Below are 144179 nucleotides of genomic sequence, written 5' to 3'. Positions count from 1 at the left end.
AATGTAAATCTATGTCATAAAACTTCATCCAATTCTGGCCAGTGTGTAGCTTTGTCTGATAAAATAAGTGAAAATTATTATAACCCTAGAAAGGAAAATATGTGCTGTAAGTTCAGTAGCTTCTAATGACATTTAAGGTTTATATTTTTAATAGGAAGCTGTTCCTGAATTTTTCCAATTTCTCCGTGGTGTCCTTGCCCTCTCTGGGCAGAGCTAAGATGGTGGATGGAGACTAAAATGATGTGAAGCAGCTTTTATCTTCCATGAGGTATGTGGCCTTTGCACTACAAGTCTCCTCTGTGTGAGTGAAAGCAAGTTAACAATTTAGAACCTTAAAAACTTGAACAGCTGGGCCTCAGTCTCTGGGGACTTTAACGCTGTACGGTAAACTGATGTCACGCATTTCACTGTCAGCATCATTTCAGGGTAAAAATTTCCATGTCACATTCACTGCACCCGGGGCAATTTTCAGTTTCACAGTGCAGACGGTAAAAATTACTTTCAAGAAATAAACAGTGTAATTTTAAAAATAATCCAGGCGTAACATATAGTTTTGGAAAGCAAGTAAAGAAAAAAAAGACCTTTTTAAAAATGTATGTATTTTTAGCACTTTTCCTAAATTCCTGCAACAATGTAATTGCTCAGTACTTGGAATGAGTTTTTTTTTCTTTTTTTCAAGCCAAGCTGAGGCTAAAGCACTGATCAAACATCACTTTAAATGAATCCTTTTCCTCATACCGAATTCATTCTATTCAGGGACACAGAGGACGCAGCCAGTCCCAGCTGTCGAGGAGAGAGATGTAAGGAACAGCTTGGGAAGATCACCAGAGGATCAGAGACAGAGATGGAAAAAAAACATACATTTACACATATGTGGTGTAAAAAGCGCAAACAAAGGCAGACGAGGGCAGATTATCTTAACTCCACAAAGTTTTTAGGTAAACTTTGGACCTCAAACTTTTGGAGTCTAAGAAAAAGAACAATATTATTTAATCAACATGAACCACCAACATGAACCTAGTTCTTGAAACAATTTGGTGCACAAATCAAGTCTTTAACACACTTGCAGAATACATATCTGCAGATCTGTAGATCTAAATAGTCAAGGTATGGAAGATGTGGATGTTGTAAACATGTTCCAAAACTCCTTCATAACGCTAAGGGAGATGTGCAGACTGTACCAGGCCACACTCAGGCAAGGAGAAATGTTTGGAAATTCCAAGACAATGACCTTGATGGAAACTTGGCTCATTTTCTTAGAGACTGGAAAGTAAATGTTGAGGGGAAAAGATCCAGAAGACAATTTTCCCGAAAGTCTCACCGATGACATAGTTTCCCAACACAAATTTGTTTGCTCTTCAGAAAGGGAAAAAAAAAATCTGGTTGTGACCGAAAGGAAATGCTAATATTTTAGGGATCAACATGGTTGTGGTAGGACACATTTGTTAGCCTGGGATGTGGTCATGCTAGTCAAGTGAGGATGACATTTGTCTTGTATTAATTGCAAACACCATGACTGTGAACAGATGCAGAAAAATAAATCTGATATTGTTGATGAAAACTTGTTTCACTTGTGTAATTACTTAGTTATGTCTGTCCTGCACCCACGGAGAAATATTAAGACTCAAAATGTAGTTCTTCCAAGCGGAGAAATATTTGAAACGCAGCGTGAACAATGAGTGTGTGTGTGGTGTGTTTTTTTTTTTTTTTTTTTTTTTATCAGGGCTTAACAATGAGCCATACCAATGTTAACTGTGCACGTCTGCACCGTACAACATAATTAAATAAACTTTTATTTAAGGTTCATACTATTCTATTTTAAGTGCTCAGATACATGTATAGTGGACAAAGTTTTAACTCCCTGAACAAAATGTGTATTTGAAAAAAATAAAAAATACTCAGCAGTTGAAGAGTGATTATTGAAATATTTTAAAATCTTAAACTTATGCGTCTAAGCAATTAACTAAATGCATCATTGTTGAAGGTAACTACTTTATTTTGTGTAGGTTGTGTATCAGAGTTATGCTTGTTTTTAAATCGCTCATTCACAGCTCTACGTTTCTGAAACTCCCTGTCCCTGTTTTAAAAAGCTACGCTGGCAATGAAATCAAAAGAGGGGCAGGCCAAGAAAGTACAAGAGAGAGAGAGTGGAAGTGGGAGAAGTAATTTTCTTCATTCACAGAGACATCTAAAGAGAAAAACACCTCACTTGCGCATTTGTAAGCAAATATGAAAGGTAGAAGAAGAGAGGACGTAAAGCGTTGCTTGTTTGATGTCTCTATTCACAAATGACAGTAGCATGAAAGCACGGCTTTTTAAATTTGACAAGCCCTTGAGCTGATAAATAAAATGTACCTTCTAAACAAGAGAATAGGAGAAGGGTAAAAAAGAAAAAAAGAAACAAACCTATATGAGACAAACAGAGCGAATGCAGCACGCTCATTACGGCTGAAGTAGAAGCAAGGGTACAGTCGATGAGTGACACAGTCCGGGTCTTTGAACAGGAAGTGATGTTCCTGCCACTGCTGCTCCTCCACAACACTTCATGTGTGTAGTCCACATACATGGTTAGGATGCATTACAAAATGCACTCTATTCAATCAAGCTTATTTACAAGCCTGACTGTAAAATGTATCTCGATAAATCTTTTTTTTTAATACACGTGCAAGGTTACAGTGACAATATATATAAAGCATGAGGTGTAGTCATCCTTTGTGTGTGCAAACCGAAGTTGTGAGCATAGTTATCACTTTAATTGAAAGTGCTCAGTCGCATGACGCAGCGCACAGATCAGAAATGCACATAGATTTCAAAAACTTCAACTTTAAAGTTGAACTTTGTATGAATTTCAGTTGCCTTTTGAATAGACATTATCCTCTAAATAAATGCTGATACTGATTACTATTAAAATAATTCCACATCAACTGAGCAATGCTTTCTGTTTGTATTTTCTCCCAACATTTTGCTCAAGTACAGCTGAGTCCTAAACTTGAAGAAACAGATTTATGATTACTAACTCAATTTATGATTACTGGACAAATATTGTGACAATAAGTTGAATGTTTTTTATTTTATTTTTTTGTATAACTTTAAGAGTATCTTTTGTTGTTTTGGAGGAAATTAGAGTTTTTACTTCATTTCATAGATATTTGTGGGGCTTTATTCTCTGCTGCAAAACTTTCAGTCAAGTTGAGTCGTGATCTAGACCGTTTTAGTCAGTCTGTTTTCTTTCTGTATTCAGGATCATCGTTTTGTTCATGATCCATTATTGGGATGCTTAGGCGTACAGAGGAATTAACTGCTTACTTAGAAGAGGAACAGATCCCAGGCACAACAAGACCAAATTATCAACCCTGATTCAACATAGCTGACAGCTGGAATGAAGTATTCTTGATTACTCTATGATTAGGTTTTTACCAACATGTCACTTTGCATTATAGCCAAGCATCTCTACTTTGGTCACATCTGTCTATTGTTGCGTAGATTATGTTGTTCATTTAGCTGCAGCTTTGCAAACCTAAATCATGCTCTCATATTTGTTGCAGAGACAATAGCTTTTTTTTTCTTTTCTTTTTGTACTGTCAACTCTTTCAAACAAGCCATTTTGGCTGAGTCATTTTCTGAATGTCTTGTCAGAAACTTTAGCAGTTCATGTGTGTAAGGTCAGTAGAGTCTTAAGTTGTGTGTTTTTGTTGTTGTTGTTGTTTTTGCATTGAGAAAAACTTTTAAAAGTTTTCCTTTAGTGAAAAATCTTTTTCACTACAGACAAATCTAGTTTTTCTACCTTTCCTCTTACATCCCATATAATCCGTTTAGATGCATGACTGAGTGCAAAAATTGAATCTAAAAAGTGCTTAAATCTATGCATTTCATGTCGCTGATGCAAGCGCGTAATGTAAAATCTATTTTTTATGATAATCTAAAAAATAGATTTAGATTTAGATAATCTAAAAAATAGATTTAGACACCCATCTGAAACAAAAGTAAAATCGAAAGCAGTCCAAGAGTTACGCTTCGCACTCATTGTCCTAAAGCAAAACCTTTCACATAATTTAAAGTGAAACTACTAGCGACATCAAGAAGAAAAAGAATAAAAAGAAGGGTGCATGTCATGTAAACGCTGTCTCATCTAAATTCAGGGGAATTGCTGTTTCAAGTGAGCTCATCAGCTTATTTCCAAATTGACTGTCGTTTCCAGCATTGACCATAAAGGGACAAACACTTCATCGGCTTCTCCCGCTGACAGGGGGGCTATTCAACAGGGATCAGTTCAATAAAAGTGCCAAGGCTGCAAGACAGTCACATCCAATCACAGGTAGTGGACAGCAGCCCCAGCCTGAGCGAGAGGCGCAACTGCAGGAGGAGAGAAATTACATTGCACAAATTCATGAACAAAAGAAATTGGTTTTCCCAACAAATTCACGTCAAAATATGAAACACGGACGCTTCGGTGCTACGTGGGGTAAAACGCTTAAATACCTTACACGGTGCGGACGTTTCCCTCAACGCAAGGCATTTTATTCACTCAGCGGGTAATGACGAGAAGAGAAACTTCAAAGGCGGAGTGCTTCAGGAAAAGTGTTTTGCAGATTTATAGGATTTTTCAATTGTCTGCACATAACAACCATGTCTTATGAGGGAGGCTATTTTTGAGCCATCTCCCTCAGCTACAGCTCAGTTTAATAGAGGAGTAGCAGGATACTTGCCAAGAACACTGTTCAATTTGATTAGGCAGTTCGTGGGGACTGTGGACTTTGATGAAAGATTGATTTATTTTCCAGAGAGCTTGAAATAATAATCCTCTGCTAAACCTTCATGGCCTCCAGGCCTAAACTTTTAATAACGTTATGAGAGAGATGAGATGGGTGCATTACTCCAGGCTTGTTGCAGTGCTGCTCAGCTGTCCTGTTTCTGTTGGTTGTCTGATGAATTGTGTGTCCCTGATTACATGAGCCAGCCATGAATATGCCTTTGTTATTCTAATCTTGAACCATATGCAGAAAAAAAAGGTGCCAGTAGTAATGTGCATAAAATTGATAAAAAAAGACAGCAGCTCTTAAAAGGCTCAACCTTGTATCAGTATTGACGCTTGTTAAAAAAAAAAAAAAAAGAGAGAGCGAGAGATCAATGTGGACTGCAACCAAATGCCGGATTAAGAAAGACCGAGATGATGGCACACAAGAGAGAAGGGGATGTAAACAGACTGAACTGCCCTGAACTGCCACGGGGGGCTCATAAAAACTGAATGGATACTGTGCTTTGTGTGAATTATTTAAATCTGCAGGGCAACCACCCAACAGATGCCGCATTCGCAATAAGTGCGTCAGGGAATGGACGACACTGCTGAGGTGACAAGAAAGAGAAAATCGTGAGCACAAAGCACAAAGTTTTGGTGCTTTGAAGGAAGTTGAAGTTACAGTTCAGACATGCATGTTTTAGATTCTTATAAGTGTAAAGCCTATCAAAATACCTGATGAAACATATTAATAGCTCACCAGCAACTTTAAGGAGAGTTTGAGTTCTGCTATACAAGTAAGGATTTATTTCCATCGATAAATGAGGGTGTAAATAATGTCCGACATGCCAGTCATAACATTTTAGTGAAAATACTTGTTTTTTTCAGAATTGATTTAGTCTTTTGTTTTTATTATTATCTCATAAGAGAAATTTGTCTCATTTGCTATCAAAAACAAACTTCATGGCTGAATAAGAATGATTTGAAATCGAAATCTGCCGGTGATATGAATAGCTTTGGACTTGACTGTATTATGCATGCATTGTTGATATGGATTCACACTGTGACATCTCGCTCAAAATACTCTCAAATATCGGCAAATATTCTCAAAACAAACATGCCTGGGTGTAGATTATAGGAAGCAGTCAGGTACTGAGACAGACCTCTGCTCCCTCCCACTTCCAGCCTATCACATATAAATAGGCTGAGACAGATAGGTGTCTGGCCTCCCCTCAATTGTGAGACCAAGATGTTATTATTTCAAAAGCTAGCACTCCCCTCCCTCAGCTTCAAAAGCTCATTACGATTGATAACCGATAGCATCGCTTAATCGTGACTGGACAAAGGCCATGACCGTCCCAACAATTCCCCCGGTTGAATTAATGGTATTCATTAAGCCTCGATGAGAATCTGTGCATACGCTGAGACCTTATCCTGCCACTTCATCTCCTCGACATTTGACTGGGTTAAAATACGAGCTCGCGCCGGGAGAGGCATGGTGAGAAATAAGGGGTAAACAAATAATAGAAAGGTGAGGGAATAAGCTGGCGAAGCGAGGAGTAAGAACACAAAGTTGAACGAGAGGTGTGTTGTGTTCTTTTTTTTTTAAACTGCCAATGCACCTACACAGTCCCAGTGGGTGGAACGGGGCCAGCACAGATTGTCCCTGAGCAAATTACCATCAGCTTTGCAGTGGCTTGATCAACCCTGGACTAATGGCACTCTAATGACACATTTCATCTAAACTCTCCTGAAACATATGTGAACAACATTCCAGAGGCTGAGGAAAATCACTTCCTCCTCATTAATAGGACCAACCTGAGGTGTAATATCCACTCAGGGACTCCAGACCTTGAGCTTAAGGACATCATTCAGCTGCTGCTTTAAAATCCACGCTGACACGAACGTACCGGCTTGTACAACATGAATCATTTACAGCAGTGCTCCAACAGTTTGCTAACTTGCCACTGCGCTCTCAAACTCCCCCAAGCAACTCGAAACCAACAGCTCTGGAATACACAATGATGTTGATCCCAGATATGCCAGAGACGTAATGATGGGAATGAACTTCAGGCAGTGTTGTATATTTCTTTTTTTTTTTCGAGATCTGTAGGATTTTGAGTTTGGTTTGGTAATGCTGGTCTGTTTGTAGCATCTCATGGTCCACTGGCTCAGGAGTATAGCTTATTTCCTTCAGTGAATCAGCTTCCAAGTTTCTCTTGTTGTTCCTCTGCAGTTTACAAACTTGTGTAGCATTTAGTAATCAAACTCCAACATATAAAAACTCACTGGTTCAGCTACAGCTGCACCAAACTTTTCCTGTCTTCTGCGATTAACTTTATTCACCACATCCTGATCTCCACAATTGGGTCCTCACCAAAACAAAATATGGCACATCCATCTCACACAAAAAGCCAAAATATCCTTGACAGTAACATGGACCTGGCACCTCTTCCCTCAGATATTATTTGGATTAAATTTAAGTACCCTTTTTCTTGCTAAATGTCAGTGATTTTTCTGGCACCATTTAAATTGATAATTTCATCATCTGGAAAATGTGTGTGCTTTAAATCACTGTTTTTTTTTTTTGTTTGTTTGTTTTTCCCAACAGCGAATAAAGTGTGATATTTGGCTTCAGACACTAGGACATAGTTAGATATTTGTTCCCTTTGTGGTCGGTTTTTATTTTTAAAACAACATTAGAAAGATAATGAACAAAAAGAAGTGGGCTGTTCGTTTTAGCGCCTTCATTGCCAGCAAACATGTTTAGGTGAAGCTCAGAAGTTATATTCAGCAGCTCACTATTGCAGAACAAAGGTTGAGTAGTTTCTTTAAATGGGGAACGTCGTGTTGGTTCTTTTAATCCAGAAAACACACAGAGAAAGTTAATGTTGCTTAACTCGTTTGCCATAGCAATCAATGAGGAAAGATTGGCCACGTAATCTAATTGGACTCATATTATATGTCCTTATTGAATGTTGGAACCTTCTTTAAACCTCTTTGAGCACAGCAATTAATTCTGTAATGTGTTGAAAATCTAAATTATATATTGTGAAATATTAGTTGACATAAATATTGGGATATTGGGAGAAAAGAAGTAATGCAGTTTCTTGCAACCTAGCAGTAAATCTAAACAATCTCTGAATAAAAGTAATCAATAATCCCAAAAAATATGCTATTTTAATTTTTCATCTTATAAAAATTTTGCTTGAAAATTATGGGGAGAAAAAAAGAAACAGTCCGAAAATAATTGCTCACCCAAAATTAATGTTCTGGAGTGTCTCCTCCCTCCCAACACCTGAAAATAATTTCCAAAGCTGATGAAATCAACATGCTTTGCGTTCCCAGACAGTCACACATAGTTAGTCTTTCTTTTAGTATCTGCAAACATGAAAACAGTTGTTAGACTTAACAAGCTGCAGAGTATTTTATGTGAAACATTTATGTGTTTTTGTAATTATGATGGAAGAAACACAGCAAGCACAGAAATAATTTATAAAAAATCACTTTATAAATAGACAAAGTTCCTCATATACAATCAGAGACAACGATAGACATGTCAGACAAGGTTAGTCCAGATCAAAGGTCTTAAATCTATAAATATCAAGGTCACCTTGAAAATATCTCAGAATTTGTTTCCAAACTATCTACAAAATAAATTTAAAAAGTTGCATGCCCTTGAGCTAGAGCTTATAAACCACATCAAATCAGATGGCATGTTCAATCAAAAAGTAATCTTAAACAGAAACTACAGAAATGCAACAAAAAATATTTCAATAACTTCATGTTCAATCTGAAGCCAACAACAGTGAACGGAAAACAAGGGTTATTTATTAGTACTGAATTCTGAACACGCCTATTTGCAAAAAGCTTGTTTATATCGAGCCAATTCACAGCAAGTGAGGAAGAAAAGGGAATTTTAGTGGCTGGCGCTGGGAACTTGTTTCCAAAATTCAAACTAGAAATTTATTAACCAGTTGTCTCTCAATATTATGAAGAATGTAAGTAAAATATCCAGTGCAGTGAACAGTAGTTGTTTAGATAAAAATGTAACATAGGTCCAGAGAATAGTCAGATTGGTTTGAAATCATAGACAGCCAACATAATCTCTCATGGTCATTCGCAGAATACAATCTCTGAATCCACAAAATGCCAAACTTGGAAGCAGCTGAGCCACCGCAGTAGAAGACCACCTGGTGTCACTCTTGTCAACTAAGAGGAATCAGGGATATTAATGTTTGCAATCTCACCAAAAATGACCACATAAGGAAATTATTGCCTGGTCCAATGAGCATCGATTTCCAATGGGATATTCAGATGGTAGAGTCAGAATTTGGCATAAAAAGACACTCCAAATAATTCTCATCTCATGTTGTTTTTGTCACTCATTTCAGAAAGTGAAACTCATACATTATACAGATCCATCTTACATAGAGGAAAATATTTCAACTCCAGAAATATTTGAGCCTCCCTTACATTAACTTTTTAAGGATTTATGAAAATCCAGTCAAGAATTTAATTTGGAGGAGCTTCAAAGAGCAGGTTGAAGTTTCTCTCTCTCTTTCTATATATACATATATAATCATATCTATATGATTTATTTAAATTATTTCCAACATGCCAGTTGCTGTTTGAACCAGAATGTGAAAGCAACACTTGCAACAATTAAGCTCAGGCCTATAAGTTCACAATCTGGCTGGAGACTCAGTCCAGATTACACAGTTAAGGTTTAGGGACGAATTGCCCAGTTGCTGTGTCATATAGCCATACATCATTGTCAACAGTCTGTAGATAAACAACACTCAGCCCATTGTGAGGCACATAGTTGACTAATGGATTTGTGGCAAACACAATATTTCTTTTCATTCAGTCGCTGCTCAGTTAGTAATTGCTCAAAGGGATGGCTATCATGCTAACATTCCTTGGACAGAGCTTTAGTGGGTCATCTGCACAGAAAAAGAGAAGGAGACAGAGAGGGCTGCTGTTGTTCTTTGCAAACAATGCAGGATATCGGATTTCCAGAGAAGAGTGGGTAGCAAACAGTAAAAATCTACATGTGCTCTTCTAAATGTGCTTGTAATTACGAACCAAGATGCCACTGCTAAAATATCCAGGCTTGAGGAAAATGCAAGTCATCTGTGCTTGTGCTTTCACCATCATCCATCTGTGCAGATGGAAATGTTAAACACGTGAAGCAATCATTTTAGAAAAGGCTTCCCAAAATTCACAGGTCAAGCAGCTTTGGTTTTACTCTCTCTTTCTGTTTCTTCCCTCCCCTCACCTATTTTCCCACCTTCTTCTGCTGCGACTGCTAGAGACCGGTGCGGCTCATCTGTGAGCCTATTAACCCTCTGATGTGTATGTGGGTCCTTTTTTGACCCGGTGAGGTCATCTTTTTGCAATATCTTTGTAATGAAAAGTTTTCATCACTTCATATTCCAGGTATTTCTCAAAAAATATGTTACTCATGTCATGCATTTAAAATTTTTAATTTACCTTTGATACATTTGACAAAATAGCATGTTTTATTTTACTACCCCATTCTTCCGTTAGTGGGTCAAAAATGACCCACATTCATTTCCTGTGGAATTTGATGGGAATCTTTGTTTTTTACCATCAGTGACTGTCAGCAAAACATTTTTTGTTTTGCTGACAGTCACTGATGCATACACATTGATTCCTAAGTGACACACCTGAATAATAATATTTTACACAGCAAGAACTCTTACATATAAGAATTATCTTTATTTATTACCTCACCAATGTGTGTGTGGGTGTGTCAATCATCAGTACTGTGACAGTTATTGTCACAAATCAACATATTTGTCTTTTTCAAAGGTAGCTAACACTAGTTATCTAACCCACTAGCTAAGATTCCTACCTATACTTTATTGTCCGTGTGTATTATTTGCATGTGCGGGTCTGACACCCTGGATGAGAAAACCAAGAGAGAGAGTGCGTTGAATGACATGCAAAACCTGTTGATCAAAGTGTTCAAGGTCCGTTATTTTATCATCTCAATAAATAAAATATAAATGTATAGGTATATAAATAAATGCATAAATAAATGAGCCAGAAAAGTATAGAGTGCCTTCTCTGGGTCGGGGAGAATGTCCTGCTCCAAGTGGAGGAGTTCAAGTATCTCGGGATTTTGTTCACTAATGAGGGAAAAATGGAGCAAGAGATTGACAGGCGGATTGGCGCAGTGTCGACAGTGAAGTGGGCGCTGTACCAGTCTATCATGGTGAAGAGAGCGCTGAGCCAAAAAGTGAACCTCTAGATTTACTGGTCGATATACTTTCCTACCCTCATCTATGGTCATGAGCTTCGGGTCATGTCCGGAAGAGCAAGGTCACGGATACAAGCAGCCAAAATTAGTTTTCCCCATATGATGTCTGGACTCTCCCTTCGAGATAAGATGAGAAGCTCAGATATCCAGGAGGGACTCAGAGTAGAGCTGCTGCTCCTTCACCTCGAGAAGAGCATCTGGTTAGGATGCCTAATAGACGCCTCTCTGGTGAGGTTTTCTGGTCATGTCCCACTGGGAGGACACCCAGGGGAAAACCAAGGACACACTATGTTTCTCGGCAGGCCTGGGAACGCCTTGTGATTCCCCTGGAGGAACTGGAACAAGTGGGGAAGAGGGAAGTCTGGGTCTTTCTTCGTAGGCTGCTACCCCCATGACCTGACCCCAAATAAACAGAACAAGAAAATGGATGGATGGATGGATGGATGGATGGATGGATGGATGGATGGATGGATGGATGGATGGATGGATGGATGGATGGATGGATGGATGGATGGATGGATGGATGGATGGATGGATGGATGGATGGATGGATGGATGGATGGATGGATGGATGGATGGATGGATGGGCATGCATACACATAGCATAATAGAATACAGACAGTGATGGTAGCTAGCTTGTTTAGCTAGCTAGTTTCAAGAAACATGCTCTTTCACACCCCACCCATGCCCACACACACATAATGGATGTTGACATTGTACATTATTGACATTTCATCATTGCTGTTGTAAAATTGCTGTTGTTGTCATTTTGTTTTAAAAATATCCTACAAAGTGTCAGAAATGTTTTACAAATTGTTCTAAAAACGTTTAAAAAGTGAAAAATTTTAAATATTTCAAAAATTGCATCATTCTTGTGTGAAATAAAGCACAGTAGAAAGCCTCATACAAAAACATTGTTTTGAATCAAAATGACAAAAGTAGAAAAAAAACACATTGATTGTAGCCCAGGTCAAAAAAAGACCCACTCATGGAAGACTGCATAGTCAGTCACTCACACATCAGAGGGTTAATTAGTCCAATCACTGGCAAACAGGCCTGCATTATCACGGCAGCGCGACAGTCTTTCAAAGCTGAAATTAAACCGTGCGCACCACTGTTTCTCAGCCAAGCGGGAGTAGAGATTTAGCTCCGCTGGCACTGTGCACGGATAAATCAACAGCACTGAGCAGCCTGTGGCATTGGCATGGCAAGAAAAGGAAAGGACAAATTAATGTGCTGCTGTTTGTGACAAAAAGGACAATATGTGTAATGACAATCCAGTGATGAGCACTTTGGTTCAAAGCAAGACTGCTCTGCAACTTCAAAAGAGAGAACTTCCATCAGAATAAAAGGGTGAGACGAGTAAGCAGCTCTGAAGAGGAGAGATGCCAACGTTGGGTCTGTTCTTCCTGAAGGACAAAGATGAGCAGCGTATAGACATGAGAATCTGAGACAAGGATAGAAGAAAAGAGAAGGGAATGAGAGGAATGCTCGTGTGAAATAATCATGAACGAGTGTCCCCTTGCACAATTCAGACCATCCCCGAATGCTCTGGCCCAGATTTTGTTTCTGGGAAGTATCATGTTTCTCAGCTCAAGACCTATTTACTTCCATTTAAAATGCAGATGTTGGTAATAAATCCTGCATTTGCTCATTTCTTTGGGGAGGACTGCACCTTGCTTTATTAAACCAATCTATCACTCAGGCCTCCGGAATCAATGGGATGCAGAAGAAAGCAGTGTCAGCACACGGCACGTGGGGAGAATACCAGAAACTTGTACAAGGAGAGAAGAAGCAAGAATATATCAAAATGTCTTTCATGGCCAATGCTAATGGTCAGACACTTCTATGTGTAATATAATTTTTTTTTTTATTTACAGTGCTGTGAAAATAAATTTGTCCCCGTTTGAAGTTTTGTCTGCAACAAATTATGAAAGAAATCAGATAATCTGACTAAACACTCATTTTTAAAATGTTTTTTGTTAAATAAGGGGAAAAGCAAACCAAACCAACCAAACTGGCTCTGTCTGGAAAAAGTAACCTTTCATGAAACGACTGTAATCAATCTCTTTTTTTTCTGGATAGCTGACTTCTATTTCACTAACTTGCTCACTTCAGTTAGGTTCAGTGTTCACAATTTAACAAATAGAAAGAGAGAGGACAGCAATACAAATGCCACGCCTGACCAAACAGAACTTAAAGAACCATCTCACATTTGCCAGAAATATGTTGTTGGTTACCTGGTCACACCTAGACTGGTTAAAAAAAATAAAGCAGTCCCTTGACCTACACTTTGCTTCATACAGAAGATCTGGTGCCTTGGATGTTGAGAAACGCTTGCTTCTGGACTGTGATGAGTTTTTAAATTTACCAAGTCACTAACCTTTGCCCATAAAGTATGTAATGCTTGGAAACTTACCGGAAGTTGCCTGCACTGTAAACAACCATCCTCCACTGTGAAGAGCTCAACACGGACTGAACGACTTTGTTCACCTCTTCCTCTGCCAGTGCTAAAACTCCAGGCAGACTACAAGTCTAAAGCAGCACAGAGATGATTGACATCATAGTTCACAACTATGTCTATTTCTGTTCACTGATTGGTCAGGTCAAAAATCGAACGGAGACAATTCAAGTCAAGGGGAGAAAGTCCAGACTGTGCTGCAAGTGCAAATTTGTATTTATTTATTTATTTATTTATTTATTTATTTATTTATTTATTTATTTATTTATGAGTGGAATTGCACAGGAAGACAATAGCCAGGCTGGGTTACATGTGGCGTTGAGTGAACACAGGATTTTAGTAAAAGAGTGACATATTGATAATAACGTGTGGTGCTGGCAGTATTTTTTTTGTGACTTGCTCTCTGTCAGAAAATCCTGTAAAAGAATCATCACCAGCACTTCAGTTTGTGACCTTGAGCTCAAGGACACTCCAACAAATTTATCTCTGAATGACCAAGAAAATAAATAAAAATTTGAGTTTTGGAAAGGCTAAGTTAAAGTCCAGACTTTTCCAAGTGAGACGCTGCAGCAATTCCTCCCAGCACTATTATCACCAACCACAGTATAATTCTGATCTCCTGGCTGAAGATGGAAAGGCATCAGGTGCGGGTATGTAAGAACGGATCAAAATGCATCCGTGTAATTAATTACACTCAGTCCTCATTAGGCATTCAGATATGCAGTATTATCCCGTATGCCGTTCATCAAGGAGAACCAGGGTTGAACTGCCTCAAACTGAGCCCATCTGGAGACCCCCTCCAAGGGATTTGCTCTCCTGCCGTAGGAAGGGCCACATCAGCCTCGATTGCACAGCTGCCACATCCACCGCCCAGCTCGCCAGGAGCTTGTTAAATAAGTCTGTCTCAGCATGCAGACCTGAGCAAAAGGAGGATAGAAGAGATCTGGCTCCGTGTTGGGAGATGAGAGAGAGGGGGAGAAGAAAGCTGGAGAGAAGAGTGAGAGTGGAAGGGTGTAAATAGGTGGGAGAGAAAGCGAGAGTCATGAGCAAAGAAGAGATTTCCTATGCAAATGGACACAAAGATTGGCTTGAACTTTTTTGTATGTTGCTGCTAGTCGGCTAACTGACACCGTCTCCTCTTCAGATCGAGGTAAAACTGTCTGACGTGGAACTTTTTAGAAAGCTTTTATCAGATTGTGAGTCAAAGCTGAGAGTGAGCTGTCAGTTGCAGTGATCGATGCCCGGTAATCTGCCAGTGACTCTTTGTTTATTCATATAATGAGCACAGCTCTAGACTTGACATACGACACTTGGTGTCATGCTAATTGACTTACTTGGAGACCTTGATTGATGTTAGGCACAATGACATTTTTACCACAGAACCAGGCAGATGTTTTACACACACAATATGGAACATAAATAAAAACAAGTGACTCAAGAACTTGTTCAGTATGCCATTGAGTAGTTTCTGTACTATGTACCATAGCTAAAGTTTTTGGTACAAGATGTTTTAAATCCCTGTCTTGGTGTAATGTTGAGTTCTTATGTGGAATAATTGAACGTCCATTAATTGTGGATTACAAGTTGGACAGTTGGGGGATCCTTGAAATATCTTTTGGGCCGAGGTTACTCTGTGAAGCATTTTATGAAAGACTTTTCACAGGCTGTAAGGTTTGTCACAACAGTGTTGCATGCTAAATGAAACAGCAAAGACTCTTGTTAGCTTGGAAGAGTAATGGTAGGAAGTCATGATTAGTTAGCTATAATCGCTAGTTCCTTTCTGGAGGGGTTTTCTGTCACTGGAACACAGACAATAACATCCCTCCTTGATCCAAGTTCCCGCTTTTGACGCAGCTGGAACGCAGCACGAGACCACCTCAGTTTTGCAATCATAAACATCACCAAGTAAATACAATCATGCTGAAAGCAGCGCTGGGTGCCTATTTATGCAGATTAGTTTAAAGGCAATTATATTGTTGGTCCAAATAAGCATACACCCAGAGAAGCAAGCAGATTTTCAACTGTATACTATGTGTCAGGTTTTCAGCTCTGTTTGAACTTCGCTTCAAAAGAGAAATGACTTGTTTCCACTGACTGTGACCGTCAGAAGTGATTCTGAGTGTGTTGCATCCTATTAAATTGTGTTTGCTTTTAAATTCAATCATGCATGAAGCTCTAACAAGGTGCAACATTCTCCGCTGCTTTGTTTTTTCCAAATTCAGGCTACCTCTCGCTCTCTTTTTTTTTTTCAGTGCGAATGCTTTAAAGAAATAAATTTGTCAATGTGTGTTTTTTCACAGTTTGGTGAACTCCTCCACAGTTTTCCTCTTAAGCCACTCTGTTTCTCTTGGGTGCCCTTTCAGTACCATTTTTATGGACCAATTAGGATTAGAAGGATGTTTCAGCAGGCAGTTGCTTGTTTTTAATCAGCACCAAAACTTTTGCAATTCTTTGTGGCATCTGTATGGACTCAGCTTAGATGCAGAAAGATTTTGTTTTGGTTAATGAATATTAAATTGCAAACAGGCTTTCGAGAAACAAAATGCACATTTATAATGTGGAAGGCAAATGATCCATTTCAAAATCTATTTTTATACAAAGATTATGCGTGTTTCTGAGATGGTATGTTCAGGCTGCAAAGTACTAAGTGTCAGTTCAAAGCCAAAAATAACATTTGGATCAAGGCTAAAAAAAATTTTTTTTTTTTCACTAGCAACAATATGTTTCCTCTGTTGTCCTGTTGAAAGATTCTCCCTCCTGAGCTATGAAACTTTGCAGCTCCTCCATTGTTACTGTGAGCTTTGCTAACCAATGTACTTATGTAGTTAATGTTTGTCAGTTTCAGTCTGATATGTTCCTTGGTCTTCATGATGCAATTATTTAGTGTCAATGCAGTGACAGGGACTAAATGCAAATGCATGCCACAATAATAAGATTTATTTGCAAAATAAATAATTGAAAACCATATATTATTTTTATTCACCTTTACAATCTATTAACATATGACTATGAAGCTGAAGAAGTGCAATAGACATCAAGTTAGTTGTGTCAAACATTAATGCCATTAAAGCTGGACCACAAAGTTGAATGGGTTTGATACAATGAAAAAATAAATAAATAAAAAAAAAATACTTTTCTCTCTTCTTGGCCAAAGTTTTTAAAAGCTGAAACGTTAATTCATTTCTGAAAGTTCTGTTTTCATGTCCACTTTTCTTCATACTAAATTCAATCAACTATTAAATTTAGAGCAAAACAAACAGTTGTATTTTACTAAACTGGATAATGAAAATTTGGTTTGGAAATACCCATTATGATTTCATAATTTCTAAGAAAAAAAAACGAACTAAAAAAGAAAAAGTCATTATTTTCCACTGACCTTTTGGGAAATGTAGATTCGTAATACTCTTTTTACATGGCCCTGCTCAAGAGTCAGGTGCTGTTGATAAGAGGTAACTGTGCAGAAACATTTGTGGGATGAGTAGTAAGCCAAGTGCATCATCATCATCATCTATCAGAGCTAACAGGAGCCCCTCTTGGGGCCCGCTGCAATGAGTGTCTGGGAGGCCTTGTCTGGACGCATAAAAGGGTCAGCAACTGCATGAGCTCAGCTTCCTCGAAGGTCAATGCACACATCAGTCTGGCAACTCTCATATAACCATCAATCATTGTCCTGGTTCAATTCTTTTTCCTGGCAAGCCATTTTTTACTGCCAATTATGCCAATATAACAGCCTAATTGCGCATATAATAGTCAGTTGAAAGTCCAAAGTCAAACGGAAACATACAAAGTGAACATCGAATGTAGTCTGCAAGGAAACATGACAGCTTACATCATGTTTCCTAATGGCTTTGTAGAAGTACTTGGTAAATATTAAAGTAAACAAGCCACTGTTATCTTTTCCTCTTCATTATTCAGTTGTGTTTTCATACATTTCACCGTGGCCTGTGACTTATGTAGAGGAGTGCTTGAAACAAACATTTAAAGAATAGTGAGAAAAGCTCCAATTTCGGAGTTTCAAGGACTTCTATTCGGCTAGATGGTCTTAAGGTGCCACAAAGCTCATGCATAAATCATGCAATCATCATCAATGCATATTCAGGAAAGCTGTATTGCCCCGCTTCTCTATGGGAGATGAGAGGGAGCCCAGACTGTGACAAAAACCAGCTGATTGTAATGAGCTTTTCTGTGGCTTCCTGCACTAACAAAACAAGCCTAAATTAATCATGATACCACCCTCCTACTGCGGCAAGCAAGCCTAATGCTTCCACCGGCACACCCTGTTGTAAATTGGACCCCAAGACAGACATTGCTATGATGCAGAGAAAGCCGGGCTCCGAAACGCTTTCATTTACGTCACTCACAGAAATTTATGAAAGAATTCGTTTTCAGTAATTGGCTTGCTTCTATGAAACATGAATCAAATGGCTGCAGTTTGTTTGTTGAACCATCTGCAGTGAAAGGCATTAGATAAGGCAGAGGGGAATAAACAGCAGCAGAAATACACATGAAAACCTACAGCTGGCGCCACAGGAAGCAATATGTCTTGAGTGTGTGTGGACTCCAGTTGGAAGGAGGGGATTGATATTTTTAGATTTCTAGTTCATTTTTATGAATGTGCAGAGGCAGCATCGTTTCAGCTTTTAACTTTTTTCCAAAAAAACAAACCCGTCAGCATAGTTGACGCTCTTCCATGTCTGCAAAAGTTAGGGGAATTTATTAAGTGTGTACTTTGTATTATTTCCTCATAGAGTAACATAAAAAAAAACACACATTTACTTTATTCAGAAAGTTTCAGCAATGGCAATCCTATACAATTCTTTGACTGAAGAAGAGAAGGTCTTTGGATGTTAATGACTGCAGATTTAATTTGAACTCTGACTGACATACTTTTAATGACAAACTCAACAAGTATAAGAAAAATATGAACCCATGAAAATCTGTGCTTTGCAAGTAAAGTTTGCTCTCAAATGGATTCGAGTTTCACCCTGGTTTGTCTGTATTTTGTGCATGTTCGTGCTTTCTGTAGGTACAGCAACCCAAGCTCTCTTAGCAGCCATATATTTTTTTCATGTGGCGCAGGAAGCCAGAAATGGTTGTTCCCAATAAAAATCCCTGCAGAATCTTTAAATCAGCTGCTCTGTGGCGTTGTCATTCTGGTTATAAGATGATGACCGTTTTGAAGGTTATGACTTGCAGCGATCCAAAGACATCAGCCTCTTTAGTAAGAAGATGCTCACATCCTCTCTGTCTAACTAATACTTGCCTCATGATTCTATTACCTAGCATGCCCAAGGGCCTGCAGGGACAAGAGCCACTCAGACAGGAAACCAAGAGGTGAGAGAAGGCAAGGGCGAAACGAAAGCAAGTGGACGAGTGAAACATGAATATACGAAAAAGACTTGAATGTCTTCCTTCTTGGCATACAGATTGCCTGGGCTGGGTAGATTTTATTCCAGCCACATGCCTGAGGGATATTCTGAATCTTCTCATTTTAAGGTTCATCTTTCCATTTTTTGCATGTTCGACATTTTGTGATAATGGAGAAACTGGGTCAGACCGGCACACACATTCCAAGTCATCTGCTAGTTCAAAGGGGGAGGGGGAACTTTTTCGCATTTGCATTCACATCAACTTCGAGTTGATTCATGTTGGGTGTTTTTATAGCAGTGAAGTTCCAAACTACTATAACATCACTGGTGTTAACTGTTATATTTTGGAAATTAAAGGAAATTAAATTTTGGAATAATAAAATAAGTTATTTCCATCTGCAGATAGAACCAGTGTTCCTCAACACAGACCACTACATGAGCCTCCATTACGACTCTTAAGAAAGTTCCTAAACCATTCAGTTAAGGTGTCATGCTGCTCTGTGATCAGGGTAAAATTTGTTTAATTTATTTTTCTCTTAAATAATGATTAAAGGTAGTAAACCCCAACTAAGATTGAGCAATTTCCTCAATTACACTGGAAATTCTGACAAATTAACTTGCCTTGCATTCAGGTTTTTATGTTTATTTTTAGTGCAACTGTATGCCACATAAATTTTAATTTCCGTAAAGTGAGCAACAAACCGAAATCAAATAGGGGATTTGTGTCCATTATTAATTTTTTTCAAGAGATGCTTTTTAAACATTTCACTGCAAATAAAGCTCCATGTCCGAGTGACATTGATCTCTTTCCAATCATTAGCTATAATTAGTGAAAAACTGAAGTTGAGATCTCCGGTCAACAATGATAGAAGTCCCATCATTTATGTGACTCTGCTCTAACATAATAAATGCAAATTGCTCAATTATCAACAAAGGCTACCATCAAGTTCCACAGAACTCTGCAAATGACTCTTTTTATTTGGTCAGGTGGGATAAAGCAGGGAAATGTTTAAAACATGGAGGTGTGGAATTTGCTTAGTTGGTCCCGTGTACTTAGGTTTGATAGCCCCATATTAACTGCTTCGACATACTTCTTGCAATTGTGGCAAAACAGCTCCATCATGGCCTCACCTGAGCAAGGTTTTTCTCCCAGAAGGAATTTGCTTTCTCCTTGTAGTCTGTAGCAAACTTTGCTTCAGTCCACAAGGAGAAACACAGGCACTTCTTTCTTGGTCGTCACCCCCTCATTCCTACTTCACTTTGAACAGTGACACTGGTGTTCCAGCAGCTTCAAGAGCTTTGGTAATTCCTGGTTTGTTCTTGAACCATCTAAATCACATCACATGACAGCCTGAAGGGCTTCAAATTGCACATTTGTTGGTATAGAAAGATTATGCTGTCCCCAAAACATTGACTGAAATCCTGCTCACAAAAATCCTCATCTGTAACAGGAAACCAATCAGTTTGAATTGACTAAAAGATGAGTGGTCAGATTCGATGACTTGTTTCAACATTGAAAACATAGTGTGTCTTATAATACAGATTTAAAGTACTGTAGATATGTGTTGTTGTTAAAAGAACATAAAACACTCATCCAAGAATAAAACACTCATCCAAGAATTAAACTTTTCCGTTGGTACATCAAGGGAGCTCATCAGCCCCCTTGCCTGCTATGTAAGAACAAAGGTTGTGAGCTTTATGTGTCCAAAGATTTATTGCCTTAAGTTTAAAATCTCTGAGCTACAACTATACCTCTTGGTGTGCTGGACTCAGAACAAAAAAATGTGCAATGTACACAATGTGCAGGTTCTATATGAGAACAGGGATGCCCCAAAGTAATTTACCCAAAATGACCCAGTATGAATAATGTACGAATGGAGCACGCCGATGGAAAAGGAATTTAATGGTTTTACTTCATCCTATACAAACTATCCCAAGAGATGTGGCATTACAAAGAAATTATATGGAACCCGCAGCTTCCACGGCAATATAAGCCATAATAAAACTGCTGACTTCAGTAAATATGACTCTCATCTCATCCTGCGGTTTAACTGAAGCTGAAAGGAGCAGAGAAAAGAAAAAAAAAACACTCTGCAGGCAGAAGTGTCTTTGACAAGAAACTCAGGCAGCATGTTTATCAATGGGGAGCCGCTCTGATATTAAAAAAAAGAAAATATCTTTAGAAGATTCCCAGGCAAGGGGAAAATGAGTAAATGTGTGAAAGGAAGGACAGGAGAGGTAAGGGAAGAACAGACTGGGGAAAAAAAGGAAAGGAAGAGGGCCGGTGCATGCACCGACTCCAAAAATGGAGCGGCTCTAACCCAGCGAAGACTAAAGACAGCTATTTGGACGTCACCCAGACACCTGGAGCTGTTATCAGGTTGCAGTAAGTGAGGCTTTTAGAGGGCTGTGAATTGAAATACGAAGCTCAGCACTAACAGGCATTTCAAGGCTCTTTCCCTCTGATGATGTTGGCGTTTTAAAACAGGTCAAGCTGATAAGGCAGCAGCTGTGACCTCAGAGCCTCAACCTGCTTCAAGGAAATCTAACTGAATGGGGGGACAACTACTGTGTAAAGTGCCAGACCAGCTCCTGAAGCGACACTATATCAGGGAGCAAAACGTCAAGTTCAGCTTCTGAAGCATTTGCTTAGGTTGTAATAGATTGTAAATTAATACAGAGATAAATGAAAGATTTAAATCTTGTTTTCAATAATATTAATAATAAACATCAGTATTTATGACATTCCTCTTACCTTGACTTCATTGTAATTCAGCCATTTTGCAGGAGAAGCTTTCATCTGTTGTGGACTGCACTTAGAAATCATCATGTGTTGCATTAAAGGTGATGTACAGACCGAGTATATAACACTGGGCCATCATGCAACAGCAGAGCCTGCCTTTAGCATAAAAATCTAGTTTTAGGAATGAAAACATCTTTGAAATGTTTGGTTATTTATTTAGTTTAACCAATGTGTCATTCTTTAAAAACAACCATGACAAACACTTCTCTGGTATTTTTCATTACATTTATGCCCATAAATATGGGAAAGTTTTTTTTGTTTTGTTTTTTAATAGCTAAGATGGCCATATTCAGCCTTACTTGAATGTGATGTTCTCCTGTTTTTCTGTTCATCAGTAGTGGCTCAGAGAGGTGAACGTCTGTGTCATGGTATATTCATACTTATACCCCAGGAGATTGAAAAGTAATGGGTTACCAACCAAAATTTCCTAAATAATTAATTTTAAATATAAGTTCACATAAAAATGCCTCTTTACCTTAACCTAAGAGTAGAGAGCCAATAGTTGTGGTGAGGTAACATTAAATTTTTTCATTAGTGTATGATTATGCTGCCTCTACAAAAATACATTTATTTATTTATTTATTTATTTTTTACTCTTCCTTAATAGGAATGTAAATAAACTCTAATAAACAATACTAATAAATGTGATATTCATGGTTATAAAAGACAAAGCAGATTATGTAACCTTGCAAAAATACTGGTCAGCGACTAAAGCAGAAAAGGTCCAAACATAATGACGCTCTGAGAGTCATTCATCTTTAGCTGGTGTTCTGACTGAGTGCAGCTGAGAGAAAAAACAGAAAAGCAGTAGGAGGAAGGAGGAAAAGTGGAGCGTTTTTTTTTTTTGTCTTCCTTCTCATTGAACATTAGTCCTTGGGTCTGTCTGTCAGTGCTGAACCAGCCTTTTAGTTTCCTCTCTGATTCTTCTGCTATTCCCTCTGAAATGCTAATATGGCAACTTAGCGCGCCAACATCCGCCCGTTCCCGCCCTCTCATCTTGAAATCTCCTGGATGAGCTCATTTTCCCTCTCCCAGTTTACCTTCCCTCCGTCTTTCTCAGTGTGAAATACGAAAAATCAGTTAATACACACATACTTGACTCGTATGTAAAATAATAACATAGAAAAAAGGTCAGTGAATGTGTAAACTCAACATTTCACAAGATTTGAAAAGCAGCCTAATAAAGTCACTTGATATTAAATTTTACTCCTCCTCTCTGATTCACAAATGCAATGACCTTTCTTTATGCGGCTCTGAAAAGAGCACATTTCATGGAGCTTAATCCGCTTTGCATGTGGATGAAAGCTGTAATTTTAGCGTTTCTCAAACCTTCCTTCGTCGTTTGCTTCAGTGTACCTTAATCGTTAATGTGCCCTCCACAATACAGAGCCTTCCGAGGTTTTCACGTCAGCTCTGTGAAAATTGTTTTCACTTTGTTACATGTCAATGTGTTTTTATTGCAATTTCAAGTTATCAACTAGTAAAAAGAAGTGGAAGTAACAGTGCAAATAAAAACAATACATGGTTTCATAATAAAAAAAAACTAGCACAAGTTTCAGGTGCACAGTGAGCATCTCTGAGTCAGTACTATTTGCACATTTTACGGGTTCAAGTGGCCACCAGCTTTGCACAGCCACAGAGAACATAAATTTTCAAATCTTCTCTGATTCTTGATTGGATTTGGGTCTGATCTTAACACATAAATATGATTTAATCTAAACTTAAGGATGCTGTTCGTTCACTAACATTCTTCAGCAAACCAGTCAGGCCTACAAACAGATTAAATTGGAGTGTGTAATTAGAAAAAAATCCAAAACCATTTTCAGTGGACCCCTCTTTTTCATGGTTCAGAATCTAGGTATTTTTCTGTGGAATGTGTCTCAAAAATTATTAGCAGAAAATCCTTCAAAGATTTTATCATGCAGCACATTCAAAATATTCAAATGAAAAGGCAGCTTAGGAAGCTGAAATAACTATGAACAAAGCTGTGTGACAGTGTTGTCTGGTGTTTGCAAAGCAACTAATCCAAGGACGACATGTATTTATTTGGTGCTGATTGGCTGTGTGCTGAAGAGGCGGGATGAAGAAGACTGTCATTATTTGCTTCTATTACCAAGGCAGTTTCCACCATGCATATTAATGCCCATTAAGGTGTGTAACTCTGCCTTCCACTTCACAATTTCCCTTTTTTTAAAAATAATAAAAAAAATATGACACAAAATCCCATTGAAACAATTGCAGTGTTTGGTTATTAAGTTTTAAAAGAAAAAAAAAACTTTAAAGGGGTCCAAATAATTTTGAAAAGCAACCATTGAGACTAATGATTTCTCAAATCTCAGATTGTTCCCACAGCAGAAGAGTGTGGGCTTGTGCTTCCTCCTCACAGACTCATTTACTCATTGATCCAAGGAAAATGGATCTGGTGACGACTAAAGAGGCATCTGCATCAGTCAAGCTCAGTGCACGTGTTGTTAGAATGTGAGTGTAAAAAAAAAAAAAAAAGAGAGAGAGAGAGTGAGTTTGAAGAAATCTGACACGCTAAGGATCCTCACCTTCCTCCAAAAATAAAACACCGCTCACCTTAATATTAATATTGCATCACATCCAGCAGTCTGCCGGACCTGCTCGCTGGTTGGCAGCAGCTTTTTCTGATATCTGTTCTAATGAGTGGCAAAGTTAATCGAGAGCACGGAGCAACACAGCGTCCCCCTGGGAGCAGCCAGCCAGTGCTGCTGACTGTAGTGCTGACAGCCAGAGAGCATTAAGCACAGGGCTGCTCAGTGAACCATGACGGTGTCATTTCTTTTAATAGGCTCCCTTTCTCTTTTCTTCCTCGCGTAGTTTGCTGCTCTTCTTCTCATTTTTTTTGGTCTACTCCCTTGTATCCTCGGCCATTAACCCTTTCTTTTCCTCTACTTCTCTTTGGTCCCCCGCACCCATCTCTCCTGCTTAAGATGCAAGATGTGGGGATGCAGTTGTTGCTGAGAACCCCATCGGCGTGTGGAGAACTCTAATTGGTTTGCTTAACCTTCAGAACACAATGAGCTGGCTGTAATGAAGGCTCATGATTCATGGCCAGGTAATAAACCTGAAGAGGGCTGCTTACCCAACACAGCACACACACACGCACGCAAACAGGTGCAGGGAAATTGTGAGCCTCTGTGACTAACACACAGCTGCATATGGGATTTAACACAACGATAGTTGTTGTCAGACAGGCGTATGGTCCCTAATAAAGCTCTAAGCTATTGTACTGAGAGACCAGCGAAAAGCATTCCTTCTTGGCAAGTGATTCTCATCAAAAACATGCAACCAACATGGCAACCAGGTGCAGGCAATTTAAAAAAGCGGGATGCCAGGAGGAGCGGGAAATTATTAGGGTATGTGACAGTTGATAGCATAATGTCAAGCATTTTAAAAGCTGGCGTTCCTGGTTGCGACAGAGCAACGCTGCACAGGTTGTTTGCAGGTTTGTTGACAACACAGCCAGTTCCCCTCGCTGCACTGCGCTCCCGCACAGTCCCCACCTCCCCCCAGCACTCCCATCAGATTCAGATCTTGCACCACAGGACCATCTATGGGAGCTGTGTGAAACTTATTAGCAACACAAGGCAACGCTTCCAGAAAGCTGAATTAGCCGGAAATGTGCGTGTATGTGTGTGCACCCGTTTGTGTTGTGCATGTCTGATGAGGTTTTTTCATGAACTGGCACACTCTTGGTGGGATATTGCTGTGTCAGGGTATAGTCGGCCTTTTTTAAGAGCTTCTGAATAAGTTATGATATTTGGAGAGATAATGAGATGGAGGGTAGGAGATAGAAGGCAAGAAGGAGCTGAGGTCATGAGCATGAAAGTCGGAACATGAAGTGACAGTTGGTGCTTTGAAGCAGCTTTCAAGGTCAGATGAAAATACTGACAACAAAAATAAAAGTTCTCCTTTTATTTATGTATCAAATTTTAACATCATACCAATTCACTGTGAATAAATAATGTTCTGACAGAATTAAAGTGTTGACGATTATGTACTTTCCAGACACATGGTAATATTTTATTCCACAATCAAGTAACTCTGTTTCATTCAGTTGCTATAAAAATGCTGTGCATATCAAACCTAAAAGACATTTGACTTTGTAATTTGATACCTTGAAATTGGGCCTCTGTCTCTTTAAGTAACTCCTCTGTAATGCTGTTATGAACCGTTGGCAGGAGTGTTGGAATATGATTGCAATAAAAAGGCTATATTCTGCCTTCGTTTTATCTAAACATTCATCCCTGTGTTTTTTGCTTTCTTTTCATTGTTTTTGCCACTAGTGGCTTTTATTTGACAGTAATCTAAAGGGGGCATAAATAAGGGGGCAAAGCATGCAGCAAAAGAAATGAGGATAAGACTGGAACAACTGCATCGAGGTCTAAAGGCTGTGCATGTGCTCCAACCATAGTGTTTTTCAAAGCGAAATTTGCCACTGAGCACATTAGTCTGACTCTCCTCGCTCAACTTTTCACTCGCGTTTTCACTCTGTATCATCGAACGCTGGGTAATGTGTTGCTTTGAAGTAGGTAACTCTCTGTTGACATGCTTTAAGTCAGGATTCTGATTTCGCGTGAGCTACTTTGCAAATGAGAATGGGCAAAAATAAAACTTTATAGATATGAAAAATTGCCAGAAACGTTCTGCGGTAAGTGCTGCATCAGGTGGTTCTGTGATTGACTGACACAACCTTTTTAAAACTGTACTAGACTACAAAACCATGCATAATTTTTCTTCCTCCCTGTCAAACATAAAACAAAATGTAAAACTGTGTGTTGATGCTTTTGCATCTACTGAATGATCTCTGCGATTCAGTGACAGGCTGTTTGGACTCAATGGGAAATGATGATAGTTTAGAAACTCAGATCCCTCTCCTGGTTCTAAATCTGAGACAGAGCCTGGCCTACTGCAGTGGTTCCCAAAGATTTTCTGGGTTCCCTATAGATTACAATAATTTCATACTGTCTGTTTTTAACTGACATAAATGCAGTTTAATGTTCTGTTCATCTCATGTATTAAAACTTGTTTTTCTTTCCTTATCTTCCAGCAACCCTTTGATAATTTCTGGAGAAGTTCAGGATGGAGACCAACTCAGAACTCATCCATGTTGCAATGGCACTGCCCCGATGAGGCACACCCCACGCTATGGGAACCACCGGCCTTTTGGTCTGCTGATTTATCTAATTGTGGAATAATAATGCCACATGCAAATAACCCCTGCCTTTGTTTGCTCATGCTGTGTGAGACAACCTACTTCAACTTGTCAGTCACAGGAAAAAGAAAGCAGAATCTTACGTTTCTGAGCCCTCAGTTCTCTAGAAAACAATGGAAAACTATCAGTCTGACAAATTGAATAAGAAAATAATAATAGAAATTGTAATTTAAACTGTTTAGATATCTTTTGCTGTGCTGTTTTTATTCTGCTGGTTAAACAACAAACAGCTCTGTGAAAGTTAAGTAAGAACCTGTACGAATGATTCATGATTAATGCTTCCTTCACAGAGCTGCACTTACCCAGGCCTTGAAGACTAATGCACCGATGCCATGAACGTCGGCTTTTAAACCATTCTCCAAAAATCACTTTCTCCATTCTTTAAACCAGAGGACAAATGTTACCATGAATTCTAATTTCTACATTTTGTTGACCTGCAGTAAGCATTTTCTGATCCTGGTTGTTCATTTTTGTTTTTTTCCTTTCTTTGAAATGTTTTGCTTGCATCGGTACGTATAGAGAAGAGCTTTGTTCACTTATGATATCCGAAATGTATATTTGCACTTAAGAATCATGTCTGTCAGTTTTTGCTTTTTAATTAACAGCAGAAATTGTTAGTTAAAAACAGTTCAACTAACATACTGACCTGGTCTTTACAAAATCAATGTAAGTAATATTTCCAGATACAAATTTTTTAGGAAGCTGCCACAATATATATAGTAAAACTACAGCCATTGCACTAATGACATTTATTAAGGTGACATGTCAAATCCTATGAATGTGCTTGTGAATTTATAAACAATGTGATTCAGGACAGAGAATTATCAAGTTATTAAATTACATTTTTTTGATATGCTCACATGTTGCTCAAGATGAGAACGTTTGGGATGAAGGCCAAGACGACCTTTAGATGTTCACTATAAAACTGTCAGAGTTCATCAGTGAACTCATGTTTACCATTTCCCATGAAAATAAACCTACGATGAATTGCTTCTGAAAACATTAAGGAGCCTATTTTTCTAATTACTCATATGCCTGAATGAAAGATCTTTGTAATTTTCTTGACTGAAATATTCTGCCCTTCTCTAAGCAAACGCCGATCCATTAATCTTTTTTCCCTCCTCCTTGTTCACCAAAACAGTCTTTTGCTGAGTATTTGTAGCCTCATGTATTGCAGAATTAATAGCATGCACTCTCATTCTCCAGGGACAAATTACTATTGGACAATCATCCATCAAGACAGAGTTTTTATATTTCTTTTTAAATACTGAAACACATAATTTTTCTTACTTGCAAACTTAAAGTGACATGGATGCAGTTGTGCAGATTGGATGCTTTGAGTTATGGTTTAGATTTTTAAAAATCAGTTCTTTTTCATGAAATCTATTTTTTTTTACTGACATGAAGGGTAGCTACGATAGCTTGTTTATCAGTCTGAAATAATCAAGAATGAAATCTCTCAAGACAATAAATACTGCTGACTTTTGATTGCCTTGCTTCTCATCCAGCTGATAAATTATCCTTGATTATAATCAGTCATTTGTTAGGTACATAATTATGCACAGTCATGCTTTTTCTTCCACTGACAAATCTGCAAAGATATATTATTATTCCAGACTGCTAGTTAAACTATGAACTTGCAAAAACAATTGCAGTCCATTTGCTCAGCTAAATATTTTCAGGATATATAAAATGTGATATAAACAAACAAGAAAGAGCTTAAAATCAAGGAAATTTAAAATGGGTGTAACATCCAATCCGTCCTGTGGGATCCAATATGATATACAATGAAATGTAATCTGATATAATCCACTGAGATATAATTAAAAACAAAAATAAAAGTGAGAAATATAATAAAATGGAATATAATATAATGCAATTCAATATGATACCATTATAGATAAATGTAATGGTATCCAGCTAAATTTATTATACATGTAATAAAATACGACCGAATAATACATTATACAACACTGTGATATATAATAAGACACAATGTGATGTGTTATACTTCATGCACTGTTGGCATAACATGACTCAGCTCGGTTCCATTAGCTCCCTTCACAAAGGATCCACATATAAATAGGCCCATAATCCTTAGAGGTGTCAAAGTAAAGCCAGGTTTCTAAACCTGGGACAGTCCTTCACTGACACAACGTTAGGCGACATGTTGTCTGTATATCACCGTGCCCATGCTTCACCAAGCTGTCTCTCGCTGCCTTTTAAATTCATCAGAGTGTGAAGATGCCTGGTAGAGCGACATTAATACTTTACTTTATGAACTCTGGCAGCACCTTAGTGGAAGAAGAAGAACCTTCCTCAGTGACCTGCAGACTAATACGTGGGTATTTCTAAAGCAATAATCACATTTTTAAGGTCTTTGGTTGAGAGTTGGAACAGCTGCTGGCAGAAACAAACTTCTATTATGGCCATGGACAATACGAAAAGGGTGGGAGATAGCTGCCTTTTAAATTTCACATATTTTATTCTCATCACATAGTTCACATCATATCTGCTTTTTTTTTGCTTTTTTTTTTTTTACTGTCATTTTGAAATGAGCTGAGTCGCTTCGGGTGATTAAGCCATCGCCACCTCCTTATCATTGTGTGCTGGAATTAACTTCTTTGCAACTTGTTTTCCTTTTCTCTGCTAAGCACAACAACAATTACATTCGGCTGTTGGCTTTCCTCGCCTTCCATTTGTCTTTTTTTGAGCCTGTCCATTCAGCCGCTAGAAGGAAGAAATGGGGCTGTGTTGTTTAAGTGAAGTCACAGAGAGCACTGCAGTCATTCATCTTAAAGAGGGCAGGTGAAGTCACCCCGTGAGGCAAAAAAAGTATGAACACTGACCTGAGCAAACGGGCATTTATCTTTCAAAGGCATGACTGATAGCGAGAGAAAGATTGAAGGAGACTGAAAAAATGTGCGGCAAAGCACATGGTGGCACACAAAATGGACTTGGGTCATGGTGTCGAAATGAAATCCCTTACATGTGAGAGTCCTACATTACCAGGAAGTGATTTCATAGCGGGATCATTGAAGTCAAATCAAGGGCATGGAAATATGGTCCAAAACATCGTAGTCATTCCAAACCTACAGAAAATCTAAACAAGCAAGACGGGGAGAAATAAACAAAGAGGGGGCAGCAGAGAAATGGAACCTGCAGGGTAAATTACCTTTGGGTTCACCTCAGGTGTGCCTCTTAATCATGCTGTTGGTCTGGCTTAGAGGTTTTGATAAGGGTAGTGACTGTTTATTGAAGATGGCAGACTCACATGAGCCCTAGAACAAGCAGTGTGCGAAACATCCCGGGAACACAGAGGCTGTAAACCATCATCCTGGCACATATAAAGCCTCATATAAACAGGGATCTCGCTCATATTTCACATCTTTACTGGCACTGGCGTTACAGGTTGTGGAGACATTCAAGTGTGTACATGAGGATAGTTTTCGTTATATCTCAATAACTGTACCTGCAGAGGGTTAGGGAGCAATTTAATGCTTAAAAAGCCAAAACGTAAACACTCCCCAAGTGATGAAGATGGTGGCAGAGCACAGTGGATCTGACTGGGAACAGTCTGCTAATTTATTTCTTCAGAATCCCTAATGTTCTTTAACTTGGTTTTCACTGTACTTTTATCCGCAGCTGGGACTTTGCACCGATTAAAAATGAACGTCAGATTTGTTCTCATCTCAGAATTAATCAGGCAGCAATAAATGCAATTTCCACATTAAGACTGAATGAAATACAGTTCCTGTGTGAGATTTTTATGCACTCACAGGCACTATTTTGGGTCTATTTTGGGTATTTCAAAAGTTAATCTTGATTAATCACGTAAACTAGCAATCGGGTACATAACCTTGATGCTATGGAGGATTTTCTCTACTTCACACAGATTCAAAATTGCACACACATGCTCAGAAATTTACATGTCTCTAATTGCATAAATTAGGATGTTTTTTTTGTTTGTTTTGTTTTGTTTTTTTATTTTTTTAATATTGTCACATGGACAACCCTAAAGTCCAGCTTTTGCATCAACTTTTTCCTACTTAAGAACATTTAGATTATTTTGATAATCCTAGGAAGGATTTCATTTTTATAAGAAGGATCCACACATCCCGTTACAAATAAATACTTTTAAAAAGAAATACTAACAACTCCTCTGATCTCAAACTTTGGTTTCTGCGCAACGTTAGCAAAACAAAGTTATCAAGTGGCTTTGCGTTGCTAGACACACATCAAATACAGAAGTCCTCCAGAAATTGTGCCAACTTGCTATAAAACAGAAGAACTATTTGTCTCTCTCAGGTTTTTGCCGAAACATAACTCTCTTTGCTGAAAAAGACATAAAACATGTGCCGGCGATTTTAAATGTTCAGCTGCAAATCAGAGAGGCAGGCTTTGCGCTGTAACCCTGTTGCAATAACCACAACCATGTCAGGTTGAGTTTACATGGTATTCATCAGCCTACACAGGCAAATATTCATAAAATTTGAAAGGGGAATTGTGAAATTGTTTTAGCAAATGGCTTCTTTGTTTTAGAGCCAGATCACTCAAGACCCTAGTTATTGAAGCATTTAAAAAACATCATGTATTCAATCGGTTTTACTTTAAGAGCACAGTTTTAGTGGCAACACATTAATGATCTCTTCAGTGAGGGAACAGATGTATTGTTGTGTGTCACTCGATCTTCACTTTGTGTCATGTGAGCATGTGCTATGGCCTCCAGATCCGCTGGTTTTCATTAATATGTACAATAGCAGAATCGTGTCTCCTCTGATGGGGCTGCAGGGCACTGGAAAAGGTTACTCACAGAGGAGGGCTGCTGAGCTTGAGGCAAAGCGAGACATGACAGCCTGTTCAGAAAAAACATCCCTTTTTAATATATTCTATTAAACTGTTTTGGCAAATGAAAACTGCTCTTGGGCTCAAAAACTTTCAGCAAAACATGTAAACACTTTGTGTCTGTCATTGAAACATACACCATACACAAGCAATTTAAGCTATGAGAAGATACCAATTTACATTTACTAAAACAGTAGATGTTAGACTTCACTCTTATCTTTTTTTCTATGTGTCAAAGGAACAAAGAGAAGTGTGATATCAAAGCTACGGTTTATTGTGATACATAGTGGTTTCCCAATCGTATATGAACCTCTTGAACCTTTTTGCTTTTTGTTCAAATCCAAACACAAACATCAATGTCTTTTATTAAAGATTTGTGACAGTCCAGCTTGAAATTGCACCTGAATTTGGAGTGGATACATGGGTTTCATCACTTTTACAACTAAACATTTGAAAAGTGTGGCACACATCTGAATTCTCCACCTATGAGTAAACACTTTGCAGAACAGCCTTTTGCTAAAAATGTCTCAGGATTTGTCTACATCACTTTTACATATCTAAAAAAAAGTCATAGTTGCCCTTAGCTAGGGTTCAGTCAGATTGGGTGAACACTCTGATTGAACAACATTTCTAAACTCTTGCAAAAGATTCTCAGTTAGATTTCAATATGGGTTTTTGACTTGGCACTTCTCTATGAAAATGCTTTGATCTAAATCTTCACATTTCATTGTTGGCAGTATGCTCTGAGTAGATATCGCTCTACAAAGTGGATCTCCACCCCAGTTCTATTTTTTTTTTTTTTTTTCAAAAATGCCCACTTTATTTTGTTCTATCCATTCTCCCATCATATATGAGCAGAGATGAGATAATAGCCACCTAAAACAGTTAAGAATTTAATTAGAAACGCATTGGAAAGTGCAAATGTATAAAAGCCTCAAAAGCTCAGACCATCTTTATGTCAACTGATCTGAACCTATAAAAGTGTTGAAGTCCCAAGTAAAGAAATTAGTTTATGCAAACTGCAATCCGGAGTCCTGAAGGTCTATTAATCATATACTTTATAGATATTCATAGCCATTTTTGAAAGTGAGGCAAAATAAGTTCTGTTTGTTGTTTCCTACATGCACATGTATAGGACACTGTAAGCATGTGGAAGAAGATATTCTGCTCAAATGCAATTTAAGTCTAATCTTTCAGCTTATGTATAACAACTACCCTGAATACTTATCACCCAGGTGAAGTCTGTTTTATTATTAAATGGCAATAAAACCCCAATTTAATTAAAACATGATGTGTCTTGACCCTAATCAAAGAGTTTCCTTAAGAAAAACATGCAGAAATAATATTATTTGCCAACTTCACTGAATCCATCTGGTTATTTAAGAAATCTGTTGGATGCAAATTGGTTGAAAGCTATTTTTAAAAACCAGTCAGCCAAAGAGAGCAAAGTAGGAAGCAAAAGACCAGTGAGTATAGAAAGCCGTGTGATCTTAAAAGGACCATGAAGATGGACATTCACAATGAGAGTGAATTAATGGAAATGGCAGACAGGGTCCAATTTAGTGGAGATTTTAAAAAATCAAAAGCCACACTCCATAAATTTGCCACAATTTAAAGCACAGACTTCTCCCTAAGACGGCACAAATGAGTTGGAGTTTCGTGAAACAATTTGCTGTAATATGAAACTGTACTGGGCTTCCAACTAAAATTCACTCCAGCCTATATGTTATGCCTTGTAAAAGCAATTGAAAATAGAGTTTGAATTGCTCTTTTATCAGTTCAAGTACGTGACAGGAGAAATTACAGAGCCACTCCTTTGCTGTAAGACCAAGCAGCCATCATCTTTGAGCAGTGCACCACTTGACTTGTGGTGGTATAATATAAGAGCACCTATTCATCCTGCAACTTCTATCATCTGGCACAGAAAGCCACTAAATCTTGTTATAAGCTCAGAGGGGATAGAGTGGCTCAGCGTTTATGAACGCTGCTTGGAAGCCCTGGGTACATTTTAGGAATTATTCCTGCTCCTTTTAACGGCAAACAGCAAGAAATCACAGCACCAGTTGTGGCCATTTGTTACAGGCTTAATGTTGTTGTGGCGTGTTGTTTTGTAGCAAGACAGCAGATCGGCTTCGGCTATGTCGTCTCTGACCTTCAGCTCTTACTCCGATTTACCAAAGCAAACTAATTAAATCTGATAAAAGAAATGCAATTCTGCATATTAGTTCATACATACCGAGAAATAATTTCAACACACCAAGGAACGGGCAACAGTTTTAGATAATGCATGCGCTTAACTTTTGCAGCCCTGAATCTCCTGCCTCTCAAAGTCATTGTGGCTGCTTGAATGAGAAGCGTGGCGAACACGCTTAGGCTTAGCCGCAGACCCTATAAGAGTCAGTTTGAATTTTTTTTTCTCTTTTCATTTTTTCTGTCTACCAAGCTAACAAAGGAGGGGTAACTTCACTGCAGAGAAAGGAGAGATGACTTGTTTTTAGATCAATAATCTACAAAGAGGCCATATAAACCAAAAGCATAATAATAAATTTTGTCATACATTGAAGATGCTTTTTCAACTTCATGAAGACAGAGGAATGCAGTCATAATGATTTATAGCTTGGCAATGCTGCCCTTCAGTGGCAGCTGGCTAGAATAACTTCCTTTGAAGATCAAGTTTTCCTTTAAATAACACTGTTTACGCTTGTGGAGAAAAAAACGTGGAAGAGAATAAACCAGAATAAATCATTTCAGTTCCTGTTTTCCATAACAACTAGCCTCAGACTGTGAAAATATTTCATTGTGACAAAACTCCCTTTTTCTGATTTCCAAAAGTCATCCTTCTCCATTGTTTCCTCTTAGCAATTTGAAGCGAAACCCAACAATTCCTCAGTCTGTCTGGTTGAGCTTTTACCATGAGGGAGGGCACCTCTTTGTAGGTCAAGCGCACGTAAATGTCAGGGTTTGTCCCACCAAAAATAAAGACAAATGTGTCGCGGCACATGCCCGAAAATGTAATCTAAGGTGGTGATCCATCAACGGGCCATGTTTCAGGCCTGATTAGGCTGCTGGTTTCATCATCTTGATCCTCAAGGACAACGATGTGCAAGTATTCTTCTAGTCCTTTGAATAGCAGATCAAAGTGTCAGCATCAGAATAAGATCGTCCCAACTTCAGATTTTTGGAAATGCAGAGACCTCAAAGCCACATTTAATCTAGCTAAGGAATTGTCCTCAGTCGCCACTTTCCTAACATAAATGTCACACCATTCCCCATGCCCAGCTGAGCGACACATGTTCATTGCATTTGGTGCTTCTGACCTCATTGTGACACTGTCTCTCCTCCAGGCCTCTTCATTCAGCCAGACGCTAAAATGAGGTTATGTCACTTAAAAATGTGATATCGTTTCTTAAAAGCTTTTTACTGCTTTTGCAACACTGTTTTGTAACTCTACGATGATAATACGATTGTGAACTGCAATGCCCTTTTTCTCAATAACACCGGCTGGTATTTACAGAGGAACACCAGTCCATGAGCTGCCACAAACATAAAAACCCACAATGCCAAACAAAGTCCACTGGTGAAAAATAGCATGCCCAGACCCCTAAAACACATGTATAAACAATATGCATTACATCAGTGACCACCCATCTCTGTTCATGCTTACGTCACCAAAAAAATGTCACAAAATGTATTTTCCAGCCTCGAGGTACCACACAGTGTACAACAACCACCTACATGTTCACTAATACTGTGCTGGACCACACATAACAGCAAACAATGACTGCGACTGTTGTCTAGGATTAAAGCATTCAGTATCACAATGTTTCCTTCCAGGGTGGCAAAAAGGTTTTGGTTTTTTTTTTCTCTTTTTTGTCAAGTTGTTTAATACATGATGAGGAAGTCAGACCTCTGCAAAGGTCTTGTTTATGAAAACCCTCACATTCTTGTTAGGATTAAAGTGTTGACACTGTGACCTCTATTGAATGAGTGAGAATGACTCCTCAGAGTACACAAGACTACAAATCCTGTCTTTCCAAAGAGTTTCCTGTTAAAATAAATAGTTCAGGATTTTTGAAGTGAGGTTCCAATTTGTAGTCCAAAAGAGACAATCAAAACAAGCTAAATAGTTAGCCTTGTTAACCAAAAACAAATCATATCTCAAAATGGCCGGTGGTCTATGCAAATGGTTTTTACACACACTTAACCCAAATTCATTTGTGCTTTGGGCTGATGTTTTCTACAGATGCTGATGATTTTTTACACAGAAATAGGAGATAGAAAGCAATCTGCAGGTAATGATCTTCCTATGTGAAACAAGTCACGAGAATAAAATATACTTCTTTCAGAATAATTGCCTCAATAAAGTTGAAAATTAACCCTTCTATATGTTAAAGTGGTTATGAACTCACAATATTATGACTGTTCAAGTGAATGTTGTTTTATTTTTACCCTACTCTTTTATTAGACATTTATTCTGATCTAAAAGTCATTCTCAAAATCCAACATGTGCTTCATATTTTTTAAAGCGTTACGCTAGCTGCATATACTGGAAATGCTGAGTTGTGTTGTTAGTTGTAACAGTATTCTCAGAATCATGTAAATGAAACACAGCCTTAAAAGACTGTTAGCAGTTGCTTCCAGTTCATTGTTGTAGTGGTTCTCAAATATTCTGCACAGCATGTCTTTTACGAGTCTTTTGTTTTTGTTGCACCAGATATCTGTGTGCCGGAAGAGCTTACCCTTTGTCTAAGCTACATCTTAGCTTAGTTCATGGTAAATAATATGCTTCATATTTAACTTGTTCCAAATGTTCCATGAAAGGCTTGTATAGTGTTTCCAGTTGTGCATGTACTGTAGTTTGAGAACCGTCACTTTGCATGTTTTTAGTGTTTGTTTTACACCAATAACCGTTGGTGGTCCCCCCCCTTCCTACTGTACTTCCATCTTTGTGTGGAAGATCAGTTGTTGTGCTTTACTTTTACCTAAATGAGAACAAGATCAAAGATAATTACATTACAGTTAAAAGTTTGAAAACCAGTGTGATATGCTGGTTAATATGTCACCAGGATAAACTGAAAAGATGTATTTTTTCTGATTTGTGCTTTAAAATACTGTAGCACCACATCCCCAAAAGGATTAATAGCTTAAAGAGATACAAATAATCAGAAACAGAAATTGTCTTTATTTTTTTCTTCTTCACTGTCGTTCATGCAGGGCAGACATTTGGGGGTTTGAGGTTTTGAGAAACATCTGACTTTCCTTCTACCTTTTTAGGAATATTATGATTATTTTTTTTCATCGCAAACATAGAAATACCAAATAAGAGATGTCATGGGAGTACTCTATCCACTAAATGACTACAATCCAGCAACATGAGTAAACAATGGCTTAGTGATATCCAGGTGTTCCAGCAATTAGTACAATATGATAAGGCAGCCTAGACTATTAGAAATGTTTTAATCTGTAAAGATTATATTCTAAAATATTTTTATTTTTTGTTTTATTATTATTATTATTATTATTATTATTATTATTATTATTATTATTATTTACATCCAACAAAGCAAAAAAGCAGAGAATGTTCTTTCTTGGATGTTTTCTTTCTATTTTTAGTAAGCATTACTTTTTAGTGCAGGTATTGCCTTTTGGTCTGTGAATACCTAAATAATAGTTTTCTTTCGTTATATATATTTGCATGTGAAAGTTGTTTTTTACCAAGGTGGGTCCCCTTAAAAAATGCTGAGATCCTCTGGCTTAGTTAAATCCAGGTGTTCTTTTTTTTCCGCCCTTACTTTTTAAATTTTCTCTCGCAGCGTCCCGTCTTCACGTGTTGTAGTACCTACAATTGCCCATTAGGCGTCGCTCAACCACTGGCCCTTTTGAATCCAGCGCCCAACCTCTGTCCCGGACTGTCTGGATTAGTCAGCGCTCTGGACCAATTACAGCCGAGCTGGGCGGGACATCCATTGTTACTACAGATCCTGGGAGAAGTTTGCAGCCGACCTGCTGCTGCTGCACCTATGATCCTTCACGTAAATGAATAGACCCGGCTCGACGCGCCACCAGACGAGCTGATTATGCCGAGATAAGGAGCATATGACCCGCGCTCCCTCCGATAATGGCATGCGATGACGCTTCACCCGCCGAAGACTTCCCGGACACGGTGATGCCCAGGGGGGCTCCCTGCATGTGCGGCAAGAAGTGCAGGGGTCGGAGCGGCAGCGCTGTCTTTCTGGGATTATTCCTGCTGTCGCTCACCCTCCACGCAGTCAACCTGGTCTGCTATTTGGACCTGCGCTCCGAGGTGAAACGGGAAATTACCCACCAGAAACGGGACTCTATGGCGACACACGCCCGGGTTGACCTGGATGACCCGGTGGGGATTCTGCCGCCCGGCCACCCGCGAGCGGACACCGGCAACAGGCGCAGCGAAGAGGACCGAGAGGTAAAAGGAAAAACCTGTAAGGAGATTCAGCACGCTTCTTCTTTCGGAGGCTGGCTGGTTGCTCCTGTTTCTGTGTCAGGGTGCCAGGTTGTGTGTCTGCGTTCTGTCCTCTGCGTGTTTCACTGGCCAACTTCATGTCCTGTCACCAGTCTGTTTCAACCCAGATCCCAGGGAGATGCATGTTGAGAGAAATATCTGATTCACTCATCGTTCAGCCTGTCAGGTAAACCCATCCGCCCTGCCTCAATGAAGCGTCTCCGTTCAAGTATATATCGGAATAACCCTAACCCTACAACTTATTCATCATTCCAGTTTATCTTCTCCCCCCTTTTAGAAACAGAGTTGGATGCTCAGAGTTTCACCCAGATGGAAACGCACAGGGGGGTCAGTGAGTGTGCTGGGGCAGGTGGACTGCACATTAATTGAATCACCAGCAGGTGCAAAACCCCCAGGGCTGATGTAAATTCATCAGGACTTAGATGGGGCACTTGGTACTTGGAGCAGAGCCAGTCTCCGTCTCACATGTGTTTTCCCTTTTGGCAGCGGCTTGATTGAACACTCATTGTGTTGTCTGTGGCTTTGGCAAACAGCCTCGCCCCCCACCCACCTCTCCCTGGCTCCCCCAACCCCTAATTTGATCAGCACGAAAAGTACCAAGTTGCACCTCTCAACTTTACGTTGCTGTCTCACTCCTGCTCATTTGTCAGCGGTTGTGTAAGCTCTGAGCTGGAGAAAACGATCCTCTGTGTGGGACATTGGCCAGGACCTGTAGCTGTGACCCTGAGGAATTTAAGTTTTCCAGTGCAAACACATTTATTCCTCTGGAGGGAACATTAATGAGATCCATCCTAAGTATTGGGATTTCTCCATAACATTTTTTTTTCTCTCAAGAGCTCGGGATATTTATTTAGCTGTGTCTTTGCTTGGCTTATTTTCGATGGTAGCTGTTTCCCTTGTTGTAGCCGAGTGAGACGGGCCTGGTATTCGGACCAGATGGTGATGCTTCATGATGTGAAAGACTGTAGCCCAGCTGTAAATATTTAGCAGTGCTGTGATGCTGTCCGTTCCAGATGTCTGCATTAAACAACTCTGATTACACGTCCCACAGTTTACATAGTTGGAGAAACGGGAGCATGTGGCATTGAGGCCGCACTTGTTAGCCTTTTTTTTTTTTTTTTTTGTCCAACTCCGTTCCTTTGAAGAATCTCTCTTGTAGAGTTTAAAAAATGTTTATTGGAATCTTCACACGCGTCTCCATCAAAGGTCCCCCCTCAGCAGGACTGGTTTGAAATTTAATGGGACGTACAGGTATACAGACAAGTGCAGCAGAACAATCAGCATACATCTGATGTGGCAAACATAAAACAAGTGGTACTCAACTGTCCTTCACGGCATGTGCAACCTGGATTTGTTTTTGTTGTGCGTATTACCTATGTTTTGAGAAAGACGGGTGATCTGGATGTCTTCATTATGGTAAAAAGAATTTTTAAACATTCATCGGTTTTAGCAGAGTTTCTTGGCGAAACAAATCCATTTTGTTTCTGTGAACAAGTGCATCCAGAAGAATCTCAAAGAAGAAGAAAAAAAAGAGCTGTTTCTAGTTTGGCAGCTTCTTGTGTCCCACTGAGAAGAGAATGATTGCTTGACATCCCGCTGTCACTGTAGGTGTCGACAGACAAGACAGAAATGGGTTATCTCTGACATTTTTTGTCAAATGTTACTCTGGTCAGTTTACCTCTTCACCATTTCATATCCCTATTTCACATATGCACATTGCTCTTTTGTCTCTAAATAAACCATTTTGGACTTATATCCTTTGGGTATAAGTCCAAAATTATTGGAATAAACCAATAATTATAATGATGAATTGCTGATAAATGTTAATATTTCACCCATAATTAGATTTTATTGTATATTGCTTTCTGAAAACTTAGGTTAACTGTTATCCCCTTTTAATTTTGGTTCTAGCTCCTCGTGTGCATTATGACAGAGAAACGACCCAGTATCAGACCAAAAGGACTCTAAATGAGCTCACATAATTAACTTTGCATAAAACAGACTGCGAGTAGAATATGGAAAGTCAACTTGCGTCTATATAGATACAAGTGAACACCAGGTTCATATAGAACCGTCAAGCAGTCAACCAGTCAACCAGCAAGTCAGATGTGACCAAACTACAAACGCTGAAGTAGAGAAGGGACAAAATGATTAGAACTCCACGTTGTCCCTTCTCACTCTTTGTAGTGTTGGGCTTTTTTTTTTTTTTTTAGCAGACTTCTTCTGGTGTTAGATGGAGCCATCTACCAAGTGACGCCAATTGACATTCCGTGCAGCATATTTCATAAAAGTAGATGTCTGCTTTAAAACAATTCATAAGTGAATTAAATACAGCTAATAGTAGTTTTTCCTTGTAATGAACCAGCGGCCCTCCGTCATGTACCCGACCGCTCAGTGACCGCTAAACACCCCCGTGGCCCTGATAGAAAAGGTGGCTCTAGAAAACGATGGATAGATATTAGCTGCGTTTGTCTCCATAATCCATGAAAACACTAAACCATAAAGAAAAATATTCACTTCTTGTAATTATTTATCTGTAAAATTAATTTAAAAAAATACTAGTGTAGCAGTAAGTGGTAATAGAAAAACGTATAAAGGTTTAAGAATATTAATTGTTTATTTCGGTTTGTTTGGAGGCAGTAGGAAAGGACAAAAGCCAATTGGTACTTTGAATATTGTATATTTTGAATACTTCAGAGAGGAATTGGTTTGTATACTGGCACAAAATGGTAGTAAAAAGAAAAGAAATGGCATTTCTTTGAACTGAATACATTGTTTATAAGGGCTAAGAGTCACACTTTATTGCATATTTGTCAGCTATAGCCTGCTGCCTTCTCTTAGAGTAGATGTTTCGACACAGTCAGTCTTGAGCGTAAACCAGAAGATGAAAATCCAATCAAAAGAAAGCAGCCACTAATAGGTATCAGAGATCAAAAATCTTGAGTGTGTGTGTGTATAGTTCCAGAAATGGAACTGATGATGATAAATGCAAGTCACATCCAGCAGACTTTAGTTTTCTATGCCAGTATTCATCTCAATCATTAACAAGAATGGCAGTGCTTAGGTCTTAAATTTTTTTAGAAACAATCATAAAACTAAGCAGCCGTTTCCGGAATACAGGTAGAACTTAAGAACCACTTAAAAGCTTCACAGTTTCACCAAATCCTTCCAGTTGCTCTCTTAATCCAAGCAGATGAGCTGGCGATTTATGATCTGGGTCTGGGAAGTGATCTTAACAGTCCTCACCTCCACCTCGCTGTTGGTAATGCCCTTGAGCAAGGCAGTAAATTCCAGCTGTTTCGCAGATCTGCTCAGTTCCCAACAGTAAAAATAAAACAACCTCCGTCCAGGTGTGTATGGCGCTAATATCTATGATGGTTGCGAGATGTGGGGGTTGAGCATGTTGTGCCCTTATCCACCTGACATCAGCGAGAGAAATGCATTAAAGTGTGATCTGAGGATTATTTGATCGTGTTAGCTCGGCTCATGTTTTCTTCTCGGGCCTTCTGTTATATGAAATAATTCTGTGCTCTGATCTGTGCCTTCAAAGTCTCAGAGAGAGCACATGCTGAAACATCTGGAGTCTGGTTAATGGCTATTAAAAAAAAAAAAAAAAAAAAGCCAGTTTGATGGGAATCAAACTCAAAAGTCCTTACTCGCGTACAATGTTGAGGCGCCGGGTGGGCTGTGACCCTCTTTTGATTGTAATTTGCTGCCGATAACTAAAAACAGTAAGTGTCGTGATCGTTCACTCGGATGTCATGCGTAAATAAATGAACCGTCGTAAAAGCCCAATAGGAGGTTAAAACACCGGCGATGTGAGGATGCAAACACATAAACGCGCACAGCCTGAATCGTCCTGACAGGCAGATGGCGCAGACAGATTGAGTCCAGAGTCGTCGCAAACATCAACCAAAATAATAAATTCTCTACGTGTTCAAGTGAGGAATATCTCCGCCAGCAAGTGTTGCAACAGTCCGAGGGATGATTGGCTGCTGACGGGCTACATTTCCCTCAGGTTGAACTTCATAGTGTATGCGTACTGTTATTGAATTACCCGGGTTATGGTTTAAAACACATGGCTCGCCCAGAGAGACGCGGCTAAGACAGGGAGGCCGCCCTTTTTGTATGTGGTGTTTTAAAAGAAAACACGCTGTCATCGTCAAATTCGATCGCTTGAATCACAGGAGTATCACGAGCCGTGGGCTCTCGGGAGGATGCATGCCACTGGGGTTAGTAATGCCTGCACAGCGGTGATGGGCACCCGACATGCAACATCAGCCACCAGCCCCCGGTTTCACCTCCTCAACTTTGTAACCTCACATTCTTAAGCGCTATTGGGTTTCACACGTCTTGGCCGCGATCAGGATGGATATTTAGTGCAGTAAAATAGAAAGGAGAATCTACTTGTCGTCTTTAGTCATCATAAATATGTAGGGAATCTGATGTTTAAAAGTGCTAGCAAGCTTACAAGCTTTCGGAGTGGTGCTAATTAAAGCAAAAGCAGCAATCCTGTAATAGCAAAATTACACAGCCTGGGGTGACTGAATTTTAGTCATATCCTCACGAAGCAACAGGGAATCGCATCCACGGCTCGCAACAGCAACCCCCTCACTTTGAAGATTTGAAAGCCCTCTAATTAATTGCATTTTCCCTTTGTGCCGAAAAAAAAAGAATGGTTTACTCAATAGTTGGCACTTGGCATACATACCAACACGTTGTCATCCTGATTTACTGTAACTCGGCGGGGCTTTGAAGACGATGAAGGCTGCAAATGTTGTAATGATGTGAAACCAAGCAAGCGAGAGTGTGAAACCATTCCGCATGGTACTTTAATGGGAGCTTTTAGTTTAAAATGAATTTTTCTTCCCCGCTCTTTTGCCTTCATCTGTCAGCTGCGCCGGTTTGGTAGTAGCCTCGCAGACTGCTTGTTTGTCTTTCGTCGTTCTGCCGGGCCCTTAATCTCGGGCCAGAAATTGGCTGCAAGATCATGTTTGGCTGTCAGAACAGACGAAAGTGTAAAGCCATATGGCTGAACATACACACCAAGAATACTTTTGAGATCCCCTTCTTCCCCCCACAACCCCCTCGTTCTTTTACACACCAACAGCTGGAGAGGAGATGTGGAGGCACCTGCACGCCAAATGAACAGCAAACGTTTCTGCTCCCAGGAACATCTGGAGCGGCTGTGTGTCCATAAACTGTTCCAACTCGCGCTCGTTCATCGGTTCTGGATTTCCCGGGCCTCGTAAGGTCAGACATAGCTGACAGCTGGTCAGGGACGTAGATGTTAACTGCACTCTGAGCCGGCTGGGGAGGTGTTTGACATGATTCAGCTCATCGCTCGCTTCGGGGAAGGCATTCGGGAGGGTGTGTGTTCCCACATCTGAAAAGAGGTATAGAAAACTAGAAACATAACTTCTTGTGTCTGTCTTCTTATGGTCTGTCAGTGGTTTCGGTTTAAAACCACACTGGAGAGGCACTGGGAGTTCACACTGCTTCAGAAGGGAGCGATATCGGGTTGTTGGGGCTTCATGACTGAACTTTTAGAAATATTTCCCATTTTACTATCTCTAGAAATGCAAACCTCAATGTATTTTATGTTGCAGCCTAACACAACAAAAAAATATATATATGAAATGGAAAAAAATGCACATAAAAGATGCTTATAGTTTCTAAAATATTTTACATGTACAATGAGCAATACTTAAAAAAAAAAATTATATGATCACATGTCAAAAACGTAAAGCCAAAAACGAATATCTACTATGGTTGCACAATTTCGGAAAATATTATTGGTGAATTTTTTATTTTGTTTTTAAGTTAAGAAATCCACATTTTTGTCAATCCCCTTGTCTTCAGTTGTTCATTCACTGCGACCTTCACCTCTCCATTGTGAGATTAATATTTCACGAACAAAAGATTTGTGATATATATACACAACACTAATATCAAAAGGAAATAACATTTTCTTGTCATTTGACAAATATGTCCTAGTTTTGTCGATCGATTCAAACATTAAATATTTCACAGGTGGAAATGAAGGGCATGTGTGATGGCTGCACGTGAAAAAAATATACGTACACATTGTAGGATATGATAAAAGAAAGTCTGCATGGTGGTTTGGATGTTTTTGGTGCCAGGTTTCAGGGCAGACTGACACTGATCAGCACGCCAACATGTAGGTCATACAAAGGGACAGCAGTGGGAAAATTGATTTGCGGATCTTAGATCAGCCACACCAGATCTGTTTCTTGGACTTCTTTTTTGTTGTTGTTTTTTATTTTATTTTGGTTTTTCATGTCATCAATGAATAGGCTGGGACCAGGTGCATATGAATAGGTGTTGCTCTCAAATTAACCCCACCTCATGTCCTCCTTTTGTGTTAAAAAAAGAAGAGAAAAAAAAGGTGAATTTTAGAGCGTGCGTGGCCAGGTGACGAGTTCAGACACAGACAGAAACGACTCGGGTTACAGGATAAATTACCGCCCGTACTGGGACAAACAATGACTTGGCCACAGGTGAACGTCTCGGCTCGCGTCTTTTTAAATGCCCCAAATTGTTTCTGTGCAAACATTATATGCCGAGAATAGAATCAATACTTGTAATGTGTGTTTCCCGCTCAAAACCTTGGATTGTTTTTCCTTTATTTTCTGTTTACTACAAATGCTTCATCCCAGTTGGCATTGCTGCTATTGATATTCACAGCTGTTTGATTCGGGGCTCTTTTGTTTGACGCTTGTTGCACGTTTGAGTTTAGGGCAATTTTCCACTCTTAAATTTTCCCTTACCCTCTTTTTGTTCCCTTCAGGAGCGGCTCCTCTACAGAAACGATGACTTCCATGGCACAAAAGACAGCAGAGGAAGAACACGACGAGCAAAAAGGAGTCCTGGCAGGGAAACAGAAACAGGTGTGAGGCTTTTTTTTTTTTTATTCTTCCACACCCTTACAAAGAAACTGTAATCGGATGCTGCTTCCCACCTCGTCATTTAGGCTTTTCCCTGGTTGATAACAATTTCCAATTTACTTTGAGGTCTGACCTTCCAAATATATGTATAGCACTAATTTTGCAAATGGATGCCTTTCCATGGGAAGGGGATCCATGAACATTTGGAAATAATTTCAAATTGGAACTGTGTTGGAATTAAATGAAATTTTATGCAATGTAATCTTACCTCTGTTGTTGGCCAACATAAACATATTGTTTGTCACAGCCAAAGATAATAATAATAATAATAATAATGCCATTAAAAAAGGTTTCAACAGATTTATTTATTTCCAAAGCTTGATCAAAATTTAATTATTTTATTGATCATTCAGTTCTTTCACTGAAGAACTGAAAATAGGAATGTCCATAATGTCGTTCAAGTATGGAGAACTGGAGAGAGCACATTAAGACTTTTTAATGGATAGCTTTCTTTTGCTCCCTTAAAGTGAAAAATAAAATGTGGTCACAATTGTGGCTTTAGTCGTACAAGTTTATAAAACTGTGTCAATGTGAAGAAGAAATGTTGCGACGAGGGGCATGGCCTTAAACCCCAACAATACGCAGTATGCCACGTGCATGTTATTTGAATAACATTAAGTGTGGTTGTTTTAGTCACCGTTATGCCAGAATGTACTTTCCTCGACTATATTTAAAATCTATTAAAGCAGTGGCCATGGTTGCTAACCTGAGCGTTCATGACAGACTCTGCTGACAAGAAGAAGCTGTAGCACAGCAGAGAGAAAGCAGGAGGGTGTGAGCAGCACATTCACAGGAATGATTGACAGCACAAAAATCCTATTTCTGAAGGCTCAGTTTATTTGTAAACTTGACAGCGTAGAGAAGTGAGTTCTCTCTGCGTAGAGAGAACTCAGAGAAGCTCATTATACTTTCAGAACATAATTAAACAGAATTTTAACAAATGTAAAATACTATACACATGCATATATATATAATTTTTCTTTTTTTTTTTTTTTTTACTGCTGTTTTAAAGGCCAGCCTCCAGGGGTAATTAATTATCCAGATCTAAAATTTCCTAATTATGCATCCCTATCTAACAAGTTCTGTATGTTGCTTGTAAGAAGTAAACAGTTTTGAATCCAGCAGAAAATGAATGAAATATAAGCTTTAAGGTGTCTCCAGCTTTTACCTCACTTTTGGGAAACTCAATAAAAAAGTTTTTTTTTTTATTCTTGAACTTTTGATTACCAATCAAATGCTTTCACAGGAAACCCAGCAGATGTTGTCCTCTGGATTAGTCCACTCTTGTTGATGACATTGCACCTGCTGCCTTGACTGTTGAGCAATTGTTTCTGTAGTAACGGGGTTCGGTTACTGTGTAAATAAAGGGCTCATGTTGGGATTATGGCTCCTAAGTTCTGAAAACTGGATGTTAATGGCTTCTCACTTCTCTATGGAATAAATTATGTTAGTATTTTTTTAAACTTCTTTGTGCTAACTTTACAAAGCGACCCCACCACATCATTTGGCTGTGCTTTTATAGCAAAAACATTAAGTGAAATGGGATTGATTAGTACTTGGATAGCAAGCGAGGACAACAAGAGCTTTGGGAGGGTTGCACCAATTCGAAACAGACAGTGAAATCCTCTCGATTTTCCTCGGTCTCAAAATAACACAGTCTCTCAAATGTCGTTCGCACCTATCATCGCACATCTGAATACTAGAATAATAACAAGCAGTGTTGATGGCTTTCATTATTTTAAGCTGATTTATGTAAACTAATAACTCCATTGAAGGGAAAAAAAAAACCCACATGGCCAATATGTCTGAATTAGCTTTTGTTTAGAATCTTAGCGATGCAAATTAAAAAAAAAAAAAAAAATGGAAAAAAAGCAAAGACTTTGATGTTTCATGTCTGAGTGCAACAAGTGCACCATGATCACAAGGCATTCCAGCGTCTGTGGCGTGACACTGAATACTTGGGGTGTGGCGGCGGCGGGGGAATTTAGTGATTGTGTTTAAATTAGAAGAAAAAACTCACCTTTGAGAGTTTCTACATAAATCAGTAACGTCCCGAGCCTCTAAACACTAATCATTCCCAGGTCTTTCCTCTACGCCGAGCACACAGACTAAGACTTTTGTAATCTCAGCCTTAGATGTGTGCTGTTTTGTGTGCACTTATGTATGCGTGTCCTTTTTTTTTTTTTTTTTTTTTTTTTGCACGTGTGTGTGTGTCTGCAGCGCTCCTCTAACAGGCACCAGATTCCAGATAGGGCTGCTCGTTAAGAGAAATCTACGCGGATGCATCCAGTCATTTAGCCAGGGGAGAAATGCCGGCCCATATGTTTGAGGGGGGACTCAAACTGTGAGGTTTTAAGGTTAAATGGCCTTTGTAGTTCTAATGACATGGTAAACATGCACAAAAAGGCTTTTTGAAAGGATTCCTCAGCTGAGCATATATTTATGCGTGCACATTTTAACTCCGGAGCAATGACATTGATGCAAACATCCAGGCGTGTGCGGCTGCGCACACAATAACGAAGGAGGGGGGAGGGGGATTGGTTGCCGGTGGTGAATGTATGCTTAAACAAACACACGCACACATGTACACACTTTCATCTGTGTTCTCCATCTGGGTCTAATTCAAAGAAAAAGGATTTTGGCAGGATAAAGTATCTCTCTAATGATCTTCTCCAGTTCCACTGCCTGCGAATGCTTAAGGCACTTGTTCATACAGAGGAGGTGAAACCGCACTTACAAATTACTACACTACGAGACACCGCAGACTGACATACCTCCACTCCAGTGTGTTTCGCCACACACTGTCTGAATCTGGTAAACCCGATTATAGGATACCTGCGTGGAACGAGGCGGACGCTCGGGATGCTGTCCCAAGATGGTGATTGTTCATAAAACTACTTCAGGAATAATCATGCTGCTATTTTTTTTACTGTTTCAGAATCAAATGGAAAGGAGAAGAGGAAAGAGAGAAAAAAAGGTATTTATCTGCTTTTCGTTTGGTTGTTGAGAAGGCTGCAGCTTGTATCGCCTAATTACAATTGGTACTGTGCCTTGGAAGATGTCTACTGGGATTTTATGTGGTAGACAAACAAAGTGGTATAAAATTAGATGGAAAACTAGATTGTTTCAAACTTTTTTACTCCTATGTCTGAAATATGTGGGATGCATTTGTATTAAGTATTCTTTCCTCTGATGCTATTAAATAAATCCAGTACAACCAATTAGTCAATTTACTGGTAAGTAGTCTACACATATGCAACTTAATTTTAGTATAAATAGAGTTGTTCTGTAATGACTTCTGGGGTCATGAATGGGTCAGGTTTGGATTTTTGAAGTGGTTCCTGGAGGTTTAAAGCAGCTTTTAGCATCTCATTGGACTAATTCTTCATAAAAATGGAAAGAGATTTCCACAACTGCAGATGTAACTTTAAAAAGGCTGTCAACATAAACAGAAAGGCCTGTCACCATGGTAAGTCTGGAAGAGCTGCAGACATCCATAGCTCAGGTGGAAGCATCTGTCAACAGAACCACTTTTAGTTGTGCAGGCCACACATCTGGCCTTCATGGTAGAGTGGCAAGATAAAAAGCAGTTGTTGAAAGAAAGCAATAAGAAGTCAAGCTTTTGAATTGACACACACAAAAATATATTCTTAAAATTAAGAAAGGCTATGTTCAAATTTGAAATAAACATGCAAAAGAAGTTTTAGCCAAATGAGACCAAAAGTGAACATTTTGCCCTGCATGCCAAAGTCTGCGTGGCAGAAAACCTAGAGCCCAATGCTCCATGCCCACAATGAAACTTATTTTAAAAATCTGGCAAGACATGAAAATTAACATCGCCACGCTCACTCTCCATAAAGTCTGACTGAATTTGAGTGATTTTTGCATGTCCACAATTAAACTTGAACTTTTCACTTTGAAGTTACTTTATTAACTGTTCGGAAAAACAAAGCAAAAAATAAACTATGCATCTTGTTTTTCACTTCCAATTAAAGTCAAGTTTGTGTTGATCTATCAAAAAAAAAAACCTAGTAAGGTTTGCAGTTGTAACGAGACAAACTGGAGCGTTTGGAATATGATCATACTTGCGTGTATTTTGTTTTGTGCTTTCCATCAAGACCTTCATGGCTCTGGCCTGTCTTCATATGAACGCATCCCTTAAGATCATGCAGGGCCAAGTTCCTGATTAGATTCCAACAAAAGTAACCTTTTTGTCTTTCACTTTCTGCAGCAAAGAAAAGGCCTGGACCGCCTGGTCTCCCGGGTCCCCCAGGGCCACAGGGCCCGCCGGGCATCCCCGGGATCCCCGGTATTCCAGGAAGCAACGTCGTGGGGCCCGTAGGACCTCCCGGACCCCCTGGGCCACAGGGACCTCCAGGCCCTCAAGGTCCGGCAGGTACAAGACTTCGTGCAACATATGCTGAGATAACTGAGAAAACAGCTCAGAGATTTTCCACCTAGATTACAGTGGTCCCCCAGCACATTGCCGCTTTCCCACACTAGAAGGGGGCTCAAGTTGTCAAAATTGATTAACTCATTGCCTCCACTGTGAGGCTGTCTGATTCAGGTTGTCAAACATTGTGCAGAATAGCAGTGATTTATCCTTAAACTATGTCAGTGTTTGTTTTGTTTAATCACCGCTCCTCCTTTTGTTTCTCTCCAGCATTGAACTGCAGGATTTAAAAAAAAAAGAAAATCATGTCTGTCTTTTATTGTTGCAGGGGTTTCTGATAAGTCAAAGAAATTCCAGGTAAGAGTGCACCCTTCACTGAATTATATCTAATTCTACAAATATTTCTCAATGAGAGGGCCTGCCTGCCCCCCTTGCAAATTATTCACCTGGGGTTCTTTGTTTTCCAGCCGGCAGTGGTTCACTTACAAGGACAAGAAACAACAATCCAAGTGAGGGAAGGTGGGTGCCTCGCTCATGCTCACTCAGAGATATACTAGCATGTTTGACACAAAGCAATAAGCACGAATTATCCTTGTCACTGCTGTTTGTCAAACACACAATTTTGGAGTTATACCAAGCAGACGGGCCGGCCAAACACTAAAATTACAAGAAAACAAATGACATTTCTTTAGATTGTTGGCACGCCTTTGATGCTCGAGAGATCCAGCACGCCACATCTGAGGGTCAAAATGCGGAGCCATCTCCAAGTCCCTGTTAAAATGTAAAGCTTGTGCTATGTAAGAAAATATGTAGCCGTGATACATAATTTCATTTTTTACACATATTAGTTCCAATTAACTAAGAAGGAAAAACTGCAACATTAGTGCCCATCCTTTACCTGATAGTTTATTGAAGCACATTTCCATTTGATTTTCAGCGTTTAGTTTTCTTTGGCACATACCAAGATCAATTACAGTCAAATAACCTCATCTAACGAAACTAAAATGAAGTTGGCCTGTTACAGTTGGAATTCCCTGGCATTTGCTGACTTACAACCTCTAGCTAAAGGCATACAATGCAGAAAGGTTATAAAGGATCTCATTGTACAAAGATTTTGGTGAGGTTAAGAATGTAAGAATCCACAGTAATATATCTTGGCACAATAAAGACAATCTTTAGTTATTAGAGAGAAAAAAGGGACAATGGTTACAACGGCTGAGGGTTTCTCTAAAACTAAAGCTAAACAGAAATTGATGAAGGAGGCTGCTTGACCACAACACCGAAGGAGCTTCAGGAATTTCCACTGAATGTTCCTTGTGACAACGGTCTTATGTATTCTCCATATGTCTGGACTACGGAGTAGGTTTACATGAGAAAAGCCTTTTTCTTTTGTCCAGAGAAAACATCCACGTCTGACTAAAACCTCTCAAAACGTGTGGGAATCTTTATGATTTAAAGGAGACAAACTGAAACCTTGGGCAAATATTTTAGCACTTAAAGAAACATGCTTAGTGAAACATGATGATGGCTGCATCATGATCTGGGGTTAGCTGGAAAATTTTGTATGTCAAGATGGATGAATGTGTGAGTAGCTTTGACCCAAAGACTTCAGGTTCTTGCTAGAAGGATGAGGAGTGATTTTTATTTTTTCTGTGTCAAACTAAGTCCAACAAAATAACGACTTAATGTGAAGAGAATTCAGGTTTTGGTACAGATGAGCTAGAATCCTGAACTAGAGTCCATAGAAAAACTACAAATACTGTTGGCGCATTACTGTTGGCGCATATAAAAGATGTCTGCAAGACCGAGTTAGCAAGTACTTAATCCTTTCAGGATTTTGTGCTGTTTTTTGTGATTTTTGCAGGTTAAAATTACTGTTTTTGCAGCACCTTTTTTCAAAAAGCTGCAGTGAGAGCTGCAATTTTTTTAAGCTTTATTTTTTGCCATAGCATGGTCTTATAGAAATACTTGGTATCGTTGCTCATAACTTCTCCAAAAAAGACTATTATATCATATTAAAGAATTAAAATGGAAATAACATTTTCACTTAATTCTAGTAAAATTATGGTTTGAGGAGTTGTCAAAGTGTAAAAGTGTAATTTAATATTGGTCAGTAAAGTTAACATGACCTGTATATTCAGTAAAAGAAAATCCTACAAAACTTCTTAAATGGTTCTTCCAAAAGGCAAATGTTACCGTTTAGCATCACATGCCTTCATCCTGCAGGTTCGACTTTCACAAGATGTCATGAAACATTAGGTTAAATTAGAAGTGGTCTAAGGTTATTGGTTAAAACCCAGCCAAGCTGCAGTGATTGGTTAGAAATGACGAAAAGACATAAAACGTTAAATTGCTTGGAAAGATTTGCAGAGACGTGAATTTGTGAATGATGAGGTAATTTGAGTCAAGTTTCGACATTGCAACTTCCTGGAGGGACTGAACGCTGCCAAGTGAAGGAGTGAGACACCTACAGACTACCACCAATGAAGACCGATTGTTGACAATATTCAAACCAATTTTGTTTCATTTTTGGTCCTTTAAACAGATGTATTTCTTACTCGGTTGAATTGCAAAGGATGAATGTCAGAGGTGCTCTTAAAATGAGAAAGTACATTTTTCTGCTGGAGAAATGTTTGATTCTGAGACTTTAACATTGTGCAGAATGATAACAGCCTAAGTAAGTAATCTTACTGCTGTTTCATGTTCATTTAACACATGTAAGCCGGCTTTAAATGTCAGAGCCATGTGGCCTGACGTCAGGACCGACAGGCTCGCATGCTACCTCAGTCCTTCTTCTAAGACAAAGCACAAGCATCATTAAGCAGGTTTATATTCTGTCAGTGCCAAGATCTGTTTTTTGTTAAAACTTAGCCACGAGTTGTTTATGTTGACCGTTTGTCTCGCCCTGTGTTTGTTGTGACATGTTTAGATCTGTCTCAAGGCGTCCTCAGGAACTGGAAGATGGTGTCCATCAATAAAGACGTGTTCAGGATGAACCCTCGCACCGGAGAGCTGGTGGTGCTGCTGGACGGTGTCTACTTCATATATAGTCAGGTAGAAGTGAGTACGGTCCTTGACGTAACTCCTTTAAAATTACAGTCTGAAGAGCTGGCAGCTGATCTTAAAAGAAATCCTGCCTGCTTTGTTAATGTCTGAGTCACTCTCTTCCCTCTGTGGCTCAGTGTGCAGCTCTGGAAGTCATGCTTCTGCTGCTGCTCAGGCTTTCAGAGAACCCCTAAATTGTTTAGATTACCCCTCTCAGTCTTGTGCGGCTCTCTTTTCTTTTCCCACCAGGTGTACTACCTCAACTTCACCGACATTGCCAGCTATGACGTGATGGTGGACTCCAGCCCGTTCCTACGCTGCACGTGCAGCATCGAGACAGGCCAGCGCAAGTTCAACACCTGCTACACGGCAGGCGTGAGCCTGCTGCGCTCGGGCCAGAAGATCTCCATACGCATAGCCCACGAGTACACGCTCATAAACATGACCAATCACACCACCTTCCTGGGCAGCGTCAGGCTCGGAGAGGCTCCATCTGCTGGACAGAACGGTTAACTGCACTCACCGTCTGCTGCCTTTTCATCCTGCCTGATGTGGGATTGCTGCGTTCATTTCAAGGCCAATGTCTAGAGGACACTCGGCAAGCTTTGGTGACTTTTGTTCACTTGAAAATGTTTGCCTTTAAAAAGGACTCTGAACACTTCAAATACTTTCCTTCCACATGAATCTGTGCAGAGATACGCCTTTTGGAACCAAATATCCTCGTCAAACTTCAAAATTTCTATTTATAGTCGCCCTCTGTGTGCAGCAGCTCTCTTTATAACAAAGAAGGACACTGTGCTGATAGGTACTTAGTAACTATGTACTTTTAAGTGCTGTTGAACAATGACACAAAAACACCAGTGATGGTGCCTTGCAAATATATTCATGATTCACACTCCTTCTCAAACCTTTCATCACATTACATAAATATATTTTATGAACATTTTATACAATAGACCAACATGAAGATTTCCTTAGATTTGAAGTGGAAGGAAAATAATTACGTTTTTAGCATTTTTTTTTTATTTATTTACTTTTTTAATTGAATAAAAACCTGAAATGTCTTTCAATGTTTGCTAACTTGACTTTGCAAAAAAACGTCAATCTCACAGATTGGATGGAGAGCGTCTGTTTTTAGGTGTTGCCACAACACCTGATGCAAGTTTGGCCTTTGGCTCATTTATGCATAAAGCTTTGATCCAGACCATTCCATTGGAGCGCTTGCTTTGTTTGCGGCCATCTTGATAAAAACTGAATCCCTGCCTACCAACTAGTTTTCTTTCAGAATTGCATTGTACTTGGCTTTCGCCGGCGTCCAATCAACTCTGACTGGCATCCTACAGCATGATACCGCCATTGCGATGGCATGACATTTTTATATTTTTATTAGTAAAGTTTAAATGCATTCTATGATTTTCCTTCCATTTCACAGCTCTTTTTCTAAGCCCATCAAATAAACTTCCAATAGCAAAAAAAAAACCTTACGTTTGTGATTGTATTGTGGTAAGATATAAAATAGTTCTCTCATGATTTAGTTCCTGTTTCTATTATTTAAGCCTTTTCTATAAGTCATGGAAGGAGGAGTTGAAAACTCTACAAGATGCAAGGACAAAGGACGGTATTCAAAGAGCAACAGCACTATATATATGTATATATAAATATATATATATTTTTTGCGCACATTTGCACTACAGCATCCTTGCAAAACACCAGTGATATTTCTCCCAGTGCTTTTGTTTAGTTACCTTATGACTGAATCCATGTAGAGAAAACAAGTTGTTAATACATGCTTGTACATAATGTATATAAAATGGAATATACTTTTGTAAATGGAGTTGATTGATGGATTAAAATGTTTTCATTTTCTGGCTAAGAGCGCCTCCCTCGTCTTCTGTGTTTGTGCAGCCGGTGGTGTTCATTTGAAGGCCTCCAACCTCCCTTTCAGATCAGCCCGAACTGGCACGAGCGCTGACAAAGACAAATGGTGCTGTGCGAGCGGGGCCTTTGTCTTTATTAAAATGTGGCTTTTTTTTTTTTTACGTTGTCTGCGAGTTTCACAACAAGCCGCGGAGTTGGCTTTTGGTTTCAGCAGTTTTTAAATGAGTTCCATCTCCGAGAGGCAACGAGAGGACAGTTCCTCATTTAGAAACCCATTTTGAAACTGCAGGTTTCCGGCGTGCACTGACGTGCGACCTCACCCGTTTGAGTAGCGGGGGGAACATCCCGTCAACAGGTCTCACTATGCTCTATAATGCTTTATTCTCGCTGACGGCGATCATGTTTTGTCTTAGCCTTTTCCTGACGCACAGGGTCAGTGTTTTAGAGAAAGATTTTCAGAAACTCCGAGGGGACATAAGTCAGCAATTAAATCAGCAACGTTCTGAGGGAGTCCACGGGAAACTGGCCAAGATGTCTAAAACAAGGGAGGTATGTCAATGATTACGCATTATGCTGTCATCTTGGACACTGTACTACTGAGATTTATACCATTAGCGAGTATTCAGATAGCGCTGCAATAATAAATTTCCTCTCGATGCTTTGTTTTCTCCCAGGGCATGAAGCAAAGTGTTTTCCAAAGAGCTCAGAGTTCTCTGGAGAGCTTTTCTAGGAGAGTAAAAAGAGAACAGAGCAGCTGCAGAGGTGGGTTTGGAGCCGAGAACTAAAAAAAAAAAAAAAAGATAAAATGTGCTTTTTAGTTATGCTCTACACTGTAAAACCCAAATGGTAGGCGAAAAACTTATCTTGCTTCAAAGTAGTTTATTAACTAACATGCACATAAACTTTTAATATGATTAAAATGGCATGCATTAGAACCCAACTACTGAGTAATTTGAGGTAGTCATACATAATACAGACTGCTCTTAAGGTGTCTCTGATATTGCCAAGTTCACAAAACTTTAGATATTTTCTAAGTGAAGTCAACTAAAATTGTTAGTTTGTATTTTTTTTTATTTTTTTTTTAGGTGAGGTTCTTTGAAGTTATTAGTTTTGGTTATTATTTTTCCTTTTTGATTAGCTGACAGCTAGTCAGATGGCAGCTGCTTCCACTGACTGTTTAAAACAATTGAATGAGAAATGTGTCAGTGCAGCGAAACATCACGATAGCAAATGTTAACACTTACAATCAGCAAACTGTTATGTTTGGTGCTGTTTCTGTAAAGCCAAGCAATGTCTGTTTTCTTATGTGGAGTAGCCTTGGGTTGAGGCCTTCAAAATGTATGGTTAAGGGCTTTTTTGCCTTATTTTAAATTTTAAATAATTTAAAAAAAATTTTAAGAACTCTAAAAAATCTTTTAACAGACTTGGTGATTATGTATGTTGTCTATTGTATCGCACTTAGTGGATCTCATATTTTCAGATATAAAACAAATTAAGTCATAATTTTCTAGTTGTTAATTATTAAAATAAATTAATTATTTTAAGCACAACCAGCTTTTGTTCCATATCTTGAAAGCAAGATACTGTCTCCAAAGTTTAAACGGTATTATAATAAATTTAAAATCAATTAGTCAAGACAACACATTTAAGTCATGAAATGTAAACATGTTTAGTTCTTTTTCAAGCGCCAACATTTGATGTAACTTTTATAGACGGACTTTTTGTGAAAAGCCAAGTTGTGGTAACTAATCTCCTTTATGAGTTGAGATGTGGTGCTGGGTTTTACAGTGTAATCTGGTAGTGGGATCAGAAATAACATCTTCACAGTTAATAAAATTAAAGCATGGCTCTTATCTGCCTCTCTTGCCAGCGCCGTTATCATTCCTACAGTTGAGAGCTAACACTAACAAACACCCAGAGAGAAGAGGTAAAACTAAATTCAAGTACTTGGCCTCAGTTCGACTCCTTTCTGCCATTATTTTTGAATCAATGTGTTTTGCCTTTCCCCCCAGGAAATATAACTGTGATCCCCTGGACTGTTTCTGCACAGCGAGGAAATACAATTTCACAGAGGGAAAATAGGATCGTTGTCCAAGAAGATGGTTATTACTTGGTGTTTGGACAAGTATTGTGTCATTCCAAATAAAGCGTAACTAAGTTGATATTGCATATGATTTATTCCAAGTATTCTGCTAATGTTCTGCTTAACTCACAGGTTTTGTTTCAAAGTCAAAGCACAGTTATGGGTTATGTCATTCAAAGCTGGAGCTCCACTGAGGCAGAGATGAGACCCACAGAGCTCTTGCGCTGCCTGCAGGATAAAACAGAGGGAGCTTATGACAACACGTGCTACACTGCAGGTCAGTGAGACCCAGCAGCTGCTGCTTTTTGTTGCATGTGAGCAGACAAATTCAAGGGTTCACTAAGAAATGTTGTATTTTATAGTAGGCCAATCTTTGCAGGCCACAGTGCTTAACAAAGATTAAGATATATATATATATAAACGATAAGCATGAAAGACACAAATTATATTGTAATTCAAAGAACTAAGGAAAGCAAATGTGTTTTAAGCAGAAATTTACATGGTCAGTAGTCCGAGCTGCTCTAATGTGGGCCGTCCTACTGCCGGGAAAAAAAGAAAAAAATCCCCATAACTTGTAAATGTAAGAAATGTGCACCTGCAGGAGTTATTCTGAACACCACAAGCAACATTTTAGTTAGAAAAAGGAACAACTTGGGAGGTCATTTTAGTCTTATTGCAGGTGAAATTAAATGAATGGTAAAAAAAAATAAATGTTGATATCTGAAAAGTGTTATATCAAATACACACAATGCTAATTAAAGGATTTATCCAATTAGGGCTATTTGGAGCTGCAAGCACCCACATGATTTAGGACAAAAGCCATTTGTTCATTAATTTGTCCTGTGAAGAATAATGGTTGAAATATGTAAAATGTTGTGGGATAAATAAAAACTCCTGATGGATGTCTAAGAGGTTCCTATTGACCTGGGAAAGAAAGATTTATGAAAATGGATTGAAATAACTATAAATTCTTAGCATAACCTTTTAAGCTTCTGCTTGGATACAATAAACATATTTCCAAACACAATTTTAGATTTAGAAACTTTGTTTTACTTTAAGTTTTACTATTAGGAGTTTGATTTTAGATGCTGTTGATTTCAATTCTAACCAGCAAGACATCTGAGCAAGACGGATGAAATAAAAGTGTGCTGTGATTATAGAAAATGACCTGCAACTGTCAGTGTAGCTGTCAAACAGGATTTAAAAAAAACCCTTACCTAAAAAATGTTTCCTATTCTTTAAGCCTGCGCCTCTGCTCTTGTATAAGTCAGCTCATCTTTCAGCACCGACCCACATATTTAAGAAGTTACACATAAGAGTGAGGAACCATAACAATTACTCTTTTGGCAGATGTTTTCGCTAAATGATTTAATGTGTGTTGAAATACATATACGCTCCTCTTTGAACTGTGTTCTAGTCAGTTTGTGTCAGGACAACCGCAACATGATATATGTGGATAAAACAGCAGGAATCACAGCCATTTATGAAATTAAAGTAAAACTTTAAAAGTATTCAGAAACAGTTTGACAGCCATTTTTCATGCCAGACGAGAGCTTGAGGTTAAGTTATGAAATTTCAATTTACTCTCAAAATAAAGCATCTGATATGTTAAGCAAAAGTATAAGGTTTTATAATTTTTAAATATAATTATCAAGTTTTAGGTACATTGATATATATTTCCTTACTGTGAGAAAGCAGCCTCAATAAGTTTATGTTTTTTTAGCTTTACATAATGTTATAATGTTATTCCCTCCTCAAAAATATACTTGGAGTGTTGCCTTGATTATTTTATGACTATTTGAGAAATCCTACAATCTCCCGTGGCAACCACTGAACTGTGCAAAACGCCTGGCTGGACCGAGCTCTGTCTCAGAGCTGCAGTTTCCCACTCAGCTCCTTCAGACTAGTCAGCAACAATTAGCAGACAGCTGGTGGAACTGAGCTCATACCTCTCAGATAATGGCAGGTAATAAGTCGTTAAAGGGCTGATAGGGGAAGCCCTGCTCAAGGATAATAAGTTGTTCATCAAGTTACATTTTATCTGTAAAGTTGTACATAAAAAATGGGAAAATATTTAAAGAATAAAAAGGTGTTTCAGTTTGAAACATGTTTCTTTATTCCAGGCACTGTGCACTTGCTTCTGGGTGAGGAACTGGAAATGACGATCCCTTGTCGACCATCGGCTCTGATCTCTCTGGAGGCTGACTCGACCTTTTTTGGTGTCGTACAGCTAAACTGAAACAAGTCCACATAAATAGATGGCGTTACTGCAGGAAATGGGAAACTGCCACAGTGCTGAGTGAAAGGATGCAGATAAACAACCATCAGCAACAGGAAAACAGCTGGAAACTTAAGTGTAAACGATGTGCACACACAGTTGGACATTTAATTTGAGCACATTCATAATGCAGGGGGAAATAAAACGTAGATTGAGAAGGGTGTTTTTAACCAAATCAAATGAATGTTTCAATTATTTTGTATATTCACTGCAGATTATTTGTATATAACATCGCACGAGGTTGGAGCATATGCAGAAAGGAGTTTTGACCATTTTTGATCACCCAATCCTGAGTCTTCTCTTATGCTCCCTTCCTTTCAGCTCACCCCACTAATTGCCCATAGATTAACTGGGAGAAATGGGGGATCACTGATTTTGTGTCCGATCAACAATTTCTGTGTTGACGTTGTTATAAATTTGGAATAACTTTGCTTGGAGATGGTATTTCAAAAAAACACATTGGGCTATAATAAATCCTTTACACTTAACAGTAGGAACGAGGTGTTTTAGAGAGTTTTTGTTTTACCTCCCTCACCTTTGTGCTCACTGTGGGTTGCGGCATAGTGAATGTGGCTTAAAGAAATGAGCCTTTGTGAAGTTATAATTATACTACACAGAAACACAAACCTCCTGGATAAGTAATCTGAAGTAAGGGAAAAAAAACTTAAGCATAAAAAATACCTAATTTGAATTCTTTATCCTTAAAAATGCATATTTTAAAAGATTTTTCCCCTGTGTGGTTGTCTGTTGCTGCTCTTTTTCTGTCCCACTAGGATCTTTCATCACTCTATTTTAAAGTGTCTCTTTATACCGCGCTCCTGCTCCACCAACGCCTTGTCTGTTTATTTGTTCCTCTCCTCTATTTCAGGACTGATTTCCGCTTTCCTCAGACTTTGGCAGGAACAAACAGATGTATAAATTGATATCACTTTGTAAAGGGTTTGCTTGGTTGAAATGAAGCTGCACAAGGCAATGTAAATCCTGCAATGTCTTTAATCAATTAAAAATGCGTAAATATTGCAGCTTATGCAAGTGTCATAATTGTTCATCTTTTTACAGTTCTTATTGTTTCCCCAAACATTCAGGAAACCAAAACAAAGAAATGAGCATATGTGTTGGAAATCCATTTATGTATTTTATTTATGTATAAATAAAAGGAGATCTGTTTGCATCATTTTAGTAAAAAGAGACTGATAATCAGTTGTCTAAAAATAGAGACCACGCTGTCTGTATCTATTGTCCACAGCTGTTTACTCTGTTGCTTTTTTTGTGAAGCATGGGCTATAAGAGGTGGTGTGTGAGCTCTGAACACAGCAGGGGTTGAGTATAGCAGAGCAGACACAATGGTTAGACATACGTTCTCTAATCTCGTACTTCTTTGGTCAATTATCCTTGGCTTTTACAGACCTGGAGGGACTCATCTTACTTCAAAGGTAGGCTCAACGGCAAATTCTTAAAAGAGATCTGTTTAGGCCTTAGTTTCCTTGGGACGCGTAGTTTATTTTAACCATGATTAATGTTCATTTCATTTCAAGAATCAGTCCTGGAACAATCAGAACCTCTCCTCTGTCCCCTTGGATCTGGATGTAAGGCTCCGAAGGCTCGACCTGTCAAATAACTTCATCACACAGCTACATTCGTTTGCTCTGCCGTACTTGGAGGAGCTTGACCTGAGCGGAAACCAGATGGATCTTATCTCCGAGGCGGCTTTTGTAAACCTGGCCCGGCTTGAACATTTGAATTTGTCCAGGAATCGACTGAGCGTCAGCCTTGGCAGCAACAGCAAAGCCCTCAGATCCCTCGGCGGACTCAGGAGCTTGGATATATCAATGAACGGCTTGAGTAATGGCGCTGCCGAGCTATTACTGAGAAACAAGTCTTCCCTTGATCAACTTATGATGACTGGTAACGTTTTAATAAAATTGTCACCCAGCCTGTTTCGAGAGAGCAAACGTATAAGGACTCTTATTATTGAGGATAATCTGATATCAGAAATAGCACCGCAGACGTTTGAACCACTAAGCCAATTAGAATCTCTCAACTTGGCAAGAAACAATCTTGCATTTATCTGTGATTTTACATTGCACCAGGTGAAATATTTGAATCTCAGCAGAAATTCAGTGGAGTTCTTTGTTACTCCAGAGGATGCTGCGTTGTACAATCTTGAAGTTCTTGACCTCAGTCACAACAAGCTGTTATACTTCCCAATTCTACCAAAAATGAATCGACTCAAGTATCTACACTTGCAGAACAATTTGCTTGGTGCTCTGGATTCAGAGGCCGTGATGGTAACTGAAGTAAACTCTCTTTATCAGGACGTTGTAAATGAGTCGGTGCTTCAAAAGAATTATTTTCATGCAAACTGGAGGCCAATGCCACTGATTTACATTAACCTGAGCTTTAATCGCTTTGCCTCTTTTCCTCTTGAGACGTTGAGCTTGCTTAACTCTTTAGAAACACTCAATTTTAGCTACAACTGTTTGCAAAACATAAACTGGGATGTTAGAAATTATAGTGATCCGAGGCAAGTTCGTCAGATAATTTTCCATTCCTTAAAGCACCTCGACTTGCAGGGCAACGGTCTGACCTGTCTGCCCCTGGTCTTCCTCAAGACGCTCACACAAATTGAAACACTGAATCTACAAGACAATTCATTGCAACCGTGTGGCATTTTGAGTGGATCTTTGTTAAAAAATCATACCGATTTTGATCATGCCTGCACTGCATTTGGGCAGCTGAAGACTCTTAGACACCTCAATCTTCGAGAAAATGACATAAAAATACTTCTGCCAAATGCCTTTCAGGGGACCTCACTCATTTCCTTAAATCTTGCCAAAAATCTCCACATGCTAATACATGAGATGGCACTGGAAGGTGTGCAAACAACTTTGCAGTCTTTGATAATCAGTGGGATAAACATAAACGGCTCGGGTCTGTCCTTACCCTGCATGCCCGCACTGACTGAGATCAACATATCAAACAACAAACTTAATGCAACACCTAGCAGCTTACGGTGCTCTTCTCTTAAAGTAATCGATGTAAGAAACAATGACTTCATGACCCTAAACTATTCTTTGGTTGAGGCTGTATCCACAAATCTGACTACCGTGTATATTAGTGGCAACCGTTTCAACTGCTGTGACAGCAGATGGTTGACAGTCTTGAATGACATGAGGGTTAAGCTGCCTGACATTAGCCAGGCCAAATGCTTTACACAAGTGAGGAACTTGACAATGTCAGAATACCTAAAAAGCCCTTTGTTTTACTGCTCCTCTGAAAGAGATGGGCAGGAAGTTCATTTTGGAGGAATGGTCATAACATTGTTATTTGTGACTGTTTTATCATTAGCGCTATTTTTTTTTAGCAGAAAGCTTTGTTGCTCTCAAAGATCTTCTGTGGTTTGATATTTGCAAAGTCTACACAGTGTAATGCTCTAGTTAAATGTTTAAACACTGCTCTTTTTACAACATGGAATGATTATGCAATAAAAATTGCAATAATGTTCAAAAAACAAGACCTGGGTGGTTTGAGATCATTTATTCATGATGTTCTTGAGTCCATAGTTTCAAAACACATATATGTTTGTACAGAAAGTAGTCTGTTTGATGATGGGTGATTTGTGGAGCTTTAATCAATAACTGATCAACTTTTAAATATGTTTTGATTGTTGCTTTTATCCTTCCCTAACAGATGCCACAAAATATCATACCATTCCATAAAGCATTATGCTCATTCTTTGTGGAAAGTGATGCTGGTGAATCAGCAGCTAAAAGTTCATGAGCCTGTGTGGTTTATGGGCAATTCTTATACAGCCCAACCAATATCCTTTCACTGTTTTGGTCAGATGGTTGAAACTTGTTTACAACTGTTTGCTCCAACATGAAATGGTTTAGCTCACTTGCACAAGATGCTGCTTGGAAATTGGAATTGCAGTGTCAGTGGAAAAAGCAGCATGAGGAGGGACTGTCAGGCTGATGGCTAATGAAATAAATTAGTAAATTACTAATTGTTTTCTCCAAGTTCCAATCGTCAATTGCGGAATAAGCTGTTTAGCGCTGGCGGAGACATTTTGGCAAAGATTTTCCTGGGTGCAATCAAAACACTCAACCATGCTGCTCAATCTGAAAATTAATTTTCAATACAAATGTGGCACCAAGTAATGGGAAATAAGTTTATTTTCAGCAGCATAAAACAATCAACAAAAAGCATGGTTTGAAAAACTGCACAACACATCTGCTTTCCTGGTAACTCCTTGGAGTTTCACTTTGCTTGACTCAGAAAAGTGTCTGCGAAAATAATGTGTCTTTCTTGAGTAAAGGAAGCAAAATTTCCTGTATAAGTTGGCACATGTGGAGCTTTCTGCACATCTTTACAAAACATGTCACTTCACATCACCAATGCTGCAAAAGTTGTGATTTGAATCGACAGCCAGGCTCCCAAGTTGTGTTGATTACAGAGGAACAGATCCGCTGCCTGAACTTTGTGAAACATTTGCTTGTATAACAAACTGCAGTTTGAGCAGAAAAACTTTTGATATGAAGCCTTTCGCAAGATTCCCAGAATAAAGAACGGAGAAACCCAAGCAAGAATCATCAAATAGAAATAACAGTAACACTTTCGGTATGTACCCTAGCAAAAATGATATACAGTTCTCTTCAAACATCAAACATCAATCTGAGTTTTCTAACAGGCGTGGATTTAACCCTGGAAGATGTCATTCTGCAACAGTCTTGCTGCACTTAATAAATATGCTGTACTTAATTACCACAATATGTTGGCAGCCTTTATTTAAGAGTCTGAATCTTCTGGTTTAATACCTACATATAAATCATATGAAGTTGGAAGTGGATCAGTTTCCCTTTCTGTGAATTTCAGTTTCTATGTTTTATTTTTTATTTTTTTAGCCCAGCAGATGGTCTCCCTATGAACCAAAAAATACAGTAACATAAAAAAGAACAGTTGTGTTAAAAGGCAAAGCTTTTATGCTCTAAAATAAATAAAACATAATAAATTATTTTAAAAAATTGTTTCCACCTTTGAATGACTTATGTCCACAGTTTGCCAAAACAAGAATATAGGAAATCTGTTAGCATGAAAACATAAAAACCTACTTGCATAACTTTGCACACACTTAACCATACTCTGCTGAAGCACTTTTAAATGTATTTATAGCATTCATTCATTTTGTGGTTCACACATATTATTTTTAGTGAACTGAATTATCATAAATAAAATTCAGCTGCACTAGTGCGGTTCTGTTCACTTTTTCTTGGCTGGATTTTTAAAGTTTTGAAAGAGGTTGCAAAGAATCAGAAGAATCATAGTTCAAAGGTATCAACCAGGAAAGAAAAACCTCCTCTAAAGAATAGAAAACCTTCTCTGAAACCTGGTGGGCTCAGTTTCATGTTCTTGGATTATGTGAAACATGTTTTTTTTTTTTTTTTTTTTTTTCAAGAAAGATGGACATTGTCAAATATCCATCAGCTTAAGCTCAAGAATATGAAGAGGAACCTTATTTTCCATCATCACATTGATTTTAAATATACATCCAAGTCAATATAAGAATGGCTCTTTCTGTGAAGAAAACTAAAACTTTATAACGTACCAGAGTCCAGTACTAAATCTGAGCATAAATAGGTCTCTGTGGTAATCTGGACAGGAGCGTCGAAAGGTGTCCTCTTTATCAGGGAAGAGAGGGCAGCTTCTGCCAAGTCAAGATCTGGCATGCTGGCAGAGCCCTTTTGAAAGAAAATTTCCAACTAGAAGTAAACCAAACGGTGCTTAAACAAGTTATTATGTCAGTAATCTTAAGTAGCTCATTTTCTTTGGCTCTTTCTCCAAAGAAAATGTTTTTTTTTTTTTTTTTTTCACTTTACTAGTGCAGGACTTATGTCAGATTTATAGAGCTTTAATCAATAATTTAAGATAAATTATTTAATGTGGTATTATTTCTTTCCATCATTAAAAACCTACCCTTTTAACAGGGGTGTGTCTACTTTTATGAATCACTGGGTGTTGCCAGAATTTGTCATTGTCACTTGAACCGTATCATATTTACTCAACTAAGAACCCATTATTAAACTTTAATTATATACTAAAGAAGTATAAAACACTGCAACAGTGCTGCAGAACATTTTGCTTTAACTTCCCCCTGCTAACAATGTCCTATCAAATGGTGCATATTGCCAATATAACACAATTTTGTGTCCTTTGAATTTCATCTACCTTTAGTGCTGAGTCATTTGTTCCAGCAAGAGCACCAGAATAGCTTGTGCTTATCAATCAGGTCTTGAGCTACATAACAACCCTAGCCCACAAGTCTTCTAGATCAAGTAGCAGCTTGACAAGTTTGAGCAAAGAGGACTCCTAGAACACAATACAGAGTGGATGTAAGGTGTGAACCCAAAGGAATGCAAGTGGTAAATTACATTCATTCTTCTTGGTGGTTGTAGTATCATGGCATTTAGAAATGCTGCAGCTTTTTTAGTAGCACATGAGAGTAAGCAGTGAAACCTAGAATCACAACTAAACTGCTTATTGCAGAAAAAAAATGGCAATGTAAATCTGAAAGTTATTTATCCAGTGAACAAACATGAAATCTAATGAAAAAATATAATGAAATTCTTCACATTTTATTAACTTTTTTTCCCCCTTTTTTTGTGTGTTTGTATACTATCGAGAGAATGCAAGCAGGTGTCTACACACAAAATGCCAGACATAAATGTAACTCTAGCCTAAGCCCTTTTGACACATTGGCTCCATCTTAGCGTGAAAAACATGGCCTTGTGAAGCCATATGTTTTTTTGTTAGTGGCCGATCAACTTCCAACTCCCTATTTCGCTGGAGTCGTTTCACACATGACAGAGATTCAGTAAGAAGGTGTTTCGGGCTGGGTCGAAAGCCTCGGGAGGAGAAAGCTTCAGCTATAGGAGTGAAGGGGCTGGGATGATATGCTTCATAAGGCTGAACACTCACTAGAGTGAGGAAGGGCTCCCTCGGAGAGCCGCAGCCAGGGATAAGTCCTCCATTTATCACCACCTTTATCCAGGGCACCGCTGAGAGCAACCTGACAGGCTGCATTACATTTCGGTACGGCAACTGCAGAGCAACTGACAGGAACACTCTGCATCGTGGCGGGGTGAGAGTGGCTCGGGAGGTCATCGCCAGCCAATCTCGGCAGATACATTTTTAAGGAGGGATGGAAGAAGAAAGCCCAAACACAGAGGGCTTTCTTCTCTGTGTTCTTTTCAAGCTACCTCCAGGATGAATTACAAAGAACCAGAATATAAAACAACGGTATTTTCTGGGCCATATGGTTGCTCAAGGCCCAGTAACACTCAGAAAAGAAAAACTTTAACTTCAAAATAGATTTCACAAATAAAACTGTATTTAATTATCTGACTGAACATCTTAACAAATAATAATAGTAAAAATAATAATCGCAGACTTCAATGTTTTCATTTGTTTCCACATATTACACATATGTCATGTTTCAAATTGCAAGGTCAACCGACCGTTTTCTCAATCAGTCACGTGACTCAGCCACCTTGCGGGGCTCGTCACCAAACTTCCGGAGCCACAAAAGCCTTCGTAAAACTATTTCTGGATCACTCGACCCGAGTCTATTCAAAACTCATCGGTGAAACACCGGGGGAAACAGCACTCCGAACGTTGTTGCTCGTGGTTTACGTCGAGCTAAAACTCCTCAAGACAAAGAGTGAAAACCAGCAGCTGCTTTTCATCGTGGCGAACGCCGAGTTCATCCGATCAAAAACCAGCGACGGTTGGTGAGAACTGAGGGGAGGATTGTTGCAGGGAAATGAGCGAGAAACCAGCGGGGTCAACCAGCAGACATTCAGAGGGTCTACTGTGGTGTGGGAACAGTTCATACGCCGAGGAAATTGTGTTTTTTACACTCGGAACAGTATTTTTATTCTAATTTGGCAAATTACTCAAGGAAAGAACGTTCTACCGAAACGCCTAACTGACCGCTCGGCAGTGCGCACGCGTAGGAAAAATAACTGTCGGCATGGCGACCCGGCGGATTGGTGTCGGCCAGGAACCGCGGCCGTCCAGAATCATCCAGAAAGCGCAGTTAATCTATAAACTGTACTTGCTGGAAAAGGCTCGAAATAAACTGGAGGAAGAACTTCGCGACTTCACAAACCAGGTAATGTTAACTACAGGGATAAAAAAAAAAAAAAGCTGTGACACTCAGGGTGTTGGCTAAGCAATTTTACAGAACTAGCATGCATGTTGTCTGCTATGTTAATGCTTTAGAAAATAACTTGAAGTCAGAATGGGGACAGAATAGTCAAATAAATATGACATAGATAATGGTACTCATTAGCGAAATTCATAATGATAAAAAAAATGTGTATGATCAAATAAGCCTCACTTGCTCTAATAGGCAGTATGTGGGGTCACTAATATTGAAGCATTTTTACAAGGCGTAGAACAAATTGCGAGCCGTTGTGTGGACTTGATTTACTTTATTTTCAGGTTTTGCTCAAAAATATTTGCGGTGGTAAACCATAATGCAAATGCGATTGGCACAGTAATATATTGCTTATTGAGATAACATATTTGGCTCATAAAACTTCACTTAACAGAATGAATATGTGTTTAAATACCATGTGATTTTCTGAATTTATTTTAAATTTTCTCATCGTTGGTGTATTTCAGATGAAAAATACAGATCTTTTCATTCTTTTTAGGTGGGAAAATTGGAAAAATCATCAGTGTAGGTTTTATTATGATAGATATTGCACTGTAAAAGTTGGGATATGGAATTATTGCTGTATCATCTCGTCCTTGTATGAAAGGAAAAAAAAGTACAAATCTCCCCAACTCCTATAGAGTTGAGGGGAACTATCTAAATAGAAAGTATATACTATATATTTAAATATGGTCTTTCTCTGATAAAACAAGTAGAATGGCTAAATGTTTTTTTTTCTTTGAAAATCTCTATATAAAAACTAGAAGACATTTGAAAGACTAAAAGTTTTTTACAGTCAGTTACTAAGAACATAAAATTAACGTCTGGAAATGTACTTATTTTGTACCTTCATATTCAGGCAAGGCCAGCTGATGTCACTGGTATTTCCTATTTATGCTGCAAAATATACACAAACCCAATAGACACAAATCCTGAAGGAAGTCGCTGGTCTTCCTTCAGTGTGATGGAACCCTTCAAACTAAAAAAAGATTCCAGCAAACAAACTGATCTACTCTAGCTTCTTAGTTTGATCCAAGATGGAGAGATTTATGAGCAGCTGAGTTGAAAGGGTGCACTTTGTTTTCCACTTTTTTGTTTTAGGTCTGTTTTGATAAGATTTATGACTGGTGCTCAATGTTTTCTTCCTAAAAGTATCAGTTAATTCCCAGAGCTGTTTTTAATCTTTTATGCTTCTTCTTTTCAGCTCATATGACAAACCTACTGCCTTTTTCCCCCCTCTGATAAACCACTGTGTCCTATCCACCAGGCCTATGAAGATGCACATGGTGTCCTCAACTCATCTGTTCCAAACCCTGTGTTCAAAGATGTCATAAATGCTCTGGACAGAAAGTGCAACGAAATTGTGAAGCTCTCAGCTTTATTAAAGAATTATAAAGCTGGTAAGTCTAATAAATCAAATGATTTGGTTCTTTTGAAGGCTGAAGTGAAGGGAACAGTTTCAGGCTTTAAAAAATAAAATCTTTTCTTGTTTCCCCTATGTTCACAGACTACCAATCATTTGATAGGGTTAGCTTCAACTACTTTCAGCCACTCAAAGCCGCTCTGTCCCACCAGCAGCTTAAAGTTTCTCTTGATTCCCTGCCCCCTTTAAAGCAACAAGATGGTGGCAAGTCATCAGACTTGGTCAGCACTCCTCTAACTCCAAGCTCCTCCTGTTTAAAGTCGGAAGAGGAAAAGGCCCTGTCTGAAGATAAAAACAAAGAAGTCTCCATACACATCCCAGCTGCCATTATTCAGAGCAATGTGGCAAGTGAAGAGAAGTCAGAAGTCCTACTACCTCCTATTCAAGATGCATTCTCAGAGAAGTCACAGTGCAACCTGAAGACTCAAGTAATCTGGGGCCATGGCGATGACGTCCAGGTGCTACACCAAAAGCAAACTTCCTCCCAACTGCTGCGCTTTCTCAAAGAGAAAGCTACAACCAAGAGTTCACTCAAGGTCACTTTTTTGGAGCAGACTAAAAGCAAATGCAAGGCAAACAATTCAGGGTCTCTCCTGTGGACGTCACCTACCGTCAAAACAAAAAGCTATCAATTCAGACATGTTGTGACAGATGACTCTGTGGACGAGCAAGGTCCTAAAACGTTGCACGCAAACGTTAACCATGCTCCGGTTTTCCAAGTGAAAAGAGTCCACTCCTGCGGATCTTTGATCTACAGTTGCGTCATTGCCACGGAAACTGAATTGTGGGATATAGGAGACATCTTAACAGAAGGATCTGTTCATAGCACTGCTTTGGATACTAAGAAATGGCAACAAGGATTTGCTGAGGTGGAGAACTCTAGTATCAGTATAGAATTAAAACCCCAAACTCTGGAGCACACGCAACCCCGACTCGAAAAAAACAACTCGGATCACCCAGGTCGGCTGGCGGCTGATATTGTAGACATTCCCGAATTTGAGATCCGGAAGTTTGAAGAGACTGAAGTGATTGTGTCTCATGTTGTCAGCCCCAGCCACTTCTACATCCAACATGCAGACTCCCATAAGAAACTGGAGGTTCTTTTTACAGAGTAAGTCATAAGTCACACACAACCCCATGTCATGTTTACATGTTAAATACCCTTTCATCTTTATTGTTTTTGACTTGTGGCATTCTCTTCCTCATGTAATTGTGTTTTGTTTTTGATTTGCAGCCTTAAAGTCAGTCATTTATGTGCTGAGCAGAACTGCATCCCAGACATCGGCACTCAGGTCATCTGCTGGTCTCCACAAAAGGAGCAGTGGTTCCGGGCTCAGGTGGCTGGGATTTCTGGAGTGAGCAGTAGTGAGTCCCGTTAAATGTGAAATGGTTTTACAAAGACTAGCCTCTAGATGGTAGCAATGTCACTCAGACAGACTGTTACCTCTGGGGAATTTCAGACTAACTTGTTCTGTCTTGAATGCTATAGATGGAACTGGGAAAAAGTCATCCATAAACGTGGAGGTGAACAGGTTGGACTACGGTGACAGTTCCTGTGTGTCACTCTGTAATATTAAGCCGCTTTCCTCAGAAATGGCGGCGCTTCCACGTCAGGCTTTGCAGGTTTCTATGGCACATGTAAGTGGTCCTATACTCTAAATCGAGCAGCTTCCTCTTGGGGTTCACCCAGCTACATCGCTTTCTGGAACTAATGTCCACAACTTGTATTCATGGAAAATGTTAACAGACTGCTCTGTAATAAAGAGAGGCTAATTATTTCCCTTACTTAGTCACAGTTTTATCTATTGCCTCATAATGAAGGAAATTCACTCAGCCCATGGTACTTGGTCTGCTTCCTCCCCTTCAGGTGAAGCCCATTAATTGCACAGATTGGACTGAGGAGGCGGTGGGTTGGTTCAGAGCAATGGTACATGACAGGACGCTGTATGCCAGAATGTATCCACAGGGGTCCACTGTTACAGTTGAGCTGTTTCTGGAGAAGGGCAAACTTGGAGCAATGAGGTACTTGATAATAAACCACTCATTAATTAGAGAATTACGGAAATGCCATCAGTTTCTCATTAGGGGGATAAAGTGGTATTTTTAAATTGGGGAGCCAGTTTTAGTGTTCAGATAGAAGTGTTGGATTAGATGAGAAGGTAAGTCCAAATCATCTGGAACTTATAGTGACTGTACAGTGCCCTCAAAAGTATTCATGGTCCTTCGCATTTTTCCTTTGGTCATGGTAGGTAGATCTCAGAAAAGTCATACAAGTGCACTTTATAGTGGTGTGGTTTCAATCACAGCAAAAGCCTAATTAATGCCCAGAACCAAGTCCAGTTAAGAATCTGTGTCAGTACCTCACAGGTGCTCTGTCCAATCAGGTTGAGTCCATTTTTGAGGAAAAATGGACAGGATTCACAATTTTTTGATTTATGAAACAGGTGGAAACATCACTTAAATGACTTGGAACTAACTGTGAAAATGATTTTTACAAAGGATTCATTCACACTGGCTTAAAATACAAATGCATAACACTTTTATCAAATTTTTAGAGTTTCAAAAATTGGTCATTTTCCTTCTACTTTACAATTATGCATTGCTCTGTTGATCAGTCACAGAAAAAAAAATACTGAATGTTTCATTTTCTTGTTGTGAAGTGATAAATATGCAAGTAACTGTAAATGTTTGAAAATGCCAGCAAGTCTGTGTTTTTTAGGAGGGGTGCATCTCTGTCTTTGAGATTAGCCCAAAATGGACATGCAAGGCACAGCAAAGTGAAGAACAATTGTCTTCTGAAAAAAAGTAAGTAGAGCAAGTGAATCTCCTCCCAGCTGTGTTGGTCGTATTGCTTATGATTTTTAATTTTGTCACCTTTTTGATTTTTATCAACAGGTGCTATTCAACGTAAAATGAAGGAACAAGAGTCTGAATGGGAAAAATATCTCATCTCATGCTACTCTCAAAATAAAAAGTAAGCCTTGTGAGCTGACACTGAAGGAGATTGTAAGCTAGTGTTAAGAAAGTTTGCAGAGTAGTAAAATAATCTTTAAATGTATGCAATTTGTAACGCTGAAGTATTGATTGATTTGCAGAGTGTGAGTATTTATATACAGTGAATTCAAAATGGGTTTCAAAAGCCTTTTACTCTGCACTCAGTTTTTGATCTTTACATCGTCTTCTGAAAGTGAGTGATCACCATGTGTGTAGTTTCTTAGATAAAGAAACTACACACAAATTATTTTAAATAATTAAATCCTGGTTAGAAACTTCACTTTTTTTGACCAGGCTTACTGCAGAACTACATTCTTTGAGAGTTTACCTTTTAAATGTAGTATTTTGTTTTTATTTACAATATTTTGTTATAGTGAACGCATTAACAGTGTGTGAAAATAGAAATCTATTATAAGCTCATAATGCTACTGTTAATTAGCTTCCTCAAATCCAGATGGGTTTCAGACCTTTTATGAAGTTCCAACTTCAGAAGTCTCTAGAAAATAGCATAAATTGGCTCATTACATCACAATTGATATGTTTGTATTTAAACATACTAGTAGTTTTTGCTTTAGAATTATATCTAAGTGCCATTAAAAGCCAGCCCAGCACTACTGTATTGTATTGGTACTTCCACAGAGAAACACTGACTTGTATATTTCTATACATTTCTTCCTTCAGCATCTTGTTATCTTTTAATAGCATATGTGATATTTAGAGCGACGTAAGGTGTGATGAGTGCATGATTAAGCAGAAATAAAAAGTCTCCCTGGAGCGTGTCTGAACTGACAGTGCACCTAGATTATCTGCATCATAAAATTCTACTTGTCTGTACACCAGATTTATTGTATTTCTTAAATTCATTGCTTGCCTGCTTCAGATCAAAAAGCCACATTGGCTTCATGTCCAATTGCATGTTAATTTCCATGTGTGTTCCTGCTTTTGAAATAAAGTTACTATCATTGGCACAGTTTGTGCTTCTTGTCTCCCTTCTGTGGATTGAATGCAAATGAGTTGTTGAGTTCATTCAAAGAATCAGCTTCTCCACGCAAACCCTCCCACTGGCCCTGTCAGAAGTGACGCTGAAATAGCACAGTATTCTGCTGTAGATTATTTGAATGTATGTGAATGACAAATGGGCATTGTTTTCCTCTGGAGTTTAGTTTGTTCCTCTTCATCATTTTTTTTCTTCTTGACTTATGAGAACCAAGTGTAAGGAATCACTTCATGGAGCCATGAAAGTTTCTGGGTGGGTTTAAAGAGCCCGAGCGTTCAGTGATTCATCTTCTTTCGCTTTCAGTTCATGTGCAGCAGAGACTCTTTCATAGACTGCAAACTGCTGTTGTAAATTACTGATAATTTGTTATAATTTAACAACAGTGGGCTAAGAGTCTGGCCCAGGTTTCTGCCAGGATGTTTTGAAATCAATTCAGAAACCACTGAACTGTGTAACACATTAAAAAGAATGCTGGAACAGTTGAGAGGATCATCACATTATTTATCCATGGATTATCTGAACAGTCATGCTTTTTGTAAACGGCCAACCTGACTCGCCGCGGTCAAAATCGGCCCAGGTCAAAAGCTTCCTTTACGTCACTGAACCGCCAAGCACAATAAATAATGTGGCGAAGCTGAGGCCTTTTGTGTCCACACAGATTCCTTCTTTTGCCCCGGGGTGGGCGGAAATCGAGGCGTTTGATCTGAATTCTAAAGAGTCTTGTTGCAGCCTGATAAAGGCCACCATTGTATGTAAATAGTTTATATAAGAGCATATGACTGCTATGGTGCAGGGCAGCGGCTAGTGGCGGAGGGATGATTTGCATTTTCCAAACGCATGGTGTTTTCATTCCAGCCTTTTGGCTTGCTGAAAAACAAAATATTTTATTCAATTTCTTCCCATTTTGTACACATTTTTGTGTACCACCACAACTGAAGGTAAAATACATACTCTGGTCTTAATTTTGTATATACTAACATCAATTGTGAATGGAGATATGATTTGATGTAGGTGACATCCATCTAGAAAGTATTCTAGCAGATAATTCTGAATAAGTATTTGCATGGCATATTCTCTATAGTGTTCGAAAGGAAATTATTGTTGTTTTTTTTTTTGTGGTATTTTTGCCATTAGACAATGGCTTTCTGGCTCCTTGGAGGAATTACAGCTTTCTGTCTGTCTGTCTGTGAATGGGTGGTTGGCCAGTTTTGGAGTACAGTATTAATATGGGGTCAGCAAGCCACGTGACTCGGCAAAAGTTTTGCAATTGGCTTCGATTTCTTGCGTCTTGTGATGCTGCTCTGCGTTAGGCCATCGCCCCTGCTTTTATAGAGCCAGCAGGCTACTTTGGCATTTCTTGTCAGCTGTGTCCAACGAGTCCAGCTTGATGTTCATGTCAGGCCTCAGGATGGTCATCTTTGGCCCCGGTGCTGCTTACGCCGCTTGCACAGCCGGATGAGCCTGGTAAGGCTTTGAACACTGAATTCTTGCAACAGTTTGCTTTGATTTATTCAAAAGAGTCAGTGATGGACGGTGGTTTGGAGACCAAATACTGGCAGTGTGCTGGAAAGACTTAGTTTGTCTTTTGGTTGTCTTATTTTTCTTGAGGGCCTTTTAAAGAATTTAATGAATTTTGTTTCATTTCAGTTAATTTAAATAACTGGAGATGTACTCTACTTTGATCTTTCTACAGACCTGGAGTCGAAGATGAACTGGGGAACCTTTTATGCCGTGATCAGCGGTGTAAACAGGCATTCCACTGGCATCGGTCGCATTTGGCTCTCCGTCATCTTCATCTTCCGCATCCTGGTGCTGGTGGTTGCCGCCGAGAGCGTTTGGGGTGATGAGAAGTCCGGCTTCACCTGCAACACCCAGCAGCCCGGCTGCAACAGCGTCTGCTACGACCAGTTCTTCCCAATCTCGCACATCCGGCTGTGGGCTCTCCAGCTCATCCTGGTGTCCACCCCGGCGCTGCTGGTGGCCATGCACGTGGCCCACAGGCGACATGTCGACAAGAAGGCCCTGAAAAGGTCGGGCCGCGGCAGCCCCAAGGAGCTGGAGCACATCAAGAACCAGAAGTTTCAGATCACAGGAGCTCTTTGGTGGACATACATGATCAGCATCATCTTCAGACTCATCTTTGAGGTGGCGTTCCTCTACGTCTTCTACTTGATCTATCCTGACTTTAAAATGGTGCGTCTGGTGAAATGTGACTCATACCCTTGCCCCAACACGGTGGACTGCTTCGTCTCCAGACCAACAGAAAAGACTATATTCACAGTGTTCATGCTGACCGTGTCCGGGGTCTGCGTGCTGCTCAACCTGGCCGAGGTGGTTTACCTCATTGCGAGGGCCTGCAAACGGTGCACGAGTCGCCCCGAGGACGAGGCTAAAGCGGCTTGGATAACTCAAAGGCTGTCTTCATACAGACAAAATGAAATCAATCAGCTGATAGCAGATCATTCGCTCAAGTCAAAGCTAACAGTCGCCAAAAAGAGCCCGACTGAAAAGGGTGAGAGATGTTCTGCCTTCTGAAGCTTCGTCAAACTAATAAATCATCCCTGTAATATGTATTCTCTGCATTAATGACACCTTAACTGTATATTTGTTGATTTTACAATTTATTTATATAAATGTATAATAAAATCATTTACTTGTTTCCTTTTTATACTCATTTAATTGTGCCGTTTTTCTTGCCTAAATCTTCTCCGGTATATTAAGGCATAGTAATCAATCAATCAATAAAATTTTATTTGCATAGTAATGATTTCTTACAAATCCAACACCACAGTGCATTAGGTTGTGGTGCTCTGTGTCTTGCACTCATTCCGACACAAGTCGACACTGTGGGAAACCCATCTGATTTAAGAAAGCCATACGAATGTGTTTCGCTGCATATTTGTTGCCTGACGGAGCATTGCAAGCAGGATGCATTTGATGGGCCCTTGCAGGTGCAGTTGGTCCAGGCTCTCAAAACTTCCAGTTTACTGCCAGCATGGTTGTATATATGAGCTGTGAAATAGAGGGACTTCTTCCAGAACACAAAAATCTAGTATAAAATAGGTGCTGTGAAACATTTCCATTGTAAATGTATCACTTTGGAAGCCAGTCCTTGATCAGTTTGCACATGAGAGTATAGTACAGCAGAATCTATGACATTTTACTTCTTTTTTTTATTGACACTTTTAAGGTTACAAAACTATTGATGAAACTATTGATGCCTTTATCAAATCTGGCACAAGTGTACAGAGACAAGGCTTTTTGCTCTCAATGAAAAGAGTAAAAAAATAAAAATAGAGTACCCTCGTGTGCTTAACTATTGTTAGCAATAGGAGCTAACAACAGTCTTTCTGCATTTTGTGTTTTGAAGCACTAAAAAACATCCACAGGAAAGGTTTTCTAGTACTTTGTATGAAATATTCAATGGCAAACAATCTGTCAGAAAGGCAGTTAAGCAGGTTTTTTTTTCGCTCTTATGTTTTATAAAAAATCAGACGCGTTGAATTTTGAATTGGTGTGCAAACGTCAACTAGTAGGGTCGGTTGAAGTAGATCTGCCCTGTTGACTCTTCAACATTTGACCTGGACATTTCAGCTTCTGAGTAAAAATTGAACATTGTTCATTTATCAATGAACAATTTATTTTATTTACTCTTATGGCCAAACAAACTGAAAACATCAAAGTTTGCCTATACTACTGTTTTAAAATACTTGTAAGTAAAATAAACTTAATCACATTTAGCATTCACTGAGGTGTTGCTTTCGTCTCGACTCTAGTAAATGTTTGACGTTGACCAGCTTTTCAACAGATCCTGATTAGAACTCGCATCTGCGTATTCCTTCCGTTGTATTAGACGAGGTCTGAAAATTTCATGTCAAAAGACGCCATCATTGTTTTCACATTGTCGTTGACTCGACACATTTTTATGCACTCAAATGCATGTTTGTTTACATGCATAAACGCACCAGTTCACACCCAGGTAAAAGCCCCACATGCAGTATTTTGGGTTGTTACATACAGTGTCATAAAGAAACTACCTGATCATTTGACTTATGTTATTTTACAACCAATAGCTTGCTTTTTTCCTCAGGCTGTAACACAAGGATACCGCAGGCTGCTCATCTCCCAGCCATGTCACCCACCCACCCTCTCTGATAGGAGATAGGCCCCTGTGCTATATTTAGTCCCCAGGAGCTCTTTTGGCTAGACAGGCATAAAGGACAAACATCATTGGCTCGCTTCCCTGTCACTCAGTGTAACAGCTGTGAAAGAAGGTCTTCAGAAGTTTACATTAGAGAGAGTCCACTGTGCCAAATTTAACCTCAGAAGGGAGGGGGTGATGTGGAAGAGCAAGCTGGACATGGTTAAGAGGGCTTCCAATGCGCTAGGTGTCTGAGGAAGACCCCTGGGCCGCAGCCTGGGTCCTGATTTCTGTTAACAGGCTTTGAAGATGGACGATTGAGTCGGATGGTTTTTTTCAGTATCGCTAGACGGACTTCGCTTTTCCTGTCCATTCAAGGGCATTGCTTGGGGGCCCTCGGATCAGGCGCCACACTGAGGCCTGTCTGCAGAACATGACGGCTCCATGGACCCTTCAGGACGTGAAAAGCTTCACTCCATGAGTTGTTTTGAGATCACAAAGTGGTTTTCACCTGTAAATGTGAGTTGTGTCATTCAAGTGATTTTATGTTTGCAGTAAAAAAAACTTGTAGAGCTTAGATTTATGACCAGTTTGTCAATCATCTTAAGACAAGCTCTTTCTAGCCTTTAATGATTTGAGTCAATTATTTTGTGTTTCTATTTTGTTACCTTAAGGTAAGCAGGATTGATATACATTTTTGTTTTTAACGCCTGCTCCCTCTGTAATTGTGATTGTTAAAGTATTTTAGAAATGTATTTTTGCAAGGGCTCCCAAGACAACAATTCAATTCACAATAGCATCATTCTACTGAACATTAAATATATCTGAGATGGGAAACATTTATTGCACAGCTTTTTATCAGAAGCCGACAGTAGCAGCATCATTCAAATGTCTCTGGTTTGGACCTCCAACACATCTGGCCAGTGTCTGATTTCACCTTCGTGAGGGATCGTGTTGCCAATGCTTGGGTCTTAAAGGCCAGGACATGCAGAATCATGCCTGAAACCTGCCTTGCTCCTGTCTGCACCCACCAAATATATACTCTCCTAAAGTAAATATAATCCTGTCTGCATCCACATGGATGAGGCCACTCGTTGCTCAGCTGCCGAACCCTCAGCTCGTCGGGGACTTGGTTGTTTGTTTTGAATTTCTGTAACTTTTTAGACAGTTTATATTAATTTAGGACAAGAAAAGATACTCTAAACTTTTCTAAAGAGATTTTTTTGTGTGTGTCCTCCATCTTCATTTCTATCATAGTGACCCGACAATCATGGGAGACTGGAACCTGCTGGGAAAGCTTCTGGAAAAAGCCCAGGAGCACTCCACTGTGGTCGGAAAGGTCTGGCTCACTGTCCTGTTCATCTTCCGCATCCTCATCCTCAGCGCCGCCACCGAGAAGGTGTGGGGCGACGAGCAGTCGGGGTTCACCTGCGACACCAAGCAGCCCGGTTGCGAGAACGTGTGCTACGACATCACCTTCCCCATCTCCCACGTCCGCTTTTGGGTGCTGCAGATCATCTTTGTGTCGACGCCCACCCTCATCTATCTGGGACACATTCTACACCTGGTGCGGATGGAGGAGAAGCATAAGGAGAAAGATAAAGAGAAGCAACAACAAGTCGACAAACAAGCTCCCTTTGTGGATGCTCATCAGAAGAAAGCTCTCATAAGGGATGAGAAGGGACGGGTGCGGCTCCAGGGGGAGCTCTTGCGCACGTACGTCTTCAATGTGATCTTCAAGACACTGTTTGAGGTGGGCTTCATCGTAGCCCAGTACCTCTTGTACGGTTTTGAGCTGAAACCCATGTATACGTGCGACAGACCACCTTGTCCTAATGTGGTTAACTGCTACATATCCCGTCCTACAGAGAAAACTATCTTCATCATCTTCATGCTTGGGGTGGCCAGTGTTTCATTGTTCCTCAACCTCATAGAGGTCTATCACCTGGGGTTCACCAAGTGCCGCCAGGGCATGACCTTCAGGCGGGGTCAACAGAACCTGCAGAGCATTTCCAAGGGGCATAGGGAGACTCCTGTGCCTCTGGTACCAAGCTACGATGACTACTTCAGAGAACACAGCCAGGTCCAACCATCTTACCCTCCAGTACCGAGCTACAACCTCTCCCCCCTGTCCGAGGGAACAGACTCATCTTTCCACCCTTACCACAGCAAGGCTGCCTACAAGCAGAATAAGGACAATTTGGCGGTGGAGAGGAGCAGCAGCAAGCCAGAGGAATGTGACGTGAAGGGAAAAAAGGGATCAGTATCAGCCCCCGGGTCTCCTACGCAAACTAGGTCCAGTCATGGCGGGAAGCACAGCAGCAGCCGAACTAGAATAGACGATCTAAAGATATGAGGAGGTATACGTTTCTTGGAAGGGTCTTAAAACACTTGTGAGGGGAATCTTACATTGTCAGGAAAGCTGCTGTATATGCTGAACTCCCCCTCTCCCACAAGACGACTCAGGTTTGACTCATTCCAACTTTGGGCGTGGGCTACATTTAAGAGTAGAGGCGAGTGTATTTGTACACTTAACACACGTGGGTTACCTTTTTCAGATCAGCTTTCTGCTTTGCTGCCATTCAATTCTTATTTTGTGAAACTTAATAGTTTTTTTTTTTAATCTCATCCCAGATCACATTTGTTTGTGGAACACAAATTAGGTTAATAGTGCATCATGATGAAAAATTGATTTGTATTGCTGATTATTGAATTTGGGTTGTATGGTATGACTCTTTCTGCATTAAATTACATGGTTTCATCAGGTTTAATTTTGTTTTTTTGTCTTTCCTTGAAGTTCAGAAAGTTCTCAGACTTCAGAGCAGGAATGTGTTTGGGCTCTGGCATGACTTCAGTGAATGAAATAAGATAGGGTGAAGAGTTAAGTTTAGCTTCCTTTGCCTGTTTTGAGGTCACAATCAAGTTCACTTGCTCCGACTTGAAGCGAAGAATTGTGCAATACGTGACAGCTCATTGAACGAAGGATTGGCTGTCTCTGATTCCAGAAGAAGTTGGACTGCTGTCATGAGTTCCAAGATTTGCGCTGCCTCTTGTTTTTGTATTCTATTTTGACAGCCATGAAGTAGATAATTGTGAACACATTTTGGGGCGGGGGTTCGATCCTTGTTTGTATGTGTATTTGTGTATGTTTCCTGTAAAGCACTTGGTGACGACCGTGTTTGTTTAACTGCTCAAAATAAACCTGTCTTAAATTTGCACCGCCGGCGGTTCGTTCATGTTCCAGCTCCAAATCGAGAAAAGGGAAGTGATTACATTGGAAAATAACCGTGGCAGCTGTTATGTTGTACGCTTTACATTACCTCATGATGCTCATCCTGACTTTTACAGTGCCTTGCAAAAAAATGTAACTTTTTAACATTCTTTTAGATAACAAGCACAAAATTTATTGCATTTTATTACAATATTAACTCACCCCAGACTGCTCTTGAAGGCAGTAGAAAACTTGATTAGGGCCCAACTTAGAAGTTGTGTTTCATACACTGAACTTGAGCTCCCCCTCTCTAATGCAGGCCATCACCTGCCCAGATGACCTGCACGACAAACCGATACTTCCCCTCTTTGTAATTTAATCTTGTTCTATGAAGGATTCAGTGGAATACATGACTAAACAAACTGCAGATCTACAAACTATAGACCAAAGAACACAACAGGTTATCCAAGCATATCTAAACTTCCACCCTGGACCATTGCTTGACTGTTTTGCTCAAACTATGCGTTGAAGTGACCTAGGTCTAAACTTAATAAGGAATCTGAGGTAATTCTTAAAATTTTCTGTTACTGAACACGTTCAATTCAATCTGAGCCTGAGCTCTTTTACAAATAAAAGCTTTGTCGCTATCACTTTGGATTTTTAATTGTAAACCATACTAAACTATGTGTCATTTTCCTTCTGCCTTGTGTTTTTGTTGCAGCTTTTGCTGGTCTGTCATAACAAAAAAATAAATAAAAAAAAAACAATAAATTTAAATATTAAAATGTTTAATGAGTAATATTACTTTGAACGGTAGTGTAAATGAATCGGCATCATCTCCAGAATAGAAAAACAGATATTGTTGCTTTGGCCTACAATGTTTTATTTAACCTATTTGATGTAAGAACCCGTCAAGTGTGCTGTGAGTCATCTATATATTACCGTTTGAGCACAAAAAACCCCCCAAAAAACAGATCATGTTTAAAGACTATTGCTGTTCTGTAGACAGAGGACAGAACATGCACACCTCTATGAAAACCTTCAAACTGTTTGTTCAGTACAATAAACCACTCTTGTTTCTTTAGACTGATCATAAATTCCTTTCCGGCTCTGTCAGCGGAAAAACAAATCAGGTTATTGCCCTTTTCGAAAAATATTAAAACCAAGAGTCATGCCTCTCATAAATCATGGTTTTCTCAGTGTTTTCACATACATTTCAAATTTTGGCTAGCTTTAAGGGCTTCATTTATTTCTATTGAGGTGCCAGACTCAATGTGCTTCACAGCTGGGAGGGGGCAAGTCAGTGAAATTTAACATTTGACTACTCAGAAGTGTTATTTGCAATGTAAAACGCTATAAATCAGAAAAAGAAAAGAAAATATTCTGTAATATCTACTTTTGAAATGGAGATGAGGAATGAAAAATGGCACATGCTCTTTTAAACTGAAGAGCAATTGAAGGTTTGCAAAGTCTGGATCCTTCATCTTAGACAGATTTAGCTTTGCCTTGCCTTTTAGTATTCCTTGTCAAATGAGTGAAAGCTGACTGCCGAGACCAGAAGAAATCAAACTGCTTTCTCGCCATAATGCAGCTACCACCATTCTTTACTGATGACTTGGTATAAAAATTTTCTTGAAAAATTGAATTCATGATCTATGGGGTATGTGATCTTTTACAATATGTTCTGTGTCCACCTCTTAGCTTTGTGAAAGATTTTAGAATGACTTTCGCCAGATAAACCGAGATCCATCACCTCTAAATAGTGGAAACCAGTTTGACGCCCTTCAAACAAAATAACTTTTTTAAAATTTATTTAGTATTCAAGTCAGGCATTTTCAATATGCCAGTGTGAGTGTTGTTAGGATGCGTTAAGAATACTATTGTTTTGTCAGTGATTATCTTGGGCTCTGCTTCATAGAAGATCCAGTGTTTGCTTGTCCTGCCTAATTGTTCACATGGCTCCAGTTAAATGTTGTATTCTGTGGAGAACATCCCAGTCAAGAAGCTAGAGATACAGACAGTTTAATTTGATCATATCCATCTTGAACAATAATTATTCACCTAGATGAACTGAACAAGCTGCATTCAGGTGAGGTTCTGTTTCTGTGATCACTTGGGCTGAGCTCCTACAGTACTCTGCTGCCCTCTGCCTTTATTTTTGTTTCAAACCTCTCCCACTGCATGTCATTTGTGCATCGACTGCGCCATCTGCTGGACATACAGCTTTCTCTTTACTTTTCAATTATTAATCTTGGTTAAGTTTGAGAATGAAAATGTTATTGATTTTTTTTTATTAATGAATATTAGGCTGAAGAACCAGAACCATCAGATGTGATTTTTTTTAATGCAAAACATAAAGTATGGTTGATAATCACTGGCGAAAAATTAGCTTCCAGTTTATCTGTCCGTCACTTTTACATATTTTACCTGTATGCCCAATAAAAAATGACTTTGAAACCATGTTTACTCTCATAAATATTTAATTTTTTTCTATGATTGTCAAATTTTACAATGATGATATCAGTTGTGTTAAACTTAGTACTTCTTAGTACTCTAACCTTCTGTCATCGCCTATCTGTGAGCTTTACACCTTGGTTGCTCTAAATAAAGTGTGACATTTACTGCAAACTATTAAAAGCAATGTAGGTGGAATGTAATAGTTTAAATTACATCCAAATGATCCTTTATGAAACCGACATATTGCACACACGGACATATAGCTAAACTAGATGCAGGCAGTTTTTTGTAGTTTGCACTGCATAAACTTGTCATATTTCATTAGGGAGTGTGTAACTGAGTTAATTCACATATTTTTGGATCTTAAGAATCATTTTTTTCAAAGTGGTATTTGACATCTTGTTCAAGAAATAGTCTTATTTTTCAAAGATCATATTTTTTTATAGATGGTATAATGTTTGGTTGCAATATTTCATCGAAAAAGATGTGCTCCAGATGATCTCAAAACTCACATAATGTCACATGACCAGAAGGTTGAATTGACATTATCTTGGGTGTTATGAATAAAAACGAGGAGTTTCCGCAGCACCGAAATGATATATTACATGTATCTCCAAATGTAGCTGGCCAGTTCTCTGAATTAGCAGCAGGCTTGAAATGTAGGTCGTTCATGAGTGTGTTTTAAAATCCCTGACTCTCTGACTTCTTTTCCGTCACGCTGAGCTGCCCTGTAAATGTATGATGATGACACAGGCCCAGAAGCAAGGCCTGCCCTTGCACCAACCCGCTGGTGCTGCAGGGCCAAACGTATGAAATATCAGCCAAAAGGAAAAAGAGGACGACTTCTGATGTCTGATAGCCGAATCAGTCAGACTGTCATCACTAACACCACCCTCTGTGTGAAACCAATGCAGCCCACACGTCTCCGGCTTCGTTACCGGCAGAAAAGCGGCGCAAGAGGAAAGTGGAGGGGCTCCAAAGACGAGGAGAGTGGGGAAGGTGAACTGAAGTCAGCTGCTGTCACAGTTTCTGATGCAGAAAATGTCATTATGGCATCAGATTTGTCTGTGCTCCTCTCGGCCTCCTTATGGAGATACGGGAACAGGCTGACCGTTTGCTGCCACCATGTGACAACTCCAACCCTCTACTCAACTTAGTAAAGCATCTCATGGCCTCTTGAAAGATTGTGTTGTTATCACGGCTCAATTGATTCATTCCACCGCAGTGTTTCTGAGGCCACAGAAAAACTGGGATAATTTCGTGTGAAAGTTAAATGTACTTTTTAATTCAGAGTGATTAGAAATCCTCCAAATTTTCCTTATGACCTAATCCGTTTTGGGCGTGAATACAAGTTGTTTTTGTGCAGTACTAGATTACTGCCTGGTGGGTTTATTAATGTTGTGACAGATAAATACGCTTGTGGGATAAACACTTTTAGAAAGACTGTCAGAAAGCCAGCGTCAGAAAGTTGAAGCTCACAAACACAGGGCTGATATTTGTGCGGATGCTTTTTCAGCCTGGCTCAAGCAACAGATGCTAGGGGAAAGTCTATGCCTCTTGAGGAGGTACAGCTTGTTCATCACGCGCAGACCTAAAAAAAAAGTTCACCCAGGATTTTAATCAGCAGATCCTTTAAAAGATAGGAGGGTTTTTGTGAATCCACAGACTTAGTTTGTGTTTTTTTGTTTAACCACAAACTGGTTCCTTTTTTTTTTTTTTTTACAAGGCTCTTATTCATAAAAAACTGAACTTCACAAAAGAAAATAATCTTTTTAAAGGGATAGTTCTTGAACTAACCTGTTGTTGATATCTGTTCTGTAATAAATAAATTGGTTGGTCCCAGAGGCTAAAACAAGAGTTTGCTTATTCTCTCAAAACAACTTCAACGCCCAAACGCGAATAATTTTCACAGGAAGCACCGGTTGGACCTCCAGCGATCTTCCAGTGTGAAACGTGATTTGAAAACAGGACATTCCAGGATAAAGTAAAACGGTGTGAAAAGCAAGATATTACAGCAGTTTATCTGAATCTTATCTTACTATTTAATCTGTCTTTTGTTCTGTAGGTAATGACTGTGATCAAAATCACTTTTCCTGTTTCTATCCAATATAAACCTGGCTACAGGTGTATAGGTTCATAAGGCTCAAATAAGATGTACAAATAAGAAATATATCATGGATGACCCGTGGATAAATCTACAACTCTGTGAGACATTAATAAACTAGTAAGGCAAAATCTTAGAGGAAGGTTTCTGACAGCTTGTTGAATAAATCCCATAAAGAATATAAAGGTCTCAAAATATTAGTGGTACTTTCAGCCTATTATCCAAGTGTGCCTATTAAATCATTTATGAACTGGGAAAGGGCCAATTACACCTCTAGCCCAAACAAGATGCCTTAAGAGGAAGGTAAGATAGGAATCACTCGTAATGCTTTTCTTAAAACTCCCTTTAAAATTTATAACTGTCCCTTTAACTGAGCATTGCAGATTCCCATGAGAATAAAAAAAACATACCAAATAATCATTTCAATGCAAAATCTAAAATGTTACTGAAATTTAATGACATAAAATAAGAAAACATGCAAACAATAAAAGTTTCACACTTTATTTGAACAATTCAGCAAACCCTACTAGTATTACACCAACGTCATGTAACATCTCCAGGACTCATTTAGGTAAAAAGCAATGATTTCTAATGCGTGTTATACAACACCACCTCACTTCAGTGGACAAACACTTTCAAATTAGTGATGGAAGAAAACAGATAGATGAGGTCACTTAAAGTACCAATGAGACACCAGAATAACTTTGTTCCAAAATACATAAGGAAAGCCTTGAGGTATTCATTCGGACAAGGACTGAAAATTCAGGACGGGGTAATCAGTTGTTTTCTTCATTGAAATCATTCAAACTCAAATTAAAGACAAAAAAAACAACATGCCGTGCAGATGAATTCTGACATAAACTCTCGGTGTGGAGGGACTCGGAGACCAAAGTCAAAAAGCATCTGAGGACGCATTTTTTCAAAAGCTGTTCTCAGTCAACAAAAGGAATCATTTTGTGTGTGGGGGGAACAAAATTATGCCTGCTGGGGCCTGGCAGCAAAATTGCACCCTCCGGTCTCTGCACCCCTGCGTCAAGAAAAATACACTACTTCCTGCTTATAACCCTGGGGTCAAAGCCTAAGCCAAGCCAGATCCCCCCTGACGACTTGTCTGATTGGTAGACGGTGCAGCAGTGAGTGTTGATGCCCGCGGGAGACAGGACTGTGGATCCCTGCCTGCAGTCTGACCATCTCCAGCGGCCTCAGAAGCTGATAAGGGTATGCCTTAATCATGTTTGCCCTTGCTTTTAGGCGTGCCTTCGTTCCAGGCGACGTAAACAAACAGAGCCAAGACCACATGCACGGCAAGCACGGCTACAATGGCCGCGTAGAAGTAGCTGTCGGAGCTCGACATCTTCATCGAACCTGAGAGGAGGAGACGGTGGATTAGTGCTAAAAATATTTTAGTTATCTTAGTTCATTACAAAGAGAAAAGTCAATTGATCTTCATTAGCAGATGTCGAAAAGAAGTGAGAAAAATGGGGTTCAACTGTGTATGTAATTTCTACAGTAAAATTTTATTTTAAATGAGCCTTATGTGTGGAAAATAAACCCACATTTATGGCCAGAAAATATTTTTGCTACAAAAACAGTGATGTAGACTTTGAGTGCTCTTTCTTTTCTTTGTGCAGAAGTCCCTTCTTAGGATGTTACACAGACTCCCATTCAGATGAATAATAGACTCAGATATTTTTAGTTTTTCTTGCTTGCTCTCATTCATTTTATTTTCCACATTCTTGTTTTCGGTGTCACTAATTTCATTTTTGCTATTATTCTATAACAGCATAATACTTAATAAATTAATATATTAGTGCACGTACCAGCTGAAACTAGACATTCACGTTCACTATAGAAAAAGGAAATATTTTTTTCTCACTGACATTAAATCTTGTTTGTTAGAATTATCAAAAGTATTTATGTGTGGTGAACGCCAGAATTATAAGGTTGTTTTTATTTGTGCTTTCCTTAAAGTTTGCATCCTTTTTAACTGATCGATGCAGGTCAAACATTGACCTGGTTCGGTTTGCTGACATTTTGGCGCATTAATTCTGACAAAACTGGTAGATCTGAGTCAAATCTGCAGGGTGATTTGGTCACAAATTACCTGATGACTGCTGGAGATAGGCAGCAAAACTACTGTGTCTTATTTCATCTAGATTACGCCACTGCTTCATCACAGTAGTTGCATTGAGGTGACAGTAATACTGTGGATTTATGGAAAGGGCCTACTCCCACCCCCAAGGGAAACCAATCAATATGCAAAGAGACAGTCTGCACAAGTTCTCGTCGTTTTCATTCAAATTGGTGAATAATACACCCATGCACAAAAAAAAAAGTGGTGACAAACTCATGAATTTTACCCTCAAAGACGTAAGCCTTGGTGGCGAAATACAACCCAATGGGCAGCGTCACCATGAGGATCGTGAAGAACAGCAGAGTCTTCAGGGCGGAGACCAAGGAGCCTTCATTTCTGCAGGAGCAAAAGTTCACATTACCCAACAGAGGCGAACACAGCCGAGCTACTGTTAGATTTAACACCGCTGCTATTGATGTGGCTTTGTCCTTCGGCCGTGGATAATGCTGCGGTGCAGGATTTACGACATATCTAGCGGGGAGCGCTGCTACGCACATCCCCCCCTGCTGTCCGTCTGTTCATTGAAGGTCTGCTTCCTCACCCTCTGAAATACGGTGGAGGTCCAGCAGCCGAGTCTGACGAGGCTCGGACAGAGCCGTCCATCTCTGCGTCGGTAAGAGGAGAGAAAAAGGTGGAAACGGGGGAGAATTTAAGCCGTTCCTCGGTGTTTTACTCTCGTCCGTGTTGTGAATCCCCTTCTTCCGGCATAAGTCACGAGACCCTGACGTCGCTTCGATTTGTCGTCAACAAGTCTCGCGAGATCAGACTTTCCTTATGAAGACGTCAAATCAGTGTATGAGCGCAAATTTGTGACTGTGGCCTACAGTGTAGCACAGTTCCTAGAATAAGGAGAGTGCAGCTAATATGTTTTGACATTTCCTTTTAAAATTCACTCCGGGAAACCTCCTGTGTACTTCATATCTACAATCTGAAGAACGAGGCTTTTCATTCTTAATTACGTTAATCATCTTGAAATAAAAGGCTGGACTTGAATTGGCTTACAGAGTTTTATCTTTCACCAAAGGTATACAAAAATACAACCCTGTCCAGGTTATAATCACTTTTAATTTGTTATCAATTTAGTATTTTGTAAAATCTCTGCAGACACTTTTTAAAAAACACAGAAGTATGAACATATATATTGAAGTTATGTCTCAGGTCACATTAAATTACTTAAAAGTAAGAGAACAAATATGTGGATGAAGCTCCTCTGGTCAGAACAAAAGCTGGTGTTTTTTTTATTGCATTGTTTGATAGGATCAAATGAAATTCATGTGTGATTAAATAAAATTGACTTTTTTTGCAATGTGTCTCGAGATTGCATGTTGTAAATTGGTGCTATATGAATGAATTGAATTGAATTGAATTCATTTGAAAGTAGAATTTGTTAATGTCTTATAAAAATTTGTCTTATCCAGGATAAAAATGTTTTGGTTTTTGTTTTGTTTTTTTTCATTTTTTTAATGGCGAACTCCACAGACTCCAGCTTCTTAGACATTTAATAGAATATAACTATATATAGTATGACGACTTACATAGTTAGCCTCACTTTAATTTTGCAATTGAACATGTTTGTTGTCCTTGCATGCAGGAAAACACAAATAACACACAAATCCCAAGAGCCAAGGTTTCTGGGCTAAAAATAAGCCCAAATCATCATCCTTCCACAACTCTGTCTTTTAGAATGATATGTTTATGCTGGTGAAGTGTTTATTTTTCCTCAGATATGACTCTGGGCAATATGGGAAAAATGTCTGCACTTTTTTTTTCCCTTGCTGTCCAAAGGAGTTTGTTTGAGGGGTCTTGTGGTTAGTTCATATGCAAATTTAAAAAGCAAGCTGGGATGCAGTTATTTTTAGACTAGAGAGTTTGTTTTTTTGTTGTTTTGTTGGGGTGGGGGCTCCTGACAGCCTTTCCAAACATGCCATAACGTGATATATGTTTTTTCTCCTTTTTAAAGTCAAAAAAGGTCAAAATTTATCTTTGAAACTAAGGATCTGTTTGGCCAGAGATTTGCAGTATTTGCAGACGTTTTTACATCCCTTGAACATTTTCACATTCTGTCAGGTCCAAGGTGGGTTTTTTTCTTTTTTTATATATATAAAAGTCACATGCTTCAGTCTTATCAATGCACTGGTGCAGATCTGGTATCCAGTCGGACAACAACCCCAAACATGCAGTCCGAGTTAGATTGAAAATACTGTTGTCTATTACCATTTAATCTTCCAACCACCGGAGAAGTTGGCTGGTGTGCGACCTTGGAGGAGTTTAGCTTTCTGGCCTAATTGTCGAACAAAACTCAGACTTATTCGGAAATGACTTTGTGACTTTTAACAGATTGCTGAGCAGCACTAGCTGCTTAACAAAATTACACATTGAAGCAATGGAAACAAAAATCTGTGAGAAATATTCCGAAAATGTGATGCAAACTAGTGCATCAGAGAACATGCTAGTGCTCATGCTGTACATGAATAATGCAGCCTTTCTTGCTAAGTTTCAGAAGTGAAGTCATTTAATCTGTTTCATGCGAGTTGTGTGCTTCGTGTCGGTGCACCGGCTGCGTTTCGGGGCTGATGTCTCCCGAGCAGAGCCTCTCGGAGTGACCCTTTCTGCTCCAGTTGGCTTCATGCTCCGTGCACTGACGCTCAGCAGGTTGCCCAAAACACACCTAATTCGAAAAGACTCTTTAAAGGGGCCAACCAAACACAGGAAGAGCATTTTATTGGGGTGTGTTCAAAAATAATCATTTTGCTTTGTGAAGCAATTTCACTTGTGTGCAGTAATAGCAAAAAAGAAAAAAAACGCCCAGAACATCACAGGCTCTGGAGACAGGAAGGGCTGTCACAGTGAATCATATCATTCTTCTGCCAGTTGCTGGATGAACAAACAGGAACAATCCGAAAAATGATTTTCTGCCCATTTTGTTCTCAGCGATGATGCACACTTGTAACCAGGAGACACAGCATTCAACTCTTAACTTCGCCTTCTGTGTTTATCTGGAGTTTGTAACTTGAATGCATCACGCCTCATTCACCTCCACTCATTGTGAGTGGCAGAGTCGATCTTGACCTGCAAGAGAAGCAGTGCGGAAATGTCGACATGCAGCTCGCAAAAAGAAACAGAAATGAAAAGTTGGAAATGTAGTCCCTGACCTGCAGCTGTGTGACACAGAGCTTTGTTTATTTACAGCTTGTTATTTAGTTGTTGATTTTTTTTTCAAATAAAATCTCCTTTTGTTTTCTGTCTTTCAGCTTTAGAGGCCTACAATTTGCTTTGTTTCTCTTGCGTTTCAGCTTTAACACGGCCTTCCATGGGTGGATTAGGCATTTACCACTCTGTTCATTACTCTGACTCGCATGAAATCAGTTTGGCTCTTTTTGTTTCAATGGTCCAATAAAGCTGCCAGTTCTGGTTATTTATGTTACTAAAACACAGTGTTGTTTAATTTCCCTTGAAATTTAGCTAGAACCTATTATGTATCCTCATTGTTTTTGCAGCGCCACATAGGAAAAGATATTTTTCCTGATGCAAAATCGTCATGTGTTTTTTCTGATTTCATTTCGAGAGCCAATAAAATTCTTCCATCTGGGATTTGGTTCTTTAATAGATTGTATTTCTTTCTTCTAATGTTTTTCTTTATGTGTCTCAAAAGTCTTTGGGTAACACTTATTTATTTTAATTGAAGGGGTGTGCATAAGACAGACATGACACAGTCATAATTATGACATAACATCTGTCATGAACATAAGGAAGTCTTTATGAATGTTTGTGACTGTTGTCATGAAGTGTCATTTGGTAAATAATGACACTTTTAATGTAAAGAAGTCAATTAAAAGTTCAGATTAAAGTGTCATTATTCACTAAAGTATGCAAAGTTTGCACTTTTATTTACTTTTAATGCAAATTTGAAAGAAATTTAGCAATAAACGCATCATTATTTACCGAATAACACTTCACAACAACAGTGACATAAAACTTCTTCATATTTATAATAACAGGTGTTATGTCATATTTATGACACTGTCATGCTAGTCTTATGAACACACCTTCAAATAAAGTGTTTTACCTTCTTTCCTTCCTTCCTTAATTCACTATTGCCTGACTGGATAACCTTCTGCCATGTAAAACCCAATTGTATTCAAAACATGTAAAGGGACAAAACAAGTTAAAGAGATGTGTTTACCATTGTACCACCATGTTGTGTAATGTCTCACTTCTACTGAAAAAAAGCCTCAATTCTCCTCCTTTAGCCCCAAGTCATATTTTGTGCTGATCTTTCCAAAAGTATATCCAATAATTACATATATATCAGATGTCATTCCAGGTTGTTTCCAAGTAGGTTTTAAATGTCATCTCCACACTTCATGTGCAAACAAACAGGTAGGGAAAATTATGTAGTTTTATTTGTTATTTCTGAGGGGGGAGGGTTTTTATCACTTTTTTTTTTTTAAATGATACTTTTGCCTCCTTGTTGATTAATTAAATTCCAGCATAACACTCTTGGAAAATTTCCTCTCTGGTATAACTCCAAGTACTTTGACATGCAAAAGACTCTAATGAAAGAAGTTCTGCCAATCAAAAGAGCTGGGATTAATTGTCAAATAAATAATGACCTCTTCTCATAAACAGGTCATTTGCAGCCATTCCAAACACAGAACTCATCGTGGGACAGACTTTGATTATGTATTTTGTCTGAAAACAAAAACGTACATGGAAATAAATCAGACGGATTGTTGCCGTGAACTTTGGGAATAAACCATAACTTACAACAGATGCAGCCAGATAGAGAGGCACATTCTTACCCAGTCATAAAGGGAGGAATTTTAATGTAATAGCTTGATAAAAAGAAACCTTATGCATGGAATAAATTAGACGGTATTTTTACAAGGCCCATGCAAACATGTCCTTCGCAGTTATCCTTGTAGTTATTCTCCTCTCGGCTTCCTGGAAGTTTTTCCACGGCTCTCTGGACTCCCCAGGTTATGCTGTTTGCTTCGTCACAAGTTGTGCATGCCAAGCGCCGGAACACTGTGCACGTCACACCTGTTATTTAGCCACACAACACTGTGACCTTCTGAAGATATTTCAAGTGTGGTAACCAGGATCTGCAGCTGTTAATGGAGTTTCCATGAGAGGCTGTAGCAGAGTTTGTAATGTTAAAGGAATAGCTTACATTATTCATAGCTTTATGATCTACTGCTGGGACAACCACTGTCAGACTGAAAACATTCATGCCAGTTAGTACTTTGGTCCTGCTCTGTGGCGGTAACGCTTTTTGTCAGTCAGCATGTGTACAGGAGGAATGGTTGGGTCTGGATACAGATCAGAACCCAATCAGAACAGAGATGGACGTATGACGAGTTTATTTGTAGGGAGCTGCTGCTTTGGCTCCAGATGTTTGTTGGAGTCCGACATTTCTTCTGATGTTTCCCAGAGAGTTAAAGAGTCAGTCTACAAACGAGGAGGAAAATTGTACCATCTCCTTGCAGAGTTGGATCTCTGGTCTCATTTGGTTTTAGATGAAGCTAATCTGGGGGTCTTTACTGTCAGAGGTGTTTGAAAATTAAATTGTGAACAGCTAGTAAAGAGGAAACGGTGTGGTCCTCAGAGGGATGTTGACTTCAGTCAGGCTAATATGCATAACACGTCCCACAAAATGCTGATTGGTCCTCAGTCTTTTATTTACTTATTTATTCTTTCTTTTTTTTGCCATAATAATCAAAGTTTGATGTTTTGTAATGACAACCAGGTTTGATATGTTGGTCTTTTAACAACATTGGTCTTTAATGTATCATTCTTGTTTTGGGAATGTTGGTGACCCAGATGTATTTTTTATTTTCTTTGCTTAAAAGAGCACAATTATTCTATGAAAAGTTTCTATTTGAAGACTAAAACTGCTCAGCAGTGACTGCTTTCAATTCCCTTTGTTGATACCTCAAATAATGAAACATCACTCACAACAGAGGAAATTGTTAACTAAAAAAAATCAAAATCAGATGAACCTTTTCAGAGCAGGTCAGTTAGAAAAGCAAAAATATTCTGTGGATTTCTATTGACCATCAGTTACTTTATCGGCATGTTCTACTTTCATTTTCCTACTTAAAAAGCATTTTATTTCATTTAGTTTACAATTTTAATACTGAGTTTACAGTTGATATAAAAGAAGCAATTTAACTTGCAAATACAAGAGAACACAAACGAATAAACACAGCTCCCATTCAATAAGAAGATTCCAGTGGTGAACCAATAATTTTGAAGCAATTTTAGAATGTCACTTTTAAGTGTTTATATCTTGTGATTTTTGTCGGCTGGAAATATTGATTTCAATGAGTTTTTTCAAGGGCAAAATTAACAGAGAATCAAAGATATGAACTGAAAGGAAATTTTTAATAAATAGCAGACTCTTCTTCTTCTGTTTGGATGCTCCCCTCTTACACCAAATCACATGCCAGCAGATTATAATTGTGTTTTTTCCCCGGGATATTTCTTTATTAATTACCTGAAGGAAATATTGTATGTTATAGTAAGAGTAAGACAATAATACATTTCTGCTTTTGTTGTTTTATTATTATTGAAATGTGTTTTTTGTGTTTTATTTAAAAGTGTAAAACATATAGAGATTTTACACATCTGGACTAAAGTGAACAATTATTCAAATGTGAGAAACTACTGCATGAAAATAAAGTAGATGGTGTAACAAGGACACAAATTAAGACATTCCTCCATTCAGGAATTTGATTAGTATAATTAATGCCAGTTTATAAGGCTGACTGATATGGTGACTGATTAGTACATAAATCATTTTTGAAATCAAATGATAAAAAGTCATAAAAGTAATGAAAAGGTAGTTATCAACATTTAACGTTTTGAGTTCACCTTCATGCAAACAAAAAAGAAACTCTTAATTAAAAAAATAGTTGAAGTAAATTATTTTGACTAAAATAATTTACTTCAACTTATTTCCTTTAAAAATCAGAGGAAAGGTGATATTTCTCCGGATGTTTCTTGCAGACGGGAGAGTTGAGTTAGTGGACGTCCGAGATAAGACAAGTTTGAGCATTTGGTGTAAATATTGTCCTGTTTCAGATTCAGGAGCGTGGCGCTGGGTGACAGAATTAGAGCATGATAAAGCAAAGGCGCAGTTGTTTCTTTAGGTTTCTGTATTGCTGCCTGGGTGTTGTGCCGGAGGGAGGGCAAGCAGAGATGAGGGCTGTGAACTAACCTGATGAGGAGATGATGACAAGGTCTGCAGGCACCACGGCAGATAACGCCTATCTAAGGAGCAGCAGGAGGAGACGGAGAGGAAAAATCCTGGAGCATGAACAGTAAACCATCCAGGTTATGACACTGGCTATAAATGTGCTATTGTAGTATTTCTAAATTATATTTTATACGAGGAGATGTATCTTTGTTGGAATTATATATTATTTTAGGATCCTTGCGGATCTCCTGCAGCAAACCAGAGGTGTGAAAGTGTGGGAATATTTTTGCGTTCAAATTAATGTTTAATCCCCTCTGTTGTCTATGATTCTGTCAAAATAAATAAATAAATAAATAAATAAATAAATAAATAAATAAATAAATAAATAAATAAATAAATAAATAAATAAATAAAAAGATAACAAATGTTTGCCCTGTCTTGTAATTCAAGCCTTCATCGGTTTCTCTGGACCCACTGCACCTCAAAGCCCCTGCCATCCCTTCGGGAGATGTAGCAACCCATCATATGCATGAGAACACAAGCATTCCTAAACCTGATGCAAAAATCCATTAGGAGGTTTGCTCTTGTAGTACTGGACTCACAATGAAACCCTGCTGGTGTAAAGTGCAATGAAGTGCAAGGACAGTAAAAATTCCTGCGTGCACGAGCAGCAGCTAAGTCAGGTTTTCATGCAGTGGGCAAAAAAACAAAACACCAATGCACACAAGCGTTGGGCTGTATAATGCCTCATTGCATTATGTTAACTGCGTTCACGGTGAGGTTTTGCTGCTGGTGTGGCAATAGCCTTTATCTCACTCAAATAATTAGTTTCTTTGCGACTTCCTGTGCAAACAAAAAAGGTTTATGGAGGAGAATGAAATCCAGAGAGCTGAGCTTTATGTCATTGGGGGGGAAAAAACCAAACAAAACAAAACAGATTCACATCCATAGCTTTCTTGGTCTAAGTTTTCCACATAATTATTCAGTGATAAGGAGAACAGCACTGCAGCTCAAAAAATGACAAAAAAATCACCCATCTTCACAAATAAATATTGGAATAGAACATAATTTACATCACATTATGAGTTTTTGACTCTGCTCTATTCTTAAATTTAAACTGAAAGTAAAATTATGGAAAAATTAAAGCTGTTATTTCAGAGCAACCAGGAGGAATTCGTTAAGGATAGATCCGAAAAATTTCCAGTTTTTGAAACAAAGTTTTGAGCAATAAATTTGTTGTTCAAATTCAAAGAAACATTCATCCTCACAATTAGAGAATAATCCTTTCATACTAGCTTTTTGCAATCTTTGACTAATGTTAATAGCTTCCAAACTCTTGCATCAGTGCTTCTGTGTTTTTGTGTGTGTGTGCTAAAAACTCTGTTGTCTAGGAGGATTCTTCCTGCTAAACGGCAGAATTTCTTTCAACATGTGTCCACATCCATGCTCTTTCTGAAGGATTGCTGCAAAGTTAATTTCCGTACTTCAGGGTCAGTTTGTTTTGCAAAGATATTATGAATCTGTGCTGTATTAATATGTTGAAAAAATGAATAATTCTTAGTTTGTTACATGACATATGGGGGATAAAAAAAATATCAAAAGTTGCTCAAGTAAGATGACATCTGCAGTAACTTGGCCTTTATGCAAGAAAGGGTTCAATTGGTCATGATTGATGGAAAACCAAAACTTCTTATTCCCTTGAACACATCATCCTCAACGTGAAACCTGGTGGTATCAGCATCATGCTGTTGGAAGGAAGTATTTTTTTAACAACTCACAGACAGTTCAAAGATCCAGACACCCCCAAAGACTAGATTGTTTGCAAGATGGGAAAAATATTCCGAGGCACTATATCCAAGCCAAATAGCAAATTAAAGTTGGCAGGTTCCTCAAACTCTGGGATAACAGTAGCTGAAGATTCTCGTAAACTGAACAAATGATCCTTTTACTAAATTATCAGCAAAAAAAGGACGGTGCCCAGCACCCGAAGATCTATATATATATATTAAAAAAAAGAACAAGAAGTGAAAAGAAATAGCAGTGGAAGATAAGACAGGAGGAAGGAAAGATGACCCATTTGTGTATAAGTGCTTGTTGTGGTGGAGCTGATGCTGTCATATCCCCCCGAGCCGCTTTAGCTACCAACCAGTAGCTGACATTTCCCTGGCATGTGTGCCGCATTTCTTTTGCACGTCACAGTCACTTATTTGTAAGAAGCAGAAGTGAACGGTTATGTGCCCCCTTTTGTAGCTTGAAAAACCTGACAGCACCTGGCTCTTTACGCTTGACTCGCTTGACTCTGACATCCAACAACCTTTCTGAGCTTAGAGGCTTTAAACCACAGCAAAGTGTCAACAAGTAGGAGGCTGGATCGCTGAGCGAATGTGAAATGTAATATACTCGCTTAGAAAGTTTTGTGCATCCTGAATACGTCGTTTAAAATGTGTAATCTGTTTAATGCGTCAACAAACTGCATTATTTCAAGGTGTCACGCAGATGTCTGGGAGTCTGCCCGTGAGGTGAGATGCTTATAGTTTGTTTTGCGGCGTGGAAGTTATGCTGGGAGCCTGTCAGAGCTCATCCCGGGTATGGGTGACATGCGCCCAGGCACACCTGCATTATCATGAAATTACATCTCCTTGGCTTCTGATGCATATCATGCCTCGCAGACATTTAATAAACAAGAGGGCCAGCCTTGTTTATCAGCTGCTCTTTCTCTTTTGACAGTTTCTAAATCATTTAGAATAATTGTAAAAAACGGCGTCAGACCTGTCGGTCTTAAAAGTCAGTACGCTGGAGAGGAAGAAGTGGTTGGAGGAATTGATTATTTCAAAAGAAAAAAAAAGGCAACTTTCCTTTCACACACAAGGCCTGATGGAACTTCTTGTTTTCTTTATTTGAAACCATAGCCGAGGTTTCACAGATATTTTATGTGTTTTTGCTTGTCTTCTTTTTCCGAATGAAAAAGAAGAATTAACAACTCTACATTCTCCACAAAAACTATCTTGAGATGTTCTCACAAACCAAGGGTGACGTCTAACTTCATCTTCTCTGCAGCTTTGATAAAGAAGACTTATTCTCCAAATTGGCCTCTTTTAATACTCTAAGCCACTTAATCCCAATAAAACCATTAAGTCCTTGGTAATTGACTGAGCATCAAAGCTTAAAGGGATTGAATTTAAGGGGAAATTACAAACATTGGGGATTTTATTAATTAATTGTGGTTTTATCTGCCTATACTTCAGTGGAGTGTAGCTCGGCAAATTGGGGGGCAGTATTATGTATTATACATTGATATTTGTGAGAGCACGTAGAGATGCATCTTAACAGATAAAAAATATTGAAAAATATAATTATTTAATTTATTTGGTAAGCTTAAATATTATATATATACTTGTTGCACAATAAATTGCTGTTCAGAGTGCTGTATCCAAGCACATTGATGGAAAATTGAGTGGAAGGAAAATATGTAAAGAAAAAAGCTACATGGAGTCCCACTGCTTTTAGAGAAGTGTGAAACAAAGGTCATTGAAAATAATTTGGGTGTGGAATACAGTTATAGTGGGCTGCACAGCGGCACAGTTGGTAGCACTGTTGCCTTAGAGCAAGAAGGTCCTGGGTTCGATTCCCGGCCTGTGTGTGTGCATGGTTTGTTTCTGCGACAGGCTGGTGTACCCTGCCTCTCACAGCTGGAGATAGGCACCAGCAACTCCCGACCTGATAATGGATGGAATACAGTTGTAGTCAAGAGCCACCAGACACAGATGTATCCCAGATATGATTAATGACTGTCACAGTATTTCATTTGGAAATCAGTTTTCTAGAGTCTTACGGAAACCAAGAGGATATGATTTTAGTTTGAAAATGTTTTTCAACTTATGTAATTTTATAAGTCTGAGATTTTGATTTATTTTTCATCATAAGCGCTAATCAAATAAAAACTTAAATCTAGTCAGTGAGTGATGGACCATGAAATCATACGTTATTGATATGCTTTGAAACAGAGTACTTTATGTCAAGTTTCCATGGTGTATAGATTTTCGGGGGACATCTGAATCACTCCACACTTAAAAACAAGAAACAAAGATAAACATCCAAAACAGGCACTGAGTGAAACATGGCACCATTACTTGTCCAGTGTAACATCAATTTATACATTTATTTCAGCTATATTATTGTTCGTTATAGCCGGTGAAGGCTTACTCTTCAAGCCCTCAGTGGCACATCTGGATGTTTCCATGAGGAGCAAACGTGGGACGCAAAGGGCAAGGAGGATCGTCTTGTACTCCTTACGGAAGTTTTGGTTTAGAAGTCCATATATGATGGCATTGAGGCAGCTGTTGAAGTACGCCATGAAGTAACTTGTGACAAAGAGCCACTCGGGTATGTTGGGCGCCACTTTTGCGGGATTTATAGCTACAGCCAGGCCTATAAGGTTCAGTGGAGCCCAGCACACAGCAAACAACACAAACACCATAAACATAGTCAGGAAGTTCCTCACATCGCTGGGTTTCAGTCTCGTCCTTTGCTCTGGTTTTACCCGGTGTTTCACTTGAATCACCAGAACCCATATCCTCATGTAGCAATAGGACACCACCAGGAGCGGGATCAGAAAGTGGATGACCACCACAGAGATGGTGTAGTACGAGCTGACAGTCTGAGCGAAGGTGCAGGAGTAGACGCGAGGGTCGTACTGCAGAGAGCCGACGAAGAAGTTGGGCACTGTGGCGATGGCGGTGAGCAACCAAGTGAGGCCCAGGTAGCAGCAGGTGTTCCTCAGGCTGTACAGGCGGTCGTAGTGGAGGCTGTGGCAGATGTAGCAGTAACGGTTGATGGCTATGGCCGTGATGTTGAATATGGAGCCGATGACGCTGAGGCCCATGATGAAGCCACTGGCCTGACAGTGCAGGTCTCCCATGGTCCAGTCGTTGTGGAAGATTGCTGTCAGCACAAGAGGGTATGGGTACAGCGCCACCACCAGGTCCGCTACTGACAAGCTCACCACAAAGATGTTGCCTGGAGACAAAAGGGAGGTAACAAGCAAAATGTGAGTCATTCTGTTTTACAAAGTACCAGTCGCCAACATAATTTGAGTTATTTACTGACGCAGTTTGGCCGTTTATTTTCCAAAATGATATGATTGCCTGACAAATAACCTCAGTTCAGTGTCTAATCTAAGAAAATAACTGCTGCCTTAAGAAACCCAAGAAAAGTTGCAGCCATGAACAAGTTCTAAAAGTTAAACTTTCGTGTCATCAGTAATGAGGGAGTTCATTTAATTGGACCATATTTTGACAGTTACCTGTAGTTCATGAATTTCCATTGGGGTTAAGGTCAGAGGTGTTCAGAAGTGTACTGAAGTAACACCCAATTATGTCAAAGTATCAAAAACTGGAGCTAAACTCTCACCCTCACATAAAAGAAAATTGCTTAGAATATTCAAAAACAGCCCAGGAACCAATGAAGAAACTCGATGAAGCCTGTTTTACATCGCCATGGACTTAGAAGTGTCTACCAAGAAAGAGACCCCGGCTCCATTGCTCCAACAAAGTGCCTTCACACTTGACTGATGCCGCCGCTCACATCGTCACACCAGAAGCATTCAGGAGAACCGTTTCAAGGACACCTGAGAGAAGGATGAGCTATTTAGGCAAAAATGATGAGAAGAATGTTTGATGCAGTCAAGTTAAAGTTTTCAAACCTAAAAACACTGTTCCACCTGTCCAATGCGGTGATCTCTTCAAATTTTGAAATATCCTGACAGGGTCGCCTCTGAGGCTCGTTGGTGGACAGAAGAAGCTTCTGGTTGAGGTGCAACTTGCTTACATTGAATCCAGATCAGAATGGGTACGCCTCTGCAAAGGTGTGGACTGGAGAAGAACTGACAGCAAGGGCGAAATGACTCAACTAGTTCTTGTTTTTGAAAATCACTGATAAATGTGAATAAATCACACATTGTTCAAGTTTAATAGAATGCATTCTCAATACAACTATCCATGATGTATCGGTAAATTTCCTTTACTTCTGACAGCACTTCACTCTACATTTTCAGTCACACATGCATTCACTCGTCCATTGACCACTGGAGTTGGACACCTGCCCCAAACGACCCTGCAAGGATAAGTGGGGATGACCAGTGGATACTGGAAATATACTGGAAATATTAAAGCAACAGAAATATAAAAACCCGTAGACCTTTTCGAAGCCGGTAACATAAAATACATTATTTATTTGATCTTTACGAGTGGTTTGTGTCTTCTATTTTATGGTATGTTTGAGGCATTACTCATTGAACGTATAGTTCCCTGTCTTCAGGTCCACATCCACTGTATTCGGCAGCAGTAACACAATAAAGAGATAACCAACCAAGAGCAGTCAACCGATATGAAGCAGCGCCTGACTTAGGAAAGCCGTGCATAGCGAACCGTTTGACAAAAGCAGAACATAACTGTCTTATAAATGGTTTTGTCTTTTCATCTTGATGTCTCATTATCAATTGTGAAACTTTTTCTTGCTGGAGGGATGACTGACTGAGTTTCATCACAAAACAACTAAATCGGACTGAAACCATTTCTTTTTACTCTCCATGTCCATATAAATGGATTCAACTTTTCTCTGTCACAATCTCTTTTAATTTTGCATGTCTTGCTATGTCGTCATGTTCAATACTGACGTTTTTTTTTTTTTTTTTTTTCGTTTCAGTCATCTGCTGGTCTGTTCTTTCAGTACCATCTAAAAAATTCAGTGTCCTTTAAATGACAAAGATCGATATTTGTCTTCTGTCTGACTTTGGTGATGCTCTCAATTTTTCCTGATGAAAGAGCAATCTGACTCTCTGCTGCCAGGAACATTGTGAGCTTCAAGTGAAGGTCAGAGTATCCATGTGTCTGGGCATGTCGCAGGGTGTGAGAATATATATATATATATTTTTAGTTTTTTTTCAATGTCCTTAATGAGTTCTCTAAGACATTTCATCAATAGTTGCCTTAAAAGTAAGTGTGGACGTATACTAAAATCAGAAGTTGCCATGATACAAAAAATGCTGTTGGCTGTAGATGAAGGATCGTTATATTCCTATGCTGCTTTTACAAACTTAATCTTATAGCCCAACACAGAGGAGTGCATGATGGTGAAGAAGGAGGTAAATAACAAAAAAACATTTCAGAAATAAAAATCTGAACCCAAACCCATATATTCATTAATGTCAGAACTACCTTTTGCTGGAATTACAGCTTGATTTCTTAGGGAAAAATAACTTAAAGTTCTGTCATATTGAATGGAGAAAGAAGGTGAAAATCCATTTTCAGATCATCAGCTTGATTTAAATTTGGACTTTGCTTTGGTCATTCTAACACATAAAGTGCTCTGACCATTATGTTGTATTTCTGGCTGGTTGTTTAGGGTCATTGACACGCTGGAAGATGAACTTCTGGTCCAGTCCCAAGACTGCAGATGACAATTTCATCTTTCTCAGTTATTTGCTAACGTTGTCTTTGTGGTTTGAGCAGATGTTATTTTCTTCACCCTGTCTCAGACCAACAGGAAGAGAGTGAGCATGGTATTGTCTCGTTCTGTTTTTGTCAAAATTTGCATCAATGTTTTGCCATGTGAAAAACTTCAAATCTCTCATGTTTGTTTCCCCCCCCACATAAAACTGACAGGAATTTTAGTAAAAATCGATTACGAGAAAATCAAAATCAAAAGAAGCATCGCAATAAAACGCTTTGTTAGTTTCACAGCGACTGGACGATACGCTCAACTAAAACGGCATCAGAAGAACCGGTGCTGGTAGGACACTGGATCTTGTCACAAGACTCGAATAATCAAAAATGACGTCTAATACTGTTACACCGCAGCTGCTGTGGGGAGAAGGGGAATCAAACTATAAACGCCGTGTCAGATGAGAAGATTGATAGCTTAAACATAAAGCAGTACGACAAGCCGGGTCTGCTTTAAAAACAAATTACTGTCCAGTATGCTGTGGATGGACGCTAGGAAATAAAGACAGCATTCTGTAAAGCTGCTGCTCATTAAAGGTGAAACTCACCATGAAATAAAACACGTTGCCCATGCAGATAAATGTTTTACTGCTGCTGAACAATGTCTCACGATCCACACGGGACAAGAAACAATACGAAAAGTGAATGAAGATTTAATTAGATAGTGTCTGTCATTGTCATTACCCGGAATTAATTTCCCCATGCAGCATTACGTGAATAAAAATACGTGATCTGTAAATAATGTATGCGGAGTTATAATTGAGTTTGTGAAGTTGGAGAGACTCCATGCAGGTTGGGCGATTTAGACAGCTGGAACAGCAGCACTCCTCGACAGATATGATTTTATCTTGATTTAAAACACATGTCAAATATTCATTCATAGAACCCAGAGCTTGTTACACAACCTGCACCCAAGGCACCACTGGACTAATTAAAATGTACCTTCCTCAACTGGATTAGTTAAAGAAAAACAGCAGTGGAGCGAAGTTACAATCCTACATTTCCAGAAGGACGTTTTTTTTATGTCTTCATGTATAAAAAAATAAAATAAATGTAAATGTTTATCATGCCTTTTTTTTTTTTCTGGCAACTTGATCCGTCAGGGACTACAAATTTCCAGCCCCCTAAAAGCCATCTCTAAAGTCTACTGAGATAAAAATAAAAGCAGTTGTTCCTCATCCTCGACTTAGCTCAGTGGGCAAATCTGTCAGATTGCATTTGTGATGCTGGCAGCACTCGCCGTGTGCATTTGTCACTGTGCAGAGGTTTGATTCCTTACTGACATCATGTGACCCCATGCTATCATGCTCGCCTGCTGCACAGGGCATGCTCCAGCTTTGCAGGTCTCTGCGGCTGAACTGCTCTCCAGCACTTATCGCCTGGAGGGTGAGGTAAGTGCTAAAACACTGCTGAGAGGATTGCTGTGCAGAGGCCAGATGACTGACTTTGTTTTTTCTGTCATTCACTATGAAAAACATTGGACACACCATCACCTCCCTGTGTGGTGTAATTAGCCAAGTTGGCCGGAATGACGCCCGGAGCTGCAGCACTCAGGCAAACTGTTGTTTGAGTGCAAAACAGGCGGCTGACAAACTTGTTCTCACACCTGCATACAGGGAGAGAGTCGACCTCTTCTGGAGCTATAATTATCGAGTGTGAGTCGGACGTGGCTCGGCCCGAATGTTGATTTGGTACAGTCCGGCAGGGACAGCTGACACGGAGCCTTTAACTTCTCTGACACTGCTCTGTAATTATTTGATTTTACAGCGGGCTGCACTCGCACAAAAAAAAAGACTGTCAGCCAAGTGAAATGTGCCATCAGATCAACTGACTCTTGCTTTTAGTGTCTCCTGGGAGCCGAGGGGGTCGCCCAGCCCATTTCCCCAGTGAACGCTCCTTGTTTGGTGAATGAAAACAATAGTTATTTCTCGATTGTATCAGTGTTTGTCAAAACAAAGGGCTCTGCAAAAGTACTGCTGCCCTTATGCCTTTTTGCACACGTCAGCAGCTTAGGTCCACAAACTTCTGTGTTTCATTTGGATTTTTTCTTGTTTGTTTTGTTTTGACAGACCAACAAAAAGCACTAAACAATTTTTAAGGTGAAGGAACGTAAAAATCTGAAAAGTGTGGCGAGTATTTATTTCCAGCCCATTGTACTACGACACCCCAAAGTGAAATCCAGTGCAACCACTTTCAAATCCCCTCAAATTCCCCTCAGTATTGCACACAGAAATCAGATACATGCCATATTAATACAGCTGCTCTGTGACAGCCAATGAGGAACACATGCAACTGTGGGGAAATTTATACTGAAAACATTCTACTGTTTTTCACTGTTTTTCATGTCACATGGCATCCACCTGGGCAAGACAGGCATGAATCAGATAAGTAGTCAAGAGAGGCAAGATGAGATTCAGAAATTCACAGCTCAGGAGGGAGAATCTGACTCCTAGTCACTGCACTCCACAAATCCACCCTTTTAAAAAGCCACAATAAATTCTGTTTGCAGCCTCCCCAAGTGAAGGAATGCAGCAAATATGTGAACAAAGTTACTCTGGTCAGATAAGATCGTAATTGTTTTAAGATTGCACAGTTGATTCCGCAATTGCTGTTCAGTGCAGTTCAACTGACCTTGAATCATTATGCAATTACTCTCATTACTCCTTTTAATGGAGTAATGAGAGTGAGAGCTCGTTTTGACCCAGGAGGGCAAAGAAAAATGCATGCCCCACTTTTCAGACTTCACTTTAAATCAAAACTATGAATAAGTACTATTCACTTGATAAAAACGAGCTGTTTTTTTTTTTTTTTGTGCGTGTCACATCAAATGAAACAGACTTAAGTTTGTGGAGGTATAACAGGACAGCATTTAAAAAAAAGACATGAGGTTTTTGATAATTAGAACAGTCCAGCAAAAAAGAGTCGACTTTTTCTCACGTTTGCTTAATCATATGACAAAGGAACCAACAGGGGAACACTGGAGATAACTCCAAACAAGACCGAAGACGCAGAAGAGTGAGACAAACAGGAAGGCTGCCAGCCAAGTAGCTTTCCATTCACGTCATTCCTACGGCTCTGTGCACACGTGCACCCCAGGGGTCTTTGTTCCTGCGTCCCACCCACCATCAGTGTCCCGTCACCCTGACCGCTCGGCTATATTTAAACACCTTTTAAGGAAAGATGAATTCTTTCCTTAAAAAAGAATTCATCTTTCTCGTTCTGTAAACTCGTTCTGTCAGCAGTGCGTGGCTTAATCTCAGATTAGATTACATTCTCCTCGCTCAAGTTATGATAAATAGGCGAGAACAACCTTTCAGCAAGGACACTAGAGCTGATGAGACGCTGGTGACTGCACTGAGTTATGTTAGGGGGGCCCGAGGATTTGGACAAGTTTAAAATTAAGCTGATTTGAGTTGCCTTGCAGTGATGCATCCTGCGAAAGTCCGGCCAACAAAAATCAGTCATCAGAGGAGTCCAAAGACTCAGAACAGCATTAGGTTCACTGAGCGCATCTGTAACGGAAAATGTGCTACAATTTAAATGAGCAAGCTCTTCCAGGAGATAGAGATTCAGGTTTAGTCCAATAATCCCAACGTACGACAAAATGCCAGCCAGGATTTGGGTTGTCGGGAAGAAGAAGACATGCTAAACGTAGCGTACAGAGTGATATTACCCATGGATCTGTGCTGTCAATTTAAATTGGCTTCTGGTCTGACTCAATAAGCCCACTGACTCAATTAACTCTCCCTCTGGATTTTTTTCATTTTTTTTTTTTATTTTTCATTTTTTCAGTAGGGTGGAGTAAGGAGCTCATGACTCTGGAGAGATGCGGGAATGTAATGCATGATTTCACAAAATTCAACTTCATCCCCCAACCTTGCGTGCCCCATGACCGACCGCTCTCAACACGGTGGCACGAACCAAACACACACGCAGACACATACAGGCACTGGCTCTTGCTTTGAATTTCCTCTTTCCATCTGCTCCCTTCCTCCTTCTCTCTCCTGCGTTTTGTGAGTGTATTTTTAGTAAGGCTTACCCCAATGGGAAACTCTAGTATTAACATTATATATATGTATATATAGTCATGGTAGAATTTACAGTAACTTATTGGCAGCAGGGTTGCCGGCAGTAAGTGGCCTTACTGTAATTCTATTATAGTTTTACTGTGTTTTATTGCAAGGGTTGCTGCAATTTTATCACAATTTTACTGTAATTTTATTGCAGTTTTATTGTAAAATAGCACAGTAATTATATAACACGGTTATTGTGATTTCATCACATTCTTATCATACTAAAATTACAGTAGTCCTGTACTATAATCACAAAAAAGTTTTCATTTTACAGTCGGTCTTGAAACTGCATACTTTGCTAGCTTTTAAAAGTTGAAATGCGAACTTGCGACTTCATTTACCAAACTCTCAAAAAAATGTTTTGTTTTTGGTCAAGTTCAAGACTTAGTGAACAGCCAAACAGAACCAACATGGATGAGTTCTGAGTTGGTCTCAGTCCTGAAGTTCTCCAGAAATCATCAAAGGGTTGCTGGAAGATAAGGAAAGAAAAACAGGTTTTAATACAGAAAATGAACATTAAACTGCATTTATGTCAGTTGAAGACAGACAGGATGAAAAGGACAGATTTAGTGGACAGACACTCTCTCTGACCTTCCTTCATCGTAGCTGTCCTCCAGTCTGTTAGAAATGGACAGGACAGAAACAGAGAGACAGGCAGAGAAATAGACAGACAGGTAGAGAGATGGAGTAAGAGAACTGATTGTGTGTAAATGTAATTTTCACCATTTTAAAAGTTCCACTGGTCCATGAAGGAGGAGAACGAAGACATACAGGTCCACTGCTGTGTTTTGCATAAGTTGTCCTGTTGGTTTTGATGTCACTTTTCCGTTTGTAGCTTTTGTCCTTCTTTCTGGGTTGAGGCCTATGAATCACCTAGAAACAGATGGGAGACTTTTCAAAACTACCCTTTTGTTTTTGTTTTTTTAATTAAGTACATATTAAATTTTTAGATTAGATGCATGCGAACTACCAAATATGTTTTGTAAAGCCATTCCTGAAATAGTTCTCCCCTATGAAAAAGTACTCTGAGTGGCAAAAGGCGCTGCTGGACCGCTTGTGCCCTTGATCCTGTTTTCTGAAAAATAACAATGTTCAGTGACATTAATTAACTCAGGTACAGAGAGACATTTCCATAGACAGATACATTCCTCTGTCTCTCCATAAACTGTTTGCGAACAGAGACACCTTCTACACCTTCTGTGCTTGTATCTGCAGACCTAAGGCTGGCAGATACAGTGAGATGGCAACATCTCACTATGGCCATTAGTCTACGAACAGAAGGATGGAAGTTACAGTGAGACACAGACAACTGGAGTATCTGGGGCGGTGAAAGGGGTCAGTGTTGTCAACCCCCACAAGATGCCGCCCTGGGCGGTCACCCATAGCAGAATCTGGTTCTGGCTGATTAATCACAATTAATCACGATGCCTAAGTTTGTCAGCTTGAAATGTAAATATGCACAGAGCTGTGCAAACCCCTCTTGCTGCACACCAACAATTTAAAATCCAAGCAATTCTCTTGCATTTGTAGTCTCACACACTCAATAGCAACTAAGAGAAATTTAATCCACTACAGATGCATACAAACTTGTTCAGGAGCCAATTGATATATAAGATCTATTTTAATTTCTAGTTCTTGGATGCCCACCTTTTTATGATGCATGAAGCCCATATCAAACATGCAAATTCGCAAAAAAAATGTTTTGTTGTCTCGAACCAACCATGTCTGAAGAGTCTTATTTTTGCAGGTTTTTACATTCATCTGCATATTGTAGGTGAACTGAACTAAAAAGCACTGGTGTTGCACATAATGCTAGCTAAGAGATAACCAAAGTTAGCTTTAGCAAACAAGTGAGAGTAGCTCAATACAACCACATAAAATTTATTTTCATAAATCAACACTAAACTGCGATACAATGTTTGTTTTAAAAAGTACTCACCCGGTGGAAGTCATTGTTGACCCCGCCCTCTAACCCGTGAAAGGTCGCCTCCAGCCGGTAAATATCCCACAATGCAACTGTACAGTCAAAATTTACAGTAGGCTACACCTGTAAATTTCCGCACGTGATCCAGCGGTCCAAATCGTGTCCCATATACTTCCCATATGCATTTCAGATCACAGTGAAGAGCTGTATTTTCAAAACTCAGCCACCTTACTGTATTTTCACGCTGTAGTTTTTACAGCCATTTGTTACAGTGCAGCCACAATTTCTATTGGGATGCACCAGCGGCTTGTGTAGCATATTTGAAAAGACAATCTAAATTGTTATTCAATATAAATGGCTTTTAACCAAGATAATAGGCCAGTTTCTTTTCAGAAGAATAGGTACGACACACGAAAGAGCAGTTAGGCTAGAGTTTTGCAGCTGCGAGTGTTTTGTATTTGCAATGTGAATATCATATTTACATATTTACAACCACAACATTAGGATATGCAAATGGCCATCAAGGAAAAAAAAAACAAAACAATGAAATGAAAAGAAAGCAGAGGAGAAAAGAAGAAACACAACAAAGGGGAAAAAAACAAATTAATCAATCGTTCCCAAAGTTCATTTTACAACCCCTTAGTCCATCCACCCCGAATGGGGATTAATCCGGCTCACAAACAAGGCGAGTATCCAGGGCGTGGTTCACGTCCTGGGTAATTGAAAGTCCAATCAAAGAAGGAACAGAGTTCTTTGTAGGATTCTCCTACCAGCTGGGTAGGAGAAGTAAGCAGTCTTCTGTCACCAACAGGTGAAATCTTTCTTTGGCTCTAGGCCTGGTCTCATAGCTCACCATCCACCTGGCCTGAATAACAAAACAGGACCACTTCCTCAATATATATTGATACGATCTAACATTTAGTGTATACACAATTCAATAAATAACATTTTGTGTTATAAATAATTCTATCATTTGATCAATTGCAATTTCATTAAATCTAAAATTCAATATAAATTACATTCATGAAACAGTCAATAAATATACACCATATTATCAATTAACATGAAATGTAAAATACTAATATAAACCAGTGTTCAATAAATACTTCAATTACCCGTTTGGTTATCAAAAGGAGTTTACAATCAGTTTTTCTTTAGTGGCTACACAACAGCAGTGATTATAAGCCAACGCTAAGTCATTCACAAAAACACTCACCAGTTCCGCAGTTTTGTGTCATACTACCGGATCTTTTTCATCTCACTTTCCGGCTCACAATAATGGGCTCCTGCCAGCTCTGCTCCTTCCAACGCGTTCTACCCTTCACGCCCTTTTGCTTGAGCTAATATACCTAGCCGGTAAACTGGAAAGGTACATGTGACCCCAGTACTCAACCGCGATTGGCTAAACGATAATCTCGCGAGAATCAATCATAATACTATTAAAACATCGCGAGATTTGAGGCTAAAAGGCAAAAGAGTAGAAAATCAGAGGAATTGAAGGTTTAAAATTACACTCGGGTTACATCCTCCCCCCTTAATTCCATGCAACACCGGTGCATGCTAAATTATCTGAACACTATGACGCACAGGAGCATCTGAAACAGGTTCAGCAACCATTTCACCATAAGCAGTAGCTAGACTGTGTAAAAGATTTTGCACTACAGAAATTAAAGGATTTCCTAAAGCAGCATACTGAAAGCGCTTAATTGGTTTTGGCTCTCGACTAGACCGACGAATTGACTGTTCAGCTTTTAAACCATCACTAGCCTGATGAGCATCTTTTGGTGATTCTGTGGAATGTGATGCTGGCATGGTCGAATTTGGTAATGTCCCTACTGGGCCATGGCTCTCCAAATCTTCAGATGGGCTTAGCTCAGGAACATGTTCAAGTTCAGGTGAATTTCCTGGGTCCATCTGATCTTGTGAAGGAACTTTTTCCAGGGCTGGAAGTGGATCCATAGCATCAAGCAGTAGAGACGACTTATCCTCATCAGATGAAGGATTCTCTTTTTCCATCTCAGGAACTGAGACTCTATTTATGGGCTGGGTAGGGCATGTCCCCTCAACACTGACCTTCACAGTTGGTAAAACTGAAAATCGAGATGCCCTCCAGTCCTCATCCTCATCTGGGCTTTCCTCCAATTCTTCCACTGGTTCTTGTAGACTGCGGGTCTGCGGCCTATGAGCCGGTGTGGAAACTGGTGGGTCAACTCCAGTCTGAGGAAGAAATCCACAAGGGAGAAGAAGGTCGCGGTGCAGAGTCCGGGTCCCTCCAGAGGGATCTGCTTCTGGTCTTACAATATACACAGGAAGCTCACCCACACGACCAATCACCACATAGATGTTTGTCTCCCACTTATCCTCCAGTTTATGCTTGCCTCTGAACCTCACATTTCGGACTAATACTCTATCACCTTCTTCAAGACTTGCTGGTTTTACTCTCTGATCAAAACGAATCTTGTTTCTTCTTGCCATCTTTTCTGCATTTTTAGAAGCTAGCTGAAAACTTTCCTTCAGCCGAGAACGCAGGTTCTGCACATATTGAGAATGTGATTGAGATGATAACTCTTTGACAGGCAAGTTGAAAGCCATGTCAACAGGAAGTCTTGGACAGCGGCCAAACATCAACATATGGAGTAAAACCTGTAACCTCATTTCGGGTGCAATTATAAGCATGAACAAGTGGCTTGACATACTCTTTCCATCTAGTTTTCTGCTCTGGCTCCAAAGTACCCAGCATACTGAGCAAAGTTCTATTGAACCTTTCAACAGGATTCCCACAGGGATGGTATGGCGTGGTGTGTGACTTTTTAATGCCAGCAATGTTGCAGAGCTCTTTAATGAGGTGAGACTCGAAATCAGGCCCTTGATCCGTGTGCAGGCGTTCAGGAAACCCATAATGCACAACAAAATTCTCCCACAGACATTTTGCAACGGTCTTCGCTTTTTGATTGGCTGTTGGAAAAGCCATAGCATACTTAGTAAAATGATCTGTGAGGACAAGAATGTTTTTAGTGTTGCTTTTATCAGGTTCAATTGATAGATAATCCATGCACAGGAGCTCAAGTGGCCGGCTTGTCTGGATATTCACCAATGGTGCAGCTCGTTCTGGCAAAGCTTTCCGACGAATGCAGCGATTGCAAGTTTTAATCTTGTTTTCTACATCTACAGACATGCGTGGCCAGAAAAACCTAGCTCTTACAAGGTCAAGTGTTCTTTCAATCCCCATGTGCCCCATATCATCATGAAGGCTTGAAAGAACAACAGAACGGCATTCCTCTGGCAACACAAGCTGAAATGATAGGACTTCACCATCCTGCCTCCTCCTATATAAAATGTCATCTTTTAGTTCAAGACGTTTCCATTCTCTCATCACCAGAGGAAGGTCAGGAAGCTCAGCCCTGACAGTTGGAGGGATTTTCTCTCCTGTTTCAAGCTGATGAATAACTTCTTTCAAAACAGGATCAGCTCTCTGTTTCTCCCTGATGTCATGAAGGGACAGTGATGGAAGCACTGGCAATCCATGTATAAGTCAGGGAGAACTGTAGGGGTCATACTCACAGTTTCCACTAGAGTAATGTTTCTCTCCAAAGGACCATCTGGACTTTGGCCTCTCAGTAGACAGCTGTGACAAATGGCTCTGATCACATCTGAGGTGAGTTCTGTAGCATCCTCCATTTCATTCATATGGGTTGTGATGAATTGCTGCACCATGGCCCATTCTCTTTGTGGGTCAGGTGTTTGGGGATGTGGTCTCCTGGAGAGGGCATCAGCATCTCTGTTTTGGCTGCCAGCACGGTACTGCAATTTAAAATCATATGTAGACAGTGCAGCAAGCCATCGATGACTAGCAGCATCAAGTTTAGCAGAGGTCAAGACATATGTTAATGGATTGTTATCAGTAACAACAGTGAAACTGGAGCCATAAAGATAATCATGGAATTTTTCAGTTACACTCCATTTTAAAGCTAAAAATTCCAATTTATGGGCTGGATATCTAGCTTCACTGGCAGACAACCCTCGGCTAGCATATGCTATAACTCGTAGCTTTCCCTCTTGTTCTTGATAAAGAGCAGCTCCCAACCCAGTGGTGCTGGCGTCTGTATGCAGAATGTAAGGATGGCTTGGGTTAGCAAAACCAAGTACTGGAGCTGTAGTCAGTTTGTCAATCAATGTTTCAAAAGCAGATTGACACTGTGCAGTCCACCTTTCATTAAAAGGTTGTTTTGCATCATGGTTTTTCATTGTGATGGTTGTTTTACTGACACATTTGCGAGCAGGAGAATACCCCCTTGTCAAGTCATTTAGAGGCTTAGCAATAGCAGCGTAGCCATTTATGAACCTGCGGTAATACCCCGCAAATCCGAGAAATGATCGCAGTTCTTTTAAAGTTTGAGGAACTGGCCAGGATTTTAAAGCACTTATCTTTTCTGGATCCGTTTCAACCCCATGCTCAGAAACTACATGGCCTAAATAACGCACAGAAGTTTGGAAAAACTTACATTTTTGTGGTGATAATTTAAGGCCATAATCTCTAAGTCGATGCAGCACTCTTATCAACCTACTCTCATGCTCTTCTAGAGTGTCAGAGAATATAATCAAATCATCCAAGAAGACTAAAACTTCTTTTAAATGCAAATCCCCCATGCACTTCTCCATAAGACGCTGAAAAGTGCTTGGTGCATTAGTCACACCTTGGGGCATTCTATTAAATTCCCAAAACCCAAGTGGGGTCACAAATGCAGTTTTAGGCTTATCACCTTCCTCCATTTCTATCTGATAATAGCCTGACTTCAGATCAAGAACACTGAACCAGCGTGAACCAGTGAGAGCCGAAAATGACTCTTCCAAATTTGGCAATGCATAGGCATCCTTCACTGTTTGTAGATTCAACTTTCTATAATCTATACAAAGCCGAACATCTCCACTCTTCTTCCGAACGACTACTATCGGTGAAGAGAATGGTGACTCTGATTCTCTTATTACCCCCGTCTCCAAAAGATCTCGCAAATGATTGCGAACAGCTTCAATGTCATTTGGATGTATAGGGCGAGCACGATGTTTAAATGGGGTCTCATCATGAAGATGGATGTGATGCTTCACCCGATCAGTACATCCAAAGTCAAGATCATGATGAGAAAACACTTCTGGTATTTCTTTGAGTTTAGCAATAATGTGTTCTTTCCAATCAGGAGAAACCGGAGAATCTCCAAATTCAAACTGGAGATCAACTTTGTCAGTGTTCCTGAGCTGCACATTACAACAGGAAACCTCAGAAAGAAGCTGAGGTGACACTGTAATTTCTGCAATAATAGCAGACGGTGACAATGTTATGCTCTGTTTTGACTCATTTGTGATAACCACTGGGATCTTATGAGGTGTATGCTTGGGCAATGACACCAGACAACTTTTCACACACAATCCTCCCGGCAAAGGAGTAGATGGCTGCTCAACTAATGCCCAACTGCTAACCGGCAGCAAGCTGGTATGGGCATTCCCTTCTAGAACTCTGGTATGGCCTGCTGAAATAACTACAGGCGACTCACTATCTAATGCTACGTCACATACACTGGGTTCTTGGGTCTGCTGATGACGCAACTGAAGCAGCTTGAGAACAGCTTTATAGCAATACTTTGCTGGGCTAAAGCTAACACGTTCATCTTTCAGATGTTTGTCATACAATGAATCAAGAGTGTTCATTCCTATCAGAACATGGGACTGAGTTCCACTTTTAACATCTGGAACCACAAGTGCCAGAGTACAAACATCCAGATCAGTGCCAATAAACTCTTTGGGAAAAATGACCGTCATTTCTATATACCCTAAGTATGGGACAGCTTGGCCTGCAGCTCCCTCTACTTGTAATAGCTCACTTAATGGTTTCACAGGTTGATGAGAAAAATACTGATTGTAAAATGAAACTGGTATTGTAGTAACTTGGGATCCTGTATCTAACAGGCATTGAACTTGCTCCCCAGCTATTATTACTTGACCAGTACATTTTGAGCCAATCAACCCTTGTGGCAATTCTGCAGCCTCAGGAGTTACATGAGACAAATTAGTGCATCTTATAGGTGTCTGCTTGGTGGGACTTTGCTGGTCCTCTGCAGTTCCCGTTCGCCCCTCAACGAGAACCTGATTCAGTTTAACGACAGGGCACTATGCGGGTTCATTTTCTGCCACTTCTTCTGCTTTTCCATTAACTGTTTCTTTTTGGCAGCAACCAGTAAAGGATCAGGAGGGTTGTCACACTTAGGTTTTATATGTCCATCTTCCCCACAGTTGTAGCAGTAACCTGGCTTGGGTGATGAAGATGCTTTTTTGAGAGAGGGTTGAGACACACTTTTACTAGTTTGTGGAGACTGACTGAACTTGGCAACATGCATAGATTTTGGCAAAATGGGCGGGTTCTGACCAGACTGAACACTTGTAAGAGCAGCCAATTGTTTTTGTATATCAGCCAACTGCTTGGCAAGTTGCTTGGTGATAACAGTCAAATTATCATAAGCACTTTGTTCTTCAACTGGTGCACAAGCATGATGTAAATGTACACTAGCCCTGGGTTTACTGGAACCAAGATGCTGTTTCATACGCTGAGCTTTGGCAGCTTCTCTGTCTTCTTCTGTTCTTAGCAACAACAACAATTCTGCAAAAGACGGTGGTTTTGACTTGCGCTGTTTAAGCTGGAGCTCAGAAATTAAGGTGTTATCCCAACATCCACGACAGAATTGATTCAGCAGATGCTTTTCAAAATCAGCAGCCAATACTCCACCCCTCCGTAAGGCATGGTTTAGAGTCACTTGCAAGCGTTGTAAATAAACGGATGGCTTTTCACCTGCGTCTTGAAACTGCTCCATGAATTTTGCATACAGTTCATCGCCATCTTGGACCGTTCCATAGGCAGAATCCAAGATTCTGAGGTAAATTAAAGGAGGAGCATCTGGTTGAAGATGTTTAACCATGTCTGCAGCTGGTGGTAACAAACTGTCAAATATCCTTCTAGAACGCTGTAGTTCTGATACAACAGGGTCTTTTAACAGAAGGTCAACACTAGATCGCCAAGTTTCATAGTCTGTTTCATGTTGTGGTCTTGGAGTTCGACCAGAAAATGATCTAAGTTTCAATGAGGACATGTGTATTGCATTGTCATCACTTTTCATGATGTGCTCAACCACATACCTCTGGACTCCAGGTGGGTTGATATCTGACAACGACATGGCTGGCAAAGGTCCAGAAGGACGTGACGTATAATGTGCGGTAGGATCAGGTTGAACATGTGGCGACTCCCCATCCTCTGCAGCGACATCTTCTGGCTTAAGATGAAAACCACCCTTGGTTGCCATCTTTGATGTAAGGGAAGCAGTTATGGCCAAATCCTCTTCTTCTGGGGAAGTCTTCAAAGAAGATGGGACTGGACAAAGTTCAGTGATGGATTGGCCCAGTAGAGACATTACACGCCTGAAGACATCTGTGTAATCCTGACCTGTAAGCTTAGCCACATTTTTCATTTCACTCAGGTACGTTTCAGTTTTTATTTTAGTTTCCAACTCGGAGCAAACTACTGACAGCTCTTCAATTTCATAAGTAATTTTTTTAGTTTGGCAAACATACGTGTAAGGCAAGATTTTACGCAGCCTCTCCAACGCACTCCCTGATGAAAACTCAAAAATTATGCAGTTATAGAAATCTGAGTCAGAATCAGTTATAAATTCAAACTTTTCCATTGACCCGTATCCAGTCAGAAAATCAGCCACTTCATTATCAGTCTCTGAGTTCGTTGCATGTCTAATCAACACTGCGTTAGGTATTTTAACCCCACATTTCACCAAAACATCCATATTAGCAACAACTAGCAACTGCAACACTCCAGCTTCTATACAACTGCTCCTGGCTAGCTCACCACTAATGTATGTAGCATATTTGAAAAGACAATCTAAATTGTTATTCAATATAAATGGCTTTTAACCAAGATAATAGGCCAGTTTCTTTTCAGAAGAATAGGTACGACACACGAAAGAGCAGTTAGGCTAGAGTTTTGCAGCTGCGAGTGTTTTGTATTTGCAATGTGAATATCATATTTACATATTTACAACCACAACATTAGGATATGCAAATGGCCATCAAGGAAAAAAAAAAAAAACAAAACAATGAAATGAAAAGAAAGCAGAGGAGAAAAGAAGAAACACAACAAAGAGGAAAAAAACAAATTAATCAATCGTTCCCAAAGTTCATCTTACAACCCCTTAGTCCATCCACCCCGAATGGGGATTAATCCGGCTCACAAACAAGGCGAGTATCCAGGGCGTGGTTCACGTCCTGGGTAATTGAAAGTCCAATCAAAGAAGGAACAGAGTTCTTTGTAGGATTCTCCTACCAGCTGGGTAGGAGAAGTAAGCAGTCTTCTGTCACCAACAGGTGAAATCTTTCTTTGGCTCTAGGCCTGGTCTCATAGCTCACCATCCACCTGGCCTGAATAACAAAACAGGACCACTTCCTCAATATATATTGATACGATCTAACATTTAGTGTATACACAATTCAATAAATAACATTTTGTGTTATAAATAATTCTATCATTTGATCAATTGCAATTTCATTAAATCTAAAATTCAATATAAATTACATTCATGAAACAGTCAATAAATATACCATATTATCAATTAACATGAAATGTAAAATACTAATATAAACCAGTGTTCAATAAATACTTCAATTACCCGTTTTGGTTATCAAAAGGAGTTTACAATCAGTTTTTCTTTAGTGGCTACACAACAGCAGTGATTATAAGCCAACGCTAAGTCATTCACAAAAACACTCACCAGTTCCGCAGTTTTGTGTCATACTACCGGATCTTTTTCATCTCACTTTCCGGCTCACAATAATGGGCTCCTGCCAGCTCTGCTCCTTCCAACGCGTTCTACCCTTCACGCCCTTTTGCTTGAGCTAATATACCTAGCCGGTAAACTGGAAAGGTACATGTGACCCCAGTACTCAACCGCGATTGGCTAAACGATAATCTCGCGAGAATCAATCATAATACTATTAAAACATCGCGAGATTTGAGGCTAAAAGGCAAAAGAGTAGAAAATCAGAGGAATTGAAGGTTTAAAATTACACTCGGGTTACACTTGCATATGTGCATATGTGCACATGTCCGTGTTTGTTGCGGTGGAAGACAGAGGGATGCAGGATGTACAGTGAAGCCGAGCGGAATGGTCCTGCTGCTGCTGCTGCTGTGTGCCGAGAAGCAAAAACCCTGCTGCCTTAGAAAAGAGTAATACAGAGAAAGAAAGAAAGAAAGAAAGAAACAAAGAAAGATACAAAGAAAGAAAGAAAGCCACTACAACAAAAACAACAAACAAATAAATAAGTCTGAGTGTTGCTTTTACGTATTGTCAGTCATGATTTCGACCCTTGTCTCCTTATGGGCCCCCACAATGGCAGCCATCCATCACAGAGATGGGGTTTTCATGGTGGACAGCTGTTTGGAGCTATTCAGCTGCATCCGTTTGAAAGCTCCGTTCAATTAAACTTTCATACGATGGGGAGCCAAACATGGCTATAAATAGCTTGATAAAGAACAGAGCAGAGATTGTTTACAGCTCTAACAATTTCAGACACCCGACGACAATAAAAAGCATCTAAAGGCTCCGCTGGAGTTTCAGGTTGGCACTCGTTCATACTGACGGATCACCTCTACGCTCGGACCAATTAGAGCGGGGAGGACACCGAGGTCTGCAAGCACTGCAGTGTCCACAGTCAAACAGCGTGAGGCCATTCACTCCTGTCCCATTGTCTGAGCCCGGCCAGCTATGCCTTTTACGCAAAACAGAAACGTTACGTTATTCTTTTGGGGACTTCCGAGCTTCTCGCCAAAGGGATCTCGGCTGAATTAAACGGATGTGTTATGTAATGTTTTTTAAAATATCAATAATAAGCTTGTTATTCCAAAACACCGTCCGACCTAATCAGGCAGTCTGGTTTGCATGCTCTCATTAGTATTACGTTGGGCTTGCTGAGTTTTCTGCTCCTGCTTCTGACTACATACAACATCACCAGTGTGGAGCTCTGCATGCTTTGCCCGAACAAAGATCCGTACAAAATACATATTTTCCTGATTTTATCTCAAGTTAGTTTAAAGTTGTTGTTTTGTTTTTGTTTGTTTTTTTCTTTTCAAAGGAAGTAGCTACTTTTGAAAGCAGCTGCAGCACCATCACTGCCACTAATGCTGTAAAATTTATCTTGGAGAGAAAACTCAAAATTGCATTGTGTCTCTTTTTAAATCTTTCAAAATCATTAAATTCTGTGCTTTCAGCTTTTGTGAAGGCTCTGAAATGACATTTGAAAATGATTTAACAGGCAGGAACAGAAGAACAAAACCCAGACTTTCTAGATGAAGGTGTGCCTCAAGGCTCCATTTAGGCTTTATTTATTTATTTGTTTATTTATTTATTCTTTAAATGACTTTTGTTGATGCATTAAAGCTACACTGAGTAATATATAATCTTTTGCACATCTGCTTTCACTGCAGTACCAGCAAGCGTACTTCAGACTGCATTTCAATCAAAATGAAAAGTTAATCATCCCATCATAGGCTTGTTTGTAAGACTTTGACAATCTGGGATTTTTTTTCTCTTGCCTGATATTACATTTAATAAAAGTGTGCTTTCCTGCAAGCACTTGAACACGGGTTGAAGAAGAGCTTCTACGAATCTGCTTAAGAGATTCAAAATGAAACCAGATTTTTATTTCAGGATTCTCATTTATTGCAAACATTTGTTGAAATTGCCCTTTTGTTCATTGTCGATTATAATGAGATGCTGTACATGCAAGCAGCCTTTTATTGCAGAGGGTAAATGTCTGACAGAGCTATGTTTTCTCTGTGTCTGAGTTGGTTGGGCATCTTTAATCCTCCGCATACATCAGCGTTGACATGGTTTTTATTTTTATTCATGAGGCTCTTCTGGCAAAACTTCCAGTTTCACCTAAGGAACTTAAATTTTGTCTCCTCCAAATTGTTGCTTTGAAATGTTCCCAGGGCTTTGACAGATTTCAGCAAAACAGCAATTTTGCTACTACGCACAGCGGTCTTCAAACGATCTGCAAGAAATTGTTGAACTCCTCATATTCCCCATCCGTTAAGAGAATCTTTCAAAAAAATGCAGAGAGGAAGGAATGTCATTGTTCTGCATGAGAGGTCACTGTGGTCAGAGCCCTCTTTGTTTTTCTTTTCTTGTTTTGTTTATGTGTTATTTATTTGCTTCCCATAGTCCTGAGTGGCTGCAATCTTGGTCAGAAATACACAAATATGCAACCATCATTTTTTTGTTTTTTCAGTGCCGACACTGTGGGGATATTTTGCTGAATTTCATGACAGACAGAATCCCTGGAGAGCAAATCAAAAACAGCCGCTAACTCAGACTGCAATCACAGGTCCCCACCGGATCGTGTTTTACTCCAATTTTTTTCCGATTGATAAAGATTAACATATATTTTTCTTACTTGAATGGCATGTTTTATTGTCTTTTCAACTTTGAAGAACTGGGCCTCTGTTACACATCTTACTTCAGACACATTTTGATAAAGAAAGTAGTATGGGATTTAAAAATTTTAGCATTTCTTTTGCCACATGTGTTTGCACTCTAAGGAGACTTGACATATTTTTCTTGCACTGGGTTTTCACCCAAAACAAAAAACAAAACAAAGCAAAGCATCGGCTTTGGCAGCTATTTTTGGTTTCTGTTCGGTGCTTCGCCCGCTGCAGACAAACCACGTGTTTTACAGAGGAGAATGACAAACGACAGCACATATAATTGTCAACCCCAGATGACTTCTGGTCTGACGATTCAGCCACAAAGCAAGAGAAAATAACAAAAAAAAAATAAAGCTGAATCCTTGACTCCTTCATTTTGAGGTTTATTTGGTCTGTACAGATTTTATTGCCACTTCCTAACTTCAGAGGAAAAGAGTCACTGAAAATCAGCCCGAATGTTGCGTTTACATCCTGGTGGGAGTCGTAGCTTTCAGAGATGAGGCGCATTGGGACGAAGAATGATTGGGATATTCACTAAAACAATGTAAATAATATGATGAGGCCTTCAGAGCTCACAGTTGCACAATTTCAGCAAATTAGATTAAAGGCTCAGGATGAGAGCTCCACTTTACCTCCAGCAGAGTTTAGAAAAAAAACATCAAAATCTGTCTTGGGACGACAGAACAGATCACCGAACTAAAAAAAATAACACTTTGCTTTCAACCCAGTATGACTAAACACAGCAAAAGTGTTCATCCTTGATGGGAAATGAATGTTAACATTCACATAAAAAAGTACCTCAAGGTGTTTTAGATATACTGCATATATATTGTGAACAAAGAGTCAAAGATTTTCAGATGTCACCTGGCTGTTTTAGTTTATGAAATAATGAACAAAATAGAAAAGCAAGAAATGAATTTTCGGTCATTTTTTTCTACAAACAAAATGTAACGAAAATAAACAAGCATTACAAGCAATATAAGACATCACATCTTTCGTTCTTGCATAAATCTTCTAATTCCTCAAAGATCCCTAAATATACAACTTGGGTTCCAAAGTGCACATTTTAGGAAGCTACATTTCCCTCCGATTGCTAAGAAGACTCCCCTGTGTTTATCATCTGTGTTCATGAAGATCAAACAAGAGATTGTGAATAAAAAAAGATAAAATGAAAACAAGGAAAGAAACAGGGCTGTTGTTTTTCTACATAAATGAGGACCTTTATGCTGCTTGGACACAAGACATCATCTATTCCACCGGAGATATTTTTAACTGTATCGCAAGAAGGGGCGGAAAAAAGAAAACAGAAAAAGAAATTGAACAAGTCCAGTCAGAGCATCACAAATGTGGAAGGACTGGGGAGAAAGGAGGGGTGGGATATGAGTTTGATTTAAAACATGTTCAGAGAGGCCATGGGAGCCGCAGTCAGAGTGACAGTGCCTCTCACCTTGGCTACTCATGGGACACTTCAGGTCATGATATAAGAAGGGGTGTGATTTATCTGGACCGGAGGAGCCAAGGGTACAGCAGCCAGGCAGCCAGAGGGAGGAGAGTGTTATTATAGACTGATATGAAGACTGGCATGCAAGGCTGCAGAAAGTGCAGACACTGAGACTGGAGGCGGATTGTTAAGCAAGGGGGTCAGAGGAAACCATGTTGGCTTAGCCTGCATCACTTTAGTTATGAATGAAACGAGGAGAACAGGTCCAACCTTGTCAAAACATTATTATTATTATTATTATTATTATTATTATTATTATTATTATTATTATTATTATTATTATTATTATTATTATTATTATTATTATCATTATTATTATTATCATTATTATTATTATTATTATTATTATTATTATTATTATTATTATTATTATTTATCACCCCTATAAATAAAGTTGAGCACATATAACATAATAATAAATCAATTCCCCCCAAATGAAATGCCATTATTCTGCCCCATCGCAAATGTCCAGATTTATTCCGCTGTATGAACCTCCATCGTTTATTGACTCCACCGCACAACACTCCTTATGACGCCTTTGCTCCTCACCTGGATTCCTGAGCTTCTTGTTCCTGTACACGGAGAGGATGACCAGCACGTTGCCCAGGATGTCCACCACGATGGTGAAGATCAGCACGCTGGCCAGCGCAGTGGACACTCCGCCGGAGGAAGCGCTCAGCTCGCAGCCGCTCTCATTCCGCGGGCAGAGCGAGGCGTTCGCATCCCTCGCCTCCGCATCCATCTCCCCTCAGGATGCGGCTCCCATGATGGGCAGCGCTTCTCCAATGTTCCAAGGTGAAAAGAAAAATAAAAAAAATAAAAATTTAAAAAAGAGGGAGAGAGAAAATATCTAAATGTCTTTGCGGGAAAAGGCTATTCAAGTTTATTGGACTGGAAGACGCGCTCCTCCACCACTAAAGTCCTGGGATGTCCCGCCAGCCAGGGCAAGAGCATTTGGACACTAATGCGCTTTACGCGCAGCGAGGAAGTAACGCGTGGGAGTTGCAAGGTGCTGGAGTTGCTGAAGGCTCTGGTTTCACGGCTCTCCTCATCGGTCGCCGTCGCTGCTGCCCCGCGTTGCCCCATACTGAGAAGAGAGCGCGTCCGGCCGGACATGTGAGCGCTACCCTGTGCGTAACGGGGATGAGGTCGAGCACTGTGTCGCTTGATGTGTTTAAAATTGTTTGCAGTTGTTTCTTGCTCGGGAAGCCTTAAGGAGACCGGCCACGTTTGAAATTACAAGCTGCCCAATAAAAGCCGCACTGCGCGTCCCGAACCTCTCCATTTGCTACTCATTCGGGGATCCGAATGGACGTGAAGCTTCCTGTTCCGTGCGAGGAAGATGTTGCTCATTTCCAATGAGCGATTTATGGTTTTTACCACTAACGACTTGCACAAGTCAGAAACTCTCATTCATTGAAGACAGTGTCATGTGCTTGGAAATGGCGCCTTCGTGCGGCCAGCAGAGACTCTTACAGCAGTGAGGGCTGGAAAATGAATGAATGAATGAATGAATGAATGAATGAATGAATGAATGAATGAATGAATGAATAAAACTTGGTGCCTACAGATTTCCCTTCTAGTCCAGTACAAGAATTCAAATGGACGGTAGGAAAATGTCAACAATTACACAATAACAGAATATTCCTCATACAGCAGGATAGCATAAAGCATAGCTAAAGATCATGTTAAGTGACTTGCAAAATATGAAGAGTTTGATTCATTAAATTAATATCAACAGCTAGCCCTGAATCAGGCTCTAAACTCGGGAAAACATCAAACTAATTGCATGTTTGTCAGGAAGCTTAACTTTGGACAAACAGGCTGTGGCACAAGACATCTGCAGGCCTTTCTGCCCAAACAAATAAAAGACTAGGATGACACAACATAAAATTGGCCCTAAAATCTGCAGGACTTATTCGGGTTTTGCTGAATCCACGTCACAACGCAACCTTCCTGGTTTTATCAGGCACTCAGTAAAATATAGCAAAAGTGAATGTTCATAGATTTGAGTCAGCAAACAGGGCTTCAGAATGACCATCTGACACAGCAGTCTTCATGGTCTTAATCAAACATTAGCATTACAATCGCAATAAAAAAACAACTCTTCACATTTATCCAGAGCAGCATTAGTATAAAACATACAGCACAGTTATACCTGAAAGAAAAAAAGATGATTAACAATATATATATTTTTCTTTTTTTAGCTCCAGGTCAGTTACTCATCTGTTGAACTGAAAAAAAATGCAATCCAACATACGTACTAATAGTAAACTCAAAAATAAAACATAAATAAGAAGGGAAATGTGGTGTATTGTCCTGGGGTGTTTCACTACAACATTTTTGGATTCATAAATATCATTCAAAAGTTGAATCATTTTAGCTTTCAGATGAACAATGATGTCTCCAAAATGTGCTGAAAAGGAAGCAAGATTTCACTAGACCTTTACGTCATTACTGCCTTTCCTTATTTTAATTCTAAAGTTAGGGTTGCTCACGAGTATCTGTCAATAAAAGCCACTGAAATTACTTTTAGAGTGTGCCTCCGGTTGTTGATGACCAGAGAAAGATTAACGTTGGGGTCAAATATAGTCCAGTTTCAGACGCCGAAGGGCCTCTTCTTGGTGATCCTGTGATAAAAAGGGTGTTTGTTATTCCCCACAATATGGCGGCGCAGGAAAGAAATGTTATTTCACCATGAGGCATAACATAAAATATATAAAATGTTATCAAATATGAATAATTAATTTTAAAAATTCAATACTCTTCCAAGCAAGAGCCTGATCTGAGTAAATTAAGCATTATATGGCAGGCTTCTGATCTCAAAATCACAACAATTCACAAAAGATCCACTGCAACTGCTTTAAAATTCCTGCTTAACTGTTTATGCCTGCAGCTAAAATAGGAAAAGTAGAAAATAATACAGGGTGTCTCGTTTCTGAAAGATGAAACAAGTGTGAATTTGAAACCCAAGGTTTAAATAGCTTGTACGTACCTGCTGCAGCCTACGTGCAATGTTGAAAAAGCTCATATATACTGGATAAATGCCACAGGAAGTTGATAGCAGCAGGATACGCAGGGACTCTTCCTGAAACTTCCTGTACTACGGAGGATCAGCTTCTCAACCAGCGCGTTATATTTCTGTTAATTTTTTAAGCATGAAAGAGTCAGTCAGTAGTTTGATTCTGTCTGATGAGTTCTGTAAAACCATGTTTTGATTTAGTTTTATGCTATTATAATGGAATAAAATAGAAGTTAAAGTTGATCAAACTAAAGCGACGCTATCGTATCAGAGTTGAATATTCTGCTATTTCTCTTTGCTCCTTCATTAAAATGCGTCGCAGTTTGCGACATCTTTTAGCACGACCTTTCATCTGCTTTAACTCAACCCACAGTTCACTCTGTGTAAATATGATGGCTATCATTTCATATCTGGACAGAACATCACCTGGTTCAAAATCCTCAGGGTGCAAGAAAATATGACCGTGAGTTTGACAGGCATCAAGGTGAATGAAGGTCAGAGCGATTTAAAAAATTGCATTGGAGCTCTTTGCAATTTTTAAGACAAAGGATCTGGGCTGTTTAATTAATTCATAATTAGTTGTAGTTTTAAATATTCACAATGACTGTGTCAGACATTAAATGTTATTATTCAATGATGATGATTTGTAGTGGTTGAACTCGATGATTATTAATAAAACTTAGAATATGGCACTAGGAGAACAAGAACAGGGTCTTTTTGTACAAATACGCAGTGTGCTTGAGGTTTATAGTAACATACGTAAATGGCTGTGGCTCCAGTTAATAACATCATTAAGTAGTCTTTATGAAATATGAATATGAAAAGATTTCTGACTCAAAATCAAAACCTTGTGACTGAAACTGAGGATGAAGAGATATTCAAATTAACAGTTTCTCCATGAAATAATGTCACTTAACGTTTCAATGTCATGCTTCACCTAAAAACAAAATCATTTTCTTCTTCGCAACTTCATTTTCTTTTCCGAAATGTCAAAAATTGAAATGATCTTCAGAAAAAAAACCCATCACATATTAACAAAACAAAGTGCAACATGTCTTTCTTAGGATTTGTTCAATTTCCAATAGATATTTTATTAAAATGCTGTAAAGAAAAAAAAGATGGCTCGTTTTACAAGAAAGTACAAATCAGCAAAGTTTCATTATTCAAAAGAAAATAATACTATCATGATTCTCATGAGTTCTATACAACATACTATGTTCTAGATAGATTATAGTGTAAAAACTAGTGGCAACATTTCCCCTAATAAACAGAAAACATCTATTTCTAGTGTGTACTTCTACATTTAAAATTATTTATATTACTGTGCACACTCTAAGTTGATTTATTCAGGAGTATCGCTTAACAGCAAGGGTATGTTAGTGTTAAATTATAATTGTGCTTTTCAAAAATATCCTTTAAATTAGTCTTTATGAAATAAAACTAGATAGACTCTATTTAGACAATATTGTCAGTCTCTTAAGAGTGCAAAACCAGATTCTTTCCATTTTTTTTGTTCCTCAAGCAAACTTTCATTTTTCTTTGGAGCATGGCGTTTCCCTCACATCCAGCCGCAACCTTGTCTCTAACCTGCCTTTTCTCTCGCTGCATACATTCTGTGTGCCTCAGGGGAGAGCGTATACGGAAAATATGGCTAGGGATTTTACTTATCTATTTTTTTTGCTTTTGGAGATATCATAACAACAATCTAAGGCACTTGAAGTTAATGGTCCACAGGTTCTCTTGGATGACATGCACAGTGCCTCGCAAAAGTATTCATACGCCTAAAACATTTTCACATTTTGTCACGTCACAACCAAACACCGAAAATATGTTTCGGTGTGAATCTGTGTGATGGGCTGACTGACGCATAACCATTAAGGACAAAGTAAAGGATGCATGATTTACAAAACTTTACAGTAAGCAGAAAAAAAAATTTAAAAATGTGACATGCATTTCTACTATTTACCATGTGAATTTTAGCCCCAGTCTGAGCCTGATTGTTCCTTGAAGGCCCCACAGGTTTGTTTGAGAACATCAATCTGTTTGCAAGAAAATGATTACTCCTGCATTTTGCAAGCATTGCCTTTACGGAAGAGTAGCAAAGAGAAAGCTATTGCTGAGAGAAAGTCGTAAGAACTCATTTTTTTTACCGCATGTAAAAAAAAATGAGGAAAAATGTGAAAGAAGCTGCTTTGGTCAGGTGAGACCAAAACTGAAATTTTTGGTCCACATACGAAACTCTATTTGGGATGAATATTTAGCACTGCAACATTTTTAGTTCCACCCAGAAAACACCACTCACAGAGTGAAACATGGCTGTGGATGCTTTTCTTCAGCAGAGACAGGGAGGCTGTGGAGTTGCAGCTTCAGAGTTTATCGATAGATGGATGGGGCTGAGAAATGGCGAGAGGCAGAGATGCACCTTTCAGCAGGCAACAACCCTGAACACCCAACTGGTGCTAGAAAGCAATTTGTTGAGATAAAAATTTGTTAGCGTGATTCGGCTGACGTCTGGACCTAAAACCAGACTTGACAATGTTTACCAATGTTTGGTAAGAAATGTTCTTCTCTGGATATCCAAAGCCTGTAGAGATGTGCTCTAAAAGTTTTTAAGTTGTAAAAGAAAATCTGGTGTGGTTCTACAAGTGCACGCCACACTTTTCAGTCATTCAGTTATCTTCACAATAATGTACCAGTTTGGGTTGATTTTTTTTTTTCACAGAAAATCCAAACTAAACGGATTGAAGTTTGTAGTTACATAAAGTGTGTTCAATGTCTATGTTTTCTTTTTTCTTTCTTTTTTTTTTTTTTTTTTTTTTGCAAAGGACTTCTACATACCTAGAATGACAACAATAAGGACAGGAAAGTCACAACAAGCCTCTCTGCTTCAACAACACAGCTGAGATGATGTGAAAAACATAAAACAGAGCCGAAGTTTCATCATATCTTGGCTGAAGTAAAGGTTAAACATCGAGTCTGGTGATTAGCCCATCTTAGCTCCGACTCCAGACTGCATTCAGCCACATGAAAAGGAAATCTAAGAGGCACAGTGATGTTCTGATGCGGTCAGTTTCTGGTTTAAGGTCAGGATTGTGGTCCAGCGGAGCCTGAGAGGAGTCGACAGGTGGCAGAGACGCACGCAGCAACCTGCTCACAAAGCGGAGCCGCCGTCACGGCCGATACGTTTTGATCACATCTTTGATGGGCCTCCTGCATATCGGGCAGCAGGCATTGATTTGTCTCTTCAGCTTCTGCCCACAGTCGTTGCACAGGCACATGTGTCCGCAGGTGTAGATGACCGTGTCCACCTCCTGGTCGAAGCAGATGGTGCACTCTCCGTTTTTCCCAGCAGGGGGCAGCTCAGAGGCAGTCAGGGAGGGGGAGGTAGGGGGGCTGAGCGGGGAGCTGGGAGCAGTCACTGGAAGGAGAGAAGACAGCTTGAATGAATGGAAGAGTGATCCTCTGCTGTTGATGGAGAATGAGTTTTTTTATGTTTAATATTCATGTATCTGCTCAGAACAATATGTTGAAAAAAAACAACAACAAAAAAACTACTCTAAACATTTTTAACAAAATGTCCTTGCCAATGACAAAATCTTAACATTCCAGAAATGTTTTAGTAAAAACCTCGTTTCCTAAAATGGATGAAAGTACGAAACAACAAATCTTCCCTGCAGTTTGTCAGAGCTGCTGCACGTCTAAGTCGTCCCTTGGGGGCCTCATGCAGGCCTCCTTATATACAGTATAGTTTAATTCATGCTGTCAACATCTGGCATCTTACCCAGAGAGGATTCTGAGGCAGAGGAGGATCTGTTGACGCTGAAAGCCAGGTCTGAGTCACTGTCATCTGGGCTGCTGCTCTGAGAAGTTGTGGGGGATGTGCAGGGAGGACTGGACTGCAGTGTTCCTGTTCCGCAAAGACAATTATAAATCAACAGCCGCCACACAATTAGACTCCATATCTATAAAAGGTTGGGATTCAGTTGGAGGATATATTCAACGTAAGTTAAAATGAGTGATTTCAGAACATCGGCTGCCCGAACGTAAAGCTGCAGGCTGTGCTTTGACATACCCGAAGCAGACAGATTAGATATGCATGCTTATTCATTAGAGCAACTTTTTTTTCTTTTTTTTTTTTTTTTTTGGCACGGTCTTCTATTCATAGCAGAACATTGCCGGATTAAAAACAAGAGAGAACGGGGTCTGGCCTGATGGGAGTTTATGTGGGAGTTGGACCACAGGGACTGAAAAAGGTCACGGCTCAAGGTTAAACAGCCTAATGAAGAACAAATCTACCCAGATGAATTCCTGTAGCCTGGGAAAAGAAAAATGTGGTCATCATTTCAGGAAGCCCATGTTTGGGTTTGTGGAATACTGCGATTCCTTTCCATCTAATTGTGATCAACCAGAATTAGAATGAGTTTTCAGTGTTTAGTACTTCAAAAATGGTCAAATTTACAAATAAATAATGCAGGTAACAGGGAGGTTGAACATATTACAGATAAGTTGCTCTGTTTCACCGCCTTGAGAGTTCAACGTCTCTCGGTTTTGGAACATCCTTGATCCAGAAATGTTGGAAATCTAAGAAGTAAGCAAGGCTTCACATTCGCTATGAAAAACACGGCTGCTGACGACTGCTGCTGAGAGATGCTAATGCTAATAGCTCATTAGCTGCTAAACTGTTCAAAATCAAATAAAAAAGCATCATAAAAGTAAATGTTCACAGACACATGCAATGTGACACCGCCTCTGCTTCTAACATAAATAATTAATGACCATTGAGACAGGAAGACGTCTTGCTTCTTTATTATTTTCAATCTTGAACTTTGAAGCTCCTGACTGTTTTGGTACAAAATCTCATCTGCTTGGACAAAAGAGGATTTCAAGTAACTTAATCGTCAACCCTAGAAAACATGGCTATGTAACTCAGACAAATTATATGTATAATCAAAAGGTTGCAGGTAGTTATTTCATGTCGTTGTCAGCAGCAGGCACAATTTCAATTCGTAGCTAAAATAAGAGGAGATTGGTGTCATTTATTGTCTCGAAAAGATAATAAGCAGAGATCACACATAGATTAACTTCTATAAAAGGTCTGAGTGTTTGTATGATTATTTGTCTTCATAACTCGTCAAAACTACTTCACTAAAAAGACAAATAAACTGACATGTTTATTTGTCAGCTTAAGAAATAGCTTGCTCGCAGGTACGCAGAAGGGAAAGAGACGGCGTTGCAAAAAGAGGACTAAAAATTGGCCAGTTGCTCTTGAACGCTTTTGAATTGCGGCCGTGAAGAAAAATCTGCTGACTTCTGCATTTTGAGGTCAGAAATTTACCAAACACAGAGAGATCAAAAGTCTGCCAACTCCGATTGTCTATTTCCACTTACTTACTGGAACACGAGACAGAAAGCGAACAATAAAGTGGATACATACTTTACGTATGGTCTCCTCGCCCTTCAAAGAGATACATCCCGCCTCATCTCATTGCGTCATTACTGTTTGCATTTAAAAGCACATGGAGAAATGCTACTAAACTGATGTGCCTCATCGTCACAGGCTTTGTGTGCTCACAGCTCAGTCCCATTAAGCCTGGGTGAATAAAATTCTCTTTTTCTTTCAAGGGGAAAGTTCCAGTGATTGCTATCCAAGTTGTTTTATTGCTTTGGCTCCTCAGATGCTTTGTGTGCTTTATGTGTAGCTCTAAACACACTTACCGAGTATCCTGAGTCTGTTCACAGCTCCATGCAGTGTGAAAAAGGCCCACAGGACCTGAGAGGAGTCCACACAGAGCAGCCGGCCCCGCCCCACTCCGTTCACCCCGTGGTGCACCTCTCCGCTGGGCAGCAGACCGAAGCTGAGCACGTCTCCAGAGCAAGGCATGGGGAAGCCCCGGTGCAACACCCAATACTCCTTCCGGTCCAGGAGCACCTCAGGGTCAGCCGGCAGGTCTCCAGAGTGCAGACAAGCCGGGTCGCAGGACGTTAAACCGAATGACATCGCCCCAAAGTAAGGCAGGCCCAGGTGGCCCACCTCCACATACAAAGTCTCCCCCACGTGGAGTGGCCGGTCGCTGAACACCAGAGTCCGACTGCTGTCCAGAAAATGGATACAGGCGGCCAAACGGTCTGCGGAGAGTATCACATCAGATCCACGGATCAGATGAAAGTGCAAGTCATTGTCCAGCAGGGACGGCAGACCCCGGACGCCCCTCGGAAACGCAGAGGAGACGGTCGAGGACGGCGTGGAGGAGGACGAAGAGGATGAGCAGCAGGGGATGAGCTGAGAGTAGTTGTTGAGCTGGAGGTTGGCCATTTTGGCAGCAGCCACCTGGTTGTTCTCCAGCTGATTGTTGCTGTAATTGGCCGAGTCGTGGCTGCTCTGGGGAAGATAGGCACTCAGACGGGCAGCGCTCAGGCAGCTGGACCCCACACTCTCAGCAAATGTACTGTCTGTGAAGCAAAATGTGCACGAAAAGGTTAATGGCTATTCTGATGTAATCTGTCCCAAAACATTTCCCTGTTCTCTTCTAGTTGGCACTTTACTCTTATTTTCCAAGACAAGATATGAAAAAAATGCACTTACTTTCAGGAATATTAGTTCAAACAGATTCAGACAAATTTTATAACACTTACAGGAAAGCTGAAATATTGGCAATAAAAGGAGCTACAAGGGAGCTACAAAATCTGCTATTAGTCACAGTTCTTTTCAGAGGCTTCATTTTTCCAGAAGAAATACGACATTTTCCCAAGGAAAATAACTCATGGATGCTGCTTTTTGCCGTCTGTGTTGTATTTCACCCCTTTTTTCATATGTTAAGTACTGTATGTTTCTACCAGCTTCGCACATCTAGACATTGACGTTTTTGCTAATTTTCCGTAGCAAGAATAGCTGACTCTTGGGCAAATGGATTGGAGAACTTTGACTGGGCTATCTTAACACACAACCAGGCTTTAATCTAAACCATTGCATTATAGCACTTACTCACCGTATAAGATTATAATCCTGCAAGAACGTGCACCTCTCACAGGTTTTGACTGTCGGTATAGATTGATGGCCATGTTTTTATAGCTTTGAAGTTAAGCAAAGGTCTTCAGTTTTAGATTGAACTGTATTTGGTAACATTGGTTTAAGCCTAAACCATATGATCCAATGTTCTGCCCGTCTTTTCTGCTGTTTGCCCGTTTAAGATACTCCAAACTTCTCAAGCCCCTGCAGAGCAGCTGGATTTCTATTATTTTTTTGAAGACCGAGGCTATTTCTGATGAGAACGCAATGATGCTGTTTGATAAAATGATTTCCAACGCCTTTCATTTTTTGCACACGTTGAGCATTTCACAGTTCCTAAGCCAACTTAGGGTTGTTTCTGATGACAAAATATGACGACAGCATCCACAAATCAAAACGTAAACACATCTACGTCGAATTTAGTCCCACGTTGTATTTACTTTACGTGGACAAACAAGCATTGTCAGGAAGAGCTTCAGCTTCTCTGTAATCCAGAAACAGATATAAACAAGTCTGCTGCTTGTAGCCCCCCTCTGACTTATGTTGCATTCCTTTACCACTATTTCTAGAGATGTTGGAGCAGTAGAGCTCCCTGGCCCCTCACCAAAGCTTCAGGGACGGACCGCCTTGACCAAACAAGGCTACAGCTTCTGTCAGGCGAAGACAAACACGCCCGATATGTAAGTGTAAGAGCGAGGACAGCGAGGGGACAGACGCTGATGGAAGTGAAGCCGGCGAAAACGCAGAAAAGTTACACGGCTCAGGAAAGTGATAGTAAGAGAGTGTTTATGGAAGTTGTGAATAGTCGTTGGGAGGGTGAACAGACCGCATGACATCTGTTGTTCATTTCTCCATGTCATGTTAGCCAATTTGAAATAAAGAGGCTCTGGTTTTTAAGACAAACACAGATCCGTTTTGACACACAGATCATTCATCATCGAGCCATCCCAGACCATTTGAAACCGGCCCATGGGACTGTAGAGCCAAATTCCCAAGAATCTGTCTAATTTAGCCGTGAATATGTTGACCCTATAAAAATGTGTTTCTGTTGACTTTGGGTTGTCAAAACACATGGTCCCAAGATGACTGACTTGAATCCAAATAGAAAAATATGGAGTAATATAGTGAGTGCCTTGCAAAAGTATTTATATCTCTGGAAGTTTTTCACATTTTCTCACGAAACAACCACAAACTTCAATGTGGTTTGTCTTATCATAGGTAAATACAAAGTAGTGAATAATTGGGAAGCTAAAAAAAATTATACAAGGTTTTCTACTACTCTGATAACTCTAAATAAAATCTTTTGCAACCAGCGTTCTGCAGAAGCCTCCAAACTTCGCTGTATAATCTCAGTTTAAATCCAGATATTCTGTGAAAGCCTCAGAGGATTTTTGGAGGAGTGTAACACAGGTTAGGGTGTAAAAAAAATTTCCCAAGGAGTGTCTGTTCTCACCATCATCTAAAAATGGAAAAAGGAAAAAACAGTTGCAATCCTAAGAAGACATGGCCATACACCTAAAATGACAGGCTGGGCAAAGAGAGCAACGTCTAGAGAAGCAGCCAGGAGGCCTGTGGTATCTCTGGAGGAGCTGCTGAGATCCTTTGCTCAGGTGAGACAATTTGTTGATGAGAAAATGATTCAGCCCTATAGTCAACACACTTGGGCTGAGACCAACATTTATGTATTTTTTGGCTTTTTGCAAAGCACATTTGTGACACAAAACTAACACCGCAGTTCACTCTAAATGAATGATCTCAATACTTAAATATTGTAGTCGTGAAAGAAGACATGACACTGTGGCACAAGGCTCACCTCCTAGAAATGGCAACCCAAAACTTTTTTTTTTTTTATCAAAGCATGATCAGTTGTCATAATCCCCTCGTCTAAGATGACTTAGTCTAATTTGGCTGAGCTTGAGCTGTTTTGGGGAGATGAACAGACAACGGAAATTGGCAGCATAACTAGGTATTAACATCAGGTACAAATACGCACAAAAAAAAATTAAAATAAATGCTTCCATTTTCTTACACTTCTCATGTATGTTTAAAGAAAATATGGTGAGGTTTGTTGGCTTAGCTATTCATGGTTGTAACAAGGCCACAAAACGTTTTTACAAAGCACAGAAGACTAAAGATCTTCAAATTAAAAGTTGAGTTTGCTCACCACTAGATCTTTTTATAATGCACTGATTACCAGCATCACAAGATTCTTACCAAGCAGTGTGACCTCCTGAGTGATGCCGTAGATGTCGATGATTGCCCAGAGTGGGCAGCCAATGCTGAGCCCACAGTGGAAGAGGATGGGCTCTCCATCATTAATGCTGTAGAAAACCCTCCCGTGGCGGTCAGCCCAGAACGACAGCATGTTGTCCTTTATGGCCAGCCTCTCAGGCAAGGCCTTGGCCCAGTAGCCGGGCCGTGTCACCAGATCTGGGCACGCATACTTTGGGATGTCAGTGGCCTCTAGCTCGCTTGGATCCAGACTGGTGAAACCAAAGCGCAGTGCTCCACTCCAGCCGGTGTGCACACCAGTTAGGCGAAGACGGACCTGAACACATGAAATTGTCACAACCTTACTGCAACCTTATCGGAAGAACCATGCAGAGAGATGAAGCAAACCTTTTCGTAGAGGTGGACGGGGCGATGGCTGAACGTGATGCCATTGCAGAAGCTGTTCTTGCGAGTCGCTCGTCGAAGCTGCCCATCCAGCCTGATGTTCTTCCCCCTGGCGTGCGAGTTAAAGCGCAGCGACTCCAGGTTGATGTTGACGGGCGGGGCAGACGTTCTTCTCTCCACACCTGACCCATTGTTGGGCAGAGTGTAGTACTGCCTGCTAGCCACCGGGCGGGGTTGCAAAGTAGCGTCTGTGTGGGTAAACATCAAGAGTTGCATAGGTAGATGGGAACAGAGCCCTTCAATGACTCGGCTAACACGCCGTCTGAACTGCAGGTCTCTTTTCATTTGTTAATGCACGAGTTGAGAGTACGATGTCTGTATACAACTAAAATCAGCTTTTTTAAAGTGCAGCATTAGAAAAAGGGGAACTGACAGTCTTGTGCATTAAAATTGTTAATTGACTCAAATAAATTTGTCTGTAAAACACTGGGAACCTGTCTAATTTATCCCCTTTAGATCAAACTAAAGTTTCCAACATACGCCATTAGTCTTCATCATACTTACACACCCCTGGCCTACAGCATAAATAAACCCTGAATAGCCCGCTTTACTCCTCGAGTTATCTTCAAAAGAGGAGAATGAATCACGCAGTGCATAGTCAGTGTCAAAATACCAAAATAAAAAGGCCTAATCTTTGATTTCGTCTGCACAGAAGGAGTCAGCGTCCTAGTTAGCGAAAAAGAATCCCCTTGATGAGCGTCGCAAAACAAACAGATCAAAACCGAGGAGAAGACAAATCGAGCGCCAGCTCAAACGAGACATGAATGATGAGTGTTTATGGTATATACTGGCTGCGAGTCGACCCTCAAAGGGAGCCAGTGTGTCTCCTCTCCTCCTGCGGGCCACGGCGAGATTACGTTCCTGTTAGAAACTCACGGCGTTCTGGTGCAAAGACAATAACTCAGTGAAATGTTCCACAGCACATTTCCTAAATTAGGCATTATCACTGATTATATTCTAAACTGTAGAGCTCGAAAACATCTGTAACATCTCAAACGATGTGCCTCTTCCCATCTGCATTTGAGCATTTTGGGTTTTGAGCAAGCAAAATATACTTTGGAGGTTAGTGCAACGTAGAAAACATGTTGAGGCCTGACCTGACCACCTCAGGCACAACTGCCTCACTGACGGAGGGACAAACAGGGAAGTTTAATCACATGCAGTGAGACCTGAGATAGACACTTGTTTGCCCGATGAAAGTCGCAGCAAGTCAGGCAGCAAGGGACGGCTCAAAGCACATTACGACTGTAATTGGGGCCTCACATGAAAATAAGTGAAAATTGATGTTACAAATATATAAAGATCCATAGGTCTCTAATAAAGTGTTTTGACTACTAAATGTAAATTTATCAATAAACCTCTTTGTGTCTTTGCATCTTTCAGTTTTCAACTACAATTGGAAATTGCGTAAGCCAAAAATATCGTCTTTTTTCCCGTCTAGGAAAATTTTTTGTAAAAAAAAAAGAAAAATCAAGAAAATGGAAAATGATTATCAAACAGCGCAAAACAAAAAAAAACAACCTGCTCGCATTCGGATTCCACTCTTTTCAACAGTATATAAAAGTACCATCAGTGTGCTGTTACCTTGAGGCAACAACGTTCCCGGTTCAATCCCACCCAGGCCTTTTTCTGCATAGAGTTGGCATGTGTGGGTTCTCTCCAAGAGGGAGATGCAACGATCTGCCCCAATAATGCTTGGCAAATTTCAAGTTAAAGAAAACAACTTGGTGGAAATACATTTTCTAATCGAAAATCCAAATTTGCTGGATCACCAGGATAACTTGAGAAATGAATTGCACTTCTGCCATTTTGTACCTCAGACAAACATTTCCAATCTAGCAGTAATTTACTGTTTCTGTTCGTAGATATGTTACAACCTCTAAGTGTTGAAACTGCATAGAAAAGTGTACCATACTGTGTTGCCAGTAGTGATCGCCGTGGTCCCTGCACAAACATTACCCAATCTCCAGCTTTTCTGGTCTGCAACTAGAACAAAGGAGTTGGAGATGTTGTAATGCTGCATTTCATTTGTCTAGGAAGCTGGAACTTCCATCTGGCAATGACAGACTGTAAATTGGAAAATCATTGGGATTTGCAACTGTTGTGCTCCCTTAACCAAGTTGGCAGGCAAGCCAACAACAAAGTGCTTTCTATATTTTATGCACTCAAACAATAGATGAATATACTTATAAGTAGATAATGTATGGTGCTGTGTGTGTGACATTGTTTAACACAAAAGAGGACGTGTGGATTTCAAATCTTCTGAGGCAGAAAATGTAAACACTACTTGAATTTCACAGATTTGGTGTCTGCCTGGGCCAATTATGAGTAATTACTCACACTACCACTCTGTCACATTTTGAGGAGAAGAAATCACTTTTCTGGATTGACTCTGAAAACACCGTCTGACCTCTAGATTGTGCCTGCCACTGCTCATTAGGGGTCAATTTATTTTTGGGAAATGCTGAACCTTCCGGATTCTAAAAAAAATGGAAGAGCATAAATCAAATCACGAGACTGTCATATCGAGGCCAGCTTCTTCAAAAGGAAAACTGATTTTTAGCATTCTTCAAATTGTTCTTCAGCTGAACAAACTGCTTATTTACTTAAATATCTTAGATGAATCTAGTTTGGATTACAATAATTTATTTCTGGCTGGTAAGCTTTGATGACTCTGCAGTGACGTAACCATGATTACTGCTAAAAAAATAATAATAATAATTGCCACATTTACCAGGTACATTATGAAAAGAACTTCTAAATGGAATTAAACCATCATAATTATTTACATTTTAAGAAAATATATTAATATGTGGACGTAATGTTCAAAATCAGTTCAAAACTATAAATATTAGCCAATTCATTTTGGTAACAGGTGACACTTTGACTGGCGCTCGTTCCATCAGTCGTAATTCTTATGTAAGGTTGTATGGTTTATGTGCGTTCTTTCATGTCTGAATGCAAATTTAGATTTGGCACAGAAGTTGTGGTTCAGAAAGTCTCAGAGCAAGCTGGCTTCATTGAGCCTGATTTGTGGTGTTGCTACAGCCAAACTGCCTCGCAACCTGAGCTTAACCCTGAGGTTAGCCTCAGCGTCGCCAGTCATCGGGGTCAGTAAGGCTGACAAGCCACCTGAGCTAGAATGATTTGAAAAGTTGACCATTATTACTTGATGAACATTGTGTGACTTAACTAGTTAGCATTAGCGCCAATGCTAAAGCAAATGTTGCTATCACACTGAGCGACCACCTTCTTAGATTTCGACTGATTTCTATTTCAGTCACATTTTAATCGAAAGCAACTCCTGGTTCTTGTGACTTTTAGCACGAAAGGACAAAATCTAAAGCAAAATCACCCTTGCAAGTTGGAATTCAATTACTTCAACTTGCAAGTAATTGAAGTTACTTGCAAGTAACTTTAAAAGTTAAATTGTTGATTTAAAAAAAATTGTGTTTTGTAGCTGTTAAAAAAAAACCCATTAAAAATGGTGCATAAAAAATTATTATGATTGAACTCATTTTACTGAGTGAATTCTTTGTTTTGACAGCCTGTGTTCACAAAACAAAGCTTGACTCGATTTGGCATGGATTTCAACATTCCTGGCAACAATGTAAAAAAATAAATAAAAAAATAAAAACTAATGTGAGTTGCTGTGATGGCAGCACCCCACTTACTCAGTTGCTGAGACGGGCCTGCTGGGAGCGTGGGAGTGTGACACGTTAAATCAAAGGGATACAGGGGAACTGATTATCAAGTAATGGGCTCCAGGTAACATGACGAAGTGGCTCAGAGCTGAGAGCTCATAATCACGGAGAAAACGGGCCTGACAATCAAGCGCACACGAGAATAAATCACCGCTAATCACTCGAGACCGCTCTTAAAGTAACAGCACTCGGAATAAAACCATATTTTGGTGGCTGTTCCTTTTCTATCCTGTAGTTATGTATATATTTAACTATTGTTCTCAATGGAACTGCTGCAATAAAACCTTGCTGGAATTTGAAATAAATAGCTCACTTACAAAAATAAAAAATAAAGAAAAAAAAACAGCATACAAAATTTCTGCCTGGAATAAAACTTTATCATTTACATTTTAACGCGGCAGTGCAAAAAAAATGTAAAAGCTTTTCAAATAATATTTTTATTTATGATTTTTTTCCCCCCATCATCGCTCTCAGGTTTGCACTACTGATGTGAATCCTGAAGTTGATCATATGTAAATGCTGTTTTGTTGTTGTTGTTGTTTTGTTGTTTTTTGTGGAGCACCGCGGCTGCTGAAGGAGAGGAGCGCTTCCCAGGGAATCACGCTCGTCTCCCCCGTGATGCGGAGCGCATCAGTGCACGGCGATCACAAGACGAGCCATGTGTCCACACACCTCTGCTGTTTCCCCCACATTAATAAGCCAATAATGACCAAAACGAGGGAGAGAGAAGAAGAAGAGGAAGAAAGAAAAAAAAGAAACCTCACCTATTAATGGCTTTGGCGCTGTATTCCCCATTATATGCTGATATTTCTCGCACCGGCTGACAACTTAATTCCGATTGCAGCGCTCCTCCGTCCATCCATGTATCCTCGCACCGACGCGCGCCTCCCCCGATCCGCTTGTGCTCCAGCGGCTTCCGCTTCGCGACGATCCTCCCAGATGAAGCATGGACGCGCTTCTTCTTCTTCTGCTTCTGCTTCTTAATGTCAACCCCAAGGCGCTGCGACAGGCAGACACCTCGAACTGGCGCACAGCTGCCCCCTCCTTTCTTTATCGTGGGCTCCCCTCTGCACGACTTTAAAGAAACAGTGAGCGTGGGTCCCACGCAGCCTCCTGATAATTAACCCAGCTATTGATTTAACGCTCATGAAACACTGACGATTGTGCAGCCGATGGCTCTTAAAATAAAATAAGGCATGCCTAATCCAAAGGGAGCTGGGTTTGTGGAGACGTTTCCCAACAGAGGCAGGCGGACAGGATGCTGAGAACTTTGAAAAGTCCTTGAGATTGGTGGGCAGATCAACCTGAGTGCAGATGTATAAAAGCGGAGAGCCTGACTCACTTATAAAGCAGGATAAAAGATAAGGACTCCACACTCCTGATAAAAGTCAAAGTATCGTCTGAGGAAATTCCCGTTTTTTTGTGTGTGTTTTTTTTCTTCCACACCCTATCCTCTGCCCTCCCACAGCCTTGACTGCTGGGCTTCTCTCAAGCTGTTTCCTGTCTTTTGGATCTCTTTGCTCTCAGAGGAGTCATGCACGGCCTGCAGGGCTTGTAGGAATGAGAACTGCATCGATGACAGCGGTTCTGGGGATGACACGTCTCCTGCAGCATGAGAGAGCTAGAAAGAGAGGCCCAAGGTGCTACAGTGATCTGTGTCACACAGCACAGCGGGAACAAAAGTCTGCACTTTTGGCGGAAAATAAACATGCTGCGAGAATGTCCAAGCGCGCTCACAGAACATGGAGGTTTCTGGGCAGACTGACTGACATCTGAGCCCAACCAAATCCTGTCAGCACTGATGTTTGGGTGATGGCAGACTGGAACTAAATATAACTCTAAGACAAAAGCGTTTGTTTCTGCATACTCAATGCTGTTTTGTTTTTGCAGGATACTATGGCTCCCTTAGAGTCTTAGGTGAATGGTGTTTGGGGTGAAGCAAGGCACAAACGAAAAATTCTCCCCACGCCCCTCTCCTTAGCTTCGGAAATAAAGAGTTGCAACGGTGAGGGGATTAACAGGAAGTGAATATGGCTGTGATGATGTCTGCAATCAAGCTTTCCCTGTAAACACAGCAGAGCTGCAGTAACAAGTGCTGCTTCCCCCCCTGATGCTTGCTGCACTGCCTAAGTGCAGACTACAGGGTGTTAATGAAAGCATAATGATTCCAGACTTAGTTTAAATGCAAGCATCTGTAGCTGCAGGTTTGTTCTCAGCAGTCATTTAGAGGTCCTTCAAGATGTCTGCAGGAATTAAGAACATCGCAGAGACACCGGTGATTAAAAAAAACAAAGCAGAAAGCTGTGAAGAAGGGCTGAGTTATAAAACGATATAAAGCTACATTTTTGACAGTGTTAACAGTCAATTTGGTGAATTTTCTGACAATGGAAAGCAGGGGATGTAGTTCCATAGTAGCCTTAAATTAATAATTCACAACATTTTGTGCAAAATAAAAATGCAAAATATGCAACATTAGGACTCTCAAATGGCTGAGAAATTTTAGCTAAGAAATAGTTTTTAGTTGATTTTTCCAAAAAACACATAACAGCTTTCTGGTCCAAGTCCACATCTAAGTCTAATTGCACATCTGTGGCAATACTGACCATTTAAAACATACTCAAAAGATTCTCTCCATCTTATCTCAATGCGATTGAGCCATTCTGCTGAGACCAATTGGTAAAACATAAAATTAAACGTATTGTGCACAGAGTTTGTGGAAAGATAAAAAAGACAAAGTATTATTTTAGGGGGAGGGGATTGCACAAAACACTTTTTAAACTTAGGAAAAATATTGAAAAACATGCATTATGGTTCAACGACTTCACATGGAATAATTTCTTTTGATATGTTATATAAAATCCCAATAAAACATTTTCATGTTTGCATGTATAACATGACATGATGGGTTTTTTTAATGATTCCATCTGTATGCACAAATAGATGTCAACCAAAAACAAATATGTGGAGTGATGAAATTAAAATGTTTAAAATGTTACAATATTGGTAAATGTGTTGTGTGCAGACAGCCACAACAGAAGAACTGAAAAGACAAGTCGACTGGCAAGAGGATCCATTCACACTGAGATGTATTCAAACATAGTAAAAACTCTTCAGGGGGATTTAAGATCAGCTGCTGCTTTGTTTATAATAGCAAAAGCTTTTTTTTTTTCTTTTTTTTTTGTGGACTCGACCACAGATCTAAATCAAGGATCATCGACAGAAGCTCTAGATTCCCCCAGGCTTTAAAAAAAAATAACAAAAATGATTTAGATGGATGGCTGCGCTTCTATCTTATTATTTGATAACACATTTACTTGATGATACGTAATTTGGGATGCGTTTTCTGTCTTTATACGCAGAGAGAATAAAAGCACATCTCAGTAGAAAGTTATTTTTGTTTTTTTTACCAACTGCAATGGCTGGAGTGCAGTTCCAGCGGGTAAGCGCGTTTGTTTTTGTTTTTTAAAGAAAAAAAAACAACAACAAAGAATCCATTGACTTCTTTTTTTATATATACACTGCAGCAGAAAGACATAAGCAAAGCGAATCTTTCACACGTCGCTTTAAAACTGCGTAAAGAGCCGCACCGCTTTCCAAACTGAAGCAAGCGCAGGCAGCGACGTAACGTAACGCTCCGCGCCACGAAACACAACGCGTCGCCCCCCTTCAGGGCAACCATGCATCTGTAACGCAGCAGCCCGGCCGAGGCCCCTCCCTCACGGCGAGTAAACTTATTTCCAGAAAAGGAGGGCACGTGTCCCGTTTGCTCAGGGAAAGTTGGCCCGCGGCGATGCGACGCGGCGGCTGGCTGATCCTTTGGAGAGAAAAGTGTCACATTTGCAGTGCTTCAGCTCAGACGCGTGGAGCAGATGGCTGCCAGGGACGGTTTGTGAGTGAGCGGTGGTCTCAGTATCAGGCGAAGGGGGGCTGCTGTCCAAACCTCAGCCACTGATCTAATGGGTGAAGTGAGTCAGACCCACCTTCGACGCGAACGCACAGCCGTCTCCGCGAAGCGCGCGCGGTCCGAGCACAATGAGCCACATTCACGCTGCGGCTTTTCTGGTCACCTCTCCGCGTGCGCGCACTTTGCTTTCACATCTGCTCTCAATATGGGCTCCTGTCTATTCATTAGGTCGACTCTTAACAGCCCATTTTGAGTCAAGCACCTGCTTTTCAAAAGCACAGTAAGAGTGCAAGCCCTGCCAAAGCCATTGTGTCAGTAAAAGGAAAAGAGAAAAAAAATCGTCTCTCATGTGGATGACGAAGCAATGTGATATCATTTTATATATATATTTAAAAAAAAAACAAAAAAACTTTATTATATTTTTTTTTCAAAGCATCTGCAGTTTTTGAGCTTAATTGGACTCCTTTGGGGGGCGGTAGGGTTCTTGCCATGTGCATGTGCTCATTGCCCTCACAGATTGTTCTAATTTACAAAATCCTCAGATCATAAGAGCAAAGGCTGTGGTAGTCTGGAGCAGACAACATGCATGCATGCTTGGTTTCACACGTGCAATTTCAGATTTCAGCAAATCAAAAACACCACCAGGCAGTGAATCGCTGGCAAGGGGTGCAAATTGGAAACACAAAGCCCAGACAAGGGTATAAGCTGTGCACATTAATGTAGTCCGTCTCAAATCTGCAAGCTTTTTCACAATGTTTGCTTTATGGTTAAGTATCAATAGGGGGTTTGTGCTGTGCTGAAAAAAAACAAAAACAAAAAAACCGAGAAAGGAATGATTTTTCTTGGGAATCAAGACGTATAGAAATAATTCTTGCCTCAGAAAAAAACAAAAAAAATGTATCATGTGGAATAAAAACAACCTTTTGAAACTTACAACTCTGTCTCACAGACTGTCCCAGTTAGGTTCCTCAGTTATCATTAAGTCATTTTGTTTAACAACCCTAACCACCAGGGATGGAAGTTCTCTAAATATTCCCAAAACAAGTGAGTAAGTTCATTTTATTGAAGGCTGTTTTTATGTTTTATATATATTATATATATACATATATAAATATTAATTTTTGTCCCTCAACTCTAACTCCAGTAAATCGTCAGTTTACTTCTCCATTTATTTGTGCTGCTTGTCTGTAAAAGAGAGAATTAGAAAATCATATGAAATACAGGAAATAAAGAAGTTCAACCTTGCATTTACCGGTATCGTGACTTCTACATGACCCAACCTTAGGCCTCGTAGCTGGTCAATGTTTAATCAGAACAAGCCTGTAGTAGGTAATGTGTTTCAGCTTGTTGTTTGTGCTCCAGCACTCCACTGTTCTAACTTTTATTTAGCACATGTTTGAGGTCATGCAATAACTAGAAAAAGATGAGATGAAAGTGCGAGGCAAATGGCTCACTCGCGCTCTCTGTTCATCTTTTTAGTCTTTTCAGAGGCCATAATGCGAAGCGACTCAACTGACCCCTTTTGTTTCTGTGTTATGTTTTTTTCTCTCAGGTCCTGGTCATTTCTGTCGTGTCATTGTCAGACGTCCAGTCTTCTGTTTTGCTCGTTGTACCAGTTGCTACCAGCATCCCAGCTCCTGTGCTGCCTGGATTACTGTTTGTATTTCTTCCTCAAACCATCATTTATTCGTCCTGCCGCGTTCCATCCACACCTACTACTGCACTTAAAGACTTTAACCTGGTCTCACGAATATAGACAGAGTTCTGTTACTGGTTGCACAAGAGCTTGTGCACACAAAATACTTTTCGGGACTCGGCGGCAAGTTTTCTCCAGATCTAGAACAATTATGATTAATTTAGCAGTTTTGTAAGAGGGGAAAATATTGTCGCTTTAACTGATTCTGGTTCATAAATCAAAACTTCTTTTTAAACAGAATATTGTATACATAATTTGTAGAAAATCTAAAACATCTAAAATCAAGGTTAAGTGGTCAAAATAGAAATTAAATTCCACAAATTTTCTCCACAATAATAACCGAGTTCCCCGTTTGCAAGTGTTATACGATCCAAAAATCCCACGGAGTATAATTATCCTCTCACCAGTAACTCTCAAATTACCTAATTTATGGCTTCTTACTTTGACAATGAAATACTAAGTAGCGCAAAGCAGAGTCATCCAATTTAGATTAAACAAAACAGGCCTGCAGAAGATGATGTGCTTCACCTTGCTTCTCATTTGCCAGTTCATGCAATAAAGAGACATGAGACATGTTCACTGCTTCAAGTTTCTGTGTCCATGATTTTCTCATTTCTTTATGAACGACCAGATAGAAATCAAACAAATGAGGCTTATCTAAGAGATTTCTTTCTGCTACTATAAAAACATGATCATTTAAGCTTTGTTTTCAGCTGTCAGTATAACAGAATTGAAGGCTTTATCAATGAAATAGCATGCTTTTTATTATTCAAAGCTGCAAGACTCCTTTCACAAAAAACTGTAAAAAATTATGGGAGTATTTACCCAGAGATTAATAGTCGATCCGATTCTAATTAGGCCCCATATACCAATTGCATGAAACCTGTATAGGCAGATAACATGGGACTGTTACAAAACCCAAGAGTAATCACACCAAGGGTTCATTAGCCGACCCGTTTTTTTCTCCACAGGGGCCTCACATGTAAATATAACATTATATATTGCCAAAAGCTGTTGATGGGTTAACTGACAAAAATTATGTAAAATTTTGAAAACAATTAATAGATCTTAGAACCTCTTGGAAACAATTATATTCGTAACATATTTTCATCTGACTCCTACTCCCACCAGGAAGCAATTTAACCTTACATGCATTCTGCCAGCAACACGCCAATAAAGAATGAGCAACTGTTGCAATTTTTTGATAAAAAAGAAACCATACTGTGTCTTAAACGGTAATAATTTTTACAGACAGAGACGTTGCCTGTCAGAGGAGAAATTCCTTGAAGGCTTTTCCAACAAAAAAGCCTAAGGCCTGAGATTATGTAACACGTCAAATCCTCATATAAATGATCCCTGCTGCCCAAACAGAGGAGGGACTCTGGGGGAGAGCAGACACAAGGCTGTCAGTAAACTATTTTATGGCCCAACCGTTCAGAATAAAATCCTCATGATCTGACAGAGAAACGTGGAAAATTTCACGGCTCCTCTCCACTCGGGTGTTGTTTTAGGCCTCTGTGTCGGTAGGAGACGAGCTAAAAATGTCTGGTGGACGCAGCCAACCAGATGCATGGACGGTACTCTTCCTCCATCTGTTCTATTGTCTCAGCGTTCTGGGGGGATGAGGAGCGGATGCACCGCCGAAGGAGATGCAGGAAGCAGTCTTGGCCCAAAACAACACAGACAACTTTTATCCTTTTCTTCACTGTCCTAAGACTCGAGTGGACAATGCTGTGAAGCAGCATTTCTTCACTCACCTTCCTCTTTCTTTTGTTGTTAGTTTTTGGTCAAATACTCTGGCTTCCCCAAGACATTCAAGGATTTCTCAAACACACCCGGAAGAATCAAAGCAACACACCAGCTATTATTCTGG

General features: G+C 39.7%; 8 protein-coding genes across 11 annotated transcripts; 5 read left to right on the top strand and 3 right to left on the bottom strand.

Annotated features, from left to right (window-relative positions):
* Positions 1-37743: 37743 nt before the first annotated feature.
* LOC129362496 (ectodysplasin-A-like) lies at positions 37744-54511 on the top strand. 3 transcript variants are annotated; one of them, XM_055034039.1, is made up of 8 exons: positions 37744-38186; positions 45055-45154; positions 48150-48188; positions 49443-49598; positions 49933-49961; positions 50072-50123; positions 52534-52664; positions 52899-54511. In XM_055034039.1, the coding sequence occupies exons 1-8, from the start codon at positions 37860-37862 to the stop codon at positions 53160-53162; spliced, it is 1098 nt and encodes a 365-aa protein (XP_054890014.1). In that variant the 5' UTR covers positions 37744-37859; the 3' UTR covers positions 53163-54511. The 3 variants fall into 3 exon arrangements, with proteins under 3 accessions (XP_054890014.1, XP_054890013.1, XP_054890012.1); XM_055034038.1 differs by having other exon boundaries at positions 49443-49607; positions 52534-52658; XM_055034037.1 differs by having other exon boundaries at positions 49443-49607.
* Positions 54512-54778: 267 nt separating this feature from the next.
* Positions 54779-59989, top strand: LOC129362502 (tumor necrosis factor ligand superfamily member 13B-like). The gene is made up of 6 exons (XM_055034045.1): positions 54779-55076; positions 55202-55289; positions 56398-56454; positions 56540-56652; positions 56743-56887; positions 58734-59989. The coding sequence occupies exons 1-6, from the start codon at positions 54891-54893 to the stop codon at positions 58847-58849; spliced, it is 705 nt and encodes a 234-aa protein (XP_054890020.1). The 5' UTR covers positions 54779-54890; the 3' UTR covers positions 58850-59989.
* A 236-nt stretch (positions 59990-60225) lies between these two features.
* Positions 60226-62329, top strand: LOC129362493 (transforming growth factor beta activator LRRC32-like). The gene is made up of 2 exons (XM_055034034.1): positions 60226-60321; positions 60424-62329. The coding sequence occupies exons 1-2, from the start codon at positions 60232-60234 to the stop codon at positions 62290-62292; spliced, it is 1959 nt and encodes a 652-aa protein (XP_054890009.1). The 5' UTR covers positions 60226-60231; the 3' UTR covers positions 62293-62329.
* Positions 62330-66426: 4097 nt separating this feature from the next.
* Positions 66427-75186, top strand: LOC129362503 (uncharacterized). Its single transcript, XM_055034046.1, is given in 10 exon segments — positions 66427-67058; positions 68374-68506; positions 68614-69640; positions 69764-69894; positions 70019-70167; positions 70397-70551; positions 71249-71334; positions 71425-71503; positions 74214-74220; positions 74222-75186. Coding segments are annotated over 10 exon segments (2742 nt in total). The 5' UTR covers positions 66427-66917; the 3' UTR covers positions 75056-75186.
* A 1656-nt stretch (positions 75187-76842) lies between these two features.
* Positions 76843-79877, top strand: LOC129362497 (gap junction alpha-3 protein-like). Of its 2 annotated transcripts, none has more exons than XM_055034040.1 (2): positions 76843-77180; positions 77919-79877. In XM_055034040.1, the coding sequence occupies exon 2, from the start codon at positions 77932-77934 to the stop codon at positions 79015-79017; it is 1086 nt and encodes a 361-aa protein (XP_054890015.1). In that variant the 5' UTR covers positions 76843-77180; positions 77919-77931; the 3' UTR covers positions 79018-79877. The 2 variants fall into 2 exon arrangements, with proteins under 2 accessions (XP_054890015.1, XP_054890016.1); XM_055034041.1 differs by lacking the exon at positions 76843-77180 and adding an exon at positions 77749-77793.
* A 5041-nt stretch (positions 79878-84918) lies between these two features.
* On the bottom strand, positions 84919-87297 carry vma21 (vacuolar ATPase assembly factor VMA21). The gene is made up of 3 exons (XM_055034044.1): positions 87109-87297; positions 86794-86903; positions 84919-85798 (listed from the first exon to the last, which is right to left on the bottom strand). The coding sequence occupies exons 1-3, from the start codon at positions 87168-87170 to the stop codon at positions 85659-85661; spliced, it is 312 nt and encodes a 103-aa protein (XP_054890019.1). The 5' UTR covers positions 87171-87297; the 3' UTR covers positions 84919-85658.
* A 10470-nt stretch (positions 87298-97767) lies between these two features.
* On the bottom strand, positions 97768-121617 carry mtnr1c (melatonin receptor 1C). The gene is made up of 2 exons (XM_055034042.1): positions 120848-121617; positions 97768-98784 (listed from the first exon to the last, which is right to left on the bottom strand). Exons 1-2 carry the CDS (start codon positions 121038-121040, stop codon positions 97919-97921), a joined length of 1059 nt encoding a protein of 352 aa, XP_054890017.1. The 5' UTR covers positions 121041-121617; the 3' UTR covers positions 97768-97918.
* A 2765-nt stretch (positions 121618-124382) lies between these two features.
* On the bottom strand, positions 124383-138099 carry neurl1b (neuralized E3 ubiquitin protein ligase 1B). The gene is made up of 6 exons (XM_055034035.1): positions 137471-138099; positions 132946-133190; positions 132541-132874; positions 129036-129770; positions 127102-127227; positions 124383-126738 (listed from the first exon to the last, which is right to left on the bottom strand). The coding sequence occupies exons 1-6, from the start codon at positions 137499-137501 to the stop codon at positions 126491-126493; spliced, it is 1719 nt and encodes a 572-aa protein (XP_054890010.1). The 5' UTR covers positions 137502-138099; the 3' UTR covers positions 124383-126490.
* Positions 138100-144179: the final 6080 nt, after the last annotated feature.

This window comes from Poeciliopsis prolifica, unplaced genomic scaffold (assembly GCF_027474105.1).
Source record: "Poeciliopsis prolifica strain line A6 unplaced genomic scaffold, Auburn_PproV2 SCAFFOLD009, whole genome shotgun sequence".
In the NCBI taxonomy this organism is placed as follows: Eukaryota; Metazoa; Chordata; class Actinopteri; order Cyprinodontiformes; family Poeciliidae; genus Poeciliopsis; species Poeciliopsis prolifica.
This window is presented reverse-complemented; position numbering and strand designations above follow the sequence as displayed.

Coding starts and splice junctions, on each gene's coding strand:
- LOC129362493 (XM_055034034.1), top strand. CDS start 60,232: ATGGTTAGACATACGTTCTCTAATCTCGTACTTCTTTGGTCAATTATC. Junction 60,322..60,423: donor GGACTCATCTTACTTCAAAG/GTAGGCTCAACG, acceptor TTTCATTTCAAG/AATCAGTCCTGGAACAATCA.
- neurl1b (XM_055034035.1), bottom strand. CDS start 137,501: ATGGGGAATACAGCGCCAAAGCCATTAATAG. Junction 127,228..129,035: donor GAACAGACTCAGGATACTCG/GTAAGTGTGTTT, acceptor TTTGCGGAACAG/GAACACTGCAGTCCAGTCCT. Junction 126,739..127,101: donor TGCCTCAGAATCCTCTCTGG/GTAAGATGCCAG, acceptor CTCTCCTTCCAG/TGACTGCTCCCAGCTCCCCG.
- mtnr1c (XM_055034042.1), bottom strand. CDS start 121,040: ATGGATGCGGAGGCGAGGGATGCGAACGCCTCGCTCTGCCCGCGGAAT. Junction 98,785..120,847: donor CAAGAAGCTCAGGAATCCAG/GTGAGGAGCAAA, acceptor TTTTGTCTCCAG/GCAACATCTTTGTGGTGAGC.
- LOC129362496 (XM_055034037.1), top strand. CDS start 37,860: ATGGCATGCGATGACGCTTCACCCGCCGAAGACTTCCCGGACACGGTG. Junction 49,608..49,932: donor AGGCCCTCAAGGTCCGGCAG/GTACAAGACTTC, acceptor TTATTGTTGCAG/GGGTTTCTGATAAGTCAAAG. Junction 49,962..50,071: donor ATAAGTCAAAGAAATTCCAG/GTAAGAGTGCAC, acceptor TTTGTTTTCCAG/CCGGCAGTGGTTCACTTACA.
- LOC129362497 (XM_055034040.1), top strand. CDS start 77,932: ATGGGAGACTGGAACCTGCTGGGAAAGCTTCTGGAAAAAGCCCAGGAG.
- LOC129362502 (XM_055034045.1), top strand. CDS start 54,891: ATGCTCTATAATGCTTTATTCTCGCTGACGGCGATCATGTTTTGTCTT. Junction 56,653..56,742: donor ATTACTTGGTGTTTGGACAA/GTATTGTGTCAT, acceptor CTTAACTCACAG/GTTTTGTTTCAAAGTCAAAG. Junction 56,888..58,733: donor CAACACGTGCTACACTGCAG/GTCAGTGAGACC, acceptor TCTTTATTCCAG/GCACTGTGCACTTGCTTCTG.
- vma21 (XM_055034044.1), bottom strand. CDS start 87,170: ATGGACGGCTCTGTCCGAGCCTCGTCAGACTCGGCTGCTGGACCTCCA. Junction 86,904..87,108: donor CCTCCACCGTATTTCAGAGG/GTGAGGAAGCAG, acceptor TTGCTCCTGCAG/AAATGAAGGCTCCTTGGTCT. Junction 85,799..86,793: donor CAAGGCTTACGTCTTTGAGG/GTAAAATTCATG, acceptor TCCTCCTCTCAG/GTTCGATGAAGATGTCGAGC.